Source organism: Elaeis guineensis, chromosome 3 (genome assembly GCF_000442705.2).
Source record: "Elaeis guineensis isolate ETL-2024a chromosome 3, EG11, whole genome shotgun sequence".
In the NCBI taxonomy this organism is placed as follows: Eukaryota; Viridiplantae; Streptophyta; class Magnoliopsida; order Arecales; family Arecaceae; genus Elaeis; species Elaeis guineensis.
In genome coordinates this window covers 96,103,613-96,226,950 of record NC_025995.2, presented here as the reverse complement: position 1 = coordinate 96,226,950, position 123,338 = coordinate 96,103,613, and the positions used below count along the sequence as shown (strand labels likewise).

General features: G+C 39.6%; 9 protein-coding genes across 15 annotated transcripts in view; 3 read left to right on the top strand and 6 right to left on the bottom strand.

The window, feature by feature from the left end:
* Positions 1 to 23,367: 23,367 nt before the first annotated feature.
* On the bottom strand, positions 23,368 to 28,942 carry LOC105041693 (transcription termination factor MTERF8, chloroplastic). 2 transcript variants are annotated; one of them, XM_073254051.1, is made up of 3 exons: positions 27,614 to 28,942; positions 24,412 to 26,152; positions 23,368 to 23,895 (listed from the first exon to the last, which is right to left on the bottom strand). In XM_073254051.1, the coding sequence occupies exon 1, from the start codon at positions 28,855 to 28,857 to the stop codon at positions 27,673 to 27,675; it is 1,185 nt and encodes a 394-aa protein (XP_073110152.1). In that variant the 5' UTR covers positions 28,858 to 28,942; the 3' UTR covers positions 23,368 to 23,895; positions 24,412 to 26,152; positions 27,614 to 27,672. The 2 variants fall into 2 exon arrangements, with proteins under 2 accessions (XP_073110152.1, XP_010916987.1); XM_010918685.4 differs by lacking the exon at positions 24,412 to 26,152.
* A 14,983-nt stretch (positions 28,943 to 43,925) lies between these two features.
* On the top strand, positions 43,926 to 55,089 carry LOC105041694 (very-long-chain aldehyde decarbonylase GL1-9). Its single transcript, XM_010918687.4, has 2 exons — positions 43,926 to 44,714; positions 54,228 to 55,089. The coding sequence occupies exons 1-2, from the start codon at positions 44,484 to 44,486 to the stop codon at positions 54,762 to 54,764; spliced, it is 768 nt and encodes a 255-aa protein (XP_010916989.1). The 5' UTR covers positions 43,926 to 44,483; the 3' UTR covers positions 54,765 to 55,089.
* A 1,694-nt stretch (positions 55,090 to 56,783) lies between these two features.
* On the bottom strand, positions 56,784 to 57,462 carry LOC105041695 (auxin-responsive protein SAUR78). The gene has a single exon (XM_010918688.4). The coding sequence runs from the start codon at positions 57,382 to 57,384 to the stop codon at positions 56,974 to 56,976; it is 411 nt and encodes a 136-aa protein (XP_010916990.1). The 5' UTR covers positions 57,385 to 57,462; the 3' UTR covers positions 56,784 to 56,973.
* A 6,522-nt stretch (positions 57,463 to 63,984) lies between these two features.
* On the top strand, positions 63,985 to 66,310 carry LOC105041696 (uncharacterized). Of its 2 annotated transcripts, none has more exons than XM_073253272.1 (2): positions 63,985 to 64,330; positions 65,749 to 66,310. In XM_073253272.1, exons 1-2 carry the CDS (start codon positions 64,029 to 64,031, stop codon positions 65,936 to 65,938), a joined length of 492 nt encoding a protein of 163 aa, XP_073109373.1. In that variant the 5' UTR covers positions 63,985 to 64,028; the 3' UTR covers positions 65,939 to 66,310. The 2 variants fall into 2 exon arrangements, with proteins under 2 accessions (XP_073109373.1, XP_010916991.1); XM_010918689.3 differs by having other exon boundaries at positions 63,987 to 64,330; positions 65,740 to 66,261.
* Positions 66,311 to 67,876: 1,566 nt separating this feature from the next.
* LOC105041697 (uncharacterized) lies at positions 67,877 to 74,931 on the bottom strand. 3 transcript variants are annotated; one of them, XM_010918691.3, is made up of 5 exons: positions 74,650 to 74,931; positions 72,967 to 73,015; positions 70,126 to 70,911; positions 69,877 to 69,933; positions 67,877 to 68,432 (listed from the first exon to the last, which is right to left on the bottom strand). In XM_010918691.3, exons 3-5 carry the CDS (start codon positions 70,783 to 70,785, stop codon positions 68,097 to 68,099), a joined length of 1,053 nt encoding a protein of 350 aa, XP_010916993.1. In that variant the 5' UTR covers positions 70,786 to 70,911; positions 72,967 to 73,015; positions 74,650 to 74,931; the 3' UTR covers positions 67,877 to 68,096. The 3 variants fall into 3 exon arrangements, with proteins under 3 accessions (XP_010916993.1, XP_073110151.1, XP_010916994.1); XM_073254050.1 differs by having other exon boundaries at positions 70,126 to 70,906; XM_010918692.2 differs by having other exon boundaries at positions 70,126 to 70,869.
* Positions 74,932 to 78,325: 3,394 nt separating this feature from the next.
* LOC105041698 (co-chaperone protein p23-1) lies at positions 78,326 to 81,242 on the top strand. Its single transcript, XM_010918693.4, has 6 exons — positions 78,326 to 78,495; positions 79,780 to 79,966; positions 80,054 to 80,216; positions 80,342 to 80,376; positions 80,456 to 80,525; positions 80,949 to 81,242. The coding sequence occupies exons 1-6, from the start codon at positions 78,491 to 78,493 to the stop codon at positions 81,050 to 81,052; spliced, it is 564 nt and encodes a 187-aa protein (XP_010916995.1). The 5' UTR covers positions 78,326 to 78,490; the 3' UTR covers positions 81,053 to 81,242.
* A 1,196-nt stretch (positions 81,243 to 82,438) lies between these two features.
* LOC105041699 (F-actin-capping protein subunit beta) lies at positions 82,439 to 86,537 on the bottom strand. The gene is made up of 8 exons (XM_010918694.3): positions 86,182 to 86,537; positions 85,233 to 85,303; positions 84,947 to 85,060; positions 84,639 to 84,721; positions 84,440 to 84,513; positions 84,209 to 84,328; positions 83,057 to 83,152; positions 82,439 to 82,863 (listed from the first exon to the last, which is right to left on the bottom strand). Exons 1-8 carry the CDS (start codon positions 86,308 to 86,310, stop codon positions 82,780 to 82,782), a joined length of 771 nt encoding a protein of 256 aa, XP_010916996.1. The 5' UTR covers positions 86,311 to 86,537; the 3' UTR covers positions 82,439 to 82,779.
* A 3,347-nt stretch (positions 86,538 to 89,884) lies between these two features.
* On the bottom strand, positions 89,885 to 108,109 carry LOC105041701 (uncharacterized). Of its 3 annotated transcripts, none has more exons than XM_019848834.3 (17): positions 107,922 to 108,108; positions 107,736 to 107,795; positions 106,828 to 106,983; positions 106,666 to 106,747; positions 105,205 to 105,277; positions 104,298 to 104,343; positions 104,084 to 104,194; positions 103,912 to 103,996; positions 103,571 to 103,661; positions 102,942 to 103,002; positions 102,712 to 102,842; positions 100,582 to 100,699; positions 99,308 to 99,431; positions 92,660 to 92,761; positions 92,501 to 92,569; positions 91,809 to 91,938; positions 89,885 to 90,315 (listed from the first exon to the last, which is right to left on the bottom strand). In XM_019848834.3, exons 1-16 carry the CDS (start codon positions 108,039 to 108,041, stop codon positions 91,844 to 91,846), a joined length of 1,524 nt encoding a protein of 507 aa, XP_019704393.1. In that variant the 5' UTR covers positions 108,042 to 108,108; the 3' UTR covers positions 89,885 to 90,315; positions 91,809 to 91,843. The 3 variants fall into 3 exon arrangements, with proteins under 3 accessions (XP_019704393.1, XP_010916997.1, XP_073110150.1); XM_010918695.4 differs by having other exon boundaries at positions 106,666 to 106,744; XM_073254049.1 differs by lacking the exon at positions 89,885 to 90,315 and adding an exon at positions 90,322 to 91,375 and having other exon boundaries at positions 107,922 to 108,109.
* Positions 108,110 to 120,002: 11,893 nt separating this feature from the next.
* The window catches only part of LOC140856284 (probable bifunctional riboflavin biosynthesis protein RIBA 2, chloroplastic), a 5,509-nt gene continuing 2,173 nt past the window's right edge, over positions 120,003 to 123,338 (bottom strand). Inside the window, 6 exon segments of the mRNA XM_073253400.1 lie at positions 120,003 to 120,639; positions 122,081 to 122,340; positions 122,343 to 122,376; positions 122,632 to 122,654; positions 122,657 to 122,686; positions 122,689 to 122,759. Of these exon segments, the coding sequence (XP_073109501.1) occupies positions 120,388 to 120,639; positions 122,081 to 122,340; positions 122,343 to 122,376; positions 122,632 to 122,654; positions 122,657 to 122,686; positions 122,689 to 122,759 (670 nt within the window). The 3' untranslated portion in view covers positions 120,003 to 120,387.

Below are 123,338 nucleotides of genomic sequence, written 5' to 3'. Positions count from 1 at the left end.
CTTGTGGTCAGAGTTGTGGGTGGAGTCTGGCTCCTGTAGGAGTCCAGGCGAGGTCTGCTTGCGGTCGGAGTTTGGGCAAAGTCCAGCTCCCGTAGGAGTCCGGGCGAGGTCTGTCTGCAGCCGGAGTCGGAGGAGACTCGCAAGGGTTAATCCCGTGAGAACTTCGGCTGAGGGTATTTTATACCCACACATTTTTTCATGTGTCTTTGAATCATCTAAGAAGTTAACAAAATGATGACACATATTCTTAAGAGTTGAGAATTTGAAGATATATGTCATTGATGGTTAATTTCTAAATTGCTCCCGACTAATGGATCATTACGAAAATGATAATTGATCCAATGAGATTAGTGCATAGATCACTTTTTTTAGGATAGATAAGTCTCAAAGTATATAGTATGAGGATACTGAGCGAGAGTACAAATAGTTGTTAGAGAATAACGGTACTAAGCATGACCAAAATGAGAAGTCACTTGAATATCTACTCACTCGTTAGTGACTTTCTCGATACTGTAGCTATATGAATAGTTCTTTGACCTATGGTATCTCGACTATTCACAGTGAGGTTGTTGTAGTTTAACTATATATCACTTAGTCTCCTAGTCATGTGGATCTTTGTGGTGTATGTTGCCATAGTAGGTTTGCTATAGGAATAGGATGTGCACCTAGATGGAATCTATCAATCTTAATAGTTAAGGAGTAATCCTATATGATTTATGAAGCTGAGTTCTTAAGACTGTGGCCATGACAATGTGATTAATGGAAGGAGTTTTCATGAGAAATTATGATGAGTGAATAAGGATCTTAATATATAACAGACGATGGGGTTTGACGATGTTTTATGACCTTCTCTGTCGGAGCTGATGATAGAAGAACTAAATCACATGTTAACTATACCTAAAGGTTCAGACTCTTCCATTCTTCTAGATTGTCACTACATACTGCTAGGCGTCACTAGTGAATTGTGAGATCCACAAAAATTAATTGATGGTCAATATTTCTCATTGGATGAGTTAGAATTGTTTCAATCTATTGAAAAAGTTTTAATGATATTCATGATGAAGATCATAATGTATCTCACTACCAAACATAATAGAACTTATGGATCATACACAAAAAAAATTTTGACTTGATCAAATAATTAAATTATGAAATTTGATTCATAGATGAACTTAATTATCAATTTGATTGATGATTGGATCAATTTGTAAAAGTTACAAAAGGGATTTGCAAAAGGATTAGTGAGTTAGAGGAAGAACATAAAGCATTTGTTGCTGCATTAATCATAATTATTTGATTTGATCATTTAATTAATGATTGGGCTTTATACAAATTAAATTGAATTTAATTTGGTTCAATTTAGGGCTATTCCTAGTCAAAATAGGATTTGGCTGAACCTAATCTAAATTGGTTTGAAACCAATTCAAAAGGATTAGGAGAGGAGTTTCCAGCTAGACTGGGACTCTCTTTCCTTTTGCATGCCACAAAGGAAGGAGCACCAACCACATGGAAGCAAGGGCCGATGCCCCCCCATGGACATGTGTGTAATAAAAGAAGGAGAGAGGGCACGGCCAAGGTGTTGACGTGCCCCCTCTAGGCTTCTCTCTCCTCCCTCTCTTTCTTATCTCCTTATCCAGATAGGATTCAAGATTTGAATTTGATTCAAATCCTTGAAATATGAATTTGATTTAGGTTGATCTCATGAAGGATAAGGAATTGAGTCTATAAACAGGATTCATTGGAGAGGATGCCCTAACTTTTGAAGAGATCCCTCTAGGCCCCTCTCTTTCTTGCCGCCCACCCTTCTCTTCTTCTTGGTGCAGCCCAACAAGAGGAGGTGTTCTTCCACCTTTCCTTTCTTCTAGTTCATCATCCTCTTGATCAATATATGAAATAGGATATTAGAAGTATTAAATTTTGTGTTATTTAATTTATATTAGTTTGAATTTGATGCTTCTTAATCACTTTTGCAGGTAATTGGTAGATGGTCCATTCAAGTTAATTCAAAGTGATTTTGACCCAAGTATGATGGCAAAAAGCAACCAATCAAGGGGAGGAAGATCATGTAAGGGTTAGAAGCAACATCTCCAATCCAAGGGCTACATTCATGATGTAATCCTCAAAAACAAGAAACCCTAGGCACTATATCAAATCAAGGGCCAAGAATCAATCAATTGAAGATCCAATGGCCACATTTCAATGTGCCCTAATTAATTGATTAGAAGAAGAATTTGAGCCATCATCCAATCCAATCAAAAGAAGAAGATTATCAATGCAAAAGAGGGAATGCTTTTTTTGGCTGAAGCATGGCGTGCCGCTTTGTGCACTAGCTGCTGTGCATGGGAGCTGACGAGGATGCATGTGCGATGCAAAAAGAAGGAAAAGATGTGCTGTCGACCACGAAGTGTTGCATGTGCAGCACAAAATGTGGACTCATAGGGTGGCTGTACACAAAAGACCAAAAAAAGAAAGAAAGAAGGGCATGCATGGAAATAAGGAAAATGAAGAAAATTTTTTAGGGAGAAGAAACATGGGCATGCGGAAAGGAAAAGAAGTTACAGAAAGCTAAAGGATATACACAGGATTTTAGAAAAGAAATTGTTTCTTTTGGGAAATTTGTTTATAGAGGGAATGAGAGGCGTGGGTAGCTTTGTTTTGGGGAGATTTTTGGAGCTTTATTTAAAGGAGGCCGTGGCCTTAAAGAGAGGACATACATCTCCTTTTGGGGATCATCTCCCAAGCCCCCACAAGCTACCGTCCCCCTCTTTCCTCTCTCTTCTTCATGTCCAAAAAGTCTAGGGGAGGTCTTAATCCTAGCAACCCCTTCTCCTCTTCCTTGCCACCATCATACTCCTCCATAGATCCCTTCTCCACATCTTAAAAAGATTAGAGGAGGTACTAACCCTAGCATTCTTTTCACTAAATCTAGGAGAGGTCCTAATTCTAGTGCTGCTATCCTTCTTCTCTATTATCGTCATACTTTCATCTACCTTTCTTCTTTAGAGTTTACTAGATCAAGCTTTCTAGCCATCCTACCATTATCTGCATGGAGGAAGATGAAGGATTCAAGGAAGCACACCTACCATTAGGTGCAGTTAGAAGATTCAACTTGGAGTTAATTATCTTGTATCATACTTTTATTTTTTCTTTTATATATGCTTTATTAGATTAATAAAAAAAATTTTATTATAATTTTTTTTATCTCGTTATTAGTTTCTCTCAATCTATTTTTTTTTTATTTTGAAACAATCGAACTTAGATCTCTAAGGATACAATCCTGACTCATCCTATCTACATAGTAGTAAGTAAGATTAATTTTGGTGTACTATGATACGTATCAAATTTTGGCACTATTGTCAGAGATCTTGGTGCTACTGTTTTGAAAAAAAAAATTAGAAAAAAAATTTTCTTCTTATTTACTACTTTATTTTATTGCATGGTTATCTTATATGCTTGACTGCTTTACTACTTTATATTTCTAGTTGATTATTTCTTTCTTTTGCACTCTTACTTTTCATACTTTATTTTATTGATTAGTAATTTATCTTTTATTATTATTTAATTTATTTTAATTGCTTAATCACCTTCTATTTACTCTTTTTAAAATTTTTACCTTATATTACTTTTTATATATGGTAAATTTACTACTTTCTAGCTAAATTACTTTATTTGCATGCATAAAAATTTTTTTTGCTTCCTATAGCCTAGTGAATTACTGCTTTTTATAGTTTAGAATAATTTACTACTCTTAAGTAGATTTGATTCCTTGCTTTATTTGTAGGTTACCTAGTTTTCTTTTAATCTTAGCATAATTTATATTTTATTTAGTTAGATCCTATAAATCTCCTCAAATCTAATTAACTTAATGAAAACTTACCTCTTATTCCTTCTTACTTAAAGATAACTAACATAAAAAGAAAACAAAGACACCACATAACACTTAACTAAAATTGAAAAACTAATTAAACCTTAAAAGCTTCTTACTTGTATTGGGCATCCTTTCTTTTTGCATTGTATATCTTTCATAAAATACTTTAAAAGCACTTAACCCAATTAAATAAAATAAGATGGAGATTTGATCACCCTTCCTTAGCCCAAAAATCACTATCCTTCATATTATATTAATCTAAATATTTAATTTAAAATAATTTAGATGTTGATCCCTAAGGATTTCGAGCTCAATAAGACAAGTGACCTTGAGAGTTGGACTAGGTTAGACTTGGTTAGCTAGCTGGTATCTAGGCAAGTGGTTTGTAGGACAATTGAGCCCAGAGGAAGGTGGTTTATAATTGGTTCCATTCATTGATCTGGCTAATTTAATTGGTGTCTAAAAAAAGCAACGGGGGGACTTCCACCAATCTTATACTTACCTAGCTAGTTGGTTGGTTAAGCTCCGACTTGGAGGGCTTGAAAGCTAACTTGGAACATTTAGGAGCTATCTAGAATTAGGCTAACCCTAGGATAGAGTTGAATTGATTGCATTATTTGTTTGGAAAAACAACAAAAATAGTTAAAAACAACCTTCTCATTTATCGTCTCTAGGACTAGGACTCTTTTAGGGTTCTCATATTTAGAACTTCTCTCTTTTTTCCTCTTCTCTTCTTTCCTCTCTCTTCCCATTCTTCAAAAAAAAATTAATAATCAAAAGAAGATTGTTCTAATCTAGACCCTTGACTGCATATCAGAACAATCCGATAAATTAGATCTATGCTGGGAATATGGATCTCTATAGTAGAGTGGATGAGCAATCCTATAAATTGGATTACCTACTAGATATCAGACACTCTCCCTCTCCATCTTTTCTTCCTGTATAACAAGTTGAATGCTCAGTCGTGTACCAATTTTCTGAGTTTATGTATGAGCAAGTTCATCAAGATCAAACTCAAATATTCTACAAATTAGGAAATAACCCATATTTTAATGCTTACTATCCAAGCTGGGGGGTTCAACCAAATTTTTCGTGAGAACCACAACCAGTGGTTATCCCAGTACTATAAAGATCTACGTTCATAGATGGGCCCTATTACGATATGCCCTATTCACAATATCAATTTTCTTCAACTATCTATAGCCCATCATTTGAAGAGAAGGTTCTACAAGCATTAAACAGGATAGAAAGTATCAATAATCAGATCCTTCACTCTTCTATACAATCCATAACCGAACTAGAGATTCACATTGATCAACCAGCAATCGTATTCAGTAGGAAGGAAAGAGAGCTGTCTAGTCAGTCTGAGAGTAATCCAGAGGGACAATGTCTGGCTAAAAGTTTTAATATCCCTGTAACTTTTTTTGAATAATTGATTATGACTCTGGAGAATGAAATAATCATAGAATAATCCTGCACAACCAAAAAAACTAACACAGATAATTTGACTAAGGCAGAAACATATAAAGAAGAATTAGAATGGTGGGATGAATCAATACCATCATCACCTTACCTTCCCCCATTCCCAAGTGCTCTAGAATCACCCATTCCTTTTAATAGGAAGAAAAAAAAATTGATGAAATGATGGAATTAATTGAAACTTCTCAAAGACGATAAATGAATAACACAATAGAGGAAGCTACACCCATAATTCTTCATCAGGATTCGTTAAATCTCTATTTGGCTCAATTTGGGGTGGAAGATTTTAGTGTAGATGGATATATCATAGAAATAAATGGCCTAGTAGATACGTCCTATCCCAAAACTACCTCACTTTGGATCGAAAAATATAAGCCATCACTTAGCCCCCTAATAGCTCTCTTGTTAGAATTACCACCTGCTTTAGAGCTGAAGCCACTTCCTAATGTACCTATTAACATTCTACCAGTGATCCCTAATTAGGAAACCTAACTTGTAGGTATTCTAAAAGCATATAAAAAAGCTGTCGGATGGGATATTGTTGATATGAGGGATAATGATTTTAAGATTTTTATGATTGATTTCTCTGTATTTGGCACTACTTTTGAGAACTGTCTCTAAAATCTATCTAAGTACTAAAATTATGTATGAAGATAGATTTAATGTTAATTTGAAAAAAATATCAGATATTAGATCAGAAAGGATTATGCCGAGACATATCATACCTGAGACAGAGATTGGGATAGATCATGCTATAGTTGAAGTAATTTCTAAACCACCACCTTCGATCTCAACCCAGCAAATACCATCCCTTCTTGACTTTAATATTTCTAGATTCTATTGCAATGTGCTTGCTCAATATACTCTATTGATCCGGGCTAATCGTTGTAGAACATTTTATGGATGTTTTATTGCTATGATGATAAGGTCTCCTGATTGATCTTATCCTTTTGAAACCTTGAGGGATATACCCAACTTAGTTCTAAGTGAGACTCCCTCATAGTGTCCAACTGAAGATGTTAAACTTAGCACTTGTTGGGAGGTAACTTATTTTTTTAGGAGTAGTCTTAATAAAAATTTGATCGAAGACTTAAAACTTAACACTCCTGGGAAGCAACCCAGATCCTTACATTTTATATTCTTTTTTTTTCAGTTTATTTAGGAACCCGACTCCAAGAAGGACTATCAGTTAAGTTAGGTGGGAGACTACATCTACTATCCTCAAGGACCAGGTTGAGCCAGGAACAAATAAAGCTTAAGTGAACTCCTTCCTTTTCCTTTTTTTTTATCTATTACACTCTATTTCTCTCCTCCATTAAAGATAATGTCATTTAAGTTGGAGGGAGAATAATAAAAAAAATAAAAAGTCTTCGAATAAGTTAGTATTTAGACACTTAATTATGTTTAAGAATTGAGCTGAACCACATATTTTTTTTAAAAAAATAAATTGATATACAGATCAGAGAGTTTGTGAGATACTAAGGGATCAAGTATTAAGAAAATCCAATAAAAAGCTAATCTAGAATATAAATATTTTTTCTGTGAGTATTTTTAATTTTTTCTACCAGCATCAAAGAAGAGTTTACTTTTTATAAACTAACATAAGGTAACTATATATTTCTTCATAAAATAAAAATTATTTTTCAAATAAAATAGTTTTTAAGTACTTCACATTAAGTAATCAGGCCTCTTTACCTAAGCAAGCATTGAGTTTTGCATCAAACTGTATGAAAGATAAAGAAGTTCTGTTGTAAAGCTAGTCTTAATTCATAGCCTGTTTGATTCGAGCTAGTAAATTCGAGGGATATTTTATATCTAGTACCCTAAAGCTATCTGATTCGGAAGTCAATAGCTAAAAATTTGCTATATGGGTCAGATAGAAAGCTAAAGGGGTTAAGACACTCATTAACGGTACAATATTCAAAAAAAATCAATAAATGAAGGACAGAAGTAACACTACACTTATCCAAATAAAAGTTAGACGATTTAGAGATAAAGATAGGGGCAATTGAAGAAAGTCCGACTTTCGGGATATGCATGTAGAAATCAAATTGCAGCAAAAACTGAAGCTGACCTAGATTTAAAATTATTTTAAATTGAACATGCATAAAACATATTGATCTAATCTATATGTACTAGGATTGTTCACATGCTGAAATTAAGATGCTAAAAATAAAATCAAACTTAGAGTTAGACCTTTACCTTTGCATGAATCGATGATCTCCGCAGCTGATGATCGTCGAATACTCAAAGATTCCTCGAACAGCCACACATGCATCCAGCCTCTACAGATATCCACATAAATTCTCAATCCGATAAGAGGCCTGCAGCTTCATCGGGGTGCTAGCTTCCTTATAGAAGACACCTCCTGATGGCTGATGTTACTGATCTCCATCATTACTCTCAAGCCTCTCTCAAAGAAGATGAAGTAGAGGAGGAAGAAGAGGATGAAGAATAAGGAGACTTTCTCCTTTTCTTCCTAGAACCCATGCATGAGATCTCTATGCTAGAGATTTATCATCCTAAGAAAGAACCCCTTCTTTCTTTCACGCCGAAGAGAAATCCTTTCTCTTCCTTTTTCATGCTTGAGAGAAACCCTTTCTCTCTTTCGAATTTTTAGGTTGAAAACCTCTCAAAGCCCCTTCCAAAACTCATGGCAAGAGAAACTATTCCTCTTTTTTTCTCACACCAAGAAAGAGCCTAACTTCTCAATTTTTGTCACGCTCAAACCTATTGTTTTCCCACGCCAAAAAACCCTTTTATAGGCATTGGATAGGGTTTAAAAAAGTGTTTGGGGGGCATCCAACTCTTGGATGCCTCCCTTCTTTTAGCATGGATGAGGGCGTGCAATACCTCATGAAAATAATCCTTGGGCCATGATTTATTTTATGCAAAAACAAGAGGGCATGGGAGTTATGGATAAGAGTCTTGGGGGCGTCCAACTCTTAGGTGCCTCCCTTATTGTTTCCTACTTTTATGGCATGAAGGAGGACTTTAGCGCATGGAGTTCTTTCATGCTAAAACCAGGAAATAGCATGGAATAATTGGCGCAAATCATAAGGGTGGTGTGGGGTTCCCATATGGCATTAGGAGAGGAAGAATCCCAATCCAATTGGGATATCCTTTTGTACCTTGTTTAAATCAAATCCTAATCTAATTAGGAATTGATTGGACCCAAAGAGATTAAAATCCTAATCCAACTAGGAACCCAATCTCTCTTGATTAGATCCTAATCTAATTAGTAATTAGATAGCACCCAAATCCTAATCTAATTAAGAATTGGACTCCCTTGCAGTTAGATTATCTCATAATCCAATTAGGCTTGATCTAATCAAATTCAAACCAATCTAAATTAAATCTAATTCAATTAAACTTGATTTTAGCCTCATTGTCTAATCAAATTGAGTCAATTAGTAATTTAATTGCTAATTAATCCTCATACAACTTACTAAATCTTAGTAAGTTAGACAATTACAACAATTGTATTGGATCAATCATCAATCTTATTGACAATTAGATCCCTCTGTGATTCATAATCATAGATCAACCATCTGATCAGACAAAGATCTATTTTGTGTGTGACCCCATAGGTTCTATTCTGTCTAGTAGTGAGATATACTGTGATCTCTATCATAATTGTTGGATTTTCTATAGGTGCTAGTGCATTTAGATTTTAAAATTTTTCTAAATCCAAAATACAGCGAAAAAATTAGATTAAAATATTTTTAATCTAAACATATATTCATCATATGAAAGCATGTATAGATCTGGTTCATATACTGAAATTAACATAAATTGATTTTAAAAATGAATAAATGAAGCTTGTAATCAAATCACATATCTGAATCACTTTTTCTTTGCTTCAAACCTGTAACTAGGGTTGAATCTAATTCAATCCCTGGATCTAGGGTTGATCGGGCTCTGAATCAGTAGCACAAATATCTTGCCTCTATGGGTATCCACAGGATCGATTTCAATTATTTTCTATTGGATCCTGCTTGCCTGAACCAAAAGCCTGAATAGGCTTGAACCAAGCCTGGATAGGCTTGAAATAGTGAACCCTTTTGATCTTTTTTTCTTAACCTCCTCCTAATCATATTAGAAGTCCTAGCATAAATATACTTGGACTAAATAAATGGGGTGCCACCCAAAACTCACCCATACTCATACCCAATGCTAGACGTCTCATCATATGGGACCCAATAAAAAATCTCAAATCAACCCACATGATTTCATAAATTCACTTCAAGGGTTCTTAATGAATAAAATCAAGAAACTCTTTCTTGATTTAATCTAAGACACAAATTAAGCATCCAATCATTGGAGGCCATTGAATTATATTCAATTAGGTTCAAATCAAGTATAGAAATTGGTTAATGCTTATGATATAAGCAAACCAACTATAAGATAAATTGGATTCACCTAGGTGCTAGCAAGATTAACACGAACCCAATAGGATTTCTCTAAATCTATATTAATTGATACTTCATAAGCCCAATTATAATTAATTAAGGTCTTCTTTCTTTATGTGTGATACCATAGGTTCAATTCTATCTGGTAGTAAGACATATCATGATCTCTATTATAGGCATTACTGAAATTTTTTTCAGTGGGTCGGAATAGTTTCACTCTAACTCGACAAAGATCGTTAATCCAAAATGATCCTATTGAGCTCTTACAATCTATCAGCGATGTCTAGCAATATATAGTGACAACCCAGCAAAATCAAAATAGAACCTCTAGGTGTAGTTAACGTATGATACAATCTAACTGACTAGATGGCAGGTAATGGATAAATCATCAAACCTCATCACCAGTCATATGATAGATCCAATCAGCTCAAGTCCAATAGTGATTTCAAATGAAAATTCTTTTTCATCAATCACACTGCTATGGCTATAGACTTGTAGACTTAGCTTCTCAAATCTCATAGGACTACTCTTCTCTATCAAGGTCGATAGATCCCATATAGATGCACATGTTGCTCGCACAGCTTAACCAATTGAAGCCAACATCCATTATAAAAATTTTTGATCGAGTTAATATTTATGTGTAATCAAACTATAGCAGCCTTACTGTGAGCAACTGTGATACCGTAGGTCAAAAGATCAATCACACAAATATAGCATCGAGATAATCATTGAGGATCGAATAGAAATTCATATGATCTCTTATATGGTCACGCTCAGTACAAGTTATTCTCTAATAATTATCCACACTTTCGCTCGATGTCTCTATACTGTAGATTAAAGACTTATCTATTTTGAAGGAAGCGAACCATGTGTCGGTTTATTTGGATGAATCATCATCTCCATAACTATTCTATGATCGAGAACAATTTACGAATCGATAATACATGCCTCTAATTCTCAATACTTGAGAATATATATCGTAACATCAATTCTAAAGACTATTTAAAGACACGTAATACTTGAATGGAAAATAAAAACTTACCCTTTATTGATTAAATAAATAGTTTAAGTATAAATATGTGTCATAGAATAAAAAATATATCCGTCAACAATTAGCTTCTAGGACATACATTTAGCAATCTCTCACTTGAACTAAAGTCAATTGGCCATTAATGTAAGCCCCATCTTCTCAAGGTGGGCTTCTATTTTGGACTGGCTCAACTACTTTGTTAGTGGGTCTGCCATGTTATCCATGGAGTTTATTCTTCGTACCTCGACATATTTCTTCTCAAGATGGTCGCATATGATATGGAACCACCATTCAATGTGTTTTGATTTTTGATAAAATTAGGACTCTTTAGCAAGTGCTATGGCTCCATTGTTATCACAGTACAATGGTATGGCATTCGATGTCATTACACCAAGTTTCACAATAAATTTTTTGAATCAGAAGCCTTCTTTTGTAGCATCTGAAGCGGTGACATACTCAGCCTCTGTGGTCGAATCTGCGATGATGCTCTGTTTGAAATACTTCTAGCTGACTGCACCACCATTGTATACGAACACATATCCCGATGTAGACTTTCTGTCGTCAGGATCTGACATGAAGTCCGAATCTATATAACTCTCAATCCGCAATTCAGATGCTCCTCCAAAGTTCAAGAACAAATCTTTAATTTTTTATAAGTACTTAAGAATATTTTTCATAGCTATCTAGTGCTCCTCGTCTGGATTCGACTGATACCTACTCATGACACTCACAGTAAGAACAATATCAGATTGAGTATATAGCATGGTGTACATGAGGCTCTCAATCATCGAAGCATAAGGGATCCTACTCATGCACTCGATCTCCTCAGAAGTGTTAAAACACATCATCTTAGAGAGTCGAATACCATGCCTAAGGGGTAGCAAATATCTTTTAGAGTTTTTCATGCTAAACCGCTTCAACACCTTTTCTAATACAACTTTTGTGACAGACCAAATATCCTTCTAGATCTATCTCTATAAACCTTTATTCCAAATATATAGGATGCTTCTCCAAGGTCTTTCATGGAGAATTCCTTAGACAACCAAGCCTTGACCTAAGTCAGCATGGGAATATCATTCCTAATAAGGAGGATGTCATCGACGTACGGTACGAGGAAGATAAGTACGCCCCCACTGACCCTTTTATAAACACAAGATTCTTCTTTATTTTTGATAAAATCAAACAATTGATCGCATCATCAAAATAAAGATTCTAGCTCCAAGAAGCTTGCTTTAGTCCATAAATAGACCTTTGCAGCTTGCAGACTTAGTGATCACTATCACCAAACATAAAATCCAGAGGCTGCTTTATATAGATATCTTTCTCAAGATATCCATTTAGAAAAGTAGTTTTCACATCCATCTATCAAATTTCATAATCATAGTAAGCTGCAACAGCAAGAATGTGCGGATGAATTTCAGTATGGCTATAGGTGAAAAAATATCATGATAGTTGTTGGGTATAAAATACCCACAGCTGAAGTCCTCAGCAGAATCAGCTCCAGGAGAGCTCCGTCCGGACTCCTACGGGAGCCGGGCTCCGCCCACGACTCCAATCTCAAGGGAGACTCCGCCCGGACTCCTACAGGAGCCGGGCTTCGTCGCCAACGTCAACCGCCGGTAAGATCCGTCCGGGCTCCTACGGGAGCCGGACTCCGCACCTGACTTTAATTGTAGGAGGACTCCGCCCGGACTCCTACGGGAACCGGGCTCCGATCGCAACATCAACTCCAGGAGGACTCCGATCGAACTCCTATGGGAGCCGGGCTCCGCCCACGACTCCAACCTCAAGGGGGACTCCGCCCGGACTCCTACGGGAGCTGGGCTTCGTCGCCAACGTCAACCGTCGGTAAGATCCGTCCGGGCTCCTACGGGAGCCGGACTCTGCACCTAACTTTAATTGCAGGAGGACTCCGCCCGGACTCCTATGGAAACCGGGCTCCGATCACAACATCAACTCCAGGAGGGCTCCACCCGGACTCCTACGGGAGCTGGGCTCCGCCCATGACTCCAACCCCAAGGGGGACCCCGCCCAGACTCCTACGGGAGCCGGGCTTCGTCGCCAACATCAACCGCCGGTAAGATCCGTCCGGGTTCCTACGGGAGCCGGACTTCGCACCTGACTTTAATTGCAGGAGGACTCCGCCCGGACTCCTACGGGAACCGGGCTCCGATCGCAACATCAACTCCAGGAGGGCTCCGCCCGGACTCCTACGGGAGCCGGGCTCCGCCCACGACTCCAACCCCAAGGGGGACCCCGCCCGGACTCCTACGGGAGTCGGGCTTCGTTGCCAACGTCAACCGCCGGTAAGATCCATCCGAGCTCCTACAGAAGCCGGACTCCGCACCTGACTTTAATTGCAGGAGGACTCCGTCCGGACTCCTACGGGAATCGGGCTCCGATCGCAACATCAACTCCAGGAGGACTCCGATCGGACTCCTACGGGAGTCGGGCTCCACCCACGACTCCAACCTCAAGGGGGACTCTGCCCGGACTCCTACGAGAGCCGGGCTTCGTCGACAACGTCAACCACTGGTAAGATCCGTCCGGGCTCCTACGGGAGCCGGACTCCGCACCTGACTTTAATTGCAGGAGGACTCCACCCAGACTCCTACGGGAACCGGGCTCCGACCGCAACATCAACCCCAGGAGGGCTCCGCCCGGACTCCTTCGGGAGCCGGACTCCATCGTCGGCTCCGACCGGTGCCGAACTTCGGCCGACGGATCCGCATTCACAAGCGCAACGCCGCAACCACCACGATCCCACTCCACTTCCTGCGGTAGATTTCGCGCAGCTCCATCACTCCCTGACAAGCCGCAGTAACGATCACAGCACTGCTCCACTTTCTGCGGCAGATTCTGCGCAGCTCCATCACTCCGTGGCAAGCCACGATAACGACCATAACCCCGCTCCACTTCCTGAGATGGTTATCGTGTGATTCTTCTATCCACTGGCGAGTCGCGACAACGAACGCCGCTCCACTTCCCACGGCAGGCCCCACGTGGCACACCACGATGATAGCCACGGGTCCACCCCACTACTCTCTGCAACAAACTCCGCCTGACCCTGGGCAGCCCGCTGCCAGACGGTTACAGATGTCACTATTAGGCTACCACCCCCTCCGCCTATAAAGGAAAACCCCAGATACGTTATTCCATAAGCTCTCATCTTTCATCTAAAAACTCTGCTAAATTTTCGTTCGAGCACTCCATTCTTGTTGAGACAGAGAACTGACTTGAGCGTCGGAGGGTCTTGCCGGAGCAACCCCACCTCTGGTTTAGACTTCCTTTGCAGGTCCCGACGGCGACCGCGACTTCCTCGACTCCAGCTTCTCCGACGCAAGCGGATTTTTGCACCAACATGATTGGCGCTAGAGGAAGGAGCCTGTGTCTTCGCAGTACCCTTGTTCTTGAAGGAGCGTTCAACGGAGCCGCCCCCGATCGTCTCCTCCGACACCCACGCCTTGTTTCCCCCCACGGGATCCATACTTGATGCCTCCTCGTAAGGCGTCCACGCGACGGTCCACGGCCTCCGTAGCCAGATCTCAGGCTTCGGCCTCCCCTCCTGTTTCTCAACCTCCTCCTCCTCCTCCGGCGGCGGCGGTCGGTGCGGAGCAGTTTGACCTGCTGGCGCAGCAGGTCAGAGGCCTCACCGAGGCTATGCAAGCTATGCAGCAGCAGCAGCCGCAGGCATCGGTACGCCCGAAAAGGGCATCCCCGGAACACCAGAATCTGGTGGCGGGGTGGGCCACCTGGGCCAGCCGCCCCGTCCTTCCTGGGAAAATGAACCCGAAGGTAGAGAGCCCTCAATCGGACCACGACTCCACCCTTGGAAGATCCCTGCCCCCGTTCTGCCAGAGGACTCTCGAGACTCGAAGTCGAGAGGATTTCCTGGATCGGAGGCTCCAGGAGATGAACCGACGGATCGAAGAACTCCGCCATGCGCCCCCCGCTTATGGTGAGGATATTTGTACTGACCCTCCCTTCTCCCAAATGATCATGCAGGAACCGATCCCGCCAAACTTCAAGCTTCCCCAGTTCGAAAGCTACGACGGGACTTCAGACCCGGTTGATCATCTGGAGGCCTTCCGGATGATGATGCTGCTTCATGGTGCTCCTGATGCCATTTTATGCCGGGCCTTCCCGTCCACCTTGAAGGGAGCGGTGAGGAACTGGTACTCGACTTTGAAACCGGGTACCATCTTTTCCTTCGATCAAATGAGCCACCAATTTGTGGCCCATTTTGTCAGCAGTCGATGCCCCCGGAAGGGTTCGGAGTCCCTCATCAACATCAAGCAAAGGAAAGGGGAGTCCATTCGGGCCTACATCAACCGCTTCAACATCGCGGCGCTGGAGGTCCGGAACTTGGACCAATCAGTCGCAATGGCCGCCCTGAAGGGTGGCCTTCAGAAGAATGATCTTTTGTTCTCCCTGAAGAAGAAGTATCCCAGGGATTTTGCTGATTTGCTGGCCCGGGCCGAAGGATACGCCCGAGCGGAAGAAGCCTTCAAAATGAAGGATGAAGAGACGGCGAGGGAGCGGCAAGCGGGAGACTCGAGTAAGCCCGCAATTGAAAAAAGGCCAAAGGAAGCCCGGCTGCGTTCTCGATCCCCTCCTGGGCATAAGCGCGCCCATACTCCACCCCGGGCGTGCAGGCAGAGAAGCCCGGATCAGGGGTTCGGCGGGGTTCCCCACCAGGGAGATTCTGCAACTACGCCCCCCTCAACGCCTCGAAGGCCCAGGTATTGATGGAGGTCAGGGAGCAGCTCCTAGGCCGGAGAGGATGCGCACACACCCCGGGAAGCCAACCCCAACAAGTTCTGCCTCTACCACCGCGACACGGCCACGACACAGAGGAATGCATCCAGCTCCGGGACGAGATCGAGGAGCTCATTCGGTGAGGTCGACTCGACAGGTTCATCCGAGCAGGCCTGAGGGTAGAGGAGATCGGCCAAGGGCCCTTCCGCAGCCTGAACCGCCAAGAAGGAGGAGCAACCCGGGGACCGCCTCCCATCGGGACCATCGACTCCATCACCGGAGGGCCTCAAGGAGGAGCGGACCACCCGCGACCGTGGAACTCGAAAAATCTGTAAATGTATCACTTACGATTTCACCTTGAATCTAAATTTCTTTCTACTTGACGTATTCTTCCCATCTGCGTGGATTTATTACGACTGGATATGACCCCTCCAAACGCTTGAAACAAAGTTATGTTAGGAACGGGGGAGAACCCCGTCCTAACATACCTAAAATGAAAGTCCGACTATCTCGAAATCGGATTGGGGGAGAGGCCTTACAACGCCCTAATGTGCCCCACAGCCATGTCAGGAACAGGAGGAGAACCTCGTCCTGACATGAGCAAAGTCGAAGGCCCGGTTCTTTTAGACCGGATGGGGGGAGAGGCCTTACAGCACCCTAATGTGCCCCCACAGCCATGTCAGGAACAGGAGGAGAACCTCGTCCTGACATGAGCAAAGTCAAAGGCCCGATTTTTTTAGACCGGATGGGGGGAGAGGCCTTACAGCGCCCTAATGTGCCCCCACAGCCATGTCAGGAACAGGAGGAGAACCTCGTCCTGATATGAGCAAAGTCAAAGGTCCGGTTCTTTTAGACCGGATGGGGGGAGAGGCCTTACAGCACCCTAATGTGCCCCCACAGCCATGTCAGGAACAGGAGGAGAACCTCATCCTGACATGAGCAAAGTCAAAGGCCCGATTCTTTTAGACGGATGGGGGGAGAGGCCTTACAGCGCCCTAACGCGCCCCCACAGCCAAGCCAGGAACGGGAGGAGAACCTCGCCTGGCTCGAGCAAAGTGGAAGGCCCGGACTCCTACGGGAGCCGGGCTCCGTCCACGACGCCAAGGAAGACTCCACCCGGACTCCTACGGGAGCCGGGCTCCATCCACGACGCCAAGGAAGACTCCACCCAGACTCCTACGGGAGCCGGGCTCCGTCCACGATGCCAAGGAAGACCCACCCGGACTCCTACGGGAGCCGGGCTCCGTACACGATGCCAAGGAAGACCCCACCCGGACTCCTACGGGAGCCGGGCTCCACCCGCGACTTCTGCAGCAAGGGCTGATGGTGGCGAAACCCGACCGCCCAACAAGATCGGATGAAAGGAAAAAGCCCCTCAGCGGCACCTCCTCGCTTCTATGCAACCCCGCGAAAAGCGGGGGGAGGGCCCTCACTCTGAGAAGAGGAGGAAAATTAAAAAGGAAGGATGACGAACTACGACGGAACAGATGAAGGATGAACCGCACCAAAAGACCTAAAGGACTTCATCCCAACTGAAACGGGGAGTTCCTACCGAACACCCCCGGCCTCTAAAAAGACTTTCGACACCGGTTAGGAAGACAACGACATCCCCGAAGTAATGCGGAGCCCGGACGGCCAAGCTCGGGCTTGCGGCCATGTACGACGAGAAAGGCGAGCTAACGCATCGACGACCGGGCGCCCCCCAACGACGTCTACATCAGACAGGTCAAACGACAAGAAAAGTTCGACGGACGGCAATTTAGTGCAACGCGCGGACGAGGTAACACAAAACACCCTTTTCATTCCATTTTCGATATACACGCTACAAAGCCCGGAAGGCCAAGGAAAGAAAGGCAAAACGACAAAAAGGAAGTAAATACATGAAAAGACAGAAAGACGAAAAGAGCTCTAAGGAGGCCCTGCTCCCTCCGACCTAGAATTATCTACTCCATCCCTTAACCAGGACTGCCTTAGATTCTCAATTTCTTCTTCTAGCTCTTCCCTTTTCTGCAGCGCGTCCTGGAGCGCCCGACGAAGTCGCTGGCTCTCGGCCTCCGCCTCTCGATGCCTCTTCCTCAAGACCTCAGATTCCGCTCCGCTCCGCGACGGCCCGCTGCTCGTATGCCAGTTGGATCTTCAGTTGTTGCAGCTCAGCTGTCTTTTCCCCGAGGGAGACAGAAATCCCCTCAACGGTGCCTCTTAGGGCTTGGAGCTCATCAGAATCTCGGGCGGAAGTAAGCTGTGCCCTGCTAGCCAGCTGCCTCTGGAGACGGACGACTTCAGTCGGCCGCCGCCCTGAATCTCCCTTTATATTCTTCCACCTGCCTGCGCCAGCTAGCCCGATGCACGTCGTGGCTCACCTCGGCGTCCTGAAGCTGCTGCTGAAGGTCGGAGACCTTCTTCGACCACTCCTGGTCACCGTCGACCCGGGCCAAGAGCCGGGATGAATTTCCTTCCAGCTGGCCGATCTTCCCTTCGCAGCTGACAGTTCCACCTTGAGGGGCTGATCCTGGCGGCCTGGGCCCAAATTCGATCGCTGGCGCTCTTCTTGCATTCCTCGAGTTCCTTCGCGAAGTCCGCCTTCCTCCGGCTATACTCCATGATCCCCTTCACGTGGAGATTCCGAAAGTGGGTGGCCTCAGCGGTGGCTTCAGAATGACCTTCTCTCAATCTGCGGAGCTCGCCTTCCATCTTCTTTAACTTCTTTGTCAGGTGAAGGACTTCCTTCTTCAGCCGCTGGATCGTCGATTTCAGCGGACCCCCAGGGGCAGGGGGAGTGCTTCTGCAGGACACTGCCATCGGAAGGCAAAAGCGTCAAAGCACGACTCATTGCAGGAAGAAGAACAGAGAGAAGGAGGGGGGGAGGAGAAGCCGTCCGCAACAAGAAATTCAACTTTATTGATTGGATGATTTTTGAAGACAAACAGAAAAGAAAAATTACGACGAAATAAAGGTACAAGATCGGAGGTCTCAGACCTCGGGGGCGGGGGTTGGAGAACTCGGCGTCCCCGGCAAGGGGGCTGCGACAGCAGTGGCGGCTGGCGAGGGACCGGTCTCGTCTTCAGACTCCTCGCCTAGGAAGCTGAGGTCGAGCTCTGAAATTTTCTGGCCACCTTCTCTTGGCAGAGCTCGAACCCCCTTATGAACGCTTCCTGGCCAAATTGGACCTTCAGGTCCCTCATCTCCGGGAGGCCTTGAATTCCTCTACCGCAAGGACTCTGGCCTCCGAGACCAGGACCGAAATTTGCTCGGCCAAGTTGGCGACCTCGGCCTCCGCCTTTCTCGCCGATTCCTCCAAGGTCTGCCTCTCCTCCTCCCGGGCTCGTTTCTCTCTTTCCAGGGCCTCCTGGAGGGCGACTACTTCGGCCGTCTTTGCTTGGAGGCGAGCAACCTCGGCCTGACAGCGTTCCTCCACCTGGAGGATGTCCCTCCTCGCACGGTTCACCGCCTCGATATAGGCGAGGAGCTGGTGCCCAATCTGCAAGGGCGGCTAGGGAATTAGAACAAAGGCCGAATAGCCATGTAAATGAAGATTCGCTTACCTCAAGGAAGGACCCCAAAGAGTCCCAGGCCCGCTGCTCAGGATCGGTGCGGTCGATCCTCTCAACGACGTCAGGCAGAATGCAACCGTCGATCAACCGCCTGATCAAGTCCCTATCATTGAAGGGATTCTCCGACCCTCTTCGGAGCAGAGGGACTCGTCCGCAGCAGTTCGGCGGCTACTCGCCTGCGGGCCACCGATTTCCTTCTTTTCCTCTCGGCTATGGGCGCCTCCGTGGAGCGGACCCCCGAAATGGGGGCCCCAGTCGGCGGACTCCTCGAGGAGGCCCGGGAGCCGTTGGCTCGGCATCCGAGGGAATGTCGATGGCGGGGCCACCTGGACGGGTGCAGCTAAGCTCGACTCCTCCGCCCTGGCCCTCTTCGCCGATCCGGAGGTCGCAGCACCCTTTCTCTTGTGGGCCCTAAGGCCCTGGCAAGCATCCGCGCTGCTTCGGCGTCCATTCCTAAAAAAAAAAAAAAAAAAAAGAAAAAGAGAGAGAGAAAAGGAAAGAAGAAAAAGAAGCAAACCAATCAATCAAGAGTCAAAAAAAAAAAAGAGAAGAAAGGGGAAGAAAGAAAGAAAGAAACAGAGGGGAAAAAGAGAGAGAAGGAAGAAGAGGTAAAAAGAGAAAGGAAAAGGAGAAAGGCATGAAAAGAGAAGATAAGGTAAAAGATGAATACTCGCTGGATCTGGGGACTCAGGCCGATGTTGAAAAGAAATTGCTCCCTCAGAAGATTGGGAAGGGAAGGAGCGGAGTAAGCTAGAAGCTTCCGGGCAGCCTGGAGGTCATCCTCCCCCAGGCTGGGGGCCCGACGGACAGAATCCCTCAGAGAGCCCCAAGGGGGCAGGCCCAGTCTCAAGGTCGGGCAGTGGACGAAGAGATATTTCTCTTCCAATTGTGGATTGAAGAAGGGGCGCCTTTCAGCAACCCCTTCTTGCCGAACTGGGGGGAGAAGTACCACCAGTCCTTCGCCGAAGGATGGGCTTGAAAGTATAGAAGTGCCTAAACAGGGAGAGGGACGGTTGGACCTCGACTACGTGGCAAAGGGAGAGAAATCCTATCAAAAACCTAAAAGAATTCGGGCCACGGAAGCCAAGGAGATGTCTAAGAAGCGGAAGAGGGCAACAACAAAGGAAGGAAGCGGAAGCCGGAGTCCGGCACGGAACGCTTCCTGGTACAGACAAAAACGACCAGATGGGGGAGTGCTGGCCCGGTCAGAAGGCCAGGCAGCTCCAGGTCGTACTCCGGAGGAACTCCATACTGAACCCTTATCAGAAGGAGTTCCTCCGAGGTCAGGGAACATGGAATGGCGCCCGGTCAAAAATCGGACGGAGCCCAGCCCCAGACGCAGGTTCGTCTACAGAGCAGGGGACCTGGGGGTTTGAGGTGGAAGAGCTCCTGGAACTGCAGGGAGCGGAAGAGCGGACGACATTTCGGGTAGTTTCGAAGGAGGGCTCTAAAGGTCCCTAAGAAGACGGACAGGATGGGGGAGAGAGGCCACAGGAAACTAACTCGGAGGGATGCAAAAAATAATGACAGAGAAGAAGTCCCTAGGCGGTGGGAAGAAGGTTGAAGGTGCTGGAACTAACCTATATCCTTTGAGGGACCAGAGGGAGGAAGACAGGGACGATTTGGAAGACACCTACGGCTCGAGAAGATGCCCACTGAAACAGGGCTCTCGAAGAGAAGCAGACACTGATAGAAACTCTGGAACGGAATAGGGCACCTAAAGGTGGGAGGACGGGTTTAAATAGACTCTGGGATCCGGCGCCATAATGATCATGAATCTCCCAAGCCAGTCCACACCCGGCACGTGTCCCACTCCCCCGGCGGGCGGCTAAAAGCGGCTGATGGATCAGCAGGGCCATTATGGCGCCGTACCTGGGCCAGTGTACCGGCGAGAATTTCGAAGGGTCCCTTCGTATCGCCCCGATCCGAAAAGACTCCAGCGCGCGCACATTTAATGCCAAAGTATCTGGGGGCGGCAAGCGCAGGATTCGAGGGGACGATTTCGGCTGTGCCCATCTCTCTGTACTTCCTTCGTTCGAAATTCAAACTCGGAAGTAGGGGGACTGGTGTTGGGTATAAAATACCCACAGCCGAAGTCCTCAGCAGAATCAGCTCCAGGAGGACTCCGACCGGACTCCTACGGGAGTCGGGCTCCGCCCACGACTCCAACCCCAAGGGGGACCCCGCTCGGACTCCTACGGGAGCCGGGCTTCGTCGCCAACGTCAACCGCCGGTAAGATCCGTCCGGGCTCCTACGGGAGCCGGACTCCACACTTGACTTTAATTGCAGGAGGACTCCGCCCGGACTCCTACGGGAACCGGGCTCCGATCGCAACATCAACTCCAGGAGGACTCCGACCGGACTCCTACGGGAGCCGGGCTCCGCCCACGACTCCAACCCCAAGGGGGACCCGCCCGGACTCCTACGGGAGCCGGGCTTCGTCGCCAACGTCAACCGCCGGTAAGATCCGTCCGGGCTCCTACGGGAGCCGGACTCCGCACTTGACTTTAATTGCAGGAGGACTCCGCCCGGACTCCTACGGGAATCGGACTCCGATCGCAACATCAACTCCAGGAGGACTTCGACCGGACTCCTACGGGAACCGGGCTCCGCCCACGACTCCAACCCCAAGGGGGACCCCACCCGGACTCCTACGGGAGCCGGGCTTCGTCGCCAACGTCAACCGCCGGTAAGATCCGTCCGGGCTCCTACGGGAGCCGGACTCCGCACTTGACTTTAATTGCAGGAGGACTCCGCCCGGACTCCTATGGGAACCGGGCTTCGATCGCAACATCAACTCCAGGAGGACTCCGACCGGACTCCTACGGGAGTCGGGCTCCGCCCACGACTCCAACCCCAAGGGGGACCCCGCCCGGACTCCTACGGGAGCCGGGCTTCGTCGCCAACATCAACCGCCGGTAAGATCCGTCCGGGCTCCTACGGGAGCCGGACTCCGCACCTGACTTTAATTGCAGGAGGACTCCGCCCGGACTCCTACGGGAACCGGGCTCCGATCGCAACATCAACTCCAGGAGGACTCCGACTGGACTCCTACGGAAGCCGGGCTCCGCCCACGACTCCAACCTCAAGGGGGACTCTGCCCGGACTCCTACGGGAGCCGGGCTTCGTCGCCAACGTCAACCGCCGGTAAGTTCCGTCCGGGCTCCTACGGGAGCCGGACTCCGCACCTGACTTTAATTGCAGGAGGACTCCGCCCGGACTCCTACGGGAACCGGGCTCCGACTGCAACATCAACCCTAGGAGGGCTCCGTCCGGACTTCTACGGGAGTCGGACTCCGTCGTCAGCTCCGACCGGTGCCGAACTTCGACCGACGGATCCGCATTCACAAGCGCGACGCCGCAACCACCACGATCACAGCACTGCTCCACTTTTTGCGGCAGATTCTGCGCAGCTCCATCACTTCCTGACAAGCCGCAGTAACGATCACAGCACTGCTCCACTTCCTGCGGCAGATTTCGCGCAGCTCCATCACTCCCTGGCAAGCCACGATAACGGCCACAACCCCGCTCCACTTCCTGAGACGGTTACCGCGCGATTCTTCCATCCACTAGCGAGTCGCGACAACGGACGCCGCTCCACTTCCCGCGGCAGGCCCCACGTGGCACACCCCCGATGATAGCCACGGGTCCACCCCACTACTCTCTGCAACAAACTCCGCCTGACCCTGGGCAGCCCGCTGCCAGACGGTTACAGATGTCGCTATCAGGCTACCGCCCTCTCCGCCTATAAAGGAGAAACCCCAGATACGTTATTCCATAAGCTCTTATCTTTCATCTAAAAACTCTGCTAAATTCTCCGTTCGAGCACTCCATTCTTGTTGAGGCAGAGAACTGACTTTAGCGTCGGAGGGTCTTGCCGGAGTAACCCCACCTCCGATTTAGACTTCCTTTGCAGGTCCCGGCGGTGACCGCGACTTCCTCGACTCCAGCTTCTCCGACGCAAGCGGATTTTTGTACCAACACCATGCATCCTTGATTTTTATTTTGATGATTATAAGGGTGGTTGGTTGCCATGAAAAACGCCAGTGCAATCCCGATTGCACTTTCTAGGTGCCTGTTTAGTTACCATCTGGGTACGTCACTAAAATTATAAAAAACATTACAACATTATAATGTTGCGGATACCATTTCAGTAATGTTAACTTCTGAGAATCCAGCAGACATCACTAAATCACCTCAACCATTTTTAGATATTCCAGAAGAGCTTTCGAGAAGGAAATATGCAAAGAATAGCATGTGCATCTGGGTATTAAAGCATCAATGAGCCTGGAGAATGCTTATTTATGTCAAAATTGCGGCTCAACAACCATGTGGTTTTTCTACCAAAACATACCAGATTCCCAAGATGATGCTGATCCAGCTACGAAAGGCATGATCCTGGGTGTCCTCACCAGCCATCCAGAGACCACAAGCATACAATATTTCATTTTAACTTTCAGAAGGAAATTATTGGTTTCAACCTGTCTCAGTGGCATGTGCTTCAGCTTGTAGAGGCCATGCCAAGGTTTCGAAATAGATATGCGCCTTCAGCCATCAAAACTTTAAAAGGAACTTGCGCAGCAAGTGATCAAACAACCTTGCATATACAATGCAGCATATTTTCCTCCAGGAGACCTCTGGAGGATGGGAGGCTTGATGTGCCCATGTTGTTCTTCTGGATTAATGGCTTTGTGGCTTTGATCAGACAATAACAGCATGGGCCACCGAGCAGATGGTTTATCCTAAGAGCCGCAAGTGAGTATTGATTGGCTCCAGCTTTATGTTTGATATATGTTCTGTAAAAAGAGAAGTCTGACATTAATTGTAATTGTCTCTCGCAGTTGTTTAAATGGTATATCAAATTATAACAAAATTCAGCATGGTGAGAACCAATAAATCAGCTCAGGAAAAAGAAGAATGAGTAGATATACATAAGCCAAGTACAAGAAAAGAATCATCTTTTTTATTTGCGATGATATGTTGTGATCTTAAATAGTAAATATGCTCACAGTCACGTTATTCAATATCAGTTGTGATTGTTGTGGTAACTCTCTGTCAATTGATGGTTCTTGTAGTAGATTTTACTGCAGACACACACACACACACACACACACACACATATATATTTGCTTGAGAAAATTCTACTAGACACTGCACTGGACTTCTATAACAAAATATGAGTAGGAACTCATACTAGTTTAAGAACTCTTACCTTTCTTTGTAGGTTTGCACTAGTTTATATTGAATATGATTTCATAAAAAACAAACTTGTATAATAATGCATCCACCCTAAATAAGAAGGTTTACAATACCCTTGGGATTACGTGGATCTGGGATCAACTTCAGGATTCAGTATACCAGGCACCATTAGAGTCAGACTTGAGAAAAATATCAGAAAGAGATACAGTCACAACATCACCAATAGCTCTGATTGATAGCAGGTCAGGAAACTCATACATAGTACTGAAATAATTTGAAGCATGACATGCACATAAATGGATGGTTTTCTGAGGGTATGAATTTATACCCTTGGAAGATTTCATCCCCTAATAGAACCTGTCCTAACAACAATAGCAAGTGTCAACAAGCTTTTTGGTTCTATCTCCAACTTATGATGATCTAGTTGTCAAAGTGGCCCCAACAGAGAAAAAATATGCTCACTGAATTTTGTTTATGTCAAAATAGCATGTCATTATTCAGCAAAAAGCATTTAATTTTGGCACCACTTGAGCAACATGACAAAAACATTCAAACAACTTTGATTTAATAAATCTTGAACAAACAGTGCATCGAAATCTAATAGTTAAATCATGATCAAACCAAATGGCATCTCAAATAGATTTTAGTTCACCTGCTTTTTCATGTCTGCACCAAATAGCTCAAGCCTATATAGGACAAGCAACGTATGGAAGATTTATGGCATCAACTAGTTTCTAACTGCATGAGGCCACAGACAGAATATATCAAATAGTTCTATGCAAATAACAAGTAAGCTTAAATAAATCCAAGTTTATGCTTGAGTAGCCTTCATTCAAGTTGTATCATCCATGGAGTAGCTACACTATCAGATTAAGAAAAAATCCAGCATTATGGAGGCAGAAAATGCGTCAAATTGGAAAATATCAAACAGAAATACAAAACAGTATCAGCAATCAGATATATGGAAACAGTAGACTATTTTGATTTGGCACTCAACAGGAGTAAAACAACAAGCTTCATTGATTTATTAAATATATGAGATCATTGATATAGACTTCTGTGGCTAAATTAATCATGCAAATTTGACACATTCTCCAACCATTTAGTTAAGAATGCTATGAACCAAAATAACAATCATTTTCAATTGCCCTTATACAATACCATGGTGTTATCGAAACTGCTCATACAAGTTAAAAGAACTGGTCATGTAATTGTCAAGAGATTGACAGGGAATACATGAACTGAGATCATAAATGCCATGGGAAGATCAAGAACTTGAATCAGTAGGAACCACCAGTATCACAGAAAGTGATATATATCTTTCATGGTCCTGGGAATTTCTCCAGGTGCTGGAGAATATACTCCTCTGAGCAATCCTGGACAAGCAACATTTTGGATTGCAGCATCTGCATGATCTGCTGCTGAGCAATCAACGACTTCTCCAAGCTATACATCAGAAACTTCACTTCAGAGGCGATGTCTGATTGCTTGCCCTCGACTTCTTTCACCACAAATTCAATCTTGGAAGAAAATGCCTCAGAAACTGTCAAGAAAACCAGGCTCTTGCAGAACTGGGACAAAACCTCAGCCTCCAAACACCCAAAGCTCCTCAAAAACTCCAGCAAAATGATCATCTGGTTCAGCTCTTTCCAGTCCAGCTATTATTGGTTCACTATCCCGGGATTGGGATGCTTCATTTTCAACGTGTTTGATGCTTCCATTGTGAACCCAAACCCTTCCAAAAAGGCATTGCTTTGAGGTTCCAGTAAGTCCACACTAAAAGTTAGCCTGATGCCAGTTATTCCACCTTTAACCAGCAAAGATTGGATTTCCTTTATTTTCCTTTTAAGACGCCTGGGGAAGGAGGAGCTTACCATCTCAAAAATTTGAAAAAAAGGAAATCCAATCTCTTTTGTATATAGTAGCAATAAAATTTTGGCCACACAACTAATGAGATGTAAAGCATCAGCCTTTAATAGGTTTCAACTAGTTTAGAAAAGGAATATATGGGAAACATTTAGTATGAAATTAATTTATTTTGAAGATATATATTTGCCTTATATATCCTTTTATGAAGAAAGATCACCTTCTAGTCGCAAAGTCTGTTTAACCTGGAATTGGCCATAACAACTAAACAAGATCTGAATTTCAAATTTAACCAAGAACAAAGGCTTGAGAATATATAAACTAGTTCCAACTGAAACCTTGAGATTTAGGGCAGTGGACGGTAACTTTTCACAACTATAACAAGAACTAACTTGCCCTACAACAAATTGGTCAACAGTATATACAGACTTCATTTCACATGAAACTGGCTCTAGCAGTATAACCACATATACACACTTCTCAACTATAAGGTTTCCGTTGTTTCCTTGCTAATGTGTACCAATAAAGTCAAAAAATACAGCGAGTAGATATACATCAGAAACTAAAAACCGGTTATATTATATATTTAGACTTGATTAGTCCAACTAGGACCAGCATCACTTTTATTTGCCCTCACAATTTCACTAATTTACCTCAATAAAGCAGAACACAACTCCACCAACCTTCAATAAGTGGATTATTTAATCCACCAAACATGATCTCACAATAAGAAAACGAGGAAAAAACAGCCAACACGACATACAGAAGAGGTTCCATGATGCATAAAATGCTATAACCAAAGAACAACATTAAGCAAAAGAAACGGCAACATATAACATTTTTTTTTCTTTTTTAGGAAGCATAATCCATGTTTCATGGAACAATTGGAATCAAACATAAGTTTGCAGTTATTTGGTGTTCCACGAAAACTAATGCTGAAACAAGCCTCTTTTTAAACATGTTATGGATTCTGAACAGAGAGTTGCGCCCACTCCTGTGCAAGGGCACTCATGGATAGCTTAAATTGTAAATTTGGAACTTCCATAAGGCACGAATCTCAAATAACAATGACACAGGATAACTTTCATGATTCTTAATGCTGCATCCCCAAAAACATATATAAATACTTGGTATGTGATTCATCCAAAGTAGCTTTCTCTTGATTTTTTTCCCCTTTTTTGGGATAACGTACAGTTACAGACCTTTGACATTGCATTGCAAAATTCGATATCGAAAATCCTAAAATTTTCAAAAGAATGAGAATTTGTGGTTACAGGTGCCAACATTAGTATATTCAATCATTTGTTGAACTACAATCTTTTTATGTTCTCCTTTATACAATTGTCTAATGCAAAGCTAGACACATAAATCATTGGAATGGCATACATTATGAAGTCCACACATGTTCAGATGACACCATTGCTAGGGTAATCACACCAAATGTAATACCTTAACGCAATCATGGAAGGATACAAAGAAGTCATTGCACATTAGAAGAACACCCAAAGTTACATGGCGCCTTTCTTGCCGCATGCAGCAGTATACATCTCTAACAGTCCTGGAACCTTTTCCTTGTGTGGTATAACAAACTTGTCCATGAACCCTTCATCTGAACGATTCATAAGAGTGCTGAACTTACATTTACCACTAGGAAACCCACTCGCCTCCAACATCTGCATGACTCGATGCCGAGGCTTCAACCTCCTCTCCAAGCTATACATCAGGAGCTTCGGGCAGAAAGCAACATCCGACGGGCCATAACCGACTTCCTTCACCAAGAAAGCCATCTTGGTCGACAACATCTTCTCAGAATTTGTCATAAAAAGTGGGACCTTGCAGAAGGCAGCAGAGAATTCGACCTCTGACCACCCGAGACTCATCAAGAGGCGTCGTTTAGCATTGAATTTGGCCTCACTGAGTAGGCTGATAGCCCAGAGAGCCCACAAGAACATCCCCGAGCTGCGGGGTACTCCCATCCCATCGACCCGCTCCATCAAAGCTCTGAGCTTTTGGGGACTTCGGAGGATTAAGAAAGGTGACTTGCGCAAAACCAAAGCCGTCCTTTGATCCGAGATGCCGCACTCCCGCAGCAGTGAGAGGTTGGGCATGATGATCTTCTCAATGCTGGTACTGAGAAACCATGCGCTGATCTTGAGGACCTTCAAGAGGTGCTCCTTGGAGCCGAGGAGGGCCGTCCAGAACTCCAACCGGGGCTGGATCGAGCGGTGGAGGTTGATTCTAAGAATGTCGGGGTTGGAGAGGAATAAACGGGTGAGGTCGGTGCCAGAGAAGCCCAACTCCTGGAAAAATCGGAATCTGGGGGCTAGGAGCTTATCGGCATCGTCGCAGCAGAGAAATTTAGGGTCGAAAGACACGATCTTTCTGAGACCGGCGTCGTCGAATCCGCGGTTTCTCATGAATCCGAGGAACGCATCTGGCCTCTCGGTGGATTTAAGGTGGGCGAGGAATTTGGTGGCTTTGGACGCCCCGGCTGAGGAGAAGCCACAGGAGTTGATGAGATATGCAACCATAAAATGGGGTCTGAGGAATGAGTAATCCCCCTCGGAGGCGGCGCCGGTGGTAGCGGAGGAGAAGAAGAGGAGGCCATCGAGGCGTTGGCGGTGGAAGAGAGGGAGGAGGCTGCTGGCGCCGCCACGGCGGAGGAAGGCGGAGGAGAGCTTGGCCAGCGACATCGCGTCCTCTGCTCCCCCAAACCCTACGCTTTTCTTGCGGATCGGTTAAATGAACCGGACAGTCCGGTTCAAGTGGAATTGCTATTGAGGGTGGAAATACCCCGGCGGGCCTGCGGCCCTGCTGTTTGGGTTGAGCTATTTATTTAAATAAATTAAATATAAATTTTTAAAAAAAATTATTTAAATAAATAGATCAGATCTAAAATTTCAAAATTTAATTTAAATATATATATATATATATAATATTTAAAAAATTATAATTTTATTAATATGTATAATTAATTAATTATTGATCTTATCCATCAAAATCTAATTATCCTGGTCCTTCGAGGATTAAGAAGGCAGAAGAGTCTTTTAGGCTTTTACCCTTCTTTGACTCCTTGAGTTTTTTAACCTCCCTTGAGTCTTTTACTTTATCATTAGGTTTTTACTAGGGGTGGCAAACGAGTCGAATCGATCATAAATGGATCGGATCATAAATGGATCGGATCAGAAAATGGTCAATTCAAATCCGACCTGTTTATTAAACGAATCATAAATTCAAACCTGAACCCGACGTATTTATTAAATAGGTAATCCGATCCGACTCATTTAACCCGTTTATTAAATAGGTCAAATTAGGTTAAACGGGTTAAACAGGTTAAACGGATCAAGTTAAATGGGTTAGAAACAGATTTAACAGGTTTTAAATAAGTTAAACGGGTCTTAAATGGATTAAACAGGTTAAATGGATTATCTGACTCAACCCAATCTAAATATTAAATGTGTTAAACGGATCAGATATTTAAAACTCATATCCGACCCACTTATTAAACAGGTTAAACGGGTTGATCTGTTTATGATCCAAATCCGTTTAGCCTAAACCCAAATCTGTTTATGATGGATCGAATACGGATAGGATTTGCGGATCGGATCATATTTTGCCAGCCCTATCTTTTACCCTATCATGAGTCTTTCTGGTTTTTAATTTGAAATCGAGACTTGTGATGGTTTGACGGAACCTGCCATTATTTTTTTTTAATTTGCAGACCTCTATTTTTTTAATTTATAGTTGTGACTTGTTATGGAATATATTGCATTTGTCAATTGTCATGTGTGTTTTTCATTGTGTGCTGGAACAAATTATTATTTAGTCTATTCTCTAGCGTATATGAGTCTTTGGTGGGCTAAGCACGGATCAGATTGAGAGAAAAATTTGATCTGATCGAATTCAATTGGGTTGAAAAAAATCTAATCCGCTGCCGATCATTTATCATATATAAACTATTTGAAATCAAAATTAATGGTTTGTAGTGGGTTCCAATGGATTGTGTCAGTTTGGACTTCAATGTTGATCTAATATTAATTTTAAACATCACAAATCAATACACTATTCAATTCATATAGAAACTAGGATATAATAATTTCATAATATCCATAAGTTAGTATATAACATATCATAATTGCTAATTTTCAATTCTCCAAATAACTTAAATATTGAAAATACTATATCGGTTGGTCGGGTTCGGTTTCATACGGGTTAAAAATATAGAAACCGAACCGATCGTAATTAATTGAATTTTTTACAAATTACAATCCGATTCAAGTCTTTTAACTAATCAAAATTGATATTTATTGGGTCAGATTGGGTGGGTTTCTTCAGATTTTGGTTATTTGCTCAGCCCTAGCCTTTGGTTATTTATTCAATATTCAGGTATAGCTATGCAGGTGCTTTAGCTTTTCACTGAAAAAATAATTCTTTGGTTAGTTATGTATATTTTAGCTATTGGTAATGTATGACAGTATGAGTCTTTGCTTTGGTTATTTAGTTATGTATAAGAGTAGCATAACGAAAGAAAAAAGAAAATCTTTAGCTTTTTATTGTGAAAATGGTTCTTGAGATACTACTTTCTACTTTCCATTTGGTTCAAGTTATATTTCCTGTAATTTGAGATCTGTTAGAGGCAAAAAATTATTATATTTGATAGACCTTTAAGCCTGTGTTGAGGCCTTAAAGGCCTGGGCTTGTTGGCCTATTTAAAGGTCTTAATGTTTATAGGCCTTTAAATAGACTTTCAAGCTAGGTCAGGCTTTTTTATTTTGCAAAACAGGCCAGACCAAGTCTCATTTTGAGTCTGAACCAATCCAACAAGGCAGGCTCAGACTAGTATTTTATAATACAGGCCTGGCCTATTTAAGCCAAAGCCTGGCTTATTTCCATCCCTAATTGCTATACCCATCCTCTGGCCCAATCCAATGGAAGGGTTAATGGATGAGAAGAGTTTTTCTTTCTTTTTTAAAAAAATAGAAATATTAAAAATATTATTTTTTTTCAATCAATGATATTGATTCAATATAAATTGGTATTTTTATTTATTTTAAAAAAATAAAAATAAAATAAAAAATATCTCTTGAGGATAAAGGCAAAATCATGTACTTAAAAAAATTCTACTCAAGAATATGTTTTCTTTTCATGAATGAATATCTAAAATTTCAAAGCACAACAAACACCCACGGATATAAAATCAGAACTTCCATATTTGTAAGAATAGATGGTGTCACATAACATCACAATCTTGTGATAAATCCAAATAAAGGTTTTAATTATAGGGTACAGTTTCTTTATATTGACAAATACTTCTACAACAATATATTCTTTAAAGTGTTAGATGAAACGAAAATTCAGTGCAGGGACAAAATGATAATTTTAAAACTTTTTAAAAATTACTATTTTACAGTGAAATTATTAATTAATCTCATTAATTAATACTAATTAATCCTACACTAGGATCTAAATATGATACAACAGCATGCATTTAAATTTGAAATTCAAATTTGAAACAGTAAACTTTTTACTGTACTATGTTCAGAACATATCACCTTTTGTGGGTAGTCGATCACCGTAATCTGATCATCATCAGGGGGCTCTGATCGTCACGTCGTAGCCACACTAGTGTCTGGCCTCTGCGGATCGTCCACACGAAGCTCCCGTCTGATCGGCTCCTCACGAATGCTAGTTCGTGATTTCACCCTTTTGATGGCTGATGTTGATCGAACTCCTTCGATCGATATGTGCCAACAACTCCTCGGATGCTCCAGATCGTCTGCACAATTGGTTGAGAGGCTGATGAATCTCTCCCTGAAATTTGATGGACTCACAACACTCGTGGCACACCAATCTCACTTCCCGAACCCTAGGTAGAAACCCTAGGGTACACACCAAAAATCCTGCGCCCAATTTTCTTTCTTTTCTTTCTTTTTCTCTCGAAAGATTTTGGACCTTCACCTCATGCACAAGGCTTCCTCACGCCCCACTTTCTTTCTCAGAATTTTTCTACTCACGCCCCAGCTCCCTATCTCTTTTAAAACAATTCAAAACGTGTCTTATCCGCGTGAGAGGATAAAGACAAGTGGTTACACATTTGAATTCAAATCAAATTTGAATTCAAACTAAAACCAACTCATCCCTATCCACTTGGGTGTGAGAAGAGAAGGTGCGAGTCTGCTTTGTGCATGGAAAGGTTTCACGAGAAACTCTTTCTCGTGTGAGATGTGGGGCGCTAAAGTGGATAATGTCATGTATGCGCAAGAGATAAGTTATCCATTCAAATTCAAACGCGCTTTGAATTTGAATGGCTAACTAATCATCTTTATCCAAATATTGGCGCACAAGAGTGGGCGTGAGAAGGGCTTTGCATGAGAAAAATTCATGAGAAGTTTCTTCTCGTGAATTCAAATGGGCGCAGAGATTTAAGGTGGTGTAGGGATTCAAATTCAAATGGTGGTTTGATCTTAATTGAACCAACCTAATCAAAATAGGTTAAGCACAATTAGACTAAATTAAACCCAACTTAATTAGACTTAATTAGGCTCAATAAAATCTTAATCAAATCAGAAATTGATTAAGCCCAACCCCTGATCAAATCAGGGACCAAACCATCTCGACGATTAGGTCAACTCTTAACCTAATCGGATCAAACCCAACTGAATCCAATTCAATTGGACTTGATCCAAAAATAATTACTCAATCAAATTGAGTTAATTAACGATCAAATCACTAATAAAATTTCTCATAATTATTGAGTCCAAATCTGATGGACAATCGGGTATCAAAGTCCATCAATATGAAACCTTGATCGAAGAGTTCAAATTTCAAATTCAAAATTTGAAATTCAAAATTTTGACCCCGGTACCTAAAATGTGTGAAACTCATGATCAGAGAATCCTAATTCTCAATCATAGAGTCCCATAAGACTCATAATCAGCCATCAGATCAGAAAAAAATCTCTAATGTGTGTGACCCCGCAGGTTCGAACCTAAGCCGGTAGCACAGGAACCAATTCCTGTACTAATCAAAGTGACCATCTAGCAATGGTATCCGACGTCTGGATAAGTCGAATAATTGCAATCGCAACACTCAGAACCTACGTGAATATGGTTACTGTATAATTCATCCTTTTTGACCCCTGTGTTTAGGATGACTCAGGGTTAAACTGTCAATCCTGATTAGATCATCCGAGTCGTGTTCAACTCAAACAGTTCTGTGACTCCTCACTAGGACTACTCTGGTCAAGGTTTTGCTAAATTGAAATATGACTGTACACAGCTCCTGAACTGGAGTGGTCAATCCCATCTTGACACACGCACCGACAAGTCAAGTACTTGACTACACCCAGCAGCCTTCCGTCACTGAATTAAAATTCAGGTAGTCCAGTGCCTAAGTACAGTGAGTTGCCTGCAAGTCACCGTGACGGTCTCAGGTCGAAGGGACAGTTATACCCATATCCCATCGGAGCAAATCTTGACAGCAGAAATAGCTCCAGAGTCGGTCACATTCAGTGTAGATGTACCATTACATCTCACCTGTATGCCATACCAGTGTCTCCACACTCCTTAGTTATGAGGACAACCAACTCATATGGCACACAATGACCTATGCTCGGTAAACATTGTCGTCCTTGGTAACAACGTATCATTTGGTTGCGAACAGGTTTAAGGACTAAGCGATAAATCCTCCTTTGTCGAGTCTAAATAGTCCTAAGGACTTCACCACAACACAGGAGTTCATTAGAAAATGAAATATTTGTGATGAAAAAATATCAAAATAACTTTTATTTATTTATAATTCATGTACTAATACAAAAGGAGCACAACCGTCAACAGGCTGACGATTGGCTTTGGGACACTATTCCCAATATTAGATACTATTGGTGTTATTATTAAATTTTTCTTCAACATGTACAATTACTGGTGCACTTCTCATGTTGGAGTTGAACCTTAATCAACCCAACTTGAAATCAAATATATGAGGTTGGATGTTAGTTGTACTTGACTGATCCGGTGTGTAAAAACTTGTTACAGATCTAACTCGACTTAATTGATCAATTCATTAGGTCCATCTAAAATCATAATCAAAAAAATTGGATTACAGTTGAGTCATGCTTCTCCTAATCACAACCTGATCCAATCACAGGTCTACCATAATTTAACTAGTCTTAGACTCTTTCTAAGAAGCTTAATGTATTTGTCTCATTAACTCCTACCAAATGTAATATAATTGAGCAAAGTACCAATCATGTCATAGTATTCTTGATTAAAACATCACATGCAATATTGCAATCTGAGCAAGTTAGGTAGACTTGAAACCAAAATCTTTAGTATGCACATTAGAGGAGATTGTATGGAGAGGTTTTCCTTCGTTGCACTCCATATGATCTACTTTCATGTGTGCACAAGAGGATTTTTATTTATTGGCTTGAGGGTTGAGCCAAATCAAAACTAACCTCAAGATATCCCACTTCGTGCCAATGCATTATGCTTGAACTTTTTCCATGCAACTTTAATCCAATTCATATGTATTTTGACAAAGTCATTAAGTTGTAATATTTAATGATTTGAATTTGAATCTTGTTTACATCAAGTGGATGGGGCAATCGCCTTCGCTTTCTTTAGGAAAAAATCTTACTCAAATGGCAAGGAATTATGCATTCTTCTTTTTCATGTACATCACACATGCTTAATAATGAAAAATATAAATCTTTAGGATCTACTTAGATATCAACACCTAAAATCCTCTAGAATTTATGGATTGGGTCAAAACAACCAAGCCAGATTGGATTTGGTTTATATTTATAAGAACCTAGAGAACTATTGACATGGGTTAGCCTGAATCCCATATGGAGGAAAAAAAGTCCTTGGCAGCAGGGGCGGACCTTGGATGAAATACTTGAGGGGGCCAAATATAAAATAATTTTGTAAAATAAAAATAAGTCATAACAGTACAATGACATACCTTTATTACAATGCTCCTTGACGTTCTTTTAAATCTTTGAATTCATCAATGATGGAATTCGAATCAAAAAGTTCAGTAATTTTTCTTTCAATATAGACAACTAAATTATCGACAAGAAACTCATCTTCCATCTTATTATGGAGTTTTGTTTTCACCAACTTCATTGCTGAAAATGCTCGTTCTATAGTAGCAATAGACACCGAAAGAATTAATATAAAGCGAATCAATCGATCAAGCAAATAGTATATCTTTGATTTTTTTATTGCTACCAATATTTTACAAAGATCAGATATTTTAGAAAGAGATTTTAAATTTGGATTATAAGGTACATCACGAATAAAATACTGAAGCTAAAATTTAAAATTGATCTTCTTTTGCTCAGTGAAGTCTATAGGATAGTATTTCTCTACAAGCTTGCAAACATTATTAATATTGAATGCTTTATATCCATTCTTAGGAATCAAAGATGAGCAAAGAGATAACAGCTCTATTTGTCTCCTCACTAAATCGATAATTCAACTCCTACAATTGTTTGTCTATTACAATAAGAAAAATATTCACTCGATAATAATGCTCGATGGTAACTTCATCTTATTCGTGATGAGCTCGAACCCGACATGCTATGTAAGGAGCATTAAAATCAAGAATATCAATAAGATACTGCTGAAAAAATAACTTGGCATTCTCAAGTAGAATATCCCACCTATCTTCTCTTAATTGTTGAATTAGACTTTTTGTTAGTGCAACATATTGCATGGCATTTATAATCTTCTGAGATTGTTGTTGTAGAGCATCACAAAGAAGATTAGTAATTTTCATCACCTCTTTTACAAAAAATAAAATGAAGATAAATTCAAATGACTTCATTGAATTGTAAGCAATATCAGCATCTTCATGTTGAGAGTAAGTGTCTCCATCTTTAATAATACTTTGAAGAGCAGAAGAAGTTGCACCAAACATTGCAATTAAACTATACACAGAATCAAAATGAGAACTCCAACGAGTATCACCAACTCATTTCAATGTGGTTCTTTGATTTACCCCTCTACCAATCTCCAATTCATCAAATTCTAATAAATATGTAATTTTTTCAAGTTTAGCAGCTTCTAATTCATCATATCGTTTACTTGAGCTACAAATGAGATTTATTATGAAGGTCAAGTTTGAAAAGAATTGATAAATTGAGATAACCTCTTTAGAAGCAACAACTAGTACAAGTTATAATTTATAAATTATATTATAATAATATATTAATAAAATAAAATATATCAATAAATTAAAATTTAAAAATAAAATTTAGCAAAATTTTTCACCTGTGAGTAAAGCAATGCACATAATATGCATAACGATATTCCTTTCGAATTAATGCTTGCAATCCATTAAACTCTCCATGCATGTTACTAACACCATCATATCCTTGACCACGCATATTTTGAATGTCAAGACACTATCGAGAAAGGACATTGCATAATTATTTTTTAAGAATTGCTCCTGAAGTATCTTTAACATGCACTAAATCAAAGTATCATTCTCTTGTCAAACCATCTTTGTCAACAAATCTCAAAATAATAGCCAATTACTCTCCTTTCGACTCATCACATGCTTCATCAATAATAATGTAAAATTTGAACTTACCAATCTCCTTGTGAATATAATTTCGAACCTTACTTGCAAGGATATATAGGAGCTCCTTTTAGATTTTTTGAAAAAGTTCACTGAGAATTATATGGAGCATTTTGCAAGACAACTTTTACTACATCATCATTAAATGATGCTAACAACTTTATCATTTTAAAAAAATTATCATAATTTTTAGAATTTGAGGACTCATCATGTCCTCTAAATGCACAATCTTGATAAGATAACCAACGAATTGTATCAATGGAGGCTTTAAGTCTCAATCTATTTTTTCATTTTTCCTCTGAAGATTACATATTTATAAGATTATGAATATGTTGTGATTGATTAAATAAAGTATTACCATATTTCACTGTATTATTATACGATGAACAAGGATCGTCTCCAACATGATTAAGAAATGCATAATTCTTTCCATCATTAACTTTCTTCCAATTATGAAATCTTTTTACAAGAAACACATTTGCTCCAGAATGACTAGTTAATGGCTTGCCAAAGAGATAATATGGAAAACAATATGCAGCATTTTTTGCAACAGAGTATTCCAACCACGAGAACAAATTAAACCATGCAACAAAAAATCTATGAAGATATTTTTTAAAAGGACAAGAACCAGGATAACTTTGAAGACAAATTTGATATGCTCCCATTTTCAAATATTTTCTTCTTATTTCATCTCTTTGATTTATTAAAAATTCATAAATTTGTCGGCGTAATCTTGGGTCACATTCTATATCATTATCTTCTTCAATATCAATTCTTCGATTCTTAGAAGGACTCTCCTCAATCTCAAGAGTACTTTTAGTCATTTGAATTGATGTCGAAGGTATATTTTCATCATCAACCTCTCTCTTATAAAAAGAATCAATAGTTTTTTTCTTAACTATGACGAATTGATACTTGAGAAATTTTTACATTAATTAGTTAGAACAAATTAGACATTTATGTAAAGTAAAAAAAATAATATAATAATTATTTAAGAAAAAACTTAATTAAATTTAGAACATTCTTGTTCACTTAAATTGAATAATTCAAACAATATTTAAATTATAACAATTAAATTCATCCATAAATAATAAAATCTTAATTCACCTAAAAAAATTAGATTCTCTCCAAAAAATTCATAATACAGAACAAACTCATAAATAAAAGCTCATACTGAATCCACACAATTGCACAAAGTAAATATATTTCTATCAAAGTAAATCAATACCGAAAAGTGGAGAATAATCAACTAAAAAAAATTTTTATTGGCTTGTTGCTGAAAATTGATGCAGTAGACGATAAAGAAAACCCCTGATGCTGCTATCCCTTGTCCTCTCTTTTTGTTTTGATCGAAAATCATGAAAAGTGCTATCTCAATAAGTCTGTTCTTTTTACTTTGGATGGGATTTTTTTCTTTTTTGTGGGGTTCATTCTCTTTTTAAAACCCCCACAGAGCCGCAGGTCCTTCTACCTCTTAGCTTTCTTAGGCTTTGCCTCTTGACCTTCTTAATTCTCAAATTATAATATGTTATATTTTATTATAAGCCATCAGATCAATGTTTGGTTTTGGGAAAGAGACGTCCTACTTATGGTATAAGATATATATATATATATATATATATATTAAAAAAAAATTGGGGGAGCCACACCCCCTTTTGTCCCTAAAAAGGTCCGCCTCTACTCAGCAGGTCATTTTTTCCTCCATATAGGATTCGGGCCGGCTCACTCCAATAGCTTTTAGATTTTTGAATACAAAAATAGAAATCAAAAGCAATGTCAAATGGACCTAAACTTATAGATACTTGATTTTAGTTCAATCACTTTTACTTAGATCATGAGCTGGATGTAAGTTTATAATTCTAATTATGTAGCTTCATAACTTGACTCAGGGGAATTGGACAACATGAACTTTGGATGGCCAGATCCTTAGGCCAGAATTATCCAAATCTAACCAAGTTCATTGTTAGCAATGGTGAAATTCAAACAAAACAATAGGACAGCAAAGACGGCCTCACTTATACATACCAAATAATAATAATTTAAAAAAGTGATCTAACTTATACACCACGTACATATTATTCACCTGTGCTCAATGAAGTAGAATGCGGATTCGCTACAGTTTGCGCATGATGCCATAGAATACGGTGTACTTATAGATGGTTGCTATCAGAGGATAGGCGGTCACTAAATAACACGTGTATTGGTGCAAACCATGCAATAACGCGCACTGCATGGGTTATTTGATGGGGGTCTATCCTTTGATGATGATTATTCCTAGGTGCACCATACTTTATGATGCCGTACGTATATTACAAAGTATCCATGCTCCAATGAAGTATCCATATATTACTTGTGTATCAAGGTGGGAGATGGTGAAGGTCTAAAATCACCACGTTTAACCAAAGCAACAAGAGAGATGCTACATAAACTTTTTCTTGCAAATTGGAGACCCCACATGACAGCCAGTGATTGGATGGGACCTACATGATATATCAAAAGATGCACTAGAATTCTACCCATACACGGGCCATCGTGCAAAAAATGCGCGTTCGTACGTTGGACCAGACCTCCCCAATTCAATCCCCAACTAGGGACTCTATGACGGACCTCTTACCGTGTATGCACGCATCGGAACCCAATAGAGTGCTTTACCTAAATAATTTTTAAAAAAAATTATTTATAAAAATAATTAATTTTTTTATTTATTTATCAAAATAATATAAATTTTATAAAATATTATTTTAAATGGTATCTTATGATGTCCATATCATCACCTCTTTTCCATCTTTTTTTCACGTGAACTACGAAAAAATAAATAAATAAATAAAATCATCATTTGAAATGGCATTTTCAAAGTAATTTCAAGTGACGAGTTTAATTATTAATTCAAAAAAATAAAAAAATAAAAATAAAAATTTTAAATTTTTAAAAAAATAAAATTTATAATTTTGATTCAAATAAAAAACACCATTTCAAATTAGTATCCCCATTTCAAATTATCTTTTTAAAAAAATATCGAAAAAAAATTGATATAAAAAAATAAAAAATATCATAAAAAATTAAAAAAAATAAAAATTATAATTTTAAATTTTAAAAAAATAAAAATTTTAATTTTAATTCAAATAAAAATCGTCATTTAAAATTACAATCCCCTTTTCAAATTAATTTTTTTAAAAAAATATCATAAAAGAAGAAAAAAATGAGAAAAAAATAAAAATTATAATTTTAAATTTAAAAAAATAAAAATTTTAATTTTTATTCAAATAAAAAACATCATTTCAAATTATTTTTTCTATTTCAAATTAATTTTTATAAAAAATATCTCAAAAATATATCTTAAAAAATTAAAAAAATAAAAAATACAATAAAGAGAAAGAAATGAGAAAAAAATAAAACTTATAATTTTAAATTTAAAAAAATAAAAATTTTAATTTTAATTCAAATAAAAAATATCATTTCAAATTACTTTCTCCATTTCAAATTAATTTTTTTAAAAAAATATACCAAAAAATATCTTAAAAAATTAAAAAAATAAAAAATACTATAAAAAATGAGAAAAAATGAGAAAAAAATAAAAATTATAATTTAAAATTTAAAAAAATAAAAATTATAATTTCAATTCAAATAAAAAACATCATTTCAAATTACTTTCCATATTACAAATTAATTTTATTTAAAAAATATCCCAAACAAATATCTTAAAAATTTTAAAAAAATAAAAATACCATAAAAAAAGAAAAAATAAGAAAAAAAATGGGAAAAAAATTGAAATTATAATTTTAAATTATAAAAAAAATTAATTTGAATTCAAAAAAAATTAAAAAAATAAGAAATATAATAAAAAAGTAAAAAAAAGGAAAAAATGGGAAAAAAATAAAATTTATAATTTTAAATTTTAAAAAAATAAAAATTTTAACTTTAATTCAAATAAAAATTATCATTTCAAATTACTATCCCCATTTTAAATTAATTTTTTTATTAAAAAATTATATAAAAATAACTCAAAAAATAAAAATTAATATGTAATATATAATATAATATATCATAATAATAATATTTTATAATATATAATAATATTTATATTAGTTATTACAATATAATATACTATATTATATTTTAATATAGTATATTAAAATAAAATATAATTACTATACTATATTTTAATATAATATATGATAAAATAAAATATTATATTATGTTATAATATTATAAAAAAATATTATAAGATATTAAAATATAATAATATTATAATATATATTTTATTATAAAATATAAGATATTAATATAATATAATATATTATATTGTTATAATAATATATAATAATATAATTATATCATAATATTTGTATAATACTATAACCCTATCGTATCGAGCAGTTGATAAAAGCATCCTATTGTACCGATGCCTTATCGATTTATACCGATCCATACCGCACTATTTGTAACGATTCGTGCCCTACCGATTTGTCTGATTTAGCTTATTTTTAGATATTTTAAAAAATATAATTAAATTATCTGATATATTATTATTATTTACGTTATAATTTTTATAACCCTTTTAGTATAATCTTTTTTCTCCTAATCTTCAGAGACACATGAGACAATGTGTATCCATGTTCACAAAGCATAACATCTGTTCACTTGAAATTAAAATAATCTTTGATAAAAATAATAATTAATGATATAAAATAGAATAAAAAATATCAAGTGTAATTTGAAAATAATTATGTGATTTTTTAATAAAAAAATTAATTTACAATGGAGATAGTAATTTGAAATGATAATTTTTATTTGAATTAAACTTAAAATTTTTATTTTTTTAAAAATTTATAATTATAATTTTTATTTTTTCTCATTTTTTCCTCTTTTTTTACTTTTTTATGGCATTCTTTATTTTTTTAATTTTTTTGGAATTAAAATTAAAATTTTAATTTTTTTATAATTTAAAATTTTAATTTTAATTTTCTCCCATTTTTACCCTTTTTGGCATTTTTTTTAGGTATTTTTTCCTTTGTTTGGAATATTTTTCAAAAAAATTTATTTTAAATAGGGAAAGTAATTTGAAATGATTTTTTTTATTTGAATTAAAATTAAAATTTTTAATTTTTTAAAATTAAAATTAAAATTTTTATTTTTTCCCTTTTTTCTCATTTTTTCTTTTTTATGGTATTTTTTTTTAATTTTTTAAGATATTTTTTTTGAGATATTTTTTTAAAAAAATTAATTTGAAATGGAGAAAGTAATTTGAAATGATATTTTTTATTTGAATTAAAATTAAAATTTTTATTTTTTTTAAATTTAAAATTATATTTTTTCTTCTTTTATGGTATTTTTTTTAAAAAAAATTAATTTGAAAAGGAGATTGTAATTTGAAATGATATTTTTTATTTGAATTAAAATTAAAATTTTTATTTTTTTAAATTTAAAATTATATTTTTTTATTTTTTTTTATTTTTTCTTCTTTTATGGTATTTTTTTTAAAAAATTAATTTGAAATGGGGAAAGTAATTTGAAATGATGTTTTTTATTTGAATTAGAATTAAAATTTTTTTCTTAAAATTTAAAATTATAATTTTTATTTTTTTTTAATTTTTTTATGATAATTTTTATTTTTTTTATACTAATTTTTTTCAGATATTTTTTAAAAAAGATAATTTGAAATGGAGATACTAATTTGAAATGATAATTTTTATTTGAATCAAAATTATAATTTTTATTTTTTAAAAAATTTAAAATTATAATTTTTATTTTTTTTCTATTTTTTTATTTTTTTCTTTTTTTGGAGAATTAATAATTAAACTCACCACTTGAAATGGCAGTTTTGAAAACGTCATTTCAAATAGCGGGTTTAATTTTTTTTTTCGTCATCCACGTGGAAAAAGGATGGAAAAGAGGTGGTGACGTGAATATCATAAAATATCATTCAAAATGATGTTTTATAGGATTTATATTATTTTGATAAATAAATTAAAAATTAAATTATTTTTATAAATAATTTTTTTTTAAATTATTACGGTAAAGCACTCCAAACCAATATCCTACGACCTTTGCGTATTGGAATTCTTCGTTGACGCCATTATTGGCTACAACGTATACAACAATAGCAGTTTTGAGACTATTGAGTCCTTTCTTGCATGTCTATAATTTACAAAGTTTTTAGCTTAAAGGGCAAGATGCCAAATGTCCAGCATGAGAGGATCATACTTAAAAAGGGGTTGGAAAAGAGTCACAAGCTTCGTGGGCATGATTCTAAGAGGGTCTAAAAGCGTGACTCCAACGAAAGCGGCAATGGACGTGGGATACCCTACGGAGTTCCGGTTGTATCTTTTGCGCGAAGGAATGATTGATCTTCTTCTTTCGTTGGATCGCATTCCACACAGCCCTCAAAGCATCGCAAACTAACATTCATGAGCTGCACAGCTCTCAAAGCAGCATTTGCGCAATCTATCGATGGATCCGGGAAAAAAAGGTGAATCATTCTTTGCGAACCCCTACCCTACCCCATCTCGGAGCACCTAGCTGAGGGTCTAATTATTACTTGGACCAGATCTAATGGACCACGTCAAATCCCATGGTGGATAATGAGTTTATAGTATATTCAGTTTTGATTCTCGCTACACCCTCTCTAGACAAACGATTTGATTCAAACTACTCCACTACTGATACAGTAGCATCCTGTCTTAATAATCGAGTAAAGAAGGGGACTCTCTAAATGAGACTGCTAGCTGGTATGGAGGGACTAGCTTTATTTGCTTCCTAATGGAGTATGCCCTATCTGTCTTATTTTAATATAAATGATAAAAAATTAAAATAAAAAAAAAACTTTCTGTAGATTGTTCGAACCACGATGTGCCCCGGTCCACTTGGACCTGGGCCATGCAATAATTTATCTCGGGGAGGGCTCAAGCCCAACAAGTCACGTAAAAGTGGTCACCGTGGAGTCCAGAGAGCAAGAAAGGGTACCACGCATAAGAAAAATATCAACATATCATCCACAAACCTGGACTTCGCCCACCCCACCGCCAGAAAAAAAAAAAAAAAAAAAAAAAAAAATCCCAAATGGAAGTCCTAGGAAAGGTATACCTGTCGATGTCTCCAAGGCGGAGGCAACTCTACTTAAATAAGCTAAGAAAATTCTTTCCAAATTCCTCCATTCGGAAAAAGAAAAGAACAGGGCAAAGGGAAATAGCGCCACAACCTTTGTGGCTATCCGTCTACTCCGATCCCAAAAAATATCTCTTCGAATTTGTTCTAACCCTAATGTTGTACTTGAAGGGGTTTGTTCGGGTTTATTCCTCTTGACTCAAAGCCGTTGCAAACTGGTGCTTTTGATCCCTGTATTTTGATGGAAAAGCTTGAGATTATAAGCATAAGCACCGATTGTCATCTCCAAAACCCTCGAACCTTCGATCTTTCTGCCGATTTCTAGTGCCCCCTCTGGATTCCTGAGTTGTTTTGGTTCTCGTTCGCAGCTCGATTCCCAGTTCTCCCCGTGCTCTGTTCATTAGCTGAGCGTTCTTCTTCTAAAACGCCCAATAGAACCCTAGTTTGCTTTAGTTTTTAGATCTGTAACGAGAGTACGAGATGGAGCGAGTATTTTGATTTCTTGTGGGAAACAAAGCGATCTTTTTTTTCACTGGGTCGTTGTTCGAATCACAATCCTTCCTTTTGCTTTATGGGCTGTTAATCTCTTCTTGTAAGCATTCCTTTGGGTGTTTTGTTTCTTGGGAGGATGGTTTTGTGGGAAGGCTATGTCAGTGATGAGGTGATGGGCACGTTTGCCCCCATTGTTGTTTATTGGCTCTACGCCGGCATGTATCAGCTGTTACCCCCATTGGATCGTTACCGGTTGCACACTAGAAAAGAAGAAGAGCAGAAGAACTTGGTGCCCCTGTTGTCGGTGGTTAAGGGTGTTCTACTTCAGCAGCTTGTTCAAGCCACTGTTGCGCAAGTTCTGTTTCTGGTGAGAATTGAGAACTTCCTTCTTTTTTAGTTTTAAGTTTTGAAGCAACGCCATATTCTTTTGTCTCGGTTAAATGTGAATAGCAGCTTGCTTATACTGAAGGAATTGACTTGCAAAAGCAGTTATTTGTGAAATTAGTGTAGCAATATGGCTTCCAACTCTTTAACCATTGGTTGGAGAAAAATTTTGGCTTTGTTTTGCATAGAATAGGTAGAAAGAATTTGTGGATGCAAACAATATGAGAAAAGGTGGACAGGTGCATAGAGTTCTTCAAGGTATTCTTCTCATGGAAATGGGCACATCCACATTCATGTTCCTTTTTGTTTTGAAAAACAAATTTGAGTCATATGTCCCGCAAGTCGTACTTGACGAAAGTATTGGTGTATTTTTGGCAAGTTAACGTAGTTAAATAATTGTTTCATTTTAATAGTATGGCTGTTCGATTATTGGTTCTGTTTGTGACATGACTGCGTTTGAAAAAAAATAAGGAGAACCACAAAGATTTGTGCTTGTAATGTGCCAAAGTTCTGTTTGAAGACTATGATGAAACTAGTGGGTCTAGAAAGAAATGAGCCAGTTAAGACAAGTAATCCATAGCTATTATCATTATCATTGTACAGATCTGTGTTCAATGTGACCCTGATACTTGTGTCATGCAAAGGTTCCTGAAAGAACATAAGTCTGTGGCATTCAAAACCTGACAATATGTAGTTTACTCATGGATGTTAGGATGCATGTTGTGCAATATAGAATTGGTCAGTCCAACTTCCATACTGTTCATCAAAATGATGTCAAGTAATGTTACACCGTGGAGGCTAACTTGTGCTGATGCTGGACTGAGAGAGTGGATTGTGAACTGTCAAAAGGCTTAGATGACTATTTTTTTGCTGTCAGCTACTCTTTTAAATTTAAGCATCCTTGTGCTGCATCACCCACCCTATCATTTTATGTCACCTTGGAGCTATGGATGCTTCCTTGGTGATTGCCAGTCAGTTCATTAGACCAAAGTTAGCCTAGATGCATCAGATATAATGTTGGAAAAGGATTTGGGTTTGACAAACACCAAGCTAGGCAGTTAGCATTAGTCTTAAGTTAGTTTAGTTTTTAATTTTTGTGTCAAAATATCTTATGATCCAATTCTAGGTAACTACACATCTAACACGGCAAGCAAGAATGGTAATTGAAGACATGCGATACCAGAGAAGACATTTAGTAAACCAAAAGTAACAACTCTAGTATAGCTTCCCCAATACATACGTGATGAGTTAGAAGTTGAGACTAGCATATACAAGCTAGCTTTTCAATGATAAAATGCAAATAAAACTTGGAACAAAGGAAATGGGTCCATTGAAGAGTTATCAGAAGCAAGAAATGCAATATCATATCAAACCACCTAGTTCGATCGGTATCGTACCATACCAACCACGAATCAAGATAGTTTGTCATCTCAGTATGGATCTTGCTTGAACTAGTGTGAATTGGTCCTTACCAGGCTTAACTGCTTGAAACCACTCAGGTCTAAGCAACTTGACTTGGTAAGGACCCTAGACTTGTTTGGGACCTCAATAATTTGGGAAGAAAGGTATTCAACACCCTTTTCTCCCTCTGTTTCAAGGTGAGAGGTAAAGAGAGGACAAAGAGAGGGAGCGAGTGGAAGGGTGTGTAACAAAATAAAAATAAAATTAAATTAAATTAAAAAATTGAAAAACAAAGAATATTACATCTGAACATCAAAAACGAATTCACAAAACCTATTCTTCAATCAAAAGTAAATAAAGAAATATTAAACCTGAAAATTGAAAAAAAAAAAAGGGGTATGCTATAGTATTGTACCACACTTGTCTCCTATTGATATGCAGTCTAGTATCGAGATTAAGAACCTTGATCAGAAGCATCAAAGATTAAAAGTTTTTCACCAATGTAGGAATGTAGGCATGAATTCAATTTTTATGTCCTTTCATTTGGTAATCTCTATTGTCTAGGCACTTTCTTAAGACCCTTTTGTGAGTAAAGCGGTTAATGGGCTTGGCTTGGGCAACAAAAAAAGGACTTCATACCAGTCTCAAATGTAGTGTGATTTGGCCCAACCCTAGCTTAAAGCCTAGATTTCATTATATTGTGAATTATTTATAAAAATGATATAGCATTATAACATTAACCTAACCTTTAACTAGCCCTAACCTAGCCGTTCTCTCTTCTTCGTAATCCATATCATGCTTAGCCTCCCCTCTTCTCCTTTTCCCCTAGCTTCTCATCTCTTCCCAATCCTCTCCCCCTCTCTATTTCCTTCACCCTCCCACCCTCCTCTCACATCTTTGCAGCACAACTATTCCACCACTCTCTAGTTGTCACATTCACAATGCCTGCATCTCTTAAGCCACTTCGTTCACATTATCATATGTTGAAACTTAATCTGCAATCCTACCACAATACTCATCCCCAGCCACTATACCTACAATTCTTGCACCCAAAGCCCGCCCATGTTCAGCTACGGTGCTTTTCATGTTTTTTACCTAGGCTTGACCATTATAACTATCATGTGAGGCGCCTATGCTCAATTCCCATTCTTCCTAGCCTTCAGAAAACCTACTACAACCACAACCCAACCTTTCTCTCTCCTTTTCTCTTTCCTCCTGTGCAAGCCAATATTGGGCTCAAGCCTTGCCTTCTTGATCAAAAGATGGACTTAATCTAACTTGTGTTATTGTATACAGACCTAGATCAACCATCGCTGGTTAGGCTTGGGCTTGGGGTAGCCGGATTCTGTCAACCATGCCTGTGGACTCTATGAGTAAGGGGTCCTTATAGAAATAATAGTTACAGTAATCAAATAAGATTTTGCTATAGGTTTATTTTTCTCTCAATCACTATTATGCAATATTATAATGTTTTTTCTCTTAAAACTTCATGATTTTGATGGTCTAATAGCTTGAAGGCTGTTTTCTGTAGATCCTGTAGTAGTTTGTGGGTGACCCTTTCTGGCCTCATAATACATGCTTGTTAAGTTGAAGCATGCTGATTTTGGTTTAAACCATCACTCAAATTTAATCCTCCTTTGACCCATTTTTCTTGCTTTCTAGTTAGAATGGTTAAAACTTGCATTTTGTTTGGGTGTCTTTCTTAAAGTAGTTTAGTGCTTGCAGTTAATTCTTCAATATGATTATGAGCTTGTGCTTACATCACTTGATACTACTTGATAATGGTTTGCTAATCTTGCAAATATTTTGCCAAAGTGAAAATGTAATAATAGTGTGGACAGCTTGATGCTCTTTCATGTTTGCTCATTTTTACACTATGAATTGATGGCTATACTGGAAGAATATTCTGTCCTCTACCTTAGGTGACCTACTTGTAAATCTAGTTGAAAACCATAACTGAAGCGGCAATTGAAACCTCCATATTTGTTCTTTTGTCCTTTGCTTTAATTTGGCATTATGGATCACTTGACATGGATTGGCTTAGGAAACATTCTTAGGATTTAGTATTGAGTAGTTCTTCTTGTCTTTTTGAGGCTTAACGTTGGATGTCCATCAATATATTTGTTGGCTTAATGATTAAGTGTGATTAATTTACAAATGGTTTGAGACAGACTTGTATCTTGAAGCCTGATCACAATGGTGTTGCTTAGGCTCACTGATATGAGATGCAATGGCAAGCATTTTTACTTTTAGCATGATTTTGTTCTAGCATTTCTCCTTTGCCCATGCAAACAGCATGAAGACCACCCTAGCTTATTTGGAGTTTTGAGATTGCTTGTGCATATGAGAGTCTATATTCTTGTACCAATCTTCTGTTTCCTCCTACCTCTTGTAGGACTTTGTCTCTGAAGCATTGTTGTGTTTTCCTTATACAAAATTGTCCATTAGTATGGTATGCTAGGCGTGCCAATATTTTTATATTGTAGGCACTAAAACAAACATAAATGGTATTCACATAGTTTGTGAGGTGATAATGTTTCACCATTATATTGTACTATTCAACAAAACCCTTTCCTAGACATAGATACAGCATAGTGTTAGTAATATATAAATTTACATGTTGAATTTCTTGTTCTAGGTCTATGTTGATACGTGGGGCTTTGTGGCTCCTTCAGAATTGGGAAGGCAATGCTAATCAATAATGGTTCAATATATGATACTTATAGTTAGCCAGCTAGCCCTAGAGCTGCAAAATAGCTACACTGTTTATGAATAGCTTGAGCTTGGGTTCTTGAGAAGCTTGTTTGAACTCATCGAGATATTGAATAATCAATCCAAGCTTAAGTTAGGTTTTAACTTTTAAGCTCAATTAGTTACCAACACCAAGCTCTGTTCAATTTGGCTTGAGGACAGTTAGGTGAACTGCAGTCACATAGTACCTCAAGAAATTGCTCCAGAACTCTTTAAATGTAATGGTAGGACATTTGAAGTCATTGAACTATGATGAAAATTTTAGTTAGCTCTGGAGCTGGCCTTAGCCTTGCAATCACTAATCTTACTACTAAAGTTGGAAGTGCTAGAGTCTAGCATAGAATAGAAGCAGAATGAGACTACTAAAAGAAATCACTAACGCTCAAGGACAAGTTTGAAAACTTTACAAATATATATGCAAACCAACCTTGAGCTTCTTACTTAAGCTTGGGACAGGCTTAAGCTAGATTTAAGCTATATCCAAGTTCAACTAAACTTGAGAAATTCATTAATTGCCTTAGCTTGGCTAGTCAGGACCTCAGTTTTTCTCTATACTTTAAAATAGCATTGCCATGTAATTTTGAGTTTCTCATAGTGTTGGAAGGTTGACATACTTGGATAGTCCTCGACTCTTTAAAATCACAAATCATGGTTGCATCATCCCAATGCTCAGCACTTAAGCCAATTTATTTGAACTTTGAAGTTTATCTCTAAACTTTGTGCTGTATTTTTGGAGCTATAGGAATGTTGATCTGATTTTTGTATATTGCTATGGGCATAATGGAATGCACATGTTGCTTGGATTTATGCAGAGCATTTAACAACAAATTGAACCTCTGTAAATTAGGCCAAGCCTGATTTTGGGCTGGGTCCAGGCTGGCTAAGAGCTGTATTCGCCTGGCTGACCCTACTTGAAATTTAAAAAATGTTAGTAATTATCCAGTTAGCTGTATACATCTATTAATATATTAAATATTTGCACACTTCAGTCTTATTCAAGCCCTTCCTTTTCTTTCTTGAAGTCCAAATCAAAAACCCCCTACTCTCTTCTTTTGATGAAACTCTTTCTACCATCCCATTTCCATTGCCCCACTTCCCATGCCTCCGTCCCCTATTCTTCTTTCTCTTTCTTCTCCCAACTCCAGCACAAATGGAAGACAAAATACTGGATCAGGTTTGCTTAACCTGTCTTTTTCTCCCTCTTATCAGCTCCTTGCCAATTACACATCATCAGCATCCTTGTTCATGATAGCCACCGTCATTTCATCACTGCCATCATCCCCCTCCTCCCTCCCCCCCTCCCCCACTAAAATGCAGTCATGAAAGGGGATCAAATTGTGCCCCATCAGGTTAGGCTGGTTTGCCCTGGGCCTCAATTTTATCCAGTAGATCAGGCTCCAGCTCAAGGCTCTTTGCAAAGATTAGGCTGGGCCATAGGAATAGCATGTCAGCTCTTGATATTGATGTTAGGCTTAGCTCAAACATAGCCCAACTCAACCAATGTCGTGGTCTACTTCAAGTACATGGATGCCATTGGAAGTTTTTCTGTTAGTAATATATTAAAGACATTCTGAATATGTGCCAATTATATTGTATACGCTTTCCATTATTATTTCTCCTCATAATATGTTGAAGGCCTTGTTTAGTTTGAGAATACTTTTATCTGTGTTAAGAGGAATAAGCGACTAGCTAGTTTCTTTGAAACCTTGTGATGCCCCTCCGCCGACTTTATTCCAGAGCAGAAAATGTTATTTGGAGTCTGAAATAGAATAAAAATATAATAAAGGGAGTTCTTTCTGCACTATCCTGAAACCAGACATGATCTATAGTGATAAAAAGATAGGGGAGTTCATCTCTCGAACAAGAATACATTTATCACTTCATAGTGCAACCACATTAAGCAGGCTAGAGATTGTCGCTTGGGCAAGTCACAACCCAAATAGTGGCAATATAGAGAAGTATAGGTGCAAACATAACCTTACATACGCACATGTAAAGTGTGCAATCACCTAACATTTTTTGATTTTTACTCTTGGATTGCGACCAATATAACACACTGCTAACATCAGAGGCAGAGTTGAGGATTATTTAGTGCTCAGAAGACTCTAGACCCTGATAAACCATCAAGAGGACTCCAATGTTGACAATGCATGTTGTGTGATTAGAATGTGAAGGCTTATCTTATTGATGAGGTTATGTGGAATGTATGATGATGACACCTTTCCGCATTTGATCTTCTCATGCTACTTGAGGGAGCAATTTGGATAGTTTGATATCAACCTTAACAAAGAGGTACAAAAAGTTTTGAATTTCATGCCCCCATGGGTTGTGGCGGCTTTTTCTTTACTTTTTTTGGATGGGGGTGGGGCGAACAGGGATGGAGGGAGGGGGGGGCGGGATGGGCAGATAGAGATGGAGAGAGAAGAGGAATTGTGCAGGTATTGACAACTTAGGACCTGATTTTGATAGAGTACAGATTCTATTGTGATCTATTTTTTGGACAAAAAGGTTCTGTTCCCAAGATTTTGAGAAAGTGTTGCTATTTTCAATTTCTACATGTTGTTGGCCTGTCCATTTATATGTATCTTTTCTTCATTGGAAATTATTTTCACCCATTATTTCATCGACATAGAAACATGATCTCATCACTTTGTTATCATCTTGACTGTACATGTGCAACCATATGCACATGCATAAGAATTTATGCCTCAGAGAAGGGATTGTTTATCGAGTGCACGAGAACATTACTTGATATTCATATATGTTGATTTAGACTTCAAAATGATTCATATCCAAGTTTTATTGAGACTGAAGTCCTACACCTGGTCTTGAATTAGTGTTTGTATGTATTTGACAAGGACTTCCTCATCATTCAAAAAGCATATACATTGAAAGTCGGGAAAGAATAGAGAAATACCTAATAAACATGGACGGAAGTTGTTAGGAATGGATTTGCAAAGCTTGCAATGACACACTAAAGGCTATTCTTAATCAAGGATTTTAGCACTGTGTCATGTATTCATAATGGACTGGCATGACCTGTACAGCATGCTGAAATATATTGTGCTTTTCATGTGGCGTGTTACCATGTCAAGGCAAATAGCAAAGAAAATAGATCTGTGTCATGTTTGCCAGCAACAATACAGATTGGTGGACCCAATCCATGTTGGTCATGGTGTGGCATGGCAATATGGAATGGTACCATGATGCTCCCTGCTGTGCAGTGAATGTGCCTGGTGCCTTATGCTCTGTGACGGTTCATAGGGAAGTAAATATTCTGTTCCCATGCGTGAGGTACCAGAAGTATGCACTAGCATCCATGCCAACGTAAATGCTACAAGGTACCTAACTCTACCATGCTCATACTTGTTCACCATGGTATGTACTGGATGGTATGGCCCCAAAAAGTATGATGCTGTAACCTGTGGACCTTGTTAGGAATGTTTGTTGGAGTTATGGAGCTGAATTAGATAGTTGGGACAACAGTTGATGGTTATAGTTAAATTTACTATCCTAAACATTTGGTACGATACAATGCATGTAATGGAGGGTGCTATCTTATTATCACTTGCATTTTATGATTTGTCTGTTGCTATACATACTGTGGGAATTTTGATACTTGTTTCTGATAATTTATCTTTTTGTGTAAATTGTGTTCCATGTATGAAGCGTGGGGTGCATGTGTTGCATAGAGTGAAATAAACATTAGGCTCTTTACACAATAGCCCGGGCTTCTCTTACCCTAAGATCCGAAAACATTTTCATGGCAGTCATATTTAGGAGAAAAGTAATTTTGCCAGTTAAAGTGAGTTTGTTGTGTATAACGCATGAAGAATGAGCTTTGGTAATAGATTAAAATAAATGTAGTGTATAGAGATTTGGTCAATAAAGGCTTTGTCAGAAGAAAGTAAGGAGTAACAATTCTTCAACTCTAGAGGAATCAGAAGCACCTTGCATGTCCACCAGAGGCTGTGTTGTTTGCAATGTCATATTAAGGATAGGGAAGCTTAGATAAAAGGTAACTTTTTTTGGTATTTCTTCATTATTTGAGTAAGTGATAATGAATTTGGTGCAAGTAAAGCTTTGCTTGCCAATGCAAGTGCAGAAAAGGAAAGAATAAAAGGCTATTCATCGAGGATAGATCTCCAAAACACATGAGTTATTTTTTGTAGGATTTTACTACATTATGGTTAATGTTCAAGTCTGTGGGGTTTGTGAAGATGGTATATTGGAGAAGAGGCGAGTAATGATCCTCAAAAGTATCAGGGAATGCACAAAGAAGATTGGCATGACAAAGCTCAGAATTTGAACACATGTGAATGACATACACATGGTAAGGTGATGAGAAAATAAGATTCTTCACCAATGGGTTTTTGGCAACGTTTGGGGGAAGCGCACTTTAGATAGAAATTCATCATTAGTAAATAGGTCTTTCATGACAATTGCCCTTTGATGGAGAAGTCAGCCACCAACTTGAGGAATAATGAAGGGCCATATGTCTTTCATCTCATGCCAATGCCATGGGTGTTGTTTCATGTGTGCAGGAGCAAAGTATGATCTCCAATGATAGTCATGTGACTCATGTTTACATGCAGCAGTTGTGGCAGATAATCAGCCTTGAGTTAAAAGAGGATGGCAGATCTCACATAAACCAAAATTAAGTAATGCACAACAGAAGTGCTCAAATTTGGACCTATGGACCATTGGGCTGTAGAAGGCACAATTTAGGTGATGCTCTTTAGGTTTGTGGTTCTCCAAGCATGAGAATTTTGGAACATGGACAGCTTGTTTGGGTTGAGAGAAATGAAGAGAAGAGAAAATGGGGAGATTCAAATTTTCTCTTCTTTGTGAGAAAAATAAGGGAATAAATGGAGAGAAAAGAAGAGAAACAGAGAGATGTTATTTCCCCTAAGGCCACAGATTTATTTTATCTCTAAGTGGAGAGATTCAGAGAGAAAGAAACCAGATGCTCAGAATAAGTTTTTTTATTCCTCTTTTACCCCTAAACTGGATAGTTCCAATAAATTCTTTCTTGTGCATGCAAACAAGTGAAGAGAGTTATTTTCCCCTCTTCTCTTCTCTTCTCTTCTCAATTTTCTCTGCTTTCTGTTGTATCCAAACGGTGTCATGGTTGCATCTTTCATGTCAATGAAGTCAAACTTTTAGAAAGTGGTATTTTTCAGCTGAGTTTCAATATCATATGGTTGACATGCTTGCTTTTTTGCTCTTTTCTTGCATTAGGCACCACCAGCATGAACAATGTTAGAAGAAATTGCCGGCAACAAATGCTGATATAACCTTTGCATTGCGCCTATTTAATTCTTTTTTCCATGTCTTATTTCAGATAACTTCAAGTGCAACAGGGACTCCAATTCAACCATCCATATTAGTTCAACTCATCCAGATCTTTGTGGCGATGCTAGTGATGGACACATGGCAATATTTTGTGCACCGTTACATGCATCAGAACAAGTTCCTTTATCGCCATATTCACTCCCAACATCATCGTCTGGTAGTTCCTTATGCAATTGGAGCCCTCTACAACCATCCATTGGAGGGTCTCCTTCTGGACACCTTGGGTGGGGCCATCTCATTCCTGATCTCAGGGATGACAGCACGAACAGCTGTTTTTTTCTTCTGCTTTGCGGTGATGAAGACTATTGATGATCACTGTGGCCTCTGGCTGCCTGGCAACATCTTTCACATTTTCTTCAAGAACAACACTGCCTACCATGACATCCACCATCAGCTTCAGGGCTCAAAGTATAACTACTCTCAGCCGTTCTTTTCTATTTGGGACAAGATGTTGGGCACTTACATGCCCTACAGCTTAGTCGCCCGCCAGGAAGGGGGGTTGGAGGCAAGACCATCGAAAGACTAGTTTTAACCTCTCATCAATATATAGGTCTTTATCTACAACGTTAGTTGTCGCGCTACTCTGAAGATCAAAGAAGCAAGGCAATTATCATCATTTTCCAAGGCTAATGAATATAGGAGAAGATGGAGATGTTTCCATCAAAATGTATTGCTTGTTTCTTTGGCTGTGTCATTTGATAGTCAGCTATAGCCCTTTCTGACTGCTCTTTGGAGAGTGCATCTCTTGTTGAATCAGCTTTTTATATCTTTCTTTTGTTTTTGGTTATGTAGAGTTTTGAGTTTTGTTAATATCAGGCAGGTCATGTATCGAATCTGGAAGTTGCTACTAATATGTTTGGCAGATTATGGAAACCGATATTCTAATGTTATTTATCTTAGTTAGGCACATTTTTTTTATTTATTCTTTGAAAAAATGATTACCACCATTGGAGTGTCTGAACGTACAACCCAAAGTCCCAAATGTAGTCTCTGGACGCATCTCTGCACCATTTGGCGTGTTCAACCGATCTGCCATATTTACTTAAAAAACAGTCCCTAGTGTACCCACCACCAAGGAGGGATTGAAGAATCAGAGGTGACCTTGGTAAGCTCACTTTCTTTTGGGTGAGCTCGTAGGTTGATGTTGTGACCGAGTTTGAAGCATGAAAAATTTTGCGAGTGTCGAACTGTAAATTTCTTTGTGCAAGTAGAGATATATGGTGCTAATTCTCAACAGCATTTTAAGGTTTTTAAGGTTGAGAGGCCTTATTTTATTAGTGATAGAAGCTCCTACGCTTATCAAAATTTTGAAGACCAGAATTCAATGAAGTTTGACGGTGTCATCTGCAACTTGGCTTCATTGGATTGGTAAAAACACAACTTTTTAAAACAGAAACCTAAGTTTGAGATCGAGCTCTGTTAGGATCTTAATAATAAAACAGCAACAAGGTAACAATCCAGGTCCCCTATATTTTGCTCGGGAAAAAAAAAAAAAACTAGGTCGTCTGCAAGAATGCAGCCAAAATAATATGGATCCTACTCTTGTTTTGTGTGGAATGTCAAAATAAGCTAAATTAATAGCCTAACTTCTGGTCAATAAATACATCCATCCATGCATTCATATGAATAATGCGTGGGCGTGGTGGAGAGAGGGCTGGATGCCTCAGCAATAAATTACTGCTGATTAGTTTCAAAGTATCAGAAGACAGTGTTATTGATATCACTGTAAAATATTTGTATTCATAAATTCATTTGGAAATCATGCTAGAATTAGTTCACAGAAACTTCAATGTAATCAAATTTAGTTATAAGACAGCTTAGCAGCAATAACAAAGTGGATTTAGATGCATATGTCCTCTATTTTTTTATTTCTTTTTTCATTTTTCTTATTGGAAGAAGGAGGTTGGACTTATCTGACTCGTCTAAATGATGACATCAATATGCGTTTGTGAAGCAATTTTGGATCAGAGAATATGTAACTGTAGATCATTGGGACTTTAAATAGCAATTATTATTATAATTACATAATTACCATGAAAAAATAATATGGGCACTTTCCTTTCTAAGTTGACCGAATAAAAATGAGAGTGATTTACAAGCTGTCATCGAAAGATGAAAATATTGGTTCTAACAAAGAATATAAATTCTTAAATTTGTTTTTTTCCCTAAAATGTGAATCTTCATTCAACCGGTACATGTCATTCACATTTAAACTAAGAATCCAACCAAAAATGACAAAAATAATATTTATGAAATTAGAAAAGGGAAATCACATCATCAAGTCCATCAATTGGATAATAAGATGACAGGGAGAAACATCCCTTCTGCTTATAATTACCAAACAAACATGAGAAGATCAGCTATGTCTGCCATCTAATCCATGAAAGAAGACAAGGATTAAAGCATAATATTTTTGATTATAATTATGCAGACTATGATCTAGATTCCAATTTCCATATAAACGTGACATGCAGCTGTTTTTTTTAAAAAAAAAAACTGACGACAGAGAGAGGGAATTTTTAAAGAAAGAACAATTATATACCAATTTCTTAATTTATTTGTCTATTTACTGACTAGGAAACAGAACCTTCGTTCACCCTTTAAATGTACATCCTCATGGAAATAATAAGAATTAGACAACCATGAGCACTTATCACGCAAAAGAACAACACTTCTTAACAAAATCAATTTAAAGGCTAAAAAAGATAGCACTTTTAGAGAACCTCTAAATCTCATCAATTATCCTGAGAATAGAACTCTATGATCTCCTTCAAGTTGAGCTGCAGCATGGATGCAGAGGAGGAGGAGCAGTCATTGTAGACCAACCACAGCATATGCTCGAAGAGAATGGCGTCGACGTCGACAAAGATCGCATCTTTCCTCTTCGACTCCCTCCCCTTCCTCTCTTTCCTCACCATCTCCAACAGAACCCGGAAGGGGTCCATGTCTAGAACGAAAGGATCCACAAGGAACACCCTTCTCTCCTTCCCCACCACCACCCTCACCGTCGAATCCTCCTCCTCGTTGAAGCCATCGACCGGCGGCAGAGTTCGGTAGCCGAGCCGCGACGAAGACGATGGCCAGCGGAGGAAGACACAGCAGCCGATGGGGCCAGCGCCGGCGATCGAATTGGCCGGAGAAGGCATTTGGATGGAGAATTTTATGGGTTTTGCTGCTCTTCTTCTCTCCTCTCTGCCTCGCTGGTTTCTCCGTGTTTATGGAGTCCAACGGTCGGTTTTTTATTTATAAGAGATGATGCTCCTTCTTATGTTTATTGGTGTGATTAGCTGGCATGGTAGCCGTTGGACTGGCAGGGGGCGGTGTGGACTTGGCCAGCGGCTTATATGGCTTGGCTCGGGTCGGCTTGGACTCCACCAACCCAAGGGCGAGACAAAGCTCTGCTCCGGTTAGAACCGAGGATATCATTGCAGTAGGTTGCCAATGCTATTGGTTGACTATGGAAATAATATATATTTTTGCAAAAAATTAGTTTTGGAATTTAGAACATATAGGTGGCCTTCCGGCACTTAACCAACGACAGATTTTGCTAGTAAGTTGACTAGCATCATCAACAACCTATAAATAATTTATGTTATCAGATAACGAGTTAATGCTTTAAATATACTACCAGAAAAGCCCATATATACTACTCCCTAATGATAAAATATTAATATTGATGAACTAAACATGTTGTTATAATATACGTATGTATTTGATCTATCATCTTGATGCTTTCCCATAGTAATTACAAGAAAGTAAGGTTATTTTAAGCTATTAGCTCGATGACTACTGATTACAATAAATATACTAGCAATGCTATAGTTTTGTTGTGCAACAAAGGAGTTTTAATAGGGTTAGGTGGGATACACGACAGATGTTAAGATCAGGGCCGGTCCTGATATTTTTTAGACCTGAGACTAAATAATAAGATTTTTTTTATTAAAAATTAACATACTTTAAACATTAATTATCATTAAAAAAATTAATTTACGTACAATAATTTTTTATAGATATATTCGCTAAGTAGCATATGAAATACATCATTAATCTATGTAATTATTTTTTTATTATAATATTGTAGAAAGTCATCCTTGCATCCTATTGGAATATCAATACAGGGTCTAGGCCTGGGACGGTCGCCTAATTCGACCTGCCCCAGGGCCGACCCTGGTTAAGATTATGATGATAATCGGTGTATGCTTTCGTCAATCTCAAAGTCTATTCTTCGAGCACAAGTAGATTATAATAATAATAAAATTCTTCTAAATTTAGTATAAATTACCCGTGTCCATGAGTTTTAATAGATTGAAGTCGGAATCATGACAGATGTTAAGATTATAAGATTATTTTAAACTGTTAGCTCTACAACTACCGATTACAACAAATATATTAGTAATGCTATAGTTTTGTTGTGCAGCAAAGGAGTTTTAATAGGATTAAGTGGGATTCATGACCGGTGTTAAGATTACGGAGATTATCAGCATATGCTTTCGTAATTCTTAAAATCTATTCTTGAAGCACAAGCAAATAATAATAATAATAATAATAAAATTCTTCTAAATTTAGTAGAAATTACTTGTGCCCATGAGTATTAATAGGTTTAGGTGAGATTTATGACGGATGTTAAGATTATAAAATTATCCTCCAATGCTTTTCATAAATCTTAAAGTCTACGGTGAAGCATAAGCAAATTATAACTATAATAAAATGTTTTGGAATTTGGATTAACTCGTGCCTATTATTAATTCAAAGAAGTTGTACTAATGTTTGTAATTCTCTCACTATTCCTTTTATATAAACGCCACATGTCGTTGAGCTTAGGATTGAGAAAAATGAGAGCTTCACGATCTTAGCACATATATTTCTAATATAAGATTGTAAATAAATGACTTTTGGCGATACAATCTTAGTACAATTTAGATATGAATCACAGATTAATCAAATTAGCCTTTTTTTTCAACATCAACATCCTTCCCTACTTCAGTGAAATCTAAGGTTGGGATGCTGATTGTGCATTGTTATTATGTTTCTAAAAAACCCATACTCTACAAAGAAAGTTGTTTATTTTGTAAAGATTTACATTTGCAAGTGGCGACCAGTGCAAATCAAGTGATCTTTTGGAGTGGGATTCCCTAATTCAACGACTCATGTATTTCATACCGAGGCATTGTAAACTTGATGGGATCCGATGGATTTTAAGACTATAATCAATAATCATTTTTTACAAGCAAATATCACATCAATAAATAAAATAAGAAAAAAAAAAAAGAAAGGTCAATATTGCTCCAAACAACTCTTACAAAATAAGAATGGTGCGTAACTTACGGTGAGTAGGATAATGTATTTGGACGAATAAATATTTATTACAATAGTGATATCACGTCGAATTTATAATAAATTAATTAAAAATTAAAAATTGATGAGACAGTATGAAATATTTTCATAAGAATGAATAAAATATATGATAATCAATAAAATATAAATATTTTAATTAATTTATTATAAATTTGATGTGGTATCATCGTTGCAACCAATATTTACTTAGGACCCCTCGCATCCTTTCAACGCATCGTCATTGGATGCACGCCCTCCAAGGATTCTTTTTTTTAAGGATTGCTGTGGTTTCTTTTAGGATTGCTGTAGCGGCCGTTCGTTTTATTAGCAATCATAGTTTAATGTATGAAGTAATTAATGCGCTAAAATGGTATAAATTAAAGGGAAAAGAGTTTGTTTTAGTCTTGCAGCAACGCTCTTATGCCTTAAGCAAGCACGAATGTGATGGTGAAACTTAGCGGTCCAAACCTTAGCCGATGAGTTAAGCCGAGACAGAGATGACAGCGTTGGAAGAAGAGGACCGAGTCCAACTCAGACGCAAGTAGTTGGTTTTGGTGAGTGAACCTAGCAGCCAAGGCAGCGTCAAACAGAAACGCGTCGTGTAGCGTGGGAGGTTGTGGGACTCTCCGCAGAATCCCAGGTCGGCACTGCACCGCGTACCATCTCCACGCCAGCTCTCCCAAACTCCAACCTCAATTTCTCGTGAAGACGGCAGCAAGAAGCTTCTCAAGGCAGCCAGATTTCATCAACGGAAAAAAAATATGTAATAATAAATAAACAAAGGCACCCGTTCCCGGATGCACCCAATCATCCACCCCGTTTGCCAGATTGGTCACCCAACCATCCACCTCCTTTTGTGAGGTGGGGGAACCACATGGTTTGGGGCCGAATTCAACGAAAAAAAATTTTTTTTTTTTAAAAAAAAATGGTAGAACATGATTTGGGGCCTAATTTAAAGAAAAGGATTTAAGGGAGAGTGTTTCTTGATGTGGATCCGGTTTTCTCTCGAAACACAGTTTTAAATCAAGGCTTATCAATGGTTTGTTAGGTCAAATTGAACTGATTCATCCATTTGTATAGGCCAATTAATTCAGCCGTGACCTAAGGTTAGAGTTTGTTAGCTTCAATAGATGTTGGATTGCAAAATAATTATATATGATAAAGAGAGAATATTATATATGATAGACGAAAATAATTAAAAAAGAGCGTTAACATATAATGTTATGTCTAATCTCAATGAGAGGAAAACAGTTGTACTTGAATTAAGCATGCAATCTATAACTAATAACTTCAATGCTCAATATATAAACCCAGAGGTAGCAAGAAGTTGAGGTTAGGGATTTAAAAGTCCGCCCTTTTTTTTTGGGTTTGGGTGGTGGTGTGGATTTTTTTAATTAAGTTAGATTGGAATAACCGATTTAAGCTAGATTAATGTTATCCCCATCTTGCATCTAACATGTGTTGAGCCGGTCCAAGCTGATTTGGAATAAGATCTAAGCCTAACCTAATTTTGTAAGTGAATCATTATTTAGACTTAGACTTGAATTAGGGTCCGAATAACCAGGTAGGTTAAGGCCCCATTGAGAGTTGGAAGCACTAAACCCATGTGTAAACCTACTTATGCCATTCCACAGTCAGAAATGAATCTAGAACTTATGCCACCTGAAGTATGACACCAAAAACCGGGCTCTGTCTTGGCCAATGTTATCCCTTTCACTCGGGCACTTCACAAAATCTGGTTACATTAGAACATTAAGCAAGCCTAGTACAATTTTAGATGGACTTCCTCTATACTTGTCCCTCCAAAATTTTGGAAAAAAGAGTTTCTAGTAGAAAGAAAACATCACAACCATACATTTGATTGGTGATCATTAAAACGCCAAGCATATTGTGATCTCTTCAGAAATCAGCATAGCTTGACTGAGTTTGTTTGGGGATTTTATGATCTCTTCAAAACTTAGACCTTTCAATTTTTTTTTTTTTTTTTTTTGACTGTGCCAACCATCACACTCAAATTTACTCGGTCCAACCTCACCTTGGCCAGTACAACACCCAGAATAAGACGAGCCAACCCACAGTGACATCAGCTGAGTTCAAAGTCTTATCAAATTAGCTCAACATACAAATCAGTAGGCCAGGCATCATTGTAGTGCAAATTTACACGACTACCAATAAAAATTTTCTTAACATTAGTGATAGGAAGTATGGTATCGCATCGATTTGCTTTAATTCTTGTAAGCTCAAAGTCGCCAACGTTGCTTTCTGTTGTGCACGTTGTGCTAGTCTCGTCGCACGCAATGCGCGACTACGTCCATCCAAGATTGAACGAGCCAATGGGCTAACAGGTTGCCCAAAAAGCCCATTTCGAATTCAATCGGACCTATGAAGCCCAAGCCTAGCCCAACTCAGTGATATTGTGATCCAGTCTGCATCCAGATGCCATGTTGCTAGGTTGGCAAAATGACCCGTTACCCACGAGTTGACCCGTACGCACCCGCAATGGGTTAGGTATGGATGAAAAAATTAAGGCCCATTTAAATACAGATAATTTGACCCACGATTTGCTGATCCGTAGATGGGCCAGATTGACCCGTGGATCACCCATTTATTTAATAAAAACTTTTATATTTATTTTACACTTATTCACTTTAGTTTTTACCTATTGTCCATTTTTTTTTTCAAACCAAACCCTAGCTTTTCTCTCTCTCAATCTCACGGTTGGCTCTCAGCTGCTCACTCTCATTTTTTTTTTTCTTTTTCTTTATCAAACACTAACTTCTTTTTAATCTTTCACAAAGCACCATCATTCTCCTCACTCTCTCCATCATTGCAATCGTCCTCTTCTTATACTCTCAAACCTTACTATTCACCCTAAGAAGTGACAACCACTCTCTCAAATCCTAGCTTCTCGATCTCTCGCAAATCACCACAAACAAAAAGAGCTTGGATAGGCTAAGGAAGGACATGGAGCAATATACAAGATTTTGATTAGGAAATGCTCAAGATCTTTACTATTGATTTTGTTTCTTTCATTATTCTGACTGAAGTGTAGTATTTAGATTAAATGGGAGCTTTTGTATATGTGTACAAGACTTTGGCTTATATATATATATATTTTTGAAGTTAAAGAGAGTAGAAATTAAAGAAAAACTAACGGGTGATCCGCAGATATATCCGTTTATCCATGGGCAGATATGGATAGCATTTTCTGCCACCCATTTAAATGTGGATAATTTGATCCGCGACCCATTATCCACAATCCGTACGACCCCGGGTGGATATGGGTTACCCAACCCGTTTGCTAGGTCTACACGTTGCCGCTACTAGGTTGGGATGTCGGCCCAATATATCATAGAAGATTGTTCAAATTTATGCCTAAAATTTTTTTAAGACACATACGGTTCATGACTTTTAAAGAAAAAAAAATTCTAAAAGAAGTGTTTGATATCCTTTAAAAATTGCTTATACAGGAAGAAAAGTCAGAAAAACTACTTTGAGGAAAAGTACAAGAGAGCTACCTTCTAGCTTCTTCTCTTTTTCTAAAACATAAGCAACAAGCATGCCAATCATTACTCTGGTTAGGCTATTGGCTAAGGAGGGAGGGTGGAGGATGGGTTGGGTAAATAAGAGACTTGCCCATTCAAGCTGCTTAATCCACAAATTTCAATAAAATTCAAGATTGGACCAAATTTCCTGCTAGATTATCAAAATAGACTCCTATGAGGATTTTTCTCTCATTATCATATAATTGTCCAGGCTTCATGCAAATTCAGATACAAGCTCCATATTATCATTTACATTCTCCTAAAGCTCTCCTCTCAGCCTTTGCATAATTAGAGTTGAATGTCCAGTATTTTCTACATCGATCAGCCATACCATAACTAATCTCAATAATTTACACTACTCGCATTTTAGACCCATATCTGATGATTTGGATTGGACTAAGGCCATTGGTCTCCATTACCCTGCTTATGTTTTTATAGAAAAAATAAAAATATGAAATAGAAATTCAATCCCATCTGACAGCTTTCTAAGTTCATAAATCATCCAAGACCAGTACAAGCTTGAGGCCCCCTCCAAAAAAAAAAAAAAGGGGGGGGGGGGAGGATCATGTGCAGCAAAGCAAAGCATTCCACAGGTTTCAATACAAGTCCAGCATATCCAAACAATGAATGGCTGAGTTATACTTCTAGGATTTGGATTCAGTTCTCACTTTGACCCTCCATTGATGAACGGTTGGATCTTTAAAATAATAATAATAATAATAATAATAGAAATAAAAAACAAAAAAAAAACAACCCACGATCCCACACGGTTGCGGAGGGTGTGAGGCTATGTGCCACGTCTCAAGCCGCGTGTCACATGCCACGAGGGAACTGGCGGTCACGTAGCTCCACTTCTCCTAAAACGGTTGTACACCTTTTTGTTGCCACGCCGCCCTGCCTCGAGACCAGGCATGGCTAATGGAGTGGAAGCAAGAAGAAGCACCACCCCCGCCACTACCCCAAGCTACCGCCGCTCCTCCCTTCTTCTCTTATCGCTATCCTTACTTGTTCTCTCTCCTCTGATCCTGTCCCCAGTTCGAGGAGACGACTTTGGGGATAGAGATGGGAGAGTCGATAAAGAGTTGGCAGAGGAGAACCAGGGGCCGGACCCCGCCGAGAGGGCCATCGGCATCACGGGGCTCACGAGCCGGTGGGATGCCATCAAAACCTGGGCCAAACTTGGCTGGATGAATTTCCGGCCACCTGAATCCTGGTCAGTTCTTGCTTCCAATATATATATATATATATATATATATATATATATATATATATATATATATATATATATATCCCATGTCATTCATGTGTATTTCCTTATCCTATGCAAGGATTGGGTGGGATGGTTACATTTTTTTGGTGGTCATACATACCATGGTTAAACAAAGGCCTTTCGATGGCTCAGGGCTAGGCTGGTAATTGTCGAATTGTGATGGGGCTCATTACTCGACAGTTGGCTTGTTTGTCATCGTCAATAAAGATGAAATATTTGGGAAATTAAGTATGAAATGGCTGCTTGTTGGAGATTATAACGTAAGTAATGCAATATTTCCTTGATATGAAGATTTCGGGTTTGGAGTTTGAGCATTTTTGGGGGTATAAAGTCGAGTCTTGAGGAGGTTGTTGGTTGTGTGAGAAGTTTAGCTGCGGAATGTTTCAAGAGATTAGGGATGAAAAGTTGCGGAATGAGTGGAACCACTGGATTTTATGATTTTAGGATTTCTGAATTATGACAAAAACCAAAACAGCCGGTGGTATAGAATCATAATTTCTATTGGAGGAAGTTTTTGGGCAGAACATTCAATCATATTGTTTTCTATATGACATTCAACACACTAGAGGCATGTTTAGTTGGGAGAGCTAGACTTTGTAGTGGGCATGGGAATAAGTGATTCTTATTTTAGTGATTTTGTTAAGAGAAGTCTCATTGCTATTTCGATTTCGATTTTAATTATGAACTAAATATTTGAGAGGATATGGTTATTCTGATTTTCATTTCAATCTATTTCAATTCTAATTTCAATTTCAATTGCGAACTAAATGGGCCTCAGAAGTGAATTTAGGGAGAAAAGAATGGAATATGGCCATAACATGCTACATGAACCGCATCAACATAATAATTTTTCATTAGTTGGAATAGTTTTGAAAGCACCTGATGAATACTACAGGAAATTGTGGATTAATAAATTATGGAGATTATTTAACTAATTTCACCAAATTGTGCCAAGCTATCATCAATTTTTGAAAACATCATGAATAATTGCAGTATTTTTCAGCGATTTGGTGAACATTGACTTGGTTATGTATGAGCCGTCCGGAATTTAAGTGAGATATGTATGGTGTTAAGAGCTGCACCTATAAATCTCATAAATCACATATAACTTCTTATATTTCATCACATAATAAATATATTCTGATAATTTTTCTTTCTCGATGATTCCTTCACTCGATATATTACATAAAACTGCTAGTAAAGCGGCAATTTTCTTCTATAGCTGGGAATTCCTCTTTAACATTCTTCCAGAGCTTTCTGTGAAGTATTCTCTGTCTTCCTTAAGCTTATACTTACAAAGTCTGCGGTAGCTGAATTGTTTGTCTGTTACATTGGGGGGGGGGGGGGGGAAGGTACCATAGGAGAGATCACTCAAGCGCGGGTGAAGTGATGAGGGAGGCTGCCACGAGGAGCTTTGATACGGGCAAAGAGACGGTAGTGCATACAGCGGAGTCAGCAGCCAAGGTGGCAGAGGAGGCCATGCATAAGACGAAAGAGATGGTTAAGAGGACCGTCTCCAGGTCGGAAGGCAACCCGGATGCAGAGCTTTAAATCGATTGTTAGATATAATTTTGTCGTTGAATGTATTTGTAGGAATTAGCTGTCCTTTTCTTTCAAATAGATTGTTCTTAATGTGGTTTTGTATGTGTATTATGTGTTTGTAAGTGCTGACTGAAATGGTTTGTTTCTACTTGCAATTTTACATCATTCTTGGCTATATTTGTTGTTCTAGTATGTTAGTAGGAGTTCTTCAACAACGATCCTTTGTTCTCTCAGTTCGATTAGTCTCAATGCGGTTTGTACTTTCTGTCTAATGTGTTCGTTTGAGTTTGGTATCATTGGTAATTTTTTTTTTTTTTTTTATTGTCAAGGAAGTTTCTTGATGCTGTCAGTATTGTACTGCAGTGTATTGGTAAGATGACGAGTACGTTTTGAACAAGTGTATTGTAAGGAAGTTTCTTAATGCCTTGTCTCAGTGGTTTCTTTATTCAAATAAAGCTTGTAAGAGTAAATTTTGATGGTTCCTCTGGTTTTTTTCATCGTCAAATCAGATTATTGTTTTCTTTACTTTTGCTAACACAATCAATTTGTTCTGAAAACAGATTGGTTCTGTGGTGTATGTGCTTGTGGAGTTTTGTGAAAAGGGGAGAGTTGCGTTGGTGACCTTTTCTTCTTCACAGAGATGGCCCTCGTCGATTTCAGATTGGAGTGAAATTACGCTTTTCCTTTCCGCTGCAATTGAATGTGAAACCAATATAGAATACGAACCATTCATTCTATGGAAGTGCTATTCCATCGCATAAGATCTAAAATGTCATTTCTATGGTAAAAGTTGTCAAAACTCCACTCAGTTTGCATGTACACAGCAAATGGTATGAGAAATATTACGATTTAAAAAGGCTCGCACCATGACACGAGACACGAAATGTCACACAGTGCTCAAACAGAAGAAGAACAGGAAATTTTCAAGAGTATGAACTGAAAAGTCAAATTACAACCAGAAAGAAGAACGAAGAATGAAGCAGGTGTGGTGTCGGAAATCCAAGCTTAAAGAGTACAATAAATCTGTCGCTAAGCCGTTACCCCAAGAACAATGACAATATTAAGCCTGGTTTGAACACAGAGATTGCAAACTGGGCTACAGCCCAGTTACAGTACCTGTCATAAGAGTCCATAGAAAGGGTGCAACTACTGGGCTGCAACCCAGCTTCCAATATCTTGCTCTAGCAATATGGTATATTCTTTGTGCACCACAAGTGGTGTAGAAAATCCGATATATAGCATATCATTTTATATGATTAGTCCACGTAGTCATCACTTTCCAACATGCATTTAATACCTATAGTTTTATTTTTTTGTTTAAAAATTTTGAATGACGAAAATATTTTTACTTTTTAAAAAAAATTATAATATCTTATATGCATATTATAGTATTCTATAAGCAAAAAATTATAATTTTAATAATATCTTACATGTAGAAAATCATAATTTGATACAGGATATCATAATATATCGTAGAATATCATAATTTTTTACATCATATTATGACATCTTACATGTAGGAAGGCGTAATATACAACAGAATGTTATAATTTTAAAAAAATAAAAATATTTTTAATATATAAAATTTTTAAATAAAAAAAATAAAATTATGATAATTAAATATATATTAGAAAATGATACTCATGACGGAATTCATGCACGGCCCGTGGTGCGCAAAGAATTTCTCCAGGCAACGGCTGTATGATTTAAATCAAACATTAAAGCAGGCTACTGGCTGATTTTCTTCACCTGACAATTAAGCAGTACGACAAGCTATGGTGGAATCAACAGCTCCAAAACGAGAAGAAAAATTGAAACACGGAAAATATCGGACATGCACCGCAGAAGTGAAGGAACAGATTCTGATAGAGTGCGCGATCTTCCACTACGCACAATGATAGAACTCAGCCCGCTATGAAGGGGCACAATTTCATGGAAAAAGTCAGAAGATCCAGTAATCTGCTGTATTCTTTCCTCCAGTATGAAGAAATAAAACGAGAAAAAAAGAGAGTAACCTACTGTGCTAAACAGCAGTAAAAAAGTTTCTCGGTTTTTGATGGTGCGTATTTTACCACCACATCCCAGGCGTATACGAGGAGAAGAGACTCAGAGAGACTAGAGACAAATCACGGCAGCAAACATATGGAGGGGCGCGGCAAATCATCGCTCATTCTGGGCAGATCTCACGGAAGACCGGCAGCCTCCGACGCTGGCTGGGGCCGTAGAGCACCTGGTTTATGTACGCCTCCTCCTCTGGGGTCGGTGGCCAGATAAACGATGGCTCTGATGATGATCGCCGTGGTGAGACAGTAGAAGCCGCTACGCCCGTGGAGCCCACCTCCGCCGTCATGGTGGTGGCCTTGGCCGCGGGCGCAACAATGGCTCCGGTGGTCCAACCCACGGCCGACGCTGACGACGAAGACGCCGAGGGGGGATAGCGGAATCGGTTCCGGTACACGTACGACCCAGCAATTGCCACCGATCTACCGCTCTGCCCGCCCGCCTGTAACAGTACACGAGAAGGATACGGGATTATGGCTTCGTTAACAAGCGAAAGGGGAAAAACAAAACAATAAAAATAAAAAGCAAAGTTATACCATGTTTGTAATGTTTATATTTCGCACGTTGACTCGCTAAATTAAAATGATCCACGCCAAAACCGGTTTAGCCCGCTGACAAGCGCAAGCCCATGGGTTGTACCAGTTTTTCAACTAATATTCTCATGGATTCCTTTAATAAAAGATATTAAAACTCATAGCTTTGGAATACACTAAGATGAGTACTAAAATAAATTATTCTCAATTGTTTAAGTACCATCTCCATACTTTATCTTCAAGCCATCCAGACTATGTACTAGTTACGAACAAAATCAGCAATTTTTCAACTGATAAATAAATCTGTAAGGCTCTGCACCTACTTGGTACCTGCTTACAATTGCAGAATCAACACAAAAGAACAATTTCAGGAGATGGAGATGATGAAAATATTATTAAACAAATAACTCATGAGTGGGTGCCTTACGATGGTACCAAAAGGCATCTTCTAATGCATGGCTTTGGATTTCTAACAAAAAGGGTATGATTTTGGATTTATTATAGCGTGAAGTAAAGCAACAAAAACTCGCCTTGAAAAATTTTGATTTATCATCTAATTAGCTAATATGACGTCGGTACATAAACTAGACGTCATTTATAAAGTAACTCAACAACAAAATAGAAGCTATTCTACCATCCGTTACAAATGATCAGCTGTTCAATTTAGATTTTCATCCTTAGATAACATTTTCTTTTAAAAAAAGACTGATGCTATAGCCACTTGCACTTATATAACTTGGAATAATTATATTAGCACATGAAGAGCAACTTGCAGCATTGGCCTTAACTTCGTGGAGTGACACTTCTGGCGACAGTTTCATTGATATGCAACACTTGGTCAATAGCTCCAAACTAGCATGTGATGAGGTGATATGTGTATTTTTCATTAAAAATATAGTTTAATCAGGATTTCATGATTTTTTTTTATAGAAAAAGTCAATATCATTCCACCTGTACAACGGATCATGCCGGATTCTTTTGTTTGAAGCAATCGCAATGCTTTATTAGGATAAATTTATAAATTCATTATTGATAAGAGTCTCATGGCTAAAAGCTAAAATCTTCCCTTATAGTTATAAATTAAAGGAACGGGAAATCAGAAATCGTTAGTCTGCCTTTGGTTACCATGATTGCTGCGAGGACTGACTCAGGAAATGCATTTCGAATTTGGTGCGGATTCCAGATCCGTTACACAAGTGCTTTACGTGTACATTTTTTTTCCTATTGAGCTGTACATTTTTATGAAGTGAAAAAAAAAAAAGTTCATTTCTAAATTCATCGACCATAGGGGAACCAATGAAAATCTATATTTACGCAACATGCAAAATCAACGACGATGAGATTTAAAATTACCTCTGATCTTTGCCTCATATTGCGAGTGCCGCGCAGTTCCTCCTTCCCGTGAGCATACTACAAAATTTGAAACTAAGAGAATTGGTCAAGCATCCTATGTTACATATATATATATATAACCTACAACAGATCTTTTGTGATGCGTTAATATGAGGGCCGTCGAGGTTTATATCCTCTCGGGAAACCGACGCATCAACACGCATCAAGTCCCATCCTTCACTCCAGAGAGAGAAAGAGAGAGCGACCAACCTGGCACTTGGAACCATAACGGCAGAACCCCAATTCCTCCCAAGACCGGCAGATCTCCGTCTTGTAGAGACTACTGCTGCCGCCGTTATTGGCCGAAGACGAGGACGATGGCGACCCGGTCGAACCAAACTCGGAGACCGACGACCTCGGCCGGCCCGATTCAGAATCGGGCACCAGGACCCCGTCCATGACCAGCACGTCCTCCTCCATCTCCACCTTCACCGGCGTCTTGTACAGCGTCGGCGATCTCGCGGTTGCCGCCGGGAGGTTCTGGATGGGGGAGAGCGGCGATGACGACGAGAGTGTGCTGAGGGAGGAGCGGAGGTAGAGGAGGCGGTGGAGGCGCTTCCGGGCCGTCGAGTGGGGGTCGGGGGAGTTGGAGGCGGAGGAGGAGGAGGCGGAGAGGGGGAGGCGGGGGCGGGTGTAGCGTAGGAGGGAGGGGTCGACGTCGGGGGAGCCGGTTGACTTGGGGTTCGCTGCGCAGGCGTTAAAGGCCGGGGTGAGGAATGCGTTCGCGGTGGGGGAGGAGAAACGCCGGAGCCGGGTGGCAGATGAGTTCAATGGGGAGAAGCTATGCCAAGATCCGGACCCGCCACTGCTGGGCGTCTGATCGATGCCGGTGCTGCTGCCCACGTTCATGTAGACGATCCTCTCCGTCATCGACTCTATTCTCCCCCGCGGGACGCTTCAAATCACGTTCACGCCCTCTATATATCCGCCTAGGACGAGTTTCATAACAAGCATCTGAAATGACCAAATTACCCTTCCGCTTATAGAGAGGCTGCCCTGTCAGATATTTACTAGTTTTAATAAAGACCCGAAAGGAAGCGAAAACTTTTTTCAATGGAAAAAAACAGAAGGGAAAATTTAAATTTCAAACTTAAAAAAAAAAATAAAAATAGAAAAATAACAGAATCGGTTCATTTAATTTTGGAGTGCCAATTCGATTTGATTCTATTTTTACTAACAAAATAGAGAAGAAAATTTGAGAAAAAACAGCAGGTTGCATAAATCGCTAAAATTGTAATAGTAACACAAAAACAATGGATAAAAAAGTACAAAGAAGAGCTTCGGAAGAGAACGGGAAACCGAAAGGTAATTGCAGAATGAAAATTAGCAGTCTTTTCTTGATCATCATAGTGTTTTAAGAAGACTAACCTGGAATACATGCATATTACTCTCTTGAGCTTATGTGACACATTGCACATGATAGGAAAATATTACTCACAGCTTCATAATTTATATATAAACTGATCATACAATGATGCAACTAACTCAAACCATTTACAGAAGAATTTCGATAAAACAGTTTATTTTTATGAAAAATGTCACAGATCCACTGGACAGATGATTAACATAACCACATGAGCGATAATTCTTTGAATCTGGAAAAAAATACAGCAAATCTCCCATGGCCTAGAATTTGCAGAATTTGTAGTACAATGCCAAACATCACGCAAGTCACTCTACAACACATACAGAAAGCAGAACCACACTGCAGATAACATATAACTCGACGTAAAATAATGGACATCCCTTTCTAAAGGAATTTTCAATATCTATAAAGCAGCATAGAACACCTTTGTTAATATCACATGTCAAATCTTCAATAAAGAACATGAACACAATACACTAACTCTATAGTGCTAGAGGGGATCACTCCTGTTGACAAAAATAAACCTTCCCTACCCAAAGTCTCGGTGCAACATAAATATGAACTACATGTCCGTGTGTTGTCTCCAAGATTGATCATTCTTATTTCCAGTATCCAATATGATATGTAACTTATTTTAGCAGATCTCTATATGGATGGTAATTGACTTCAGCAAGTTCCTGTCATGCTTGCAGTGCATCATTCTTTTTTTAGAGAGGTCAGTGCATCAAAATATAGAAAAAAAAAAAAAACTCAAAAATAATGCATTTGGAACAATGAAAAAGATGGGCTAATGGTACAGATGTTCAATTATGAATAATTGGTTAATTTTACATTATCCTTTTGCTCTACTCTAATGAATAAACTTGGACTGTGTTCAGCTTGCCGCATTACCCACTTCAAGCAAATCCAGCGAATGCTATCTAAAATGGAAATGGTTCTTATAACAAGGTCTGAAATCTCAGCAGAAGTTCTACCATCCATTGCTAAAAAGAAATGAAATAAGTATTAGAAAAGAAGTGCTAATCACAAACCTCATGTTCGATAGTTGAGAATAAACCCTAGATGTGCCCAAATTATGACAGAAGACCATGTTAAAAGCATGATGATTATTGCTTCAAAACATACTGGCATTCAGCCCTCTGTTTTAGGCCTTATTGGCCACCTTAGTAAACAAGGCCATATTTTTGGATATGAGAACTCATGGACCTAAATCCCAGCTATAGAAATTAGAGTCTTAAAAAAACCCCTTAGTGAGACAGTACTAAATGCTAAAGTCACTAACCTAATACTACTTTCTGGGATCAGCTCTTACAAATCTCCATTGCCTCTTAGCTGATGAAATGCCAGTGCTGATGGACCACAAGTTGACACTAGAGAACTCTCTAAAACAGTACGTTTCCTTTACATAGAGAACATAGTATAAAGTTTATTAAATGGGATAAGAGACCATCAAATATTTCATACAGTGTTTACACCATACCAAAGACCAGATTTGACAACTCTCAACAAAATTTCTATATAGTCAATATGAAAGCAAGTAAAATGGATCCACATAAAGTAAGAGAAATAATACAGGAAGCATTGTCGGTTTGCATACCGTGCAGATTAAAAAATCTTGAGACAAACAGAGTATTGAAATGGAATTGGAAATTTCCAGTGTCTAAATGAGATTGATTGATGATTACCTTGGTAATGAGATCACCAGTACCGATATAACTGTCTTGCAAAGGACATCTGTCATGACAACACAAACAAAAGCATTCAACTGATCAGACCTAAAAGTTTTATATTTCCGTCAATTTAGAGACTGCAAGATTCTAACAGGAATTAGGCCATTTTCATCGTCAGTACGCCTATATTCATGTTCCACTTTCATCTTCCATGATTACAAAATAACGCATGATTAATTAAGAGAGAATAGTATAAAGACTATCAGTAAAAAAACAACTTATAAAATATCTTTACATATCATGAATAGGATACAATATTTTTTTTGCAGAAACTTCCAAATTGTTAATCATAATATCTCAACTATTTATGACAGGCCCAATAAAATTACAAATGCATGCACCTTTAGAACTTAGAAGATCAAATAAAAATTTAGAGAATTCATCTCCTTTAAGAATGGCATTGTGCTTGTATAATTGAAATGGTAAACCTAGTAAGCAATATAAACAACAAGCAACCTCCTACATCTCTTGCTAAACAATATAAATATTGGTCTTGTATACCACCTACGAGTCACCACAAAAAAGCACTGCAACAATGCAAAAGACATCCATTATCAGTTAATCTGCGAAGCCAGAAACAAGAACTAGTAGCAGCTTCAATGAAGGACAATATTTGCGTTTCTTACATTTCAAAGTGGCACAGTGAACAGCTCTAGGAGTGGGAGCATGAGGGCGATAAAGGAATCAGTTCAACACCATAATGTTGCAATCCACACTTCAAAGTCCTTGACTTGCCCCCAACTCATTAAATTCTATTGTCTTAACATTCTATCTATGCTCAACAAGGGGAAGTTCTATGATAAGGAAACTGACAATACTCAAAATCAATCAATAGCCCAAGAAAAATAATGCAACAATCCTGAAAGAGTTCAAGTTTTTCAAGATTGTATATTCTGCAATTATGTTTAAAAAATAGTGTAATGAAATTAACATTATATTATTTTGCTACTAACCAATTTCTTGATATAAGTCTGGTGCACTGCAAAAGGCTTTACAGACTTCATTATTAAATTGAGGACAAAAATTTAAAACTGTTGATATCAAGCCACCATCTGCCGAAAAGACACAAATCAATGCAGAACCCAAGAAATTTATGCAGCAACTCCAAGTGAACTCAAAGTGCTGGATACTGTACATTGCATTATCACATTTACAAAGAATAAAAATAAAAAATAAAATCAATGAAAGGCTATAATTTAAAGATAAAAGCGAGGGTTTTCTTCAGTTAATGATGGTCTTTTCTTCCTTTTGTTATTTTCAACTATTCAATTAATGGAAGAGAGAATGTTACGTAATATTTGAGCGCATTGTGGGGAGATCGCAAGAGAACACCAGAACAACATTCCCAACAAATTGCTATTAAAACCAATCCTCGATTTCCAGATCGTTTCCGACTTTTCTTTCAAATCTTCAGAATATTTCTTTGAATCAGAGAGAAATATCAGCATCTTTATGCTCCAATCTCTTTCAGAAAACTAATCTTAAAGCAGATAACTCCAAGAGAGCTCGGTAACATCTAGATTGCTAAAGAATTAGGGGAAGCTCGAGTTAATTTCCACAAAATGTACCATCAAAAACGATTCCCTGAGATTAAAAATCGGGGAAAATTTGGGAGAATTTCTTGAATCGTGATCGAACCTGGAGATCGGATCAAGAAACCATGAAGAAGGCGGCGACGATTCCAAGAACTGGAAGATATCTGACAGTCCGATCGCCAGATCAACGGCGATTGGATCGGTTCGTCTCGTCTCCCTCCAAATTCTTCCCCCTTTGGAAAGGCGGTGAAGCCCTGATCGCCTCTCTCTGTGGGTGTGCGTGTGTTTAACCTGCGGCTTGCCCGGGAAGGAGGTTATAAATAGCGGGGAGGCGGCTCTGGTTCGAAATAAAGGGATTCGTCGTATCGCTGAGAGCGAGATGGTTTGGACCGTCTGATACGACGGGGTAATAAAAGGATGGTTGCGGTCTCGTTTAAGCTTAGCGAAGTCGGTTTACAAGACACGAACTTTTTAGATGACGAAAATATCCTTCACGGGGCATCTTGCTCGCCGGGATTCCGTCAACACATTTTTTATTTACAAAAGCATGGTTATGATCTCACCGATTAAAATTATTAAGTAAGTTTGATAAATATATTGAGTGCTCCCATTCATGGTAAATTATCGATATTAAGTTGTTTGCAATTAGTGAATATTATCTTTATTTATTTTTTTTATATTCATTTATGTTAGATTGAATGTATTGGGAGGGAGGGATCTGAGAGAGTTCTCTGTGCATAAAGAATGTCGTATTTGTTGCCACTAAACTCCAGTAGGACCCTTGATATGATATCGAGTAAGCTGCATTTTGCTCCCCAAGAAGATTATTCCTTCAAACAAGTCTTCTTATCGAAGTCTATCCGATAAAAAATCTTCCGATGCTTAAGTCAGTCTGCTGTTAAGCTCTAATAAAATTATCGATATGATACCAAGTAAGTCGTGTCTTGCTCCTAACAAAGATTGTTTTTGCAAATAAATCTTTTCGTCAGAGTCTATCCGATGAGAGACCTTCCAATATTTAAGTTAGCTAGAGTTTGAAAAATAGTAGAAAGAAAGAATCATAAAGAGCTGAATAATTAATTTTATTGACTCAAAAAAGCTTATCTTGATCCCCCTCTTACCTCTCTTTATATAGAAATGAAATTTATCGTTCATAACTCCCACCTCTTAAATTATTGAAATATGGGAGTTACTGAATTCAATATAAATTTAGTGGATAGTTAATTGGACCAACGATTTTTCAATTATGAGTAGTTAATGCATCCTTAGCATCTCGTAACCATTCTCAAGACCCTTAATCTTTCGGATCATTGTATTTTTATTGTATCTATAAATATCTTAATATATTATTATTTTTAATGATGGATATAATCAAGATTGTAGGTTGGCTACATCGTATATGTGAGTGATCAAACTAGATACAATTTAATATCTTAATAGAGATGAAAACTTTGCATTCCTCATAAAGTAATTTCAAATTAACAATACAATAAAATATTTACATTTATGCTTCTAAAGCAAATAGTACTTAGATATAAACACCAAAAAACATTATTTGCAAATCAACTTCTATGAATTTTTTTTGGTAGCAATCAACTTCTATGAATTTGCCAAAACGATGCTGAAACAACTTTTCATCTATGGTTGCTTTGTAATCTTGATTAGCATTGAGATTAGAAATTAACCAAAGTATTAAATAACCCATTTGCTTTCCCCTGCTTAAAAAAGGTTAGGGCTTGCAAAATATATTTCCTCTTCCCCATCAACTCTTTTATGAATTTTTACCAAAACAAAACTCTTTTATGAATAACCTTCTGTTTGGATGGTCAGCAATTTAACCAAGCCTAAAATGCCATAATAACTTTAATCCATCTCCCTAAAAATATAAGCTAACCTGATTGACTTTGTTTATTACGGAGGTCGAAACAAAATTAACTATTGGACGTCTCTCTTCTCCATCTTTATTTTTCACTCTTTCCAAATTTATCCCACTAATTCCAGGAATGATAACAAAGCAATGAGTAACTTTAACTAGCGGTTATCTGATTTAGAGGTGGCCATCAATGGTTTAATCCACCTACGTAGCCTTAAGAGATGATTAGAATAATGGACAACTTATAATAATTTTATTCTGACATCTTTAATTTATTTATCGCTGAATATTTATAGCATCCATCTTCATAACAAAAGTTTTTCAACCATATTGTTTGATCAACACCAATCACATGAAATTACAAGGCTTAATATGTAAAAGCAAAAAGTTTACATACAAGTACCTAGATCTCATGGGTGTATGTCCAAAATTCTCTACTCACACCCCCTGTCGATAAAGCTATATCAACATCTAATCTATTATTGCAAGAATTTACTTCATATACATACAATTAATTTTGTGTCTGCATATTGTGCACAGATTCTAAGCCGCATAATTTATCATTGTACGAAATCAATATCATGAAATTAATATTGATAAATATTATATGTTACTAATAATGAAATTTTTTTTTTCAAATAATATCCAGTCATTAATCATTGTAGACGATAAATCCATGAAATTCAAAGAGAAAACCCATAACAAAATGATATGAAATCAATATTATGAAATTGATATTGATAAATATTTTATATCATTAATAATAGAAAAACTTCTTCCAAATAATATTCAACTATTGCAGGCAATAAATCTATAGAATTCGAAGCGATGAAATTATGGCAAAATAGCAGCTTAGATATCTATCCATCCAAATTTCTTATATCAATTCAAATCATGGCTACATACAATAGTAGTAGAATGAATAATGAACAACCATCAATGATTTGCTAAACTCCAATTTAATTCATATAAATGGGCTTTAATTGTAAGGGTACAATGATCAATTTTATGAACCACAATACAATGCATAGCGGCAAACTCATGGCAAATTAACGACTACTATATCTATCTATCCAAATTATTGGTGTCAATCCAAATCTCAACTACATGTAATGATAGTAGAATGAAAGATGAATAATCAATTGTTAATTTTATGATTCATAATATAATATTTTTTACTCTCGTACTTTTTAGATGATGCTTTTAAGATATTTTTAATTTAAGACTTTAATAACATAATGCTTTCCATTCTCCCTCTATTTTTAGAGGGTGTTTTTAAGATTCTTTCAATGCTTTAACAATATAATACTTTTCATACATACTCTCTCTATTTTCGTATGGCATACTGTAGGTCTAGTTTGATCCCGATAGCATTAGTAGTATATAATTTTATGCTTATACGAACTGATTCAATTGATAATCTGCTTTCTTCCTATTTCCGTTTTCACATCTTTATATATATATATTTGGTTAGATGAGAAAGCTTGGAGTCCAGAGCGCGCGAGGTAGATTCCGGGAAAAATGTTATAGGACCCGGTCCACACGCATGGCCTGTGATGGGCCATAGTTAAAGTGTCTACAGGGCCTAGCCAGCAACCCAATACTTTTTGGCCCATGAGCTGCCGCATTTGGATGCCAAGATGCAACCCAGGTAGGTAACATGGATGGGGCGAGTCCAGAAGGGTGGGGGGTGCCTACGGAACCAATCACCGCGCCCGGTGATTTTTTTTCCTGCACCGCGCGCGGTGCACAAAGAATTTCTCATAAAAATGATGGTTCGATGATGGACTAATCGTGTGGACGGTCCAGATCATCCGATGGCACGGTGATCCTCCGAGAGCGGCGGTCGAGGAATGGAATCCTCTAGACTCGTATGGAAGGCCCCTTTCGCCTCCTCCCCCTCACCCCTTCCCTCCCATTATATATATTCGCGTGGGCGACCACTCGGCTCTCCTCTCCAAAATACAGATTTACCTACCCCCATCCAAAATAAAAAGAAATAATCTCCCTTGCCGGCCATTTTTTTTAACTTACTCACTGTTCTCCGTTGGAACCCAAAACCATCGCAAAGATGAGGTAATCTTCTTGTTTCTTGTTTCCTCTAGTTCCAATAATCGTAACACTATTTTTCAAATTTTAAAGGATTATTTTGTCTTTATTTTGATACTTTTTTGTTGATTAAATGATTCTGTTAGGTTTTTCTTGGGAGAAACCCTAGTATACTTGATCTTTTTTTTCCTCATATCCATTTATTTAAATTTGTGTCTCTGCTAGCATTTCCTTATCATATTCTCTTGATACAAAGTGGTTTAGGTTTTTAGGGTTTTGGAGAGGCTGATCTGCTAATTAGCATAAATAAATTGGCGTTCAATGAAAACGAGTTTGAGTAATTGTTCTATGGGTTTGTGATGATCTTGTCATTGAACAGAAGATCAAGATTATATCAAAAAGAGAAAGAACCCAGAAGATTAAGAGGACCGCTACTTCTTCAATGCAACAAAGAAGGTTATGTAATGGATATATAGGAACTAGAGACTTATGGGTGCCTTGAAGTTATGGAACTCGAAGACATATCGGCCTTTCTTAGTGATTTGTTCGTTTAAAATTCAGATTTTGGGGAAGTGTTGAGAGCTAGTCTTTCAGTTAGCGTGTCTTTCTATCTGCTAGTTTTGGTGGGATTAAATTTGGGAAAGAGATCCAGGGTGTCCCCTGTGGAAACTGCTGCTCTTTGCAAAGGTTTCACTGGTTTTGTTCTCTTTGTTCCTTTAATTTGTTTTGGGTCCTACGTTGTATAAGCCTTTATAGGAGATTTTGGTTGTTTAGAAATCCAGCAATTCACTCGTTTGGGATCTATCGATTGTGTAGTATTTCTTCAGCTGCTGATTTGTTTGTTTTTCTGATTTTTTTTTTTTTTTACTCATCATTTGGCTGTTTACAAAAGCTGGAATTTGAAAAGAAATCACAGCTGATGAATATGTGCGTGTGTTCTTGCTTGTATGTGTATGCATGTGTGCATTCATACATACATAAATTCATACATACAGACATATACACGCATCCACATACATATACTGAAGAATTATTATTTTAGTGTATATTCTGCTATGAACTTGAGAGTTTCTTGACTGGGCTTTTCTTCCTGTTTCATAATTTTCAACTTGATCACCAAGCAGACAGTGAACTGTTTGCATGGAGATGCGTCAATGGTCCACGTGCAAGTTATTTGTTGCTTGTTAATGCCTATGAGCAGCTAATGATTCTTTTTTACTGATAACAATGAAAGTTCACTGGCGGGCAAGAATTTTATTTCTAATGCCTAAAATTTCAGAGCTAACGCATTCTTGTTTTTTTGGTATGCAGTCGACATCCAACTACAAAGTGGGCTCAAAGATCTGATAAGGTGTATATCACCATTGAACTACCGGATGCAAAGGATGTGAAATTGAACTTGCAACCAGATGGGCATTTTTATTTCTATGCAACTAGCGGAGCAGATAATATACCGTATGAGATTGACTTTGAATTATTTGACAAGGTCAATGTGGAGGTAGGTGCAGAAATAGGACAAGAATTCTTGTATTGGTTTCTGTTGGTAATGAAAATGTTGTAACTTGCGTTTGTGAGAACACTGCAGGAGAGTAGAGCTGCTATTGGATTGAGGAACATATGCTACCTTGTGAAGAAAGCTGAGAAGAAATGGTGGAGCAGGCTGCTGAAGAATGAAGGGAGGCCTCCTGTGTTCTTGAAGGCTGATTGGGACAAATGGATTGATGAAGATGATGAGAATGAAAATAGATGTGTGTCTGCTGTTTCAAGCAACTTGTAGCGGATGTTCTAAATTGTTGATTGCATCGTCTTTCTTTTATATTCTTATTGTTCACTAGGACTTGCTCTTAATTATGAAATATTGTTCTCTGTGCAGTTGGAGATATGGACTTTGGTGATATGGACTTCTCGGTATGTATATACAGCCAAATCTGACTCTAGTTATGCCTTCTCTTTTTCAGTTGCTCATCCCCTTTTTTTACTTGTGCAGAAGTTGGACATGGGTGGTGCTGATGATGAGCTTGAAGACGATGCTGCTGATGCCCTTGACAGGAATGGAGGTTAGCCTTGCTTTCTTCGTTATACATGCCAATTTAATTTCTATCCAGACTAATAGCTTGATATACACATTTGGTGGAACAGTGGCTTGTATAATGAAGCATAGTTGATCTTCTATGGGCAAGTAGATAGTAGACTATTATGTTTATTTCTAGGAAGTTCAAACCTTCAGTTCATGTTGGTAAATATTGTACCCTTCTTTTTCCTGTACTTTAGATGTTCTCTGTTTTGAGCCACCAAGTTGTGATTCAGGAGTGCTGTGAGCTGTCTTCTAGCTTAAATACATGGCTTAAAATTGTTTTTTAGGTTCTAATTTGTTTTCAGAACATTATTGTTCTCTTGTATATTTTTGTGGTTAACCATAGTTGGTTTATGGTAATTAATAAATTTCTGTTATTGATTGGACTATGTTGTCACTGACGCAGATGATGAAATGGAAGAGACCAAAGCAGGAAGTAGTAATGTGGAGGAAAGCAAGGAGGAGGTAGCCCAAGCTGCAGCTGCTAATGAATCCAAGGCAAAAGCATGAGGCTTTACAGCAGCCTGAGATTTCCCTTCTTAACTTTCGTGGGGAACTCTGACATATGTTGACGTGAATGCTCAGTATTTTAGTATTTTGGATGCACTGCTTCTTATGGCAGAATCATTTAGTCATGGATAGCTTGGACTGATGTCATGTTTTCAGTTTCTGTATGGAGTATACTTCGGTTTTGTGATCACCTTTTATTTACCAGTTCATGGGCTGTTCAACGGGGAATGCAAGTTTGGGTATTGCAGAATTTCTGAAGGCATGCTTAGAGGCATGGAATCATTATCTCCCTATTACTCGTGGAATAGAGATCTGTCCTATCCTTCGTGCCGCGATTTGTGGTTGTGAGGTGAAATATTGCAGGAATCTCGAAGTGACTCCTTGCCGGGAACAGACGGGGTCCTTTTAAGTGGAAATTGGAGAAAGGCGGGTTTGGATTGCTTTTATTTATTTATTTTTTTTATTATTATTTTTTTGGGGCGCGCGCGCGCGCGCGCGCGCATTTTATCAACGTCCGTGTCCGTCTTTTGCGGTTGGGTCAATGGATTGTAATGGGCAGTGTAAATGTGGGGCACAAATCCATTGACGCGGAAGAAAACGAATAGTGAAAGAAAGATTAATAACTAATACTCCTTTCGATATTGGTTTAACATTTGGTAATTAAAATATCTATTGTTAGATACCAAAAAGCAGCCTCTTGTTAAGAAGACAAAAAACTTGAAAAAGCCTTGGCCAGCAAAAATATCGTGTCAGGATACGAAAGGCGGATAGTGGACATTGTTGTAAAAAAAATAAAATAACTATAAAACTTATATAAAGATGATATATGCGAGCGCCGGGATTTTTCTTAATAACATCAGATATTGCTTTAGTTATTTGACAAACGAAGACATGATGGTGGTGTATGGTTCTATAAATTGTTGACGCTTTATACAACACAGTACAAAGATGAAAATCACGTTCAACAGGGTGTCATCCTTATGTACTCTGGATCTTACTTTATTAAGGATACCTGCGGTTGCAAGAAAATTCATGGAAAAGAAAAAGAAAAATAGTATTTTTTTAATAAAAAAAGGAAAAGTTCTTCAGGGAGTAATTATAATTTTTCTAGATTTATTAATTTCTAGCGAAACAAATAAATAGAAAATATATTTTTGAAACAAGTTTTCCAGCCAATTCTTCATACCACTAAATATTCCCTGAAGAATTGGTGCAGTTTCTTAGAAAGCCAGCCAGAACAACTTAAGAAGGTCTCGGCTTGAAGACCAAAAACGGCCATTAACAATTCGCACACGTGATAGGCCCAGCTCCAACGCATGCTTGGTGTTTCTATATGACCCAATCATATAAAAGGTTTTGCTCCACCTGAAAAACCTGGATCTCTGAGGTGATGAAGACCTCTCACTGGACTTGATGATTACGATACCATGTCCAAAAGGTAAAATCACAAAAACTGCAACGGTGCATGTTCTTCTACTCAAGTATACCCCAGTGTTCTATAGACTCAGCACCAAATTCCTACAACTACGAGTTTTTAACTGCATGATACAAACTCAACATACTGAAATGTGAAAGTTTCCAACAGACAAGTACTGTTTTATCATCTTTATGACTGGAACCTAAATTTCACAAGGCTATGAGTCTCGTTCCAAGTGTCCAAATTTTCATCAATACCAAAGTTCTGATTAATTGGATGCAAATGATTGCCGCACGTTTCACCTTTTGGGTCAGCTTTCAGGCAATCTAAATTGTATGCCTTCAGGTGGTGGCCTCAACGTGCAGACCATCTCTCTTGTCTTCCCAAAATACACCTGTAAGGGCACCAGGTCTGAAGATAAAACCAATCTTCCAGATTGATTCAATATAATGGCTGCAGGACATACTAATTCATGGGCTATTCGCCTGTTCCATGTAGGCAGAACATGGTCCATCAAATAGCCGCAGGTTGGCTCATATGATCATGGAAAACCATTAAATTGTTTTGATTAGGCAAAAAGAAATTACCTGATCCAGTGAGTTCCTGAGCTTGCCCTCCATTTCTTCTATCATCTTTCCCATGTTACACAGGTGGCCTTCTGCTACTGAAAGGTCTGAACTCATCTGTAGAATCAAAAGTATATCGTTGTTGATAAAAGAAAGATTAGGTTGAATATATGATTCAAAATGTATAAGCCAAAACTCTAGTTTCCAAACTAAAATTACGAGTAAACAGAAAAGAAGAATAATTTTTTTTTAACTAGCTGACTGTAACTTTACCAGGCATTTGAGCTCATAAACCTAGCTAATTCACAAGAAGCTTGCTGACTATTTGGGATAAAAGTACTTCAGTCAGGAGGACCCAGGATCTTTCCCCTATGCAAATTGAACCCTAATCTTGATTGGCCCAATTCAGTCTTAACCAATAGCCTAAAATTCAAGGAGGAATCTACCTAAAGCATCCTATAGGTAAGTGAGTTGGGCTTAGGACATGTTTGGATGAGGAATAAGTGGAAGGATAATGCCCATACCTTAACCTGTCAAACGGTCTTTTTGGCCAGCAGAATAACCCAATTTCCTTCTCTATACCACGTGAGGGATACCCCTCTTACTTATTCTTCCAACCAAATGCCAAAAGACACTTATCCCATGGAATCAGCCTGTTGTTTCTACAGTAGCCAGATAATTTCTTCTTATTCCCTTGAAATTTATTCCACAACCAAATGCAGCCTTAGTTTGGATCTTCAATATTAATGTAGGAGAGTATGCACATGTTTAATCCACTATGTTTGCACTCATAGCAACTGTCTGTGTCTAATCACAAAAACTACTAATGTGTCTTTTACCAGGAAACATGATTCTTGAAAGATGAGTTGCTCATTAAGTATATCTATTATGAGTACATGGATGTACCAAACCACCATGATGACAAATCATGTGGTACCAACTTGTAAAATTAAAAAAAGGCATTCAGCCTTAGGCCCAACTTATCATATTCTAGGTAATTATTGTATGGAACATGCCCTGACATGTTTAATATACCAAAGTGTACAAGTAGGTGGTTATATTTAGGCAAAAGGATATGCATCAAGCTGATCCCCTAGGTCCAAAGCATTATATCACAGCCAAATATCAGAAAGTTAGAAAACAAAAACGGCAAGAAATTATTAAACAAAGTACCTGTCTTCTGATTGATCCTGACAGATTGAAAGTCCCTGATGGCTTCTCTTCTGTGGTCAATGATAACATAACGGTACTGGTTAGGCAGTAACGAGCATTCCCCTCTTCTTCTGGTCCAACCTACATGGGCAAATGAAGATTTAATGATTACAAGTACTCAAACCATATGGAATACACAGTGCAACTAAATCATTTTGCAGGAGTCAATCTGCCATCAAAACCAAGCTTCACCTCAATAACATGAATAGCATCCCATGAACCCTCCTGCAAATGTCCTCTTCTCCCATGCGCGGTCTTTGATCCATCTTCATTCCCAAAAACAATTACATGTTGTTAGCACCAATATTAATATTGTGTCAACAGGAAAAGGAAAAAAAAAAAAAAGAAGAAAGAAAAAGAAAAAGAAACTATTCCGCAATAGTAGCCTTACCTTTCTTTATTAAGAAACATGCCACAAAGCCCTGGTCGTCATTTTCCCAGATGTACACTGATGAGACACCCCCTTCATAATACCTAACAATGCAGGTTGAACAGAAGAATTACAACTACTTCCTCAGAAACAAAGGCAACATTATAATTCTCAGGCTGAAAAGAGAAATCAATTAAACAGATGATAGACAAATATCTCCTTTTATCTCTAAAGGGGGGAAAAAAAACAACTCATCAGCATCATATCAAGCATTACACCCCCCCGCCCCCCACCAAAAAAAAAAAGATGAGGAAAGTAAAGGACCTCACTGGTCACGATAAACAGTAAAAACCTCATTTGCTTCAATTTCAAGTTTCCTCAGTTCCTCAGATGGTAGCGGCCCATCTTCCAGAAGTGGGAAATATTTGTTTGACCAAGGCGATCTGCATGCAAAAAATGAGAATCAACAAAATGTAAACATGGAAAACCCACCATACAAAGCACAGCTTTTTATACAAAACAAGATCAAGTTCTTAAATTTCCCTAAAAGAACTCAGTACATCAGAAACCATAATCAGAGATGATGAGAATGGTTCTTCAACTTCAAGTGTTTACCTATATGAATCGGCATCCCTGTTGTATTCACACAGGATGAACTCCTTCATCAACTCCGTATCCATACAAACCTGCTCTTTTGATCGAAAATGAATAATTCTTACAGCAAGTAAACAGATAATTAGAAAGAAAAATTAGAAAAAGGAAATTGCCTTTAATACTATCTAGCAACTGAACTAATGGCTCGAATAGAGCATTTTACATATAGCTCAATTGCACTTGAATCATGCATAAAATTTCCATGATTGAGCTAATGCGCATCAAGAAGAACACCTACTAATAGCTCCAAGGTGTCTACCGGTTGTCGAAGCAACGTTTGCACTGGTGTTGGGGTTTGGATTAAATGGTTGCATCAGAAATTTAGAAGTAAAAAAATATTTGGGAAGCGCGGGATGATCCAAAAAAATCGAAAAATTTTTAACCCAGCTTCGAAAAAACAACACAAAATACACAATCGTAGATAATTTGTTCCCATGTATTACACTCAAAAGTCAAAACACAAAATAGAGAAGAAAAGAGCCACAAACCCTTCTACAAAACAGACGTGAGATCTCAAAGTGCCGACAGAGCCCTCTAATGGATCAATAATAGAAAACATATTTCCATACAAAAAACAAGAAAATTCTTAAAATTCTTCGGAAAAACCAGGTAAACGGAACCGTTTTCCTCCTTAAAACGAAGCCAGAGCATTAAAAAAACGGGGAATCCTATTAATAGCTCATCAAAACTTTCCCACAACAAAGCAGAAAAACCCTTTGATTAAATTATAACACAGAGACACAAGAAAGAACCCTCTTCTGAAAAGATCAAACTTCGTATAGATCGAGAGATAGACCATGAAATCAGCTATGAAACACGGAAAAATATCAGGACTCAGATCAAACAAAAAAAAAAAACCTAAACAAGAATCGGATTGGAGAAGAGCAGTGAGAAAAGAGAAGAGGAGAACCTGGAGGGGCTGGTCAACTTGGGAGAGGAGGTCGGTGGAGTGGTGGGGGAGGAGGGAAAGCAGTGCCGAAAGCGCCATCTCGCTTTGGTTCGGAGAGATCCTCCGCATGAGATCCATCGCCGCCTCCATCTCGATCTCTATGCGTCGATCTTTCTCTCTCTTTCTCTTTCCGGTGGAGGATTTGGGGAAGAGAGAACAAAGAGGAGGGAAGGGGGTGTGTGGGAGGGTTCGTCTTCTTCTTTTTTGGGGATAGAGAAGAGAAGGGACGAGAAAGCGAAGAAAGGAAGCCGTTGTTTGATCCGAGTTTCCCTCGCGGGAGCTGCCCTGCAGACAGTCCCACCAGGAGCCTCTCTGCCAGTTTATATGGCCCATGGCAATGGCCTTAGAATTCTTTTGTATATTTTTAAAAAAAAAAGCCTTTGGATTCTGAGAAATTTATCAAAATAATTATTTTAATTAATGAGATTAAAAATAAAATTGAATAAAACATAATAATAATGATAATTTGAGAAAGATAAAATGGTGTGGATAATACATATTTATTTATACCATATAAAACTTATATATGGCCAGAATAAAAACTGCCCATCAGTCTTTTGAGATCTTTTATACTCTAATATTTTTGACTTCTCTCATATTAGAACGGTGTAGTTGTCCGTATCTATCCTTCAAAAAAAAAATTTAAATATGAATAAATAAAATTTTAAATATTTTTGATAATTTATTACTAGATATTTTTTAAATTATTAAATTTAGACGTCCACAATTTGCTTTCACCCAACCTCCCTTATTCACATTTTCATTTTTTTAAATATTTTCATTTTTTTTAGAAAACCTATGCCATCTATATTTCAATCATCTTACAAATAGTTATTGTTTACTTATTCCCATAGTTTCTTTTCAATTTAGAACAAAAATAAAATTTATTTCTTCAATCTTATTTCTCCATTGCTTCTTGACTCTCAAATCTATCTATCCATCCTTCACTTTTCTATCACATAAAATATAGAGTTAAGCATAATTCTCATGATATTTTTGTTCTTGATCAATGCATATTTATTTAAACTAAGTTTAGAGTGCTTGGAATTAGTCATAATTATTTGAGTGTGGCATATGTTGAGGTAGCAATTAATTGGATATAGTAGATTACCCCTACCTCCTACTCCTTTCTCTTAGACTAAAATCTAAGTTACGCTTTTAAAGCCATGACACTAATTTAGTGTCAAAATAGTTATTTTATAATAATTTATATTTGATTGAGTATATATATTTTTTAAAAAATATCTAAAATATGTATTACACCCTTAATAGATATAAGACCATATCTTTTTCTTTTTAAATTTTATATAAATAATAATATTATATTTATATAATATAATATAATATTAATTTATAATAATTTATTATATTAATATAATATAAATATATATTAATATTTTAATATAACAAATTTATTAATATAGATATAAATATAATATTACATATAAAAATCTATTAATATAAATATTAATTTATTAATATAATCTATATTAATATTAATAAAATATATTAATATAATATTTATAATATAATATTATAAGTATTATAATATTATTATTAGTATAAATATTATATTATATTAATATAAATATTAAAATTTTAGTTGTAAATCTTAAAAAGATATTTTTGAAAAAAAAATCATCAATTTTCATCTAATAAAAATTTTGAAAATAAAAAATTATTGATTAGAATGATTCTATCATTTATACCTCGGATTATCAAATAATAAGCTAACACATCATCTATTAAGGAAAAAAGCTGCACCATTATCCAAATTTGATTAAAAATTTTAAATGTAAAAAATTTTCATTGTTAACTATGATTAGCCAGCTGTACTATTTTAAATGAAAAAAAGTTTACTTTCATAGATAGTGTATTTATTTGTCACTGTCTAAAATATACATGTTAAAATCGTTCTAACCAATAACTTTTCATCCCAAAATCCATCTTCACTTCGACTTAGGATGGAAATCGAATCGAATATAGATTGGATACTGACATATCCATATCTATATTTATTTTATCTAATAAATATAAATACGGATATAGATATTATTCAGATACAAAAATTGATATTAATATTTATTTTAAATGAATACGAATATAATTTGGATACTGAAAATATACATATAATTATAGATATAACTTAGATAATTAAACTTAGGACTACATAATTAAAAATATTACTAAATAGATGATAAATCAAGTTAATAGCATGTTCATATGATTGTATATTTTTTTAAAAATTAATAAATATTAGATAAAATTATATATGATTATATATAGATTTGGATATTCAGATACAAATCGGATTGTTATCAATCCATATTCATATCTATTTTTCTTCGATGAATATAGATATGAATACCAATATTAATCAAATTTTTAAATTTTTATCTATATACGAATTGATTCGGATACGAATACAAATTCGAACGAATAATATCTATACCACTCTCATGTTATAACTTTTTATAAAATATAAAATATATTTTTTATATATTTTTATTTTTTAAATTTTAATCAAATAAAATATTTTTTTTAAAAAAATTATCTTTCTTTCCTCCTCACTTTCCGTCCACCAAATGAGTCCCTTGCATGTCAACCAAAAAAAAAAAAAAAAAAACGAGTCCTTTCGGAAATAGACAAAGGAACGGTATGCTATTGAGCAGAGGGCAGTGTGGTCATTCCCCTCTGCTCTCGTTATCTGAAAGGTCCGCGTTCCGCTGCCCGAGAAAAGCGCCAAAGGAATCATTTCAGGACGCGCATCTTTGAATGAAGGAGGCCCCAAAACAAACGGTTCCCGAAAGAAACGTTGAGGCCGGAGAACTCTCTGAACTTGGGTTCTTTAATTATTGAAAGAAGCATAGAAAGATGTACCAACCGCCCCCCCCCCCCCTCTCTCTCTAAAAAAAAAAAAAAAAGAAGCATAGAAATGGATAGGTCATGAAGTGGAAGGCACGCCACCTATTGGTGTCTGTTAGTGAAAAACGTCCAAACGGCTTGAGCACGTCAAATTATAACGACGCCGGCATCCTATGTTCATTTCACGGTTTGCTATGTTATGTCCACGTTATTATATGATTCACAAAATTTCATGCAGTATTTTGGTCCAACCATGTCTCCAAAAATACATAAATAAATAAATAAATCATGACACATTTTTTGGATTATTCATGATTATCTTTGTTATCAAGAACATTAGTTATTTATGTCCAAAAAATGTCGATTATTTTATTTTGCTTTATTTTGTTTTGTCATAATATATCTTGTCCTCTTTCCATGTGCTTGCAATATTTATTATTATGAACCTTGACTCAGGTTTTAGATTGGTATGAACAAATACATTAAAATTCGAGTATATCATGATCACACAATATTTACTTCATTATTATTATATATTTATTATTTATTCACATTTTTCTTTCCCTTCATTTCCCTTTTCAATTCTATTTTTTCCTTCGCTTCATTTCTCTTTTTAATTCTAATTCTCTATTGTGATGCCAAGAACACAATGTCTACCAAGTCAGAACAAATAACATATATAGGGCTAAATCCAATCCACTTGACTCGAAACACTTGGAGTACATATATATTCATTTAAACATATTTCTCTAAAGAATTCAACTAAATATGGTTAATCAAACTTATTTTGCCAGACTCATCGGCCAGGAACTCGACCTAGTAAAATTAATTCTTAATACTGTTCTGGTTCAGGAAAATATGGAGGAGAGATGCGATGGACAACATGTTTACAAGGTACAATCTTAAAGAAAATAGCAAGCAGCTACTGTAATGACATAATTTGCAAGCTTGGCATGAGCATGGACAATGAATTTTATTGGACTACCTAGCTTCAGAATAATCATAACTATAGTTATTCTATCTCGCCCAGCTCCCAGCTTGAAACAAACTTTCAGATAAAAGGGAACACGGTTTTGGTAATAATATAAGCAGCATTATGGACCTCCCTTGGATCCTCATTGTTTCTTAAGCCAGTTCATCATCATAATGACTTCACTTGCGGTACAGATGGCTATGAAACTGCTGGGTCCTTGCGCCAGGCTGGGAAATAATTGGGGTTTCCATCATCATCTGTACAAGAAAGCAGCTCAGCAATCCAAGAGGTTAAACAGCCAGGTTACTTCAGTAATAAATAAAATAACCAGGAAGAATCCAATCTAGTAAGTCCTTGGCTTAACCAATACGAGGAAATCAAAAACAGTGGTCATTATGTGGAATTACAGTTATACCAGAGACACAACTTAGCATCTAATTATCTAGGTCACTGGTTTTATTGAGTGTGAAGATTAGTGACATGCTTACTATTTGACTAATTCAGATAATCAGCAACGGTATCCATTGGTTCTTTACCTTCCTTTGTGTCTTTGAGAGGGCTTCCTACATCAAAACGTATCCCCAATCTGTCTAGACTCTTTTCAAGTCTAGGGAAATTTTTGAGGTGCGCTTCATGGTTGCATGAGTTTAACTGCAACAGTAAGGTAGAATTCCCTGTTGCCAACGAGCTCTGTAGGTTTCGTGGCAAGCCTCTCTCTTGACTAGATTTGACATGAACTGAAATTTAGCACCAATTCCTAAAGATGGTTGAAATCAGGTAGGCAAGTAATTGGAAAATCTGTTCAATTTTTTATTGAGCCTTTTCAACTTTCCGCCGTGCTTCAAATAGATCCTATTTTGATGGGATGGGCTTGGGTGGTGATGATGATGATTAGGAATACTCAAATAAATTGACCGAAAGTGTAAGTGCTGAGGTTTAACCATCCATGATTAAAATATATTGTTGGACACAGGACTATAAAAAGATCGAGTCATATTTCTTACAAGAATGTGACTGAAATATTGGTAAGGTTGGAATGCCGGCAACCAGGTGCAGACCATCCCTTTGCACAGAGTCTTACCTACTATATTCCAACTACCAGAAAGGGGGCATCACTGATTAATCCTATGTTAGCCCAACTTAGCAATGGAGTAGTGGGCTAGCCCTCTGTTTGCATTGCTGCCACACAGACAGATTTCTAGCATTCTCCCCCTCATTTACCAACTTTTGTTTTACTGATAGCTTGCGCTGCATGCTTTCGGCAAATTGTTGTGTGTCTTTCAATGTCACTTAATATATTAGTGCATTGCTGATTCACTGCATGAAATATAGAATGGAAATTTTTAGTAATTAAACTCTTCTGATGATAAATACATATAGTACTTGGGCATCAATACATCCTGTTCCTTTCAGTTAATCCGTATTGACAGCAGGTGATTGGTTCCTAAACAGGGATAGCCCTTCTGGGAACCCCCCCAAGACCTAGTGAAGGCAGGAGTTAAGTCATTGGTGTGAAAGTAAAACTGATAATGAATATATGCGGGTTACCCTTGCTGTGAAAATAAAATTTGCAGAACTGCAGGTAGATGGCTTCTGTGATATCAGCAGACGTTTAGACAATCATATGTTGAATACAAACAAGGCACACAAAATCCAGAAACATATACAAGTAAACAATAGCATATAAATAATTTAAACAAGTAAACGATAGCATGCAAATAATTTAAACTGTATAAGTAAGCCAACTTACAGGTCATGAAATCAAATTGACTATAGGTGCATCAATTAGTTCGGTTCATGATTTATTTTTTCAGGGCAATTTGGTGACCTCTTATGAGTAGCTTTGGCGTTCAATTTGGCACGCCGTTCATCATATGATGCTGGAAAAAAAAAAAAAGTAACAGTTATATTTTCGAATGTGTAGAGGAGCACATGAAAAGGAAAACCATTAAGATTAGGAGCTGAAACAGCTGCAAAAAGATAAGTGAAATTGCTGCTGATCTCCACTTTTTACCAGTCACATGAAGAACCAATCCAATATTGCATAATCTTAGACACAAATTGTTATACTGATCTGTTGAGTTCCTTTTGTCGATATGTTCCAAATTCCAAGCTTCCCAACACAAACCCTGGACATAACAATTGCTCCTGACCATCTCTCTAACAATTGGGTACACCTTAACTCAGATAAAATATTAATCATGAGACATTTTTTGGCTTGACTATCCAATTTATAGTCTCAGACAGAACAGGATAATCAAATTAACAAAGAACCTTAACAGAGCCACTTATTGATTATACTGCATCTTAAAGAACATCGTTGGCCTATGACCAAAGCAATAATAAGCAATAACCATGTCCCACAAAGCAAGAATAAATTCATTAATACTGTTCAGATAGCACAGTGTTACAAATTTGAATAAAATAATCAGTTGGACTCACGTTCTGTTGGACGCAGCATGAGAGGAATATGACCTTTTTTCTTCCGACCAGGTTCTGCTGAACTCTCATCTGCAGTTCCATTGAATTCATAAGACTAACAAATGACAAACCAAGATAGGGGGCCCCAAGGGGAGGGGGTGTTATGAAAACCATACACACCTGGAATGGGTAAACAACCCAGGGCCTCATGAAATATGGCTGCTTGCATCATGTAACTCTGGAATTCATTCTTCAAGTGTTCGTGCAAAGCTCGGCTGGCATCTAGAGAGATCCAGTCATAAACCATTCATACTATCAGTTAGAAAATTTTCGGATAACCAATGTCATGTATGTGAGATTGATGAACCATAACCCATGCAATCAAACTTATAGATGTTACTCCAAAAAGATGAAATACAGGAAGACATGTATAATAAAAAGGGAACCATGATAACAAGTAAAGCCTGTGCTACTAGTATGCTACTTTAACAGAAGCTACAAAACCAGTTACTGAAATTATCAACTAAGAAGCTTATCCTTTATCTAATAAAATATTTTCTTTTCCCAACACCGGAACCTATCATCGTAAGTGCAACTCAAGTCACTGGATAATGGGAGACAGCTTAGCAACAGAAGTATGTAATCATATTTGATGAAAGAGACTGAACTTTTGCAAGAATAAAGAACTAAAAATAAGTCATGGCGGAACTACAACTGATAATATATAATTACATGATTCTAATAAGTGATAATAATGCACAAATTAAGGGACCAACCCAAAAAAAACCACCACATTAGTATGTGTATGCAGACGTGACTCGCTGGATCACGGACACGCTAGCTGTTAGCAGCATGTCACTGAGTTGTTTGAGTGCTCATATGTCAATTTCCCATGCACTACTAATACCATAGTTATGGATCAATGTATCTCTTTTAACTGAAATCACTGTTGCATATGTGTGCATGTGTTTGGCTGGCTGGACTCTTCTGTGCTACGTGGTACCAGCATATCACTTAGTTGTTTTTTTGAATGTCCGTGTGCAAAACTCCAGCAGCAATATAGTTAATGAGAAAAGATATAATTTATACCTCATTTTCAGTGGATAATCAATTCCATATAAATATATAAAAGGATGATCTTCTTAAAAGATCAAATCGCATTTAAATCCCATGAAATAAGGGATAAGATCAAATCCCATCAAATAAGGGATAAGATCAAATCCCATCAAATAAGGGATAACTAAATATGGTTATAGTGAAATAAGGAAAGAGAGGAAGAATAGAAAACTATACAAATATCCTACCATTAGAAAGAGAGGAAGAATAGGAATCTACAATTAGATGAGAGATTTTAGAGAATTTTCAATACTCCCCCTCAAGCTAGTGAGAGGATGTCTTCCATTCCCAACTTGCTAATAATTTCTTGAAATCTCATTGTAGGTAGACCCTTGGTTAGAACATCAGCTAACTGATTCTCTGATGGCATATATGGGATAATAATCAACCTATTGTCCAACTTCTCCTTTATGAAGTGTCTGTCTATCTCAATATACTTGGTCCGATCATGCTGAATCGGATTATGCATGAAAAATATGGGTACGTATATTTTCCGACAAACCTGTTACAGTAAGTCCTACTGAAGCACATATGGGTTTGGAAAAGGGATCTCTCGAATATTGGGTATCTATTGTTAAACCGGGTCGAATACTTTATGAAATGGGCGGAGTATTAGAAACTGTAGCCAGAGCAGCTATTTCAATAGCTGCGTACAAAATGCCTATACGAACTCAATTTGTTATTTCACGATAGGAATGTAGAACTAAACAAAAGGGATATTGAGGATGGAAAAACAACTGCAGGTTTATTTTTTTTCTGGACGGACAATATTTCTTTTTTTCCTTCATCCTTTGCATTCATAATATTAATGGCAGATTTGTTGTCACAGTATAGCTTCATCGTTCTCTCTCCCTTAATCTTTAAGTCATTTAAGATTATTTTTACCCACAGTAGTTCACAAATTCCCTGAGCCATGGCTCTGAACTCAGCCTCAGCATTAGACCTTGCTACCACATTCTGTTTTTTACTCCTCCAAGTTATCAGATTATCTCCTAAGAATATGCAGTATCCAGATGTTGACCTTCTGTCAACTTATAATCCAGCATAATCAGCATCCGTATAGGATTCAAGAGTAAGCTCTCCTCTTTTCTGAAACAAGATTCCCTTACCTGATGTAGCTTTAAGATAGTGAAGGATTCTGTAAATTGCTTGTAAGTATTCTTCTTTTGGGTCATGCATAAACTGGTTGACTACACTCACAGAGTAGGCTATGTCTGGTCTTGTATGTGAGAGATAAATTAGTCTCCCTATAAGTTTCTGATATCTTTCCTTATCAACTGAGCTACCTTCTTCGGTTCTTCTTATCCTGTGATTATAATCAATAGGTGTACTTACTGCTTTGCTGCAAAGATTTCTAATTTCTTTAAGAAGGTCTAGTACATATTTTCGTTGAGAGATAAATATATCCTTTTTTAAGTAAGCCACTTCAATGCCTAAGAAGTATTTCAGTTTTTTGAATTCTTTGATCTCAAATTCTTGAGCCAATCTTTTTTTAAGAGATTCTCTTTCAGCTGCATCATTTTCTGTCACAATAATATCATCCACATACACTAGTAAGGCCACAACTTCACCTTTATTTGAGTGTTTTATAAATAATGTGCGTCTGTGTGGTCTCCCTGATTTTGTTTGTATCCCATTTTCGACATTGCCTCTGTAAATCTCCCAAACTATGCTCTAGGAGATTATTTTAGGCCGTACAAAGATTTTTTAAACGACAGATTTTATCAACTCCAAAATCTCCATCAAACCCGGATGGTGGCTCCATAAAGACCTCTTTTTCCAAATCTTCATGTAGAAATGCATTCTTCACGTCAAATTGCTACAAATCACAATCAAACATAACAGCAAGAGATAACAGAATTTTTACAGTATTCATGTTTGCTACTAGTGTAAAAATTTTATGGTAGTCCCTCCATAGGTTTGTATATATTCCTTTGCAACTAATCGTCTTGTACCTCTTAAGAGACCCATCTGCTTTGTATTTTGAAATGTAAATCCATTTGCATCCAATTGGTTGTTTCCCTTTTGGCCTAGTCATAACCCCCCAAGTCTTATTCTTCTCTAGTGCAGTCATTTCCTCTTTCATGGCTTGTACCCAATTGTTGTCCTTTAATGCCTCTTGTATGGTTTGTAGGTCTCAAATCAAGATGGACTATGGGTCATATGATCCATTGCTCCTGAGTCAAATACCCAAGAGGAGGAATGAGACAATGTATCGACATTAAAAGAATTAGAAACAAGACACTTACCAGATTGAGCCAATGAATATGAACTAGAGGAAGTAGACAGAGAGTTTAGAAAATCTCATAATTTCTCAACCTCCTCTTTGTTGAATTCTCGAAATTCAGCTTTTTCAAGTTTTTTAGGTATAGGTCCCTTAAGAAAAATTTTCACCAACTGTAACCATTAAAGATAATTCTTCCCATCAAGACGATAGAAAGAGTTCATGGCTTGTAGTTCACCGTTTAAAACGGATTGAGTTATCCCAAAGACGGGTCTGGAAGGGCTGAACGCCGTGGCCTCAGAAACTTCAGACATGTCGACTAGGAGAAGGGATCAAATAACAACAACAACAGAGAGACTGACTAACAATGAGAGTGCGGTCAGATTTGGTCGATAGAGAAAAGCTACGAACAATGACAACTTCTGCGATGAAGGCAAAAAATGATGAAGATATCTGCAATGAAGGTAGACAGAGTAAACATTGAAGATGTCTGCAATGAAGACAAACAAGGTTGACGGCAATGGGACCAACAGCGATGAAGACTGTGGACTTCAATGATGAGGACATAGAAAAACAAGCAGCGGTGGAAAAACAGGCCCTATGAAAAGTGCTCTGGTACCAATGAGAAAAGATGTAATTTACTTCTCATTTTCAGTGGGTAATCAATCCCATATAAATATATAAAATGATGATCTTCTTAATAGATCAAATCCTGTGTAAATCCCATGAAATAAGGGATAAGATCAAATCCCATCAAATAAGGGATAAGATCAAATCCCATCAAATAAAGGATAATTAAATATGGTTACAGTGAAATAAGGAAAGAGAGGAAGAATAGGGAACTATACAAATATCCTACCATTAGAAAGAGAGGAAGAATAGGAAACTAAATATCCTACAATTAGATAAGAGATTTTAGAGAATTTTCAATAGTCAATCTATCAATATCTATTCTAATTGAACCCAGCTTTATATGGTGTTCAAATACCCAAGTCCCAAATGCCTGGCTTACTACCATAGCAGCTAATAATATCCAAATATGGGTATTATTCAAGCATCTTTTGCAAAACTCAGTCTTCAATGCTCACCTTGGACCTCTTTTCTTAACCAGCTTAACTCAGTCCTCTTCTATGTTGGTACTCCAGCTCATGTTATCATGAACCTATTATAGTTTGACTAAAGTTTATACCCACAAGAATTTTCCTCCACAATGCCAACCTAGCACTCACCTCTATTTTTTTTTGTCAACCAGCATACAGCTCCACTAGTAACATATGACCAGGCATTCACTCATAAATTCACAAGCAAGAAGCTAAAAGCAAGGAGCTAATGAATCGGTCGTAAATGTATATCCACAATAACCGGAAATTCACCAATCTCTCCAGTCCATAAAGCTATCTCTCACACTTGCCAGCTCTGTCATACAAGTCCTTACTCGGTGATCAAAAGATGAATCTGTAATGCACCTTTGTTTGTGATGATACTATTACAAATTCTGTTTAAATCAATTTGTACTGGATCCATCCCTTGACTGTGCTATCAAAAAGATATTCTCAGTAGTTATCCTTTGGAGTACATTCTAATTGTTCTGTTAGAAATTATTAATGAAGTTGATCTTTATCCACACTGCGCTCCAACATCTTGTTGTAGTTCATATGAAGAAACTATTTTATTATTACAGAAGAAAATCTTAACTTTTTCCCTTTTGTAAGTAGTACAAAAGTACCTCTTCACCAATATGGCATATGTAATTAGGATCTCATTAAGCTAGATAACCAAGCCAACCTAATTTATCCACAAATTTCTACATCTCTGTTCAAGTCTTCATCCATCATTATGCTTCAAGTCTTCATCCATCATTACACTATATTCATTTGCACCCTCCTGAAAGCTCTTTGTAACAAATAACAGAAATAAATATGGTACCCTGGTAGCCCGAGTCTTCCACCTAGAGTGATGCATGCACTTTGGCATCTTCCCATAATCTTGAACCTGCACCCACTTCCTAAACACTTCCCTATGAAAAATGTTTCTGAGTATCCAATTGCCTGCACTCACACCTCCTCCTAATTTTGGCAACTAAAGGTGGTACACAAGCATCCCCCTAAGTGTGATCCTTCATTATTCCTCCCAATTCCTCTTGATCTCACCCTCTCTCACCAAAAATCATAATCTATAATATGATCTATATCTCTGGTTTTTATGATGCTAGCAGATTTATATAATTCCTCCTCACCTTATTTAAAGTGCAACAAACAGTGCAAATCATTATAAGATGCATAAGTTATTACATAATCTTTTCAATTTAGTAGGTTTTATACTCCAGTTATGCCATTTGTCCTTCAGCATTTCTTAAAGAGCAACCTTTTTATATCCTACTTCTATTTTGATCATCACATTGCAATGCCTAGTTTCTGCACAAGTATGACACTTGCACCTTTTTAAGTGCAGTTCTGTACACCTTGCCAGCTGATTTCATGTCATATCTTGTAGGTTGTTTTTCATTGTCCCCCACACATTTTTCTGATGCAAAGTTTCTTTTCTTGCTCCAATTGTGTTCAATTGTAAGTACAGGTCATCATAACAATATTTAAAAGGTAAACAAATACTCAGAAAAATTGTAGATGACTCAGAAAAATAAAAAGGTACAACAAATCAAGCAAAGTAATTTATATGGTAAGTTCGCTCATGTAATTTTAGAATCTTCCTATAGTGTTCTTGTTCTATCTTATTCTTCAAAATTATCTATTGTGACACATTTCATGACCTACTGAAGGTTGTTCAATGCTCAGTACACTACTTGAAATACATATTTGCAAGAACCAGATTGTAAAGCCTTAAAACTGAAAGTTCAATCTCTGATCGCATCCTACAACTTAGCCTTTCTGTATCATTTATCTCTAAATTCCTAAATCTTTATTTCCTCATACAGCCAGTCAGATCATCACCTTGTATGATTCATCAAGTCTTCCAAAATCGTTGACAACTCTCTCCTCCATCATTTTCATCACATTCTTTACCCTTCAAAAACTAGTCTTATTGACCAATATCTTGCATCATTTCATATACTATTCTTCCTCACATGAGCTTATCAGCATTAAATATCTCTTCAACTTTGCTGTTCTAAATTACTAGCCACTGAATATGCTGTATACAAAGCCCCTCAAAATGTCGGATTCTGTAACCATTGCTAATTGTTGGTCAAGTATTAAGATTACAAATGAATTATCAGTCATTCTCTTAAATCATGCTAAAATAGATCCCAAACAGCACTGTTTTTTTATCAATTGCGATGATAACTGAGGAAAGCATTTCAAATGAGAGAAAATTTCAGCTGAGAAAACATGGGAGATCAGCTAATCCAATAACCATCAAAAGTGACAAAATATATGTTTGCATATAAAAGAGTATTCATATTTATCAGTGTCAAAGATTGCTCATAAGTAAAATATCTTCTAAGAATTAAGGTAAAGATGCTGATTAGAAACCTGATGAACAAATAAAGTTGACATTTTTGAATTTGCAAAAACATAGAATCAATGGGAGCTCCGGTGCCATGTTGTACTGAGGTTTTCTCCAAGTGTTGTTGGTATCCAGTAGCACATCAACTATCTGCCTTAAAATCAACTCTCCACATGAGGTTAGTCAACACAGAAAGCGCATACTGAGAATAAAAAAGAAACCATAAAAAAAGACAAAGCATCACCAGAACAGGACTCATACAAAGCCAGTTGTAGACAAAAGTTTACTGCAGACAGTTGATGAAGAAAATTCACTTACCCAACAAAGAAACGAAATGAACATTGTCCAAGATTGGTCAATAATCTTTATTTTACCAAGGGACAGTTTTTATTCTCATATCACAAAGTTACAGTCTTAATTGACAGGTTCCTATCACAAAGCCAATGAAACACAAAGAAAGCCAAAGCAACAATAACAAATTTTTGTACAAGATAATTCCACACAAATTAGGTTGTTTTTCTTTCTTTTTTCCTTTTTTTTTTCCTATGAAAAGAGCAAGCTTTTCCCAGCAAACCAGGCAATGTATTTTTTGAATGTAGAATTCAAAATGAAATGTCTAGCAAATTCTTCTCCATAAATTTAATACTTCAAGTAAGGGCATCAATTGGGGTTACATGGCTCAAATTGTTAAAAAATTCCCTTGAGAAGATATTTTTGTTCTCAAGCTGTCACCTTTTCATTTCGCAATCAAATATCAAGTTTCCTATTATTTGTTAATACAGCGACAAACATTATGTACAAGCAAAATCTTGGATGATTATAGAATTAAAAGTTTCAGAATTTTGCTAATCATGATGTCATTTTAATGGTTATTCCTATAACGGTCTTTCATAAAGTTTTTAAAGCCAAGAATGCTCATCTTTGCTTTTTAATCTAGCTAATATTCTTGCATTGTTCTGTCTACTTATTGAAAAAGAAACAGTCATCCACCAATTGACACATTTCTAACTCATCTTAAGAACTTAACCATAACATTAAACTAGTAATGTCTTCTGATCAAGTATGAAATTTTTATGTTGGATAAAAGAATGCAGTATTTTATCAAAAAGCACTACTTTACCACATAGCATCCATCTTCATGAAATATTAAAAAGAGGAAAAAAAAAAAACAACATTAAACTTTCCTTCATTCAATCAGCAAAAATAGCCAAAATGTTGCATGACTCGAGTTATCGGCTTGTGGAAATGCACCATGCTGACTTCCATAAGAAATCAATCTGATAAGATTTCATGTACTCACATTAGGGGATTCAAGACCTTGACCAATCATAAATAACACAGCAACCATGCACCGGACTTGATGCCACAGAAAAGCACTCCCCTTGATCGTCATTGCCCATAGTTCATTATCACTGAACCTGTAGACAGCAGATAATAAAAATTTAGTCTGAAATACATGGAATGCATCATCTTCAATCAAGGGGATTTACAAGCTCAAATGAAACTCCAAAGCTTATCAAGTATCAGCAAAAACAAAAGCATTTCACTGCAAGGTTGTCAAAAGCAAAAGGCACCCTTGAGGCAACACGGCCCCTATATCACCTGAGGTGCTAGATGCCAAAAACGCACTTTCCTAGAGAAAGCAAGGCACTAATATATTAGAAATAAATACTAATATATGAAAACAAAACAAGCATTATAAGATTAGTTATTCAAGTTTCAACATCAAAAATCATAATTGTCTTGTGCATTAGAACTAATGTTTCACATCTTTTAAAATATCATATCAAAATTCCACTTAAACAAAAGTCGGCAAAAAATAAACCATTGCACATCTTTTAGTAGCTTCAAAATTCAAACATGATAGCAAAATACCACTTTCCAAAAACATGTTGATGCTTCTAAACAAAGCGTAACAACAAAAAGTAAATCATCGAACATCCTAAAGTAGTTCTCTATTTATAAGGACTTCCATAGACCAAAATGTCCCTCAAAGTAAAGCTACTAAAGCTCTAAACGAACAGGCAAAAGAGAGACAGAAACAGACTGCTGGACACCGGATAGGTGATTGTCTGAACGCCTCTTGCTTCGCCCCAGGTACTTGCCTAGGCATGACCTTAGTATTCTCGCCTCACTTGGTGACTGTTGAGGTGCTCAGGGACTCCCTCACTTCGCCTGAGTGCCTAGGCGAGCACCTGGAGTGCCTTTGACAGCACTGTTTCAGTGCAATCTGAAAGACAAGAAATGCATATATGGAAAAGCTTAAGATGAAGTTGCTGGTAGACATCTTAACAGAATGAGCAATACTGTGATTTCTCCATTCTTGAATAACATCAGGTGTACCAGATATCAACCAAATCAATACGTCAAGGCATAACAATCAGTACTTGCTATAACAAGGAACGAGAATGTGGTCTGGAAGTTATTTGGCTATCATAAGTAAAGGAAACGAGAAAAACATGAATAGTCTGGGGAAGTTCAATCATTGCATAAAACATGCAACTTATGGCAGAAGCATGAAATCAGACATCATAAAAATTGCATGTTCCCAAGTGTTGCCTACCATGAGGATCTGTTGAAGATGGAAGCAGAAGTCAAATAAATCTGATTCATACAAATTAATGATGCTAGAACAAAATAACCAAAAATGAGATATTATTCTGAACTCCATATCTCGAGTAGTTTCATAAACAAGATATTAATTACTTACATTGATGAATTAATTAAAGAGAACCTTAACCTGAAGATTTGATTTTCAAAAGAAAAACAATAAATAACCAGAGGCCTAGGAAGCATGGTTACTTCAAATTGCATGTCATCTCCATATCCAATGCATATCAAATACCAAAAGTCGCCAAATACTTCTAAGATATGTTTCAGCTGCTTATTCTATGTATCCTATTTTTGAAAATATTAAAAAAGTTCCAGATACTTTCTGGATATGCCTGAAATATGCCTTAGACACCTCCGACAAAGAGGGGGGAGATATTCTTTTCGTTTCTCGTTGGATGCTAACCTTTTAAGTTGACCTTCTACCAATCGATGGCAAAATTTTAGTTTGTGGTGTTTGACGGTATTGTACCAAGTACAGAGTTTGGCATGTGCCATTAAGATAATCCATTACACTTCTATGGGTACTTTTGTTTATTCATTTATCGCTATATTCTATCATGTTGAATCCTATTTTTTTTTTTTCCAAATATGCTTTATTGGCATATCTGTACTGTTTTGCAACCACATTCTCCACACCCATGCTTCACAGGTGGACATTGAATATATCCCATTTTTTTAGTAAAAAAGTGAGGCATCAAGCTGTAAAATTTTGGCATAAGAGGCATCAGTACCTACTACCATAATCTTATTGCAACCTCTTGATACACTTACTAATTGCTTGATAATTTTTTTGTTCTATCAAACAATAAACATTGACCTTTTATTGGAAGAAGAGATGTCAAAGATTGTGATATGGCGCTTATAGTTATTCACGTTTGCCGCATCCATCTTACAGAAATTTCTGAAGTCGTGCTCCCCGATAAACTTCTTCGCAGCCTCCTGCATTGCCTGATTGTCAAGTGCAACAGAAGGATTGATGACTATTAATTGAAGTAGACAAGATAAAACTACATTACTAATTAAATTTTAGAAGCGATAAGTAGATACCAATATGTCCAAAGTTCCCTTCCAGAAAAGGTACCTATATTCTCTGCTTAAACAGCTAAACCTGCAAAAATTAGGATTACAATGCATGTGTAAATAACCTCTGGCAAGGTTGTACTACTATGAATACATCTAATTACTTGTTTTCTTAAAAACAAAACAAAGCCATGAGATAAATGAAAAAAAATGTATTTTAAACTGCTCAAGTACAGGCAATAAACTGGCCCCCACTACATAAAAAGTGCTTTACACATGTGCAATTGGGACCAGATATGATGTCAGTAATGAAAGAGGATCAGCAGCATCTCAATTCTAGCCTACACAGCCATTAAGCATGAGGTACTTAAGTCATATCCAAGTATAATCCTTCATTTGAAACTGCCATGCATGGGAGGAGAAGATGGATGCAATGGCATTTACTAAAATAGGTCCTTATAGAGATGTTATTTGTCATAAACATGCCATACTTTCCCTATCAAACAATTCCAAAACATGGGTCTAGCAATGGTCAAGAAGAACACTTCTATAAGCACCGTATTTCATAGATAAATATATGAAGACAAAGGCAAATTAGTTATTTGCTCAGAAATATACAAAAGCATAAAAAGTAAATAGCAAAAGATTACAGAAACCTTGCATGGAAATCCGTGGAAACAGGACACCAGCCTAGCACTCGTATATCTTTTGGGAGGACTTTATTCAGCACCTTTACATAATCAATCTCTGAATATAAGACAGGGAAAATCATTAACATATTTAAAGTCTCATATCATAGTATGCATCTTTACACTTCACTTTTTCTGACAAAATCAACACAAAGAAAGATAGCGTATCGTTATTTTTTAGATGGGCCCAGACTTCCCATCCTCAGCAGACATTGGCATCAAATTATGGCAATAAATTATCTTAAAGTGTTCAATTTATAGGATAATGTTATTAGATCATCCCATACTGTAGATATGAATATACATACCACATTTTTCTTCCGATGTGGACTCCTCTTTTTTGCTGTTTGCACCGATGCCCTTCAGGTTGGATCGTAAATATAGCGAAATCACCTGCACCAACCGTTCAGCATCAACAACAACGAAAACAATGACAACACCATGAACATAAAAAGCACAAAAGCATGAAACTCGCTATACTTGGCCATTTGATGAAACACCCTTGTCGGTCCTACCACACCTCGAGTAATTTGAGTCCTCCTTTTTGCCAACCAAAAGCTTCGTCCTCTCAAGTGCCTTAAATATCTCAGACTGAAGGAAGCACAGAAATCAAACCTATAAAAAGTGATTGACAACCCGATATATATTTTCAAATTAACAGAAAAAGAACGAAGGGAATATTACAGAAAAAAACCTCAACAGTTGGATTCATCTGAGCCTCTGAAGCAAAACCATAAAACCTGTTAAAAAGAAATACAAATCATAGGATGCCTTCATCGTGTTCTTGGCAAAATAAATTTGGGTCACGAGTTAGTGTGAGTTAAATTGTTAATGAAAAAAAAAAACCACAATAATCATGTTGTGTGTCTTTGTAATCAGCCATGTCAATGATGCAGGAATGTACTAGGAAAATCAAGCAATGATCTTGTAACAACTACTCTTAGTATTGGCACATTGTATAAACATGACAGTGAACCAAGAAGGGAAAATTATTGTCTCATATGTGAGAAATATAACACAAATAAGACTGAAGGATCATGACCTTACTGCCTACTGAAAGAGATAGGAGGCAAACTGGGTGCACACTTTTGTGTTTATGCATCAAGGGGTGAAGGAGTATGAAGCATACAAGATAAAGAAGGTATAATGGGTGATGATGTTCTTATTGGAAAGATGAATTTAGATCATACATGAGAGATATGAGGTTCAGTGGGCATTTGTTGTGTAAGCATTTGCATGGATTTGTGTCTGTCTGTGTTGTTGCTGTTGTGTGTGTGTGCATCTCTGTTTTTTGTTTTTTGGTGGGCGGTGGGTGTGGGGGAGGGGGGCCGTGCAGCAGGCAGTGGTTGGGGTTGAAACCTATTTGAAGACAATGTCTCAACCTTTTACTGAGGAGCAAATGTCTCCATACCTACACAGCATGTACTTTTGTTTTTCAAAGGGAATCTTTTCTAAAACTTGATTAGATTCCCATTGAGTGAAAATGCTACATTAAAGGTATGATTATAACTGAAGATGCCAGTTCTTCACAGGCAATTGGGCTGTATCAAGTATAGTAGAGCAAGGTGTATCTGATTTAAATGAAGAAGGAAGATAAAGACCTCTGACCAAAATACATGATTTTCAGAGCAACATATCTCTTTGCGAAGTGATGTACAGTCCTCAGGTGGCAACCTGCATGAGAAAATAACCTGGTCATTTTTGGACCTTATCATATTCTCAATAATTAGAAAATGATTTGCATTTTACATCCACAAATGTCACAAATTATTGGCAGATGTTTTAAACATCAAAGCATTTTCTCCCTAAATTTTCTTTGGCTAAAAATTGGCATCAATTTATTAAGGGCTGATGTCAAGTTGACAGTTGTAAAATCTCCTTGATCCTTCCATGTTAGGGCTTGCTCTATGCTGGATCCATTTTGGATGGAAAAAGCTTGGGTGATGATGTTGATGGACATAATAATATGCAAATTCTTATTGGAACTTTTGATAAGTCATTTTTCTTTGACATAACTCATGACCGTGTTAACCATGTGAAATTGGATGTTGCAAATGCATATAGATATACTTGTGGATAAAATAAGGCAAACTATACCAGTATGTTATGAATGCTTGCTATACAATGTTTGAAAAAGTGGACTTTTTCTTTCCTTTTGTGTGCTCCAGGCAGGTAAGCAAGCACATAAAGAAGCCAAAATCTAAAACAATATTTTGCTAAATAGGCCAAATATTAAGATAAAGAAAGATATTAATAACAAACTAATCTTATTCAAACATTCATAGGCAGACTTACAACTCCTAACCTACTATTTTACAATTCTGGTCTATTTAATCTCATACCCTTCCGTCATAGTAAAAGCTTTTCGATAAATCCAACTAATCACATCCATATTTTGCTCTTCCTGAGCAAAGGAGTGAAAGTGGAGTTAGCCAAAAAATTTGGATAAGAATCTAAACAACATGGTATTTGGACATTCTCCTTGTAATTTGAAAGGATAGTTGTTGTTAGTTTGTATTAATGATATTTGAGAGTACAGCTCTCCACAGATCATAATTGATGTCAGAGCGATTCCACAGGAAGTCTGGGTTACTGAAATGAAACTACCAAAGGAACATGCAGAGCAACATTGAACATCTTTTGTGAGGATTTCTTTCATCTACTCATTTCCCTATTAGCTTGATTGAAATTAGCCTGATTCATGACTGCTTTGCTTTACCTGCCTTTTGATTTTTGACACTTTACTGCCCACTTATTAACTGGATTAGCTATTCTTCTTCTTGTTCTTCATCTCCGAATGCTGGGTTTGTCTTCATTGGGTGGCAGCATCCTTTCTCGAGTAAAGAAGAAAAACAACTTTTGAATTGTTGTCCTAAAGATTATCTGTAATTTGATTATTTTCCACAAAGATCTTCAGTAATTATGGTTTCAAAATATGCCACCTTTTACGTGCAGACTTTGAAAGAAAAAATCATGACAAATGTGACACATAAACAGCAATTCGTCTATTTAGTTGGAAAATAGTAGATCTTTTGGCAGCAAAAACTGATCAAGACGTGGACCTGTTTCCTCTCTTGATTCATGCTTGATAAACTTGGCAGTGTTCTCCGCATGAAAACCATTGGCCTGTGTAATTTCATCCTGCTGGAAATAATATTTACCTTAGAATCTACATAAAGAAATAAAGTGGTTTAAGATATCATGAAAAAATTGTCATCTTCTACCTTGACTGAATTACTACAGGACATGAATGGATGGTCAGAAGAACAGATCATGGCAGGTTCTGAATTCTCAGTTGCATGAAGTTCATTCTGCTGGTCCTCTTGAAGAGTTCTTTCAGAGCTCACAGTAGCATTAGATAGAAATGTTACATCTTCTTCCTAAAGAAAAAGACAACAGAATCGAAGTTGCATAAAATAATAACCATGTGCCAAATACTGGTGTGCACCACACTATATACCATACAGGATATCCCATGTCAGGTTGTCATCAAAAAATTGCACATATTCTGTATCTTAAGGCTACATAAATAACTTCGTTTTAAAAGATCTCACACTGTAATGCAGCTTATAGACACCATGGCAGATTATAATATGTATTGATTAGTCACTAATTGCTATTCTCAAGCTTCATGATGCTAGTTCACCGTTTGGAATTTATCAATGTATACTGAAGCAACCATTCTTGACAGTGTTTATCAAGAATTAACAATTTGTATCCAAGAACTTATAGTATTTTCTCCATTTATATAAATCTATCATAAATTTCAAAAATTCAAAACATATTTCTCGTTATGCAAAATTAAAACATACCAAAAATTAAATATAATTCTTTCTGTAAATGCTTAAATATCTCGTAGATTGCAAATTTGTGTCTCTTCACATATCAGCATGTCCAGGTCCTGGCGTATCATGGCACGAAATGCCAATTGACTAATCCAGGCAGAATACAAAATGCTGAGCACCTAATAAACAATCAATTGACCAAACTTTTCTCTCAAGTTCATCCTAAACAATGGAAAAGTTCGAATCTTTTTCACTCTTTCGCATTCAAAATGGTAAAATCAGCATGCTAAATAAGGAACAAAAGAATAAGTGCTAAGAAGTAAATTGATTGCTCGATAGCAGCGAACCTTCGAGCACCGGCAGCGAGATATCCGTGATAACAATCTCTCTTTCTCCCTCTCCAATTCCTGAGTTTAATTGTAAAGGAACAAAGATTAGGGCGCGGAAGAGAAATCTCCGATTCAGGACTTCTATCGAGCATAAAGAACGCGGGAGTTGAGAAAGGAAGGGAGCCAAAGGGTTTAGGGTTTTACCTCCACCCGGTGGCGGAGAGAGACCAGCTGGGATTGGAGGTCTGCGACGAGATCCTGGTCCCTCGATACCTCCATTGGAGGGTTCTGAACGCCGTATCCAAGGCCGCCCGCCGTCGCCATCGCCGCCGTCCGCTTTCCACTGCGAGAACCGCCCCTTCGAAGGGGCGCGCCCGGTTACGAGCCTATTCATAAACCACCCAGCCAAATCCACGGTCCAATTGGACCAACAATGGTTGGGATTACCTTAGGACAGCATGGACGTCAGGGTCACGTGCCGGATGGGTCTCAGTTTTAACGCGAAACGAACTATAGCCTTCCATATCATACGAGAGATTATTATTATTATTATTATTATTACTATTGTTGCGGCCAATCACCTCGTCGTCTGATCGTCGGGGAACGAGCATCTGCAAAAAGGGAAGTCCACACTGACCGGAGACGGCTCCGACAGGGAACCTCCGACGGTCAAGTCAGAGAGGTGACTGGGCAACAGTGAAATGAAGACAGAGAGCTCAATCGAGAGAGAGAGGAACGAGCCTGTAGTTCTTAAGTCGAGAAGTCGAGGGATCCTTTGCACTGTTGCCTTCCCCGATTTATATAGTGGAGCACGGTATGGCGTCGTCATTAATGGCGCGGACAATTAAGGAATTGTCAACTCACTGTAGACTGTCAGAGTCGCCGTAAAAGTGTCATGTCGCCGTGGGGCTGTCAAATCACTAGGGTTGACAATGCCCTAGGCGGGACAATGCTCTTAGGTGGCAGTGCCGCATGTTGCTGTCAGAACTGACAAGCTCTGGCGGCTGTACGGCGATCGGAGGAGTCGAACGACCCTAGGTCGGTGGCCAGCTGAGTGGCGTCGGGTGGAGATTCGGGCCCCTCTGTTGGTCGGCGAGTCTTACGTGAGTCGGCCATCAGACTTTCAGGTTCAGTCGGTCGGAAAAAGTATACCCGACCGACACATCCTCAGTCGGTTGGGGGCCGTTAATTGGCCGGTGATGGCGTCTGCCGGTCGGTCGCTCCGGCTGTCGGTCGGTCGGTCGGTCCCTCCGGCCGTCAGTCGGTCGGTCGGTCGGTCCCTCCGACCGTCAGTCGGTCGGTCGGTCCCTCCGCCTGTCGGTCGGTCGGTCCCTCCGGCCGTCAGTCGGTCGGTCGGTCCCTCCGGCCACCGGTCGGACGGTCGGTGAGTATTCCCCAACAGTTGCCCCCCTCCACTCCTGAGTCAGACGGTGAGCTGGCCGATGCCTTTATTTGGGCAGCAACCCCGGGCGAAAAGGAGTGGATTCGTCGTATGCCAAATTCCGACCGTACCGCAGGTTGATACGATGTCAGGCGTCTCATGCATGCCGAGCGATTCGCTGGCGTCAGACGTCTAGTCGGTGTCAGATGTCCCGTCTGCGTCAGGAGGTCGGGTGCCGGACGATTCGGCGTCAGACGACCGGATATCCGGCGCCTTCTGGGGAACGCAGACCGTCGCGGTGCGCTGTCAGGCGTCCCATCGGGAACGCGAATCGCCACGGGCGCTTTAATTCGGAACCGCGGCCCCGTTTGCCACGTGTCGGAGGTGGTTGGGCCGGCGCCCCTCGCATTTAATGAGGGCAGTGCGGCCGTCCCGGGATGGGCGCGCCGAATCATCAGGCCGAAAGGAGGGCCCGGAGGCCACCACGTGTCGCACATCCGTGAGTCCTCGGTCGGCGTGGGGGCATCTCGACCGTCGGTCGGCCCTATATATATAGGATCATCCGGACCCAGGACCTCATTGTTGACGTTTTGCTGCAGAAACTCTGCCCGGGCGATCTCTCAGTCGTCGCCGGCAGTCGTCTTTCCTCCCAAAAGGGTTCATTGCCGGTTCGTGGACTTCCCTTCCTCTTCTTCTTCTTCCTCTTTGCTTCTTCTTCCTCTTTGCTTCTTCCTCTTCTTGTTCGGTTCTGGTGCAATGGCCGGAAATCCGACTCGGGGAGCTCGGTCGGGAAATCCGACCGATGACTCCCGGTCGACTCCGGAAGTTGAGGTTTCCTCGCTTTCGGGGCCGAACGTTGATCGGCTTCGGGAGCAGTATCGCATCCCGGAGCAGTTTCAACTCTCCGCCCCAGGGGCCGACGGTCGGATTAACAACCCTCCGTCGGGCCAACTGGCGCTGTATGTCGAAGATCTTCGCGCGGGTCTTCGGCTCCTGATTCCGAAGTTCGTCCGGAATCTGCTGAATTATTACGGACTTTGTCCGGCGCAACTGGCGCCGAACTCTGTCCGACTGATAATCAGTTTCGCGCTGTTGTGTCAGCTTTTGCCGACCAACCCTCGTATTTCGCTCTTCCGGGCATTCTTTGTGCTCCGACCCCACCCTAAGGCCCGAGGGTGGTGGCTCTTCAACCCCCGGAAGGGTCTTTCCTTCATCACTGGTCTTCCATCGTCCATCCATGGGTGGAAGAACCAGTTTTTCTTCGTCTCATCTCCATCCTCTTGGGGCTTCCCTTCCCACTGAGGCGTGCCCCGAACCGAAGCAAATGACAACAGCCGGGTGGAGGCGGACGACCGGGAGGACTTCCACCGACTTAAAGATATGTCGGTCCCGAAGCAGAGGGAGCTTGTTACCGAACAAGCTCTCTATGACGCCGGCCTGAGCTTGGTCCCCCGACTAGGTATCGCCCGATCCCCCGGTCCTCTTTTCATTCGGCCCTTTGTCTGGCTCTTTGATTAACATATCTGTCGGTATCGCAGGGACACCTCCAAGGATGCGGCCAACCGACGCCGAGATTCGGCAGTATGCGGCAAGGAAGAGGCCGGCATCGGGGGCAGGACCTTCGCGTCCTCCGAAGAAGCCCACTCCAGCGGCGCCGACCGTCGAAGCGTCGGCGATCGATCAATCGGAGCCGGTGATAGCGCTCGCGGCTCCGGTAGCGCACCCGGAGGAGAGGCCGGTGGAAGAAGCGGTCGAAGGGACATCGGCGGCTTCGCCGGCAGCGGTGGAGTCGAATGACGTTCGGGAAACCGAACATCATCCGGCGGCGTCTGTGGCCGCAACGGGGGGTGCCGGTTCAACCTTGAGCATCCCCTCCCTGCCGGTTCCGTCAGTCGGGGCGGCCGATCGAGGGAAGGCCCCGATGGACCCCGCAGACGACACAAGGTCGGGGAGTCGCACTATGCCGCCTAGCGCACAGTTCTCCGAAGGGGCGTCGGCGTTGGCCGACCACAACCTGGCCAGGAGGCTATGCTAGGGAATCCTCCTCCCGGCCGACGTGGAGGCATTGAGGTCTCGGCAAGTGACCAAGATGTTGTCTTCGTTCTACCCGACCATGGTCGAGGTAAGTCTTGTTTCGCCTCCTTTTTCCTTAGAATTTTCGTCACTTTGTTTTCCTGACGAAACACTTGCGTCGGCAGCTGATCTACACCATGTCGGAGCTTGAAGCCGGATACCGGAGGTTCGGGAACGTCCGGGCGGCTTGGAAGGAAAGATCGGCGGCGGCCGAAGCCGACCGAGCAATGTTGGTCGACCACCTAAAGCAGTCGGCCGACCGGGAGGCCAAGTTGGTAGACGAAGTCTCTCGGCTCGGGTCCGAGCTAAGGTCGGCCAAAAAAGAAGCCAAACGCAAGGGCCGGACCGTGCATCGTCTGCGGCGCGAGCGGGATGGCATTGCCGTCGAACTTGAAGGCGAGCGCGAGCAGCTTCGGGTCAGCCTGGAGAAGCTCGCCAAAGCCGAGGAGGATCTATCGATTGCCCAGGCTGACGCCGACATAGCGAAGGCAGAAGCAGAGTCGGCAAAGGACTCGCTCGACCGGGCAGAGGAGGAAGCAAGGTCGGCGAAGGAGTCGGCAAGCCGGGCGGTGGAGGACTTCTGTGCCACCGATCAATACCGGGAGGAGATGCTGGAGTCCGGCTTCGCGTCGTACCGGGTGGGGTATGAGGATGGTCGGGATGCGGTCCATGCCTTGTACCCGGAGCTGGACCTCAGCAGTATCGTCCCGTCGGGGGCCGAGGAGCAGGCCACCGAGGAGATGGCCGACCAGCCATCGGGAGGCGTCGTCGTGGCGGAGGAAGCCGTCCCGGAGCAAGTGGCGCCGACTGCCAGTCCCCCGCCGACCGACGGTCCTGCTTCGACCGTCGACCCAGCGCCGATCGTGGTCGATACACCAGTTATCCCCGATCTTCCGTCGGTCGAGGAGATCGACTCAGAGGGATGATCGCGGCCTTGCCGACTTTAGTTTCTTTTGTCTTTTCCTTCTTTAGAGCACTTGTAATCGGGCTTCGACCCGACTTTGTAAACTTCCTTTTGACTTTGAATGAAAACTTCCTTTACTTTTTCCTCTGCTCAGTCTTCTTCTTGTGTATTGTTGAATGTCTTCGTAAGTCACTAACTCATGTAAGTCGCTAACTCATATAGGTCGGTTAGGACGTTCGGCAACTCGTGCCACCACGAAGGTAGAGTAAGTCCCGACTTTGGATCGGCCTTTGATAGTCAAGGTCGTCAGTCGGGCACGTCTGTTGAGTCGGGAGCCGACCGACCGTGGTAAAGGTTTGGTAGTCGGGTCCCCTCTGACGCGTTCAGTTGAATGTCGTCCGACGCATTCGGTCGAGGGAGCACCGATAAGTCGGACCCCGATACCCTTGTGTCGGGTATACTTACTGCGCCTCGCGATATACGGTGGTAAGCCGAATATCTTCCGGCCGGCCGTAGCCCGGTCGGTGAATCATGAATGCGACTGAGGTCGCATTGTGCGATAGACGGTGGTAAGCCGAATATCCTTCGACCGGCCGTAGCTCGGTCGGGAGTCGCGACGTCGGTCGCGCAGGCATTTCGTCTTTCTTTGGTCGGGGCCCGATCGGCGTGTTAGCCGATGGTCTGGCCCGAAAGTTCGACCGTAGAAGGAGTGTCAACTCCCGTCAATATAGATGCATCAGTCCTCGTAAGAGTCCGATGTGTCGTCGAAGGAGTGTAGCTCCTATCCATATGGATGCATCGATCCTTGTAAGAGTCCGATGCGTCACCGACGGTAGGGTCGTCGGTTTCAGGCGGATACCAAGTCCAAGTCGGCATGTCGGGGCTTGACCTTGGCGAGCGCCGATCGTTAGTCGAAGAGTTAAAACTCCGAGATTTCAAACTGGATTTGTATTCCGACTGGTCAAGTACAGAGTTCATTGGTAGTACAATTTCAGGTTGTCGGCATTCCACGTTCGGGGGATGGGTTTCCCTTCAAGGGTCTCCAGTCGGTAGGCTCTCGGACCATAGGTGTCTGCTACCTTGTAGGGCCCTTCCCAGTTCGGAGCCAGCTTCCCTTGGTCCAGGGGCTTCGAGACCTCTGCCTTCCTCAGGACCAAGTCGCCAGGCCTGAAGAGCTTTGGTCTGACCTTGGCATTGTAATACCGAGCAACCTTCTGTCGGTACGAAGCCATGCGAATTTGAGCCTCGTTTCGCAGTTCTGGGAGGAGGTCTAGGTCGGCCCTTCGACAATCGGAGTTGTCCGGCTCTTGATACCGCTCGACCCTTGAAGACGGTAGTCCAATCTCGAGTGGGATCATAGCCTCCGTCCCGTAGGCCAAGCTGAAAGGCGACTCTCCGGTCGGAATGCGTGGGGTCATTCGGTAAGCCCACAGGACGGAGCCTAGCTCGTCGACCCAGAGGCCTTTGGCTTCATTCAGTCGGGTTTTGAGTCCGTGGAGTAAGGTCCGGTTGGTCACCTCGACTTCGCCGTTGGACTGTGAGTGCCCGACTGAAGTCAGTCGGTGCGTGATGTGGAACCTGGCGCCGAAGTCCTTGAAGTCTTGGTTGTCGAACTACCGTCCATTGTCGGTGATGATAGTATGCGGCAACCCGAACCTGAAGATGATGGATTTTTGGACAAAGTCCTCCATCTTCCGCTTGATGATCTGCGCCAAGGGTTCGGCCTCCACCCACTTGGTGAAGTAGTCGATGGCGACAACTATGAACTTTCTTTGACCCGATGCTGGAGAAAAAGGGCCGAGAATATCGACCCCCCACTGAGCGAAGGGCCATGGAGCAACAATAGGAGCGATTTGGCTGGCCGGTTGATGTTGAATGTTGGCGTACTTCTGACAAGGTTCGCACCTCCGAACCAACTCGGCCGCGTCCTTCCTCATGGTGGGCCAGTAGTAACCCTGTCGCAGGACTTTGTAGGCCAGGGACTTGCCCCCCAAGTGATTCCCGCAGATCCCTTCGTGCACCTCTCGGAGAGCATAGTCGGCGTCGGTCGGTCTCAAGCACCTAAGCAAGGGGAGCGAGAACGACCTCTTATAGAGTCGGCCGTCCATGATCACATATTGGGAGGCCGACCATCGGAGCCGCTTGGCCTCCGCGGGATCCTCGGGGCCGATCCCGTCGGTCAAATACCGAACGATCAGATCCATCCAGCTCGGTTCGGCCGTTAGTTGCTGTACTTCTTCGACCTGGTCGATGCTCAACCGCTCGAGGTTCTCCACGAACGTCCGACCCAAAGAGTCGAAAGCCGAAGTCGCCAGTCTGGAGAGTGCGTCGGCACGGGCGTTCTCCGACCTAGGGATGTGGGAAATTTCAAAATACCTGAGGCGTGCTACGAGGTCCTTCACTTTCTGAAGGTATTTGATCATGGTCGGATCTCGCACCTCGAATTCGCCCCTGACCTGCCCCACGATCAGCTGAGAGTCGGAGAATGCCCGGAGACTGTCGACGCCCAGTTCCCTCGCCATCCTCAAGCCAGCGAGGAGTGCTTCGTATTCGGCTTGATTGTTGGAGGCCTTGAAGTCGAATCGGAGGGCGTACTCGGTAACCACCCCATCCGAATTTGTGAGCAGGAGCCCGGCCCCGCTCCCCCGAACATTTGAAGCTCCGTCGATATGCAGTACCCAGGTGGAGACCGGATCTGGCTCGGAGATCGTGTCTCGTCCCGGGTCCGCAGCTCCCGACCCTTGGTCGGTTGTCGGGCACTCGACGATGAAGTCGGCCAAGACCTGAGCCTTCAAGGCAGGGTGCGGTCGGTACTGAATGTCGAACTCGCTGAGCTTCATCGTCCACTTTGCCAGTCATCCAGATGTATCCGATCGGCGCAATATCGCCCTCAGGGGCTGGTTGGTGAGAACCACTATGGCATGAGCCTGGAAGTATGGACTGAGTCGTTGTGCGGAGACGGTCAGGGTGAAAATCATCTTTTCCGTCTTCGAATATCTGGCTTCGGCACCGTGGAGCACCTTGCTGGTATAGTAGATAGGCTGATGGGTTCGGTTCTCGTTTTCTCGGACGAGCACCGAACTGACCGCCTCAGAAGATATGGTCAAGTAGAGATACAAGGTCTCTCCGACCTGCGGCTTTACGAGCAGCGGTGGGGAAGTCAAGTACTTCTTCAGGTCTTCGAAGGCCCGTTGGCACTCATTCGACCAAGAAAAATCATTTGCCTGGCGCAAAGTTTTGAAAAACGGGAGGCACCTTTCAGCTGATCGAAAAATGAATCGGCTAAGAGCGACGATTTTTCTGTTCAGCTGTTGGACCTCCTTCTTGGTGTTCGGATGACGCATGTCGAGGATCGCCTTTATTTTCTCAAGGTTGGCCTCAATCCCTCTCTGAGAAACGAGGAATCCGAGGAACTTCCCTGAGGTCACTCCAAAAGCGCACTTGGTCGGATTGAGCTTCATTCGGTGTCGTCGTAGAGTGCGGAAGGTCTCCTCGAGATCCCGAACATGATCCGGGATCTGCGCACTTTTCACCAGCATGTCGTCCACGTACACCTCCATGTTGCGCCCGATTTAGTCTTTAAAGACCTTATTGACAAGTCGCTGGTAGGTGGCGCCGGCGTTCTTCAGTCCGAAGGGCATCACCCGATAACAGTAGAGGCCCTTGGGAGTCACGAAGGCAGTGTGCTCCTCGTCTTCAGGCGCCATCCGGATCTGATTGTATCCGACGAAGGCGTCCATGAAGCTGAGCAGTCGAAATCCGGACGTCGCGTCCACCAGCTAGTCGATCGTTGGGAGTGAAAAGCTATCTTTTGGGCAGGCTCGGTTCAGGTCGGTATAGTGGATGCAAATCCTCCACTTCCCGTTGGCTTTTTTGACCATGACAACATTGGCGAGCCAATCGGGATACGTGGATTCTCGGATGAAGCTCGCTTCGAGTAGCTTGTCCACTTCTTCGTCGATGGCCCTCTGTTTCTCTGGAGTGAAGGACCTTTTCTTCTGCCTCACCGGCCTCATCGTTGAGTCGATGTTGAGTCGGTGGGTTATTGTCTCTGGGGGGATGCCCGACATATCGACTGCCGACCAAGCAAATATGTCGGCATTGGCCGTCAGCAGCTCCGTCAATCGTCGTCGTTCGGGGTCGGGCAATTGAGACCCGACCCATACCTTCCGATCAGGATTTTTCGCTATCGGGATCGCCACGAGCTGCTCGGCCGGCAATCCCCGCTCTTCCTCCTCCCGTTGGTCCAGCTTGTCGATCGTCAGTGAGCCCTTCAACTCGTCATTTTGAGCGGAGATCTGGAAGCATCGTCGGGCGAGCTGTTGATCCCCGTGCATCTCCCCGACCCCATTTTTGGTCGGGAACCGAACGAGAAGATGGTACGTCGAGACGATTGCCTTGAGGGCGTTTAGTCCGGGTCGTCCAAGTATGGCGTTGTAGGCCGAAGGTACTTGGACGACCGCAAAAGTTAAGTGGACCGGTGCTTTGCCGTGGTTCGGTGCCGGCCGTCACAGGCAGGGTAATTTCTCCTTCCATCGTGACAGCGTCCCCGGCAGAGCCGATCAAGGGCATAGAGACCCTCTTAAGCCGGTCGGTTGACAGTTGCATCCGGGAGAAGGTCGAGTAAAACAAAATATTGGTCGAACTTCCATTATCAACAAAAATTCTTTTTACATCATAGTTTGCTATTGTTGCCGAAACAACAACAGCATCATCGTGGGGAGTTTGGATGCCCCGAACGTCTTCCTCCGTAAAAGTGATTATGTCGTCCGGGCGTGACTTTTTCGTCGGCTCCCCTCCCGCAGACGTCCCCGGGCCCAGCCACTTGGAGATCATGTTGATGACTCCGGCCGTCGGCTGATTAGTCGCCGCTTCTTCAGTCGGCCGGGGTCGTCGATCGGCAACTGGTTGGGTCGGCGGGTCCTTCCAAAATTTATCGAGATACCCCCGACGGATGAGGGCTTCGATCTCATCCTTAAGCTGGATGCACTGCTCGGTGTTGTGACCGTGGCCTCGGTGAAATCGGCAGTACTTCCGACGGTCGAGGCCTTTTGCCTTCAGAGGCGGAGGCCGTCGCAGGTATTCCTTCCCCTCGATCTCCATTAGAATCTGTGCACGAGGAGCGGAGAGAGGAGTGTAGGAGTCATACCTGGGGCGTGTCGGCCTTGGAGTCTGTTGTCGGGGTGACTTTTGGTTTCGTCGGCGGTGGCGAGACCCGACTTTCGGTCGGGGGCTTGCTGGGTTCGGCGGGTTCCCGACCCTTCCTCCGCTTCTCCTTCGGGCCTCTGGGTTCGGCCAAGCGTCGGTCGGAAGCTCCTTCATCCGCGCGCATGTACTTGTATGCGCGCTCCAGCAGCTCGGCGTACGTTCGGGGGAGGGTCTTGTCCAGAGAGTAGGTAAATCGGAACGCCCTCAGCCCCCGCTTCATGGCTGAGATAGCCATGTCTTCGTTGAGGTCCCGGACCTCAAGCGTGGCCGTGTTGAATCGCGCCACGAAGTGTCAGAGTGTCTCATTTTCCCCCTGTTTAAGGGAGAAAAGGCTGTCCGACGTTCGCGGCGGCTTCCGGCTGGTGCTGAAGTGGGCCACGAAGGAGTGCTCGAGCTGCCTGAAGGAGTGGATACTCTCCGATCGGAGACCGGAGTACCAGGCCCTGGCAGCCTTGCGGAGTGTGGCGGGGAAGCTGATGCAAAAAAGAGCGTCGGTTGCCCCTTGGATCGTCATGAGAGCTTTGTAGCTCTCAAGGTGGTCGATCGGGTCGGTGGAGCCGTCGTATGGCTCCACGTGTGCATCTTGAACCGACTGAAAATCGGTTCGTCGAGAACTAGTCGGGAGAGAGGTTGGGCGGTCTGGAAGTCGACGTCGTTCGAAGATTTCTGGCCGTTTACCTGCAACTGCGCAAGCCGACGGTCGATTTTCTCGAACCTGCGCTCGTAGTCGTCTGTCCGTCGGTGCTGGAAAACCCCAGGAGTGGAGTCTCCGGAAGATTCCGACAGGGAGGCGGACGGCGTTCGCGGTCGCTTCTCCTTCCTCGCCCGTTCCAGCAGAGAAGGAGAGGGCTACTGGGACCGTCGGTCATCGTGCCATGGCCGTCCCTCCTCCTCTCCGTGGGAGCGCTGTTGCGGGCGCTCGTGCGGAGGCAACGGGGATCGGCGCGGGCGTCGGCGGCTGCTCCTGGAGGGCATCGGACGGGCCGCCGGTTGTTGCTGGAGGCTCTTGACCGCGTCCGTCAGTACGGTCATCTGCCGTACGATGGCCGCGATCTGCGCCTCCGTGGTCACCGCGGGGTGTGGAGAGCTGGGCTCCGCCGCTGAGGGTGGCGGGGAGGCCTCTTCCCGACGGGAAGAGCACCTCGCCGACCCGGTGATCCTCGATCGCTGGGCTCTTGTCTTTGTCATCGTTCCCCCCTACCTGGCGTGCCAATCTGTTGCGGCCAATCGCCTCGTCGTCTGATCGCTGTGGGGAACGAGCGCCTGCAAAAAGGGAAGTCCACACTGACCGGAGGCAGCTCCGGCGGGGACCCTCCGACGGTCAAGTCAGAGAGGTGACTGGGCAACAGTGAAATGAAGACAGAGAGCTCAATCGAGAAAGAGAGAGAGAGAAGCGAGCCTGTGGTTCTTAAGTCGAGAAGTCGGGGATCCTTTGCACTGTTGCCTTCCCCGATTTATATAGTGGAGCACGGTATGCGCCTCATTAATGGCGCAGACAATTGAGGAATTGTCAACTCACTGTAGACTGTCAGAGTCGCCGTAAAAGTGTCATGTCGCCGTTGGGGCTGTCAAATCACTAGGGTTGACAATGCCCTAGGCGGGACAATGGCCCCTAATGGCAGTGCCGCATGTTGCTGTCAGAACTGACAAGCCTGGCGGCTGTACGGCGATCGGAGGAGTCGACCGACCCTAGGTCGGTGGCCAGCTGAGTGGCGTCGGGCCCCTCTGTTGGTCGGCGAGTCTTGCGTGAGTCGGCCAACAGACTTCTAGGTTCAGTCGGTCGGAAAAAGTATGTCCGACCGACATATCCTCAGTCGGTTGTCGGCTGTTAGTTGGCCGGTCGGTCCCTCCGGCCGTCGGTCGGTCGGTCGGTCCCTCCGATCGTCGGTCGGTCGGTGGGTGGGTATTCCCCAACACTTTCCATCACAAATTTGGGTGCTTTCGAATTGCTTGCGCCTTGCAGTCATCTTGCATGCCTGAACTTGCTTTCAGCTGGAGGTTGAGATAAAGGTATCCTAGGTGCAAATTTATGGTTGAGAACCAAGAAGACATCAAGTTGTCCCACAACTGAATAGCTTAATCATATACCTTCTTGCAGTAATAAAGCTAGGTAGGCACTCATTCCCCTTCTTTCCCTCTTCAGCTCTAAAAATTTGAAACTCAAGATTAAGAGATCCTACAGAGCTATAGTCAATCATATTTACGTGATACGGTACGTCCCAGTTCTTCCCCATGTCATACTGCTGCCTACCATGACGGGTCTGGCCGTCTGGGCACAGTAACAAGCGAAGGGCAAATTCTACACTCAGATGTACCTGTCACGGATGGTGTTGTCAACCCTTGACCCCGCATAAGTTTGCAGGAAGATCGTCCAGACTTCGAAGGAGATGCTTAGAAGGGAAGAAAAAGAAAGAACAAAAATGTTATCGGCGCAAAGGCTCTGCTAGGTATTTGAAGGACCCAGAGTTGAAATCCAACCCAGCTTTCATTCAGGAGGAGGTTATCATCAATTTCCTAGCAAGCGAATTTCAATTTCTTAGCAAGCGAATTTCATGTTGATGGCAGACAAATAATGCTGTAAAGCCATCCTTTCTTCCTACGTTGTTACCAGCATTTGCCAATATCGCGAAGCAACGGGTGTGTGCGCGTGCGTGAGAGAGAGAGAGAGAGAGATTTTGGTAAAATTAAACAAATCAAAGTTTACCATAAATAACAAAAGTAGAGAAGAAAGAACATATTTTATTTGTAACTGTCTAGCATGTCTTGTTGTACATGATGAAATCACAAGAAATTATTAAACCATGCAGCTATATGGTAATGTATGTTCGACCAACTTGCTTTGGTGAAAAGAATAACTTCACTGTAACCTATCTACATCAGCAACAAGAAGAAACTAGACTGCAGATAAATGCAAGTCAACATAAGTTTCATGCAAGAATACACTACTGAATGGTTGTCTGCATCAAATTTTGGAATAACATCAGTAAATCCAAAACCAAACAAATGCAACGTGAGGGGAAAAAATTCCGTCAAGTCTTTTCACTCAAAAGTTTATTTTGTTGGTCAATAAATTCAACATTGACTTCAGTTCCAACCGACGCAATTTAGGAGGCCGGATGTTGTCCATTGCTACGAGTACTGTCAACCCAACCGGTGAGGCAACCATTGAATTCAGAACCATAGATATGGCCCATTTTAATCCTCTTTGTCTCCAAGTATCTTCGATTATCCTTGGTTATTGGAGTTAACAAGGGAACCCTGCCTGCCACGCTTAAACCATATCCTTTAAGCCCAGTATACTTTGCAGGGTTGTTTGTCATCAGTTTCATTGTCCGAACACCTAGATCCCGTAATATCTGTGAAAAAAGAATTTATTTCAGAAAATTTAAACTGATAGCTATGGGAAAAATCAAACATGGTAAATGTATCACCACAAACTGATATGGATATTAGCGAGACTTGAATAATCAGAACACTGATGGTATTAACAAGACAATCAGCAATGTCCCGAAACATCAAATCAATCTCCAGCATGGAATACTCAAACCATATAACCCTATTCGAATAATCGCTTCTGAACAACATTGGAAAAAATAAAATCATACTGACACTTAATATGACAATGAATTGTGATGTGCCAAGGAAGAAAGTCAGGAAAATTTTGGTAGGAATAGAAGAAACAAAAGTAGGAGATGCAAAAGTTCCAGAAATGAAGGGAGGACATACAGATGACGAAGTAGAAGAAACATGAATAATAAAGGAGGAAAAGAAAAATTAGAAGAAAAGAAATTCCTTTTCAGTGAAATATAGGTTTACCAATAATGTTAAAAGGACAGGAATTGGGACTTGCCATAATCCTGAATGCCCTACATGATTGGGAATAGGTCATGAAAAAATTGAAATTTCCAAATTATGAATACTTGCATCTGCTTGGCACCATGCAAGCACTAAGAGGAGCCAAATCCAGGTATAACTCCTCCAGACTAGGTATTTGTTACCTTGATGATGCGGTCAGGAAGCAGAAACAGACAAGCAGTATTGCTCTATAATAGCAAAGTCAGCAATCCATTTACCACAACACATCAACTTCTGAACACCTCCTAAAGTAAGAGGGAGAACATCCACTCTTAACATATTCACATAAAAATCATCATCCAATTAACTTACGTTTTTTTTTTTTCCAAATTTGGAGGAAGATACGACAAGAATAAATGAATGGTTTACTAAAGAGATGAAACAACAACGATCTAAAGGATGGGGTGATAATTTCAATTAAATATTTACCAAACAACTGAAATTATAAAGATCAAGGTCTGTCATATTGAGCCATACTGACTCGTACCACCTCTACTGTAGTGTACCAGTAAGGTACCTGCACAGTACCGAGGTTCAGTTGGCCATGTGAGCCTAATTGATCTGTATTGATCTAAATTGAGCCGAACCATCCCATATTACCTGGTTTCCAGTGGTACCATAGTTAGGAGTGAGAAAAAAAATTGTTGGAATCTATGTCAGTACAGGGTGCATATCGTACTGACCATATTGGTACCGAACTGATAATATAACAGTACAGTTCCTGATATTGACTTTGTGGATCTTGATAAAAATGCATAGAATGAATGACAGAAGAAATGAATTGATGGAAATAATTAAGTAAAATAAAAAAGGAAGAGGCTGATGTGGCATCTAATACTTTCAAGGCATAAAATAAGCTATTTGTACATATTTTCCTTCAAAAATAATTGTCAAGACCTAAGTTATTTTCACACTCAAAAACCTTAGTAGTTATCACCTTACCTGGGCACCAATACCATATTCCCGTGAATCCACAGGCAATCCTAATTCCTCATTAGCTTCAACAGTATCACGCCCATCATCCTGTAAGTTGTATGCACGAAGCTTGTGACCCAAGCCAATACCCCTTCCTTCATGTCCGCGAAGATAAACTAATACACCTCTCCCAGCCTTCTCAATCATCTCCATTGCCAGGGCCAGCTGATTTCCACAATCACATCTGGCTGATCCAAATATGTCCCCCGTAAGGCACTCAGAATGCACCTCACTAGGATATCCTGACCATCTCCAATATCACCCTGTTAACATTATGAACACAAAAAAAATGTAAATAATCAAAATACAACATAAGAAATAAAAATGGTAGCTTTAAATAAGCATCTAATAGATGAGGGATGAGGACTTAATATAATTAAGTCACCCGTAAAAGATAAATTTGCTTTCAGAACCAATTCTAGCATCTACTTTTAGTGATCAATGATCAGGATACACTCAGGAAACGACACATGGATAATATGTAATTTTGACTATTTCCGCTGTACAAGGATACTTACTTTAACCATAGCAATATGCTCCATCCATCAAGCAATGATCTGTAACAGTAGGCCCGAACAGAACCCACTTTAGGGGCAAACGTGCAACAGAAGCCCGTTCCACCAACTTGTCTCTTTTTCTTCTATATCTGCCATATTAGTTGATGTCAGCACTTGTTTAATGGCAAAAGACAGGACTAAAAGGAAACTTCAAGAGTGTGTCATGTTCCAGGATAGTAACACCCATCTATTATAGCATCGCAGTCAAGACTGACGGGTTAACTAAATCTCCACACCTCAGGTTCAAAAGACATCTTCTCCAAAGAGGAGAATCATAACAGAATTGAGTTGATAAAAAATAATGCTCGGGAACAATTCAAAACATGCTGAAGCATGGATGGTAAATCTTTTTTTTCCCCACGAGTCCGTGATCTCTAAGAATGTAGGGTGCACCGTTCACAGATAGCTATGTGAACATCAAAACTATACCCAAGGTAGATCCGCAGAATATATTATCATTAAATAAATAAACATGAATTTACTTTCAAAAGGAAAGAAGACTCTCACGGTTTAAATTTTCTACCAAACTTGAACCAAAATCAGAACTTTTCAGTTTTGGTCAAAAAAATCAAAATTGCAGTTGGTTCCGGAGTTTTTTGCTGAAATTGTCTCATTGAATAAACATATTATACACATAAGCAATTTACATTAACCTTTTGTTATTTTTT

Excerpts from the sequence above, each read along its gene's own strand:
- LOC105041693 (XM_073254051.1), bottom strand. The coding sequence starts at position 28,857 with ATGTCGCTGGCCAAGCTCTCCTCCGCCTTCCTCCGCCGTGGCGGCGCC.
- LOC105041694 (XM_010918687.4), top strand. The coding sequence starts at position 44,484 with ATGGTTTTGTGGGAAGGCTATGTCAGTGATGAGGTGATGGGCACGTTT. Across the intron at positions 44,715-54,227 it reads TTGCGCAAGTTCTGTTTCTG|ATAACTTCAAGTGCAACAGG; the intron begins GTGAGAATTGAG and ends GTCTTATTTCAG.
- LOC105041695 (XM_010918688.4), bottom strand. The coding sequence starts at position 57,384 with ATGCCTTCTCCGGCCAATTCGATCGCCGGCGCTGGCCCCATCGGCTGC.
- LOC105041697 (XM_010918691.3), bottom strand. The coding sequence starts at position 70,785 with ATGACGGAGAGGATCGTCTACATGAACGTGGGCAGCAGCACCGGCATC. Across the intron at positions 69,934-70,125 it reads GTTATGGTTCCAAGTGCCAG|TATGCTCACGGGAAGGAGGA; the intron begins GTTGGTCGCTCT and ends CAAATTTTGTAG. Across the intron at positions 68,433-69,876 it reads ATATGAGGCAAAGATCAGAG|GCGGGCGGGCAGAGCGGTAG; the intron begins GTAATTTTAAAT and ends GTACTGTTACAG.
- LOC105041698 (XM_010918693.4), top strand. Across the intron at positions 80,217-80,341 it reads TGATGAGAATGAAAATAGAT|TTGGAGATATGGACTTTGGT; the intron begins GTGTGTCTGCTG and ends TTCTCTGTGCAG. Across the intron at positions 80,377-80,455 it reads TTGGTGATATGGACTTCTCG|AAGTTGGACATGGGTGGTGC; the intron begins GTATGTATATAC and ends TTACTTGTGCAG.
- LOC105041701 (XM_073254049.1), bottom strand. The coding sequence starts at position 108,041 with ATGGCGACGGCGGGCGGCCTTGGATACGGCGTTCAGAACCCTCCAATG. Across the intron at positions 103,662-103,911 it reads CACATCGGAAGAAAAATGTG|AGATTGATTATGTAAAGGTG; the intron begins GTATGTATATTC and ends TCTTATATTCAG. Across the intron at positions 103,003-103,570 it reads TCCACGGATTTCCATGCAAG|GTTTAGCTGTTTAAGCAGAG; the intron begins GTTTCTGTAATC and ends TAATTTTTGCAG.
- LOC105041696 (XM_010918689.3), top strand. The coding sequence starts at position 64,029 with ATGGCTAATGGAGTGGAAGCAAGAAGAAGCACCACCCCCGCCACTACC. Across the intron at positions 64,331-65,739 it reads TTCCGGCCACCTGAATCCTG|GTACCATAGGAGAGATCACT; the intron begins GTCAGTTCTTGC and ends GGGGGGGGGAAG.
- LOC105041699 (XM_010918694.3), bottom strand. The coding sequence starts at position 86,310 with ATGGAGGCGGCGATGGATCTCATGCGGAGGATCTCTCCGAACCAAAGC. Across the intron at positions 85,061-85,232 it reads AGGGATGCCGATTCATATAG|ATCGCCTTGGTCAAACAAAT; the intron begins GTAAACACTTGA and ends TTTTGCATGCAG. Across the intron at positions 84,329-84,439 it reads ATGCTATTCATGTTATTGAG|GTTGGACCAGAAGAAGAGGG; the intron begins GTGAAGCTTGGT and ends TTGCCCATGTAG.